The 144,179-nt window shown below is 38.3% G+C and overlaps 4 protein-coding genes and 1 non-coding gene across 9 annotated transcripts in view; 4 read left to right on the top strand and 1 right to left on the bottom strand.

The window, feature by feature from the left end:
- The first annotated feature begins 499 nt into the window (after positions 1-499).
- On the top strand, positions 500-87,585 carry PDE3B (phosphodiesterase 3B). Its single transcript, XM_027700887.1, has 16 exons — positions 500-1,489; positions 65,772-65,822; positions 65,978-66,223; positions 69,739-69,881; positions 72,770-72,876; positions 73,077-73,287; positions 73,828-73,901; positions 74,415-74,518; positions 75,278-75,412; positions 77,540-77,651; positions 78,412-78,525; positions 80,623-80,822; positions 82,693-82,896; positions 83,322-83,483; positions 85,008-85,257; positions 85,597-87,585. The coding sequence occupies exons 1-16, from the start codon at positions 515-517 to the stop codon at positions 85,821-85,823; spliced, it is 3,315 nt and encodes a 1,104-aa protein (XP_027556688.1). The 5' UTR covers positions 500-514; the 3' UTR covers positions 85,824-87,585.
- Positions 30,206-30,394, top strand: LOC113963322. Its single transcript, XR_003532744.1, has one exon. It is a non-coding gene; the product is annotated as a U2 spliceosomal RNA (small nuclear RNA).
- A 9,330-nt stretch (positions 87,586-96,915) lies between the features above and the next one.
- Positions 96,916-105,468, bottom strand: LOC113963241 (vitamin D 25-hydroxylase). The gene is made up of 5 exons (XM_027674204.1): positions 105,214-105,468; positions 102,714-102,855; positions 101,802-102,434; positions 99,417-99,746; positions 96,916-98,816 (listed from the first exon to the last, which is right to left on the bottom strand). Exons 1-5 carry the CDS (start codon positions 105,466-105,468, stop codon positions 98,641-98,643), a joined length of 1,536 nt encoding a protein of 511 aa, XP_027530005.1. The 3' UTR covers positions 96,916-98,640.
- A 9,996-nt stretch (positions 105,469-115,464) lies between these two features.
- Positions 115,465-120,838, top strand: CALCB (calcitonin related polypeptide beta). 3 transcript variants are annotated; one of them, XM_027674232.1, is made up of 5 exons: positions 115,465-115,577; positions 116,577-116,672; positions 116,987-117,118; positions 119,867-120,054; positions 120,375-120,838. In XM_027674232.1, the coding sequence occupies exons 2-4, from the start codon at positions 116,587-116,589 to the stop codon at positions 120,027-120,029; spliced, it is 381 nt and encodes a 126-aa protein (XP_027530033.1). In that variant the 5' UTR covers positions 115,465-115,577; positions 116,577-116,586; the 3' UTR covers positions 120,030-120,054; positions 120,375-120,838. The 3 variants fall into 3 exon arrangements, with proteins under 3 accessions (XP_027530033.1, XP_027530034.1, XP_027530032.1); XM_027674233.1 differs by having other exon boundaries at positions 119,870-120,054; XM_027674231.1 differs by lacking the exons at positions 119,867-120,054; positions 120,375-120,838 and adding an exon at positions 117,933-118,335.
- Positions 120,839-140,434: 19,596 nt separating this feature from the next.
- Positions 140,435-144,179, top strand: part of INSC (INSC, spindle orientation adaptor protein) — a 141,023-nt gene continuing 137,278 nt past the window's right edge. For 2 of the 3 annotated variants that reach the window (XM_027700900.1, XM_027700924.1), the window contains exon 1: positions 140,435-140,628. The gene's annotated coding sequence lies outside the window, so the exon portion shown is untranslated. Of the gene's footprint in view, positions 140,629-140,885; positions 140,955-144,179 lie in introns of those variants that run through there. The other variant, XM_027700910.1, reaches the window with a different exon arrangement.

Consider the following 144,179-nt stretch of genomic DNA (forward strand, 5'->3'; position numbering starts at 1 on the left):
CCCGCTGGCGAGGGCGGTGCGCAGTGGCCCGGGCTGCAGGGGGCCGGCGGGATAGAGATCGATATATATATATATTTATTTATATTTTAAAAAAGATCGCGGGAAGTGCGGTTCGCAGGGCCCTAGGAAGGGAGGGAAGGAAGGCGGGAGACAGAGAGGGAGGGGAGAAAGGGGGGCGGGGGCTGTTCCCGCCTGACTCCCACCCCCGCCGGGGCTGCGCCGGCGGCCGCTGCCGCCGCTGAGCGCTGGGAGGCGGCAGCGAGTCCCCGCCGCCGGATCCGCTGGGGGAACGCGGACGGGCGAGAGAGACTTTTACCTTTTCTCTCTATTTTTTTTTTTTTTTTTTCCCCCGTCCTCACCCACCATGCTGCGGACGCCGCTGCCCGTGGGGGACGAGCGGCGGCTCAGCCCGGCGCCCTCCTCCTGAGAAGGGATGCGGGAGGCGCGGCCGGGACACAGCTAGCGCGACCCGCGCCTCTCCCCCGACCTCCCCCCTCCCGCGTCCCCGACCACCATGAGGGAAGAGAGAGAAGCTGCCGCGGCGGCCGCCTCCCCCCACGGCCCTGGCAGAGCCCCGCAGCCCTGCCCGCAGCCGGACGGCGGCGGGGCGGCCCCCGCGGAAAGCCTGCGGAACGGATACGTGAAGAGCTGCGCGACCCCCCTGCGCCAGGACCCCCCGAAGAGCCTCCTCTCCCTGCTGCTCTTCCCCACCGCCTCCTCCTCCCGGGCTCGGCTCGCCCTGGGCGTCCTGGTCGCCGCTGTCCTCTCGCTCCTGGCCTTTCCCGGCCAGGGCAGCGTCCGGGAGCGGCAGGACGGGAGCGGCTGGCAGAGCCCGCGGCCGCTGCACGCCTTGCTGTGCCTGTCCCGCTGCCTCAGCCCCCTCTTCAGCATCGCCTGTGCCTTCTTCTTCCTCACCTGCTACCTGGCCGGCGGCCGGCGCGGGGAGCTCGGCGGCGGCACTCCCCGCTGGTGGCTGCTGGCGCTGCCCGTGTGCTGCTACTCGGGGGACTTCGTGGCGCTGCAGTGGCTGCTGCCCGAGGAGGGGCACGAAGAGGAGCCGCAGATGTTCCTAGGAAGGCTCCTGACAGTGCTGGGCTCGGTGACAGCGCTGACCCTGCTGCAGAGCTCTCTGAGGTTGCGCTGGAGCCTCCTCGTCTTGGTCTTCTCCAGCCTGGTGTGGTTGGTGCCGCTCGCCAGCTTCCCCTCGCTCCCCCCAGCCCTCAGACCGCTGCTGGCCGGCACGGCCGGGGTGGCAGGCTGCCTCCTGGCACTCTGTGGCGGGGAGCACGGCATCTTCTCGGCTCACAGCCGAGGAGCGCACCACCAGCATCATCGCCACCCACGGCTCCCCAGCGTGGAGGAAAAAGTGCCTGTGATCAGACCAAGGAGGAGATCTAGCTGCGTGTCCTTAGGGGAAACTTCGGCCAGCTACTACGGCAGCTGCAAGATGTTTAGGAGACCCTCGTTGCCTTGCATTTCCAGAGAGCAGGTAGGTTTCTCCGAAACTTGAAAGACAAACTTTCCGAGGAATGAGCGCCACTCGCTTTTCCTAACCGCTGTGTGCGTCTGTGCTGGATGTGTGCTTCCTGGCAAACTCCTGCTAGAGGAATGGAGGGAAACGTTAGTCCCTTAGCGGGTTTCTCCGCTCGGTTCTGTACAATCGATATGCTCCTTTATTTCTGAGTGGGAGCTAAATCATAATGATGTGTTTGCTGTAGGACAGAAGGCTCGCTCGCTTTTTATGTGATCTTAAATATTAAACAGTAGTTCTTATTGATTAGAACAAAACCTCAAACCAAACATCTTCAGCTATCAGTTACCTTGTTATTGTGATTATTTCTTTTCCAAAGCCCCCCACCTCCTCCGCTTCTGGCAGATTTTACGAGAGAAAGAAACCACAGCTTTCTAGCTGCTCGGCACTTCTGGTCCTTCCCGCTTTCTACCGACAAAATGATTGCCAAGTGCTAAAGAAAGACCAGGTTTTGAGGGATATTATTTATCAAATGTTGGCGTTGTTTGAGCGGCAGCTGTCCTTCTGCCTCTCGCTTGTTCCTCTGTCGCTTGTTCCTCTGTCTCCCTCTCACCCTCTCTTCCTCGCTCCACCTAAGTTAACGTTAGATTTGCGTTGATGGGTTTTAAGAAACCTCTTTTTACAGAAGAGAGAGCTGTTCAGTAGGGTCTGGAGGGATGCCCGAAACGCTCAGTTTTCTTGAATGGAACTCTGTTGGTTTCTACCTCCCGGAAAACTTTTCAATGAGTCTTGTTTTTTGTAGCGTAAACCCCCGTGCGTGTGGGGGAGTTTGTTTTTATTTGGGCACTTGCACGTCAACTGCAGGAACATCTAGTTGTGTTGGAACTGGCCCGAGGCTGCTGCAAGTGGATTATCAGCCCGGTGTAGGAGGCAGAATAAGGGGAGTGTATTTAATAAACGTGCAAGTGAGCAGTTTCTGGGAAGTGACTGTTGCTGCAGAATCCCCTGTCTATTACTGTCGTGGCTGAAATTCATGGATGCTAAATGAAATTTTCTAACTTTGCTTTGACGTGTATTCCGTAATGGACTTCTTACGATTGATTGTGAATTAGGTCTAAGGAAATGCGAGGTGAATCTTGAACGGTGGAGTAGTTTTCGAGCATTTTTCCCCCTGTTTGCACAGTAGAATTAATACAGCAGTATTAAAAGGTCAAAATGCAAGTATACTGTAAAAGGCTTCAGAAATAACTCATTCAGTAAGTTGTAGACTATCTAACGCATACAATGAAAGACACATTAAAATATTGTACTAGCAGTTAAGATACGTAGGGAATATTGTATAACAATTTACTTTTTCTATTCCCTTCGAGACAGTAAATGCGCCCTTTTTCTGTTACATTAGTCTGCAGTACAGAAATCTCAGAAAATGTGATTTCATTAACCTTTCTAGATGATAGAAGATATTTGTTCATATGCATGTTACTAAAAGCTTCCTTTGACGTTCAACTCCCTTCTTAAAGGCATGTGCATATTTCAAGTTAGGGCATTCATTATGCTTTAAGTAACATCATAAATGTCAACTATAACTAAATATGTAGAATTTATTGGCGGTACTTAAATCATACATGTTCATAATAAAATGGAACTGTTTGGTAGACTTCCAGAATTTGATATCTTTGTTATCACTAGATGTGAACAACAAAGAGATACGGAGGTCTTCATTTTCCTAATAGTCTATTATGCTTTACAGTAAATATTTGTACTTTGTTAAGTGCAGTTTAAATGGGATTCACAGGTACTTGTTCTGTGCTGTATTTTATATGCAATTTTACAAGGATAACACAGGTTAAATCTTCTGATCTCCTGTCTGACTTGGAGAGAGATCAGACATTGCAGAGATGATAAAACATCAAGTGTTTGGGCAGGGGGAAGGAGAATTAAGCCCATAATGTGTGATTTTATTTGAATAAACAGTGCAAGGTTTTTATATTGCTTCCTTGAAACAGAAGGAATGTATGCACTTAGTGCTTTTCAGAGAGAATTTATTGTATGAGTTGTCTTTAAGGGCTGATTACATGTTTTGCAAATCTTTATAAAATATTACAATGGTTCTTTTCCAGTATTAATATTTTCAGAGGGAGTTTAATGAGCATTGTTAGGAAGATCAGTACAAGGAACATGCTGCAAGTCCATCATGACAGGGATACTTTGATGAATGAGTTATTACTGTGATTCTACTAGATGTATTTTGTGTGATTGTTACAAACCTCTTGTATGTAGAGGTTTATGTCAAATATAAATAGCAAGGTCAGAAGGTGACCCCAAGGATCATCTGGTTCAACCTTTCTTGGCAAAAGCACTGTCTACACAAGATGGCCCAGCACCCTGTCCAGCTAAATCTTAAAACTGGAGAATCCACCACTTTCCTGGGGAGATTAATCCAATGGCTAGTTGTTCTCATTGTGAACAAATTTTGTCTTGTGTAGATTTTAATTATTCTTTGAGGAAAATAGAGAGTATTAGTATTGACCTTAAATTATGTGGGCCCTCTGTCTAGTTAAATGCACAAGAAAATACTTATTTAGTTGATTCGGGGGGTTCCCTTTAATAAATTATTTTCTAAGGGGTTTGTGTGCATCGAGTGGGAGGCAGGATGGAATATGAACACACAGGTATGTGCAACCAGTCCTGTGTGGACACAGAAATTGGATATAGCTTTTGCTGTTTTCTGGGGAGGAAGTGGAAAGAGGCCCTGTAAGCACGATCCTGTAAAAGTTTGCTAATTCGAGCAGTCCTCATGACAAATATTTAGATTATTGCTTTCTGCAACAGGTGCAGCAACTGTAATGCTGGAGGGTTGATAAAATTAGTTTACCTTTATTCTTACCTTATATATCAACATCCATATTAACTTTAGCCATCAAAGTCTGCAAATTCCTGCTGTGTATAACTTCTCTTCAGTACATGTCTGACAGTGTAGTTTGAGGTGGGAGAAAAGAAACTTGAATAGATTATATCTTTAAATTTCTATGTCCATATACTTAAATACCATTATCAAATATATAAATACACATAGAAGGAAACAATATGAATCAAATTAAGTCTAAAAGTCAGGCAATTGAAATGTCTTTTCTGAAGTCTGCTATATTAACACTTCTGCTCACAGAAATTCATGTGATTTTAGGAGTAAACAGGCTTTTATATCCTTGCTTCAGTGTTCATCTTGGACCTAGGGAGGAATTGCAGTAAGACTGCGGGACTGATTGGTATTTCAAATTTTGTGTAGGTCATATTTTGATTGCATGTGTTAATGGGATGCTAATCTGTTAGCTGTACCTATTGCTACTCATATCAAAGGGTTTATCTTCATTGGCTGTTGCATATTTAGCACTTTATTTCATAATTTCTTTTTTGCCTGAAAGCCAGATCAGAACTGGGAATTTAAAAGATGCTTGTCAGTGTTGCAGGTCTTGTAAATACTGTTCTGAAAAATATGATAGTAAAACTTTTTTCCTTTAAATTGATGGTGAACTTGCATGAGAGAGCAAACAACTATGTGTAGGAAATCAAACACAGGAGCTTCTCAGAGTCCAGAAAGAATATGTGATTTCTAGAATTCATATTTTTCCTTCAGTAAAGAATAGGCCTTCCTAATTAAATACACATAAGTGTCCAAAACAGTCTGCAAACAGAGCTGATACATTTTCTGGTTACCTGATCAGGTTAAAACACATAGGAAAGCTGTGATATTTCATGGACAAGGACTGCCTTCATGTTGCACTCTGATAATTGCAGGAAGAATTGTCTTGTGTTTAGGTTGTTGGATTGGCTGCTTCCTCTCCCCAGTTTCTGTTCCAGGCTATCTCGTACCTTTGATGTATTACCCTAGAAAGATAAGGACTTGATTTCAAGAGTCTAAAATATTTGTGTAACTTGAAATTAATGCAGTTCCTTATTTGCTTAGGAAATTTACATCTGTGTCTGTTTCCTATTTGTGAAACAAATTATACTTTGTCCCTAAGTGTTCAGGGTATAAACTTCCTAATGCAGAAGCTGTCAGTTAATGTGTATTTTAGAGTGTCTTATAATTGTTAAATTCAGATACTGTTTGCAGCCTAAAAACATCAGCCTTTACCTGTTAATTGCAGCCAATAACAAAAAATGTCATTCTTTTTGCTATGTATTTGACAAACTAGCTCTTTGATATTTAAAGTTTTCCCCTCCAGACTACAATGACTCTTACCACAGTTGTACCTGCATGTCAAGATGTGTTTCTGTTGTTAACAGAATCTTCATGTCTCTCGGGTTTGTCTTATGGGGAAAATCAAGGTAGCGATGTGTGTTGAGCTGTGAATGTAATTAGTTTCAATGGGATGCAGCTGAGTGTGAGGAATGTGCAAAGGGAAGGATTACATGGTGAAAGCAACAGGCTTGGAAAACTCTCTGCAACCGTATTTTGGATGAGTAGGATTCTATTGTTTCTCTCTGACCTTGACTAAATATTTTGTGCTGGATGAAATGTGAAATGAGAAGACTCTTGGTAAGAGTTGCATCCTTTTTTCCTTTTTTTTTTTTCCATTTTTTATATTGGTTATATAGTTTTATTCTTAAAGTATTATACCACAAAGAAAGGATGATTTGAGTATGGTTTGCCCATAGAGAGGTCAGAGTTTAAGATGGTATCCTGTGGCAAAGTGACCCCAAGGATTGTGCAGTGGCTCACAGAGAATGACAAAAAAAAGTATATTAGGGAAACTGAGTGCAGTTAAGAACTCTGTTAGCTAAGTTTACCTTGGCTTTCAGATATTCAAGACTTGGTGGCAGTTCATATTCTGCACAACTAAAAGCAGGGAAGCATGACTGTAAGTTGTCAGTGTAGCAAAGGAGGTTGACTGTTTCTTCAGGTGTGTTTTCCTGGAAAGAAAATGTAAATGGAGAAAGGAAGGAGATCAAAGACAACTGCTGTGCAAATGCTGGAGAAATTTGGTGGAGGAAAGAAATGGAAGACACTTTGAGAGATGGTTTTAAGAACTGCATTATTGACTGTGTTGAAGAAAACTAGCAGAATAAATTGTATAAAGTACTAATATTCAGCTTGGACCAGGAAGATGTTTTATATTTATAAAAGAAACTTGCATAGATGAGGAACAAAAGGTTCCCAGAAGAATCTAGAATGACAAAGTGAACAGCCTCCATGCTGAGGTTTGTAAACAGTATATTCTGTGAGGTTAAATATGAAAGGTAAGAGAATTGCAAGGAGTTGGGTATATCTTCCTGAGAAAAAGACTCATTTTCTGACACAATGTAAGTCTGAGCATGTATATGCCTGACAGTACTATCCTAATAGTTGAACTTGACCAACAGAACTGATTGAATACTGAGGCCTTAGAAGTTCCAAATCGCAGCAAGTTTTATGAAAAACAGGAGAGTGGGAAGTGAAGGGACCCTATGGAAAATGGCCCAACACAGGGCAAGTCTGCAGTGTGAGCTGAACTCTAGGAATCCCCATGACAATGTCTTATGCCATGAGTGAATACCAGAATGGAGGTGGGGTGGGGATTCTGGTAAAACCTAGGCCTTAGGTGATGTTTGATAGGAAAGTTATATTTTTTAAAAAAGCCTTTTTCCTCCTGCTTTTCTTTTCCAATACCTAAAAATGAAAACTTCATGTAGCTTTACCACCCTTCAAACAAATCACTGAACAAAGCCAACTGCAACTATCAGATGATACTTGTTGCTGAAGATGGGAAAGAGTAAGTCTTTTACTTTTGTGCAAAGATAAGGATTACAGGTAGGGAAACTGGGAGATGGAGTCTGTTCTATTGCTGATGCAAAAACTTGTTGAGAAAAACAGTTGAGAAACTTCTGCCTGCCAATGAGGAGGGAGGACAGACCACAGGAGGCTGCAGACATAGAATATTTTGCTGGAATCTTACTGATTTTTCCAGGATAAAACTATGTGGAGAGCAAGCTGAAAGAATAGTTGAAGATGAGAATAAAGGGGAACGAAAGGAAATGTTGAATTTCAACATGTCCTTTATAATGGGTGAAAACAATGCTTAGAAGATGGAATGACCTGACAGAATAAGTTTAAGTGGTGAAAAACAAAAAAGGGACTTTCCTGCAACTCAATAGCAGAAATGAAAATTTAAGGTTAAAGCTAGAGCTTAGGTTGGTCAGGGCAGACTGTGTGATGTATGATTGATTGTTAGTGAAGCATAAAAAGGACCAATAACTTTAAGGATCCAGTGGCAGTAAAAGTGTACTAGAACCTTCAAAATAGACAGGAGCCATGGGTGTTAGTAAATTAGAGTTCACAGGGTTAGGAATAAACTGTCAGGTGATGGCATTTGGGGAAGGGAAGTGTGAAAGAAATAGGTCAGAGAGATCTGTGCTTAAGGAAGGCCAGTTAAGTGAATGGCCTTGCTGGTGAATGTGACAAACCAAACTGTTCTAGGAACTAGAGATGCCGTAACAACACATGACTGCTGAAACAAAGTGGAGCAGTTTTATATTTGAAAATGGATCATACAGCTTTGGGAAAGGACATAATTCATATAAATACAGGCAGCTGGTGACCAGGATTAAGTTTTTATGTGTTGGGCCATCCTTAGTTTTTCATACATAGCTTTTATACGTAGCACGTTCCTTTGAAACAAAGTGCAAATTTACTGGGAGGGGGACAGACTAGGGCACAGATACGCAAGTATATTTTTTATATCTGTTTGTTTGTTTGTTCAATATTTATGAAAAACAGTGCTGTTATGTAGAACATTCATGATCAGCAGTGCTAACCTCACTCTGTCTGTACCTCTGATAGGTGGTGATAAAGCAAGACTGTGTCACACCTGCTTGTTTATGTCTATTGTCAGTATGGTTTTATCAGCAAAGTTCATAATACAGGATAAATCTTTCTGAAAGTGTGTGGAAGTTAGAGTTAGCAGAGGGAAGTTTCATCAGTTTTATTAGAATAACGGCTTAACTGTGACTCCCTGCCTAGGCACTATGGGTTACAGTGTCTCTTTAACCTTCATTATTGGTCATGTTTCATTTCATTTTTGTTTAATTAACCCCCTTTAAAGGATTGGAGCTAAAATAAGGCTAAAAAGGACATTCTTACACTAGGCTACATATCTGCATCTTTGACACAACTTTTTTTTTTCAATGTGACCTAAAATTAAAGGCCTGTATTCACATTTAGGGACTTTTTAATTTCCATAAATTCAGTTGATATTACAGGTTAAATCATAATGTATTTTTAGCGTTTTTAAATTTATTGCTTTTCCTCCTTAAACATGGTTGTGTGACACCTGTTTGCCACTTCAGGAATATCATTTTATTCCTTCTGTCTGGTAGATTCTCTTAGAAAAATTCTAAATTTCTGGATACTCTAAGTTACTAATACAGGATAAGAAGTAGAGGGTTTTTAAAGAACAAGTATCAGTGAGTTTTTCTAATACTTTCTGGCTCTCCAGCACAGTTTCTATCCTTTCAGAGAAATTACTGATACATCTACTGTTTTTCAACATTTGATGACTGCTAAACGGTAATCCTCAGATACCTCCTTATCTTTTGTGTGAGGGCTGTGTGGTGGGCAAGGAGCCTCACACTGCATGTGCTTTACAGGCAGGGTTAGTCTCTTAGCTGGGCTTGCAACATTGAAAATGAACTGACTTTTGGTGAGCTTTTTCTGAGGCAGGGTTTGATCTCTGTATTCATAGAACATCATTGGTAGTTAATAAAACCCTGCGTCATATGTGTAGTTTAATGATGCTAACTTGAAAAAAAAAAAGGAATGTTTTTGAGAGAAGTCTTAAGAAGTGATTATTGTTTTGATTAATGTTCACAGTAGCCTTCATTTCATTTGATTTGCCACCTAGACAGTGTAGTGTGTAAATATACTCACAAACTCTTTATTATCTGCTCTTGCAATTCCATAGTATCCACTGCATCTCCCTCCCTTAGAATTATCCTCATTACATAGCATGAAATTAAATTTCATTTAATTTAAACTGTGTTTTATGTAGATACAAGCATTTGTGTTCTTATGTGTGGGTAGCAGGGGAGGGAAATTTGTGTTCAAACCTAACGGTGTGATTAACAGGCTGAAAAAGTTTAGATCCTGCTGTGCCTGTGAAACACCATCTGCTCTGGCACTGCCTGCCCTGAGGGAATTGGCTCAGATTGGAAGAAGTAGAGGCACAGTTTTCCTCTTGGCTAGTTGGATCTGCAAGAAACAGACTTTATTTTGCTCGGGGAAAGATGAATGTTGATCCAAGTTAGACTGTTTCCATTGAGATTGGCCATACAAAAGGGCACAGAAACACAGATGTGCCTACTATGTATTGCTGCTTATAGACTGGGGTGATGAACTCATTAATGATGACAGGGGCTTGATTCTACCTAATATATTAATATAGGATAGAGCAGTATATTTCATATCTTAACTAAAAAAAAAACACAAACAAGCTTGTCTTGTCCACCCTTTATGTGTCCTGTTTCTGTCCTTGTTCAGCTAACTGCATTTTTAGGGCAGCATAATATCCTTTTGGGGACCACTGAAATATGCTTACCAAACCAATTTCAAATGATCTTGCAATGGGAGAATTTCCATAGATTATGCACACGGATGTTTAAGCATCTTCCAGTTTTTTCTTTTTTTGTTTAAATAGTAAAAAAGCTGTGAAATGTTACTTAGGATCTTTTCAATGATTAAAAAGCTGTAGTATGTCTCTCTGCAGTTAAAATGAGTTATTACCATGATGTAAATAACAGCTTTTTGCTGTTATGGTAAAGCACAGTTGAAAGTATTTTGATTATAAATATCTGTTAAATTATTTTTATGTAGTTGTAGAAAGCATTAATTAGAATTTGTATCACCATTTCTTACTACTTTTTATTCACCACAGCAGAATGTTTCCATGCTCTGGTAATATCGAAAGTCTCATTTTTCCTTCTATTTGCAGTCTCTGCTTGAACAAGTTTGATTTAGAAAGAAGAGTTTGGAACAGCTTTTCTGTTAATGACCAGTCTGTTTTTGTCATTGCTTTTAATTAATTTATTTTTCATAACTGGCAGCCTGTTCATTAGATGCCAAAGAATTTTAAAGAAGTTTGCAAGTGATAAGTTTGCAAGTGATCTTCTATGATGTTGAGATTAAAATAAAAAAATGGGAGTAGATGAGCAGAGGCAGATGCTGGCTATTGCTTTTAAGTGTGACTTGTGTTTTTAAATCCTCTGAGACAATGACTGTCATATCTGAGACATCTGCAGAAAGGTCTTATGAAGAAAAGAGTATTTCAATGTATGTGTGAAGGATAAGAATTTTTTATGAAGACTAAAAATCAAAAATAGTTAAAAGACCCATTATTAATATCATCAGGGATAAAATTTCCAGACAAATTGATTTGGAAGCTGGTACTATACATGTAAATATGAAATTGATTCCTTGTTCAGGAAAGTGTCTTAAACCTTAGGAAATATTTAGACTGTGTTTTATGTAATAAAGATGCCATTTCAGGCATCTGCAAAAGTCAGTACAGCTTTAATGATGGATTTATAAAAGCATATTTAATCTTATGCAGTTTTTCTTTTAAGAGACTATTTGCTGTTAAGATCTCATTGCTAAAGATTTGTAAGTCTTCTGTGCTTGCCTTAACACTTATTCTAGTAGGAAGCTCCCTAGAGTCAGTAGAGTACTTAAGCCTTCAAGTGGAAAAGAACATGTGTTTTGCAGTGTTTAAGGATTGAGATTATAGTCCTTACTTGTTTAAAAATTCACAGGGTTTAGTGTAATTTATAACTTTAGCTCTGTAGTAGCAAGTGTTAACAGTCTCAAATACATTGTTAGAGCTATGTTCCTTTCACCTGTCTGGTGATGGAGAGGGTTGGTGTGCCTTTAGAAGGCACATCTTTGTTTTTAATTATTTGGGCCTTGAAAGAACAAGAAAAAAAATTTTCCAGGAGATTAATGTTCAGTGGTAAATTGTTTATTTGCTTGTCCTTTTTGAAGTGTCATTTTTCTCTATCTTTCTGTCTTTATCTTTTCTTAATTTTGAGATAATTTTAACACCAGTGTGTTCTTTCTCTTCCTATGTGTTACAAGATCAGTATCGTAACTTGGTCCAAAATTACAAGTGTCTCTTTCAGCAGAGACATAAAAATGTTGACTCAAAATATTTTACGTTTTTGGAAACCTAGCAATCAAATTATTTTTTGAAAAAAATTCTAGAAGACGTGGTAACATATGATTTTAACATAACAGAATTAAATATTTATTTGCATTTACAGAATTAAAATATTTCTAGAATATCTTACTTCAGTACATGAACTGTCCATTATTAAAAAATCAGACATAACTAGCTGCATTTAAGAAGGCACATACATTTATTTTTTACATAGTCATTCAGACTTTACCTTGATAGTATAGGATACTTTAAAGTTATTTGTGTTTTTCATTTTGTTCTTTTAGTTCTGCAGGTTAGATACAAGGTGCTCATTCATCTGCTTCATTCTCTGTAAACATAATTGCAAGTTTATTTGTGAGATCTGAGCTCTTAGTATGTGGGCTTATTCTTTGCTGCCCAATCAGAATCTGTATGTCTTTGGTACTTTCAAAGCTGAAAACAATCCAGTGTTTGTTTGTTTCCTGGATGGAGGGGACAAAGGTTTTCTAGTTGGTTTGGGGTTCGTTTTTTGTGCCTTTTTTTTTTTTTTTTAGAAGACTAAACCTTTAACCGTCAAGTTTATGTTTTGCCTGGCTCTCTCCTGTCATAAGCAAGTGAGGAGGGAGTAGTATTGACTCCAGTGCTGTAGTTGTAGCAAGAGTAGCTGACTGACTAATGTCAATAGCTGTGCCTCAAAAAATAAATACTGAACAACTTGATCCCTTCACAATTGAGGGAAAAAATTAGAGGATTTGTATTTGTTGATGTGCCTTCCTGCAATGTTTTAGGGATATAAGTAATCTTTGCTTGATCTTTGTAATACTGATGTTGAATTCAGTTGAGGTATTTCATTCTGATTACAGCTTGGGTTGTAACAGGGTCAGTAGAAACAGAGCAATATTTTCTGTCCTGATGCCTTGAACTTTGTTTACGTCCACAAGGCAAGCACATTTAACTGGACTTCTGCAGAACTTTATTTTCTTTTCAAGGAAATTTTGAACTTTATTTCTAATTTCTGAGTAATACTTTGGTTCAGCATGTCTGTTAGATTCCCAGCTGTGTCCCAGGTCTGTTTTTCGTCCCATTAGCTCTGATTCACTCTTTTACATGTTCTGCCGTGATACCCCAGCAGATTTCAGTAAGAGGGGTAAGCCAAGAAAAGCCAAAGTTAAAAAGAACAGCGAGTTCCCCACACCTGTCTCAACATGTGCATCATTTGGGAGGTTATCCAGCTTGGTGGACAGAGCTGTATTTTAATTCTTGTGTCCCAGAGTATAGCAGGAGACAGAGCTGGAGAAAACTACATTGTGATGGTAGGTTCCATAGTCTGTGGATTGTTATAAGGCAGATAACAATTCTGAGTATTGCAAAAGTACTAAATCATTAGTATTTGGATAGATTTCCAACCCTTGTAGAGGCTCACCTTCTATGCAAAATGGTCTTGTTTTGTAACAATTGGTTAAGTCCTTTGGTGCTTTTGTTCATATTTAGATATAAGTATTTTTTAGCCCTCTGACAGAACTTGTATGTGGATGTTCTTCCACTGGGTTCTCAACCAGGCGTCTAAAAACTCATTTTGTCAAAGTCATCCTCGGCAACCATTTTATGTTTTTGCTTTGGAAAACTTGTCTGAAACTTGAATCCCATAACCTAAAGCCATCATGTGGCTCATGATTTTTCTCAGGACTCCCTAATCCATTGGCAAATAGAGTTAGGGTGGGAATCTTTTGTATCCCAGCATAACCCTGTAGCAATAGTCTTGCTAGTCTGTGCTGGTTTGTTTCCCTCTCCTACGGGGATATTTGGGTTCCTCAACATGCCTTTTGTCATCCCAGGTTTTCTACCTGTTCATCCCTGAAAGTTCTTGATTTCTTTATGGAATTTCCATAACACATACCAGACTACTTCCTTTACTTTTTTTTTTCTTATCTGGCTTTCCATTCAGTTGAGGAAAATGGGTCTATGGGTGAGGAAAGCATTTCTTGCTTCTTCTCTTCCACCTTCTTACATATTATGTGGGTACTGCAACATCAGAACAAAGAGGAGTGCAGGTGCATGGGAAGAAACTAAGAAGTGATGCAGAGAAAAACTATATTAATAGAGTAGAAAAACCTGCTGATGGAAACATTTGTATTTTGAGAGCAATGTCTCTGAGATGCTAACAAATAGTTAATTGTTGACTAAGCCAGAGCATTGATTATATAGTGTAAACTTTTCGGTTTCTTATTTTCTATGTAAGTATAGTTGCCAGTGCATACTTGTATACTGTTGTTTGGAGTTTTATTTCAGACTGTCTGTACCCCTGGGCTTTTTGGCCTAAAACTTGATATTTTATTTTTTTGGAATATGGTTAAATTATGATAGTAGATTTGACCATGAAAACTCCCAAGAAACTGGAGAAACCACAATGTATTTGAAAGAATGAGGCTGCCAGTTACTGGAAAAATCGGGAGGTCTTAGATTTCCTCATAGAGCAGTTGTGGTGTGATGCGAACCTGGTCTCCTGAGCAAGTGAAGCTTTTGAGAAAGGAATACTGAAAAGTCCCTAACATTGCCTGCTCCATGCACCCTCACGTTCTGTTTAGTGGTCAGGAAGCTGCTGTGACAGGTTGTTCTGGCTGGCTGTCATCTGTCTGCTTCAGAATGCTTGAGGGGGATTTCCCATTTAAAAGTGCGCTGGGTGCAAAGTCTGTGAAAGTGGGTGACTTTTTCAGCAGTGAATTTCATGTGCATTTTGTCTTGGTGGAGCTTTGCCCAGAACTTTTTACCAAAAGAAAAAAAAATTACTTTTATCTTGCTTTCTTGCTTTCTTTGTGGCCCACAACTATTCCAAGAGCACAGAAAAGCAGTTATGTTTTTTGCACCGGATAAGCACCGATGTCAGCACATAAAAGCTCTGTGCTGAAAATAGTTTGTTTCATGTTTATTCATGTCGCGAAATGACCAAATTCAAATTCACATTTAAAAATAAACTGTAAAATAATCTATGTATTGTGTGTGTGCAATATATGGTCAGATAGGTCAGCATTTGTTTGTTTTTATTAAATATTTTTTCTCTAAAATCTGCAGTTTCCCTGCAAGATAGCTCACTGATGAGACCCATGATCTCTACAGGTTTTTTTTTAGATCAAAATGTGATTTTTGTATTCCTTAGTGAATACAGTAACTGTTTTGTGATACATTGTGAAAACATGTTTCTTACTTATATACTTCTATATGAGTATACATTTTTTTGAATTCAATGTGAAGTAGTTTAAGAGTTACTCTTGATGTTTTTATCTAATTTACTTTGCGTATAGTTTAAATCAGGAAAATTCTGTATTTATAAATTTGAGATCTGAGTTAAATATAATTTAATGTTTTACGTAAAATCTGTAGAGATCTGACTAAATTTTTAAATTTAATTTGTGGCAGAATCTTTCAGTAGTGCAAATGAAAATTAAAAGATACATTATGTATTTTTTTATTTTTTTTAATTATTTTCTTTCTCGTGCTTTCCTTCTCAATTAAAAATAGGAAAAGCAGCGCACACAGCTGCTGCAGAGGTGTGTGAAAATGAAAATGCCAGCACAAAGCTTTGCTGTAAAAGTTACTTTGAGATGAGCTGAGCTGACTGTAAAGATGTTACTCAAGGGTTAAGCTCAGTGTGTTTCTCTGGCTGCTGAGTGAAACAGGATGCAGTGACTACATTGTCAGACTGCTGGTGTGAGTGCAAACAGATGAGGAAATGCTGGATCAGGCACTTCAGCAACTTGGGCTGTTACCTAGGAAACCGCTTGCGTCATACTTGCCAGCAATTAGCTTACAGTTCTTTTATTTTTGATAGTGTTGCAAGCTGAACTCGCCTGTTACAAAGGAAAGGACTGGCTTAGTCTCAAACCGTTTGGTTGTGACTGCGGCTACAGCACTCAGGAGGATTTGTGAAGCGAATATTGAAAAATTATTTAAACTTTCCAAGCCTACTTCTCTCAAGAATATTGTGGCTAGTGTTGGTTCTCAAAGATGTGTAATCAAATTTTGGTGATCTGTATGAAAATTATCTTCCCCAGTTGCCAAAATTATCCAGCGGTTTGGATATACCACCTTTTCCAGCAAATAACCTGAAGTGTTTTTTTGGTGCCACATATTAAAACACAGTTTTCAAAATTAGTGTTACCTGAGGCTTAACCTCTAAAGAAAGGGACTCTAAATTCTGTATTGTTCTAATATTTTTTTTTTCTGTTGTGATTAACATTTAGTAACTTCTAATAGTTACCTAGTGGCTACCTAGCCACTAATGTAAATCAGCTAGTGTTGAAAGCAGTGTGTGTTTTATCTCAGAAAATCATGATATCTTCTGCATTTCACTTCAAAACTGTAAACAACTTTACAGTAACTGCTTTAATATTGATGTATGTTCTTAATATGGGTATTGCCTTATGGCTAGCTATGGCTGGAGTTTTTTGGGGGAAAAGCACATGGTGACCAACAGCTTAAACCAAAAATGTTTGTTTTTATTTTTCTATCTTTTTTTTTAATAGGCAAACACATGAATAAACTTAGATTTTAACAAACTAGAATTATAGCACACAGTTGCAGGCAAGACTTGTTAAAATGTCAGGGTTAATTCAGAATAGATGTATTCCTGTGTTTGTGTGAAGCTTAAAAAGTCAATATATTTTAAACGTTTGAATAGTAGCATTTTCAAATTTTGGAAGGATTCGTCTGTAAAACCCACTGCATTTTTTTGTGTGTGTTAAAAGAATAAAGAAAAAAAAGGCAGCAACCGAATCAACAAACCTTCCCACCCCATTGAAAGAAAACCACTCCAAACAAGGAACACCACTGAAAACAAAAAAAACCCAACCACCACCACCCAACCTCAAACCCAACTTTCCCCTCCCCCCAACCCCAAACCCTTGAATATAAGGCTTAGAAAGATTGAGTATCTTAATTTCTGCACATTTTTGATAAATTAGGTTGGCTGTAAGAGTCTGGCAGCCCATATTTTTAGGGTGTTTTTTGGACCGTATGCCAGGATCATTTATGGTTAGGGGCTGCATTCCAAACAGTGATCATTGTCTACATGACCTGGGACCTTTGTACAGGTTTCTCTTCAACTGTATGTTACATAAGTAAAAAGAAATAAAAATCAAAATTGTGTGAAGGTGGCTAAAGCGCTGGAATGCCATTTATAATGGAAGAGTAACCGGTTTTGCTGATAGTTGAGAGTAGTTTGTCTGACTTGTCCAGCCTCACTCAGACATTGCATGTGGCCTCTGCTTAGTTTGTGCTGTATTTGGTGCCTGCTCGTATCAGCTCAACTGCAAGTTATGAAGTTCTACTCTTGGAATCAATGAGTATTAGGACTTAAATCTGTATGCCCAATAAACAGCTGATGTAGATATTAGCAAAGAGAGATCTGGAGATCACAATTTTGTCCTTAATCTTCTTTAGCCCTTCGATTCTGGACTGTAAAATGGAGGCTAAGGTGTCGTCAGGTCACTGGTCGGTTTCGCGAGTGTACGTCCAGTAATTTTGCCATTTATTTAGGGAAATTCCTGCAGGTTATGCAATACATGAGACATATCAAATATTTTGGTTTATCCTTGTTAAGTATTTTAGCCCTGTAAGCCTTGTCAGTTTCCTTCAATGAAGGAAAGGGGAGTTACCATCATCATGTACTACATTTTTTTCCTATGTAAATTTTAATATTGTTTAATTACCTGAATTTAGTCTTTATTCTAGACTTGTTAGCTATTTTCAAGGTGTTTTTATGAGCTGACAACATTCAGTTGTTGTCTTCTGAATTCTCAGCCAGACTGTTTGGTGTACATACATGTTTCAAAAGATAAGTCTAGTAACAGATGGAACTGGATACTACTCGGCTATTCCATCTTTCAGGCATTACAGTAAGGGACTGCAATTTTTTTTTTTTCAGCAGAGTTGGTGAAATTTTGTCCAGTTCCTGTGGAAACATTTGCTTTATATTTGTTTTAATCTTATGGCTTCATAAGTCAACTTCTCTAATATTGCTTATTCTGTATCTTTTAGAACCAGTCACATAGGTGGGTGCTATGAAAGAGAACAGGGATTAAGGTGTCTTCCATCTTTTTCTGATTGTGATTTTTACTGTGGAAAGCAAACCAGTAAAATGTTTTTGCAACTCTTACACTATGAAGTCTTTTGTAGAAAATACCACTGAAAACATGAAGGAAGTGACTGAGAATCCATTGTTTTTTTATGTATGCAGCTAAAGGGGCCAGCAGTCAGATCACCTTGCATGGAAAGTTTTGTGCATTGGGAAGGTTTCCATGCTTTTCTGAGCAGCACAAAGGGATGTTTTCTTTGTTTTGTGGCTTCATCATATGGTTATGTTCCTATATGATCATTAGAATAGGCAGCCTTTTAAAAAATGTTGTTATTCCAATTGTCTAATTTGAGTAACTTTCTTCCAGGTCTTTTTATTTTCAAACTATCTTTGTTAGTAAAGTTTTTTTTTTGTTTGTTTCTTTCCATGTAATCCTTAAGACCAATAGAGGAAATTATGTAGACTTAGTTCTGTTCGGCAACCTCTTTCTCCTGATATTAGTCTTCCTCTTTCCTAGGAATAGGAAGTTTCTCTGCATTTCCACTCTAGGAGATCACAACTTCAGCCTGCGGTAAACCTGCATTGGGCTTCTTTGTTAGTTTTAGATTTTCAGAGAATAAAAGGTGGGGGGAATAACAGAGAGAAATGCCACAGCCATCTCTAAATTTTCCTGGCATGTCACGAGTTTCCCTTTACAATTTTGTGATTTTCACAGTTTATTTACTTTCTGTGTCCAAGTGACTGACTTGTTTCCAGTTTCTTCAGTGTCAGGCTTTCTATGTATTTGGTGTCCGCATAGAATTTGAGTCCTTAACTAATCAATAAAATGTAGCAGTTTGCTAAAATCTTGTGGAATGAAGAGCTCATTTCTCCTTTTCTTTGCCTTAGGTTACAGTTGCAGACGATTTTTCTCAGTCTTTATGTCTCACTACAGTTCTCTTCTGCAATAGCAATTTTATAAATATTTTTGACTTAAAATGTTATCCTCTGTATACTGTACCTATTTAGAGGAAATGTTTTTGCTAAGATGCATGTTGGAGGTCAAGATTTCAATGGCTTTTAAAATCAAGTAATATAGTGCTAACAGTAACCTTTCTATACCTCCTTCCTTCTTTTTTTCTCCTTTATTTATTTTTTAAAAAACTTGGAATGCTGACCTCTTGTATTTGTCTCTGCTATATTCTACTTTTTCCCCCAAGTCTTCCTCATAGTTCCTTCACGTATTAGTGTGTTGTTTTGTTTTTGGTTGGTTTTTTTTTGTTGGTTTTTTTTTTTTTTGCTTTAGGGGTTTTTTTGCCTCTTTTTTTCTCATAATACCAACAGCAGAACTAAGTAAAATATGTGGTGCAACTGCAGGTTTTGTAGGCTGGGAGGTACAGTTGCAGTGCAAGTGTTGATCAAAATTATGAGTTCTGATGTCAGAGCATAAAAAATTTTTGATGCTAAGAACTATGTCCAATTTAGATTAATTTTTATGTAGTCACAAAAAGGGGATTTTTTTTTTTTTTTTTTACCTTTGGACGTATCATTTCTAATCTGAACAGCTCTGCTCAGATGTTCCAATTCCCTGAGTGCTTTATGGCACTGACACTGAAAGGAGTGGTCCTTCCCAGCCCTTTCTGCTCATTCCTGCCCTAGCACCATCCCCCATTGTGCTGACACAAGCATTCATGAGACTACACAGTGAACTAAATTGGGGAACTAATCCATGTTAAAAGTAATCAGTTCTTTTTGTAGCTCCTTGCCACGTGTCTGCATGAATGCTTTTGCTGTGTAAGGGAGGGAGAGACCCAGGGATGGGAATGAGCAGCTGAGGGAGGGCAGGACTGATGCTTTATTGTGGCAATGCCAAGTTGTGCTGATTTAAGAGAACTAATGGCACTGCCGTGTAAAGAATGGATGTGTTAGAACTTCCCAGTAAATCAGTCAAAATAGCATCCCCTCATGCCCATAAACCTCTATATTTTTTCTATGTCTTGAGTGAACCGTATATTCTGCATTGGCTACTTGTAGTAAAGGAAAAAAATGCTTCAACATTGGATAGATGATATATGGCAAACAGGGACCTAAAAGGTAAGATATTAAACAATTGCAGTCAGATGTGGTACCAGGCTTACAACATATAATGTTTTCTGCAAAGTTTTTACAAAGACCTTGAGTGGAAAGGTGCAATTTAAATATTTAAGTGAGACTTGCACAGAAATGAGGCAGAGGGTTCATTTGAAAAACACTTTAAGATCATGTGGTAGAGACAGAATTATCCTGCATTCATAGTGAGAACAGAATGAACTGGTAAAGAGCACATGAGAATCAGATTCTTCCAAACACTGGAGTATTTCACACTCCTTTAAAACAGTGTTTTAGTACTCTACTGTTTATGTGAAAATTCCTCATAATTTTTGGAGTGAAGTAAAATGAAAACATTATAAGACTGTAACAACACTTTTGTGAGTCACCTTATGTGTCTTGGACTCTCATCAATTCACCATGCTTCCATCTGCAAAACTAAATATGTAATGTGGTAGTGAAGAAAAGCTATGACCTGGAACTGCAGAAGTGGAAGTCCTCTCATACTGGGTCAGGAAGTATGTCTGTCCCTCTTTGATGCTTCTATGTGATGATTTTTTTGACTTTTGTGGGTACCTGAAAGTTCAGATAAAATAGGTTGCTACGGTAAGGAAGCTTCTATCCAGCTCTTGACAGTAACTCTCCTTGGCTCTTAATTTTCATGTTGCCAAAAATTCACGTATGTGACAGCAAGAAATAGGAAAATGTGATCAAAATGTCAGTTTCTCATAGTTCAAGCCCAGACTGAACTTCATGGGACAAACAGATCCCATGACTTTGTTCCTTCCAGTTTACCATTTTCAATAATGTGGAATTGTGCAATTCAATAATGTATCACTTATTCCTTTCATAATAGCTCTTAGTCCACGGTATGTTCATTTTATAGAGTTATCTGCTTATATGTTCTGTCCATCACCCCAGCAGAACACCAGTGTAAAAGGCATTAGCCACTGTGATAACTTTTTACAGGAGAGGTTTAGAATGGAGAAATGGAAGCAGGCACACCACACTTCAGATTTTGAATAAATTCAGCTGCTGGGGAGTGCACACAAATGACTTCAGGTATCTGTTTCTCTTGTGAACTTTTTTGTGTTTTCTTCCTCCATCTGCTGGAGATTTGTGATCAAAGAGGAAATCATCTGCAGACCTGCTGTTTTGAGTTGTTAGCTCTACTCCTTTATGAAACCTGAAATGTTAAATCTTGCATTGTGCAACTAATGATGCTCTCCTAACAAAAGGACAGTTTCTCATTACCTAGTTATTATGATTATTTTCTCTTAAAATAATGTTCAGGAAGATAAAGAGGAAATTTGCTTTTGATTAAGTTCACGTTTTTAAAACCAAAACGTTAACGAAAATGTTGATTACATAGATGCTTTGCAAAGATCAAACTCAAATCTGGGAGAAGTGAGAGGGAAATGAAAAATAAACTGGAGAGAAAGCTTTAATCACACAAAGAAGAAACTTTAGAGGCCTAAAGTTTATAAGTAAAGCCTGATGTCAAGCTGAATTCGCTTGATAATTTTTTATCTTCACACATCAATTACTCCTAGCCAGAAGATGGAGTTAGAACACTTTATTTTTATTATATCAAATATGCATTTTTTTAGGAATTTATTTGTTTGCTAGTGATTGAACAAGATAATGCAGTGCGAAGTATGAAGGATGTGCAGGGTCCTCTGTCACTGGACATTCCCAGAATATCATAGAATCATAGAATGGTTTGGGTTGGAAGGGACATTAAGGATCATCTTGTTCCCACCCTGCTGTGTAGGCAGGGACACCTTTCACTAGATCAGGTTACTCAGAGCTCCGTGTGTTCTGCAACATCTTTAGTAAGTATGGCTAGTGAAAACATTATTAGAAATATATTGTAAGAAATAGTTGAGGAGAATTATTTATTGACTGAGACAACTTGGCAAGAACTTTTGAAGAGTGTGGATCTTAGCAGTCAGCCGTTACAATGACCCTACAACATCTCGAGAAAAGGGGCACAGTGACTACTGTTTGTGATGCCCCTAAAACAACTGCTGCTAATGCTGCTAATGGTACAGTTGAGACAATTTGCAGCATACTGTGAAATCTCCTCAGGAAATTGGGTGAACATGGGTGGATATTTTGTGTTGAATTCCTTTCTGCCATTAATCTTTTTGATAAATTGAACATTTTGAAAAGTAGCCCACAAGACTTAAATATTTTGCCAAAACCCCTTGTTGTGGCTGATGAACTGTCAAAAGTTGAATGCTTTGTGAATTTAACCAATGTCTCCTGCTAAAATGGTCAAAGCCTTCAGGGATATAACCCAAGACCAGAGCAGGCAATTCTAATCCAATTTCCCTGCTTTATTTTCTAAACCACAATGTCTGGGGGCCTCCAGACAAAAACCTGTCTTTTTTATAAGTTACAGGCTTTGTTCTCAATTAAAATGTCCTGTGTGCAGATTTTAATTAATTAATTAGCTTGGTTACAGTCCTGTGTGAGTTGAGGAAAATTAAAGATTACCCTTTTATCTATTGATCAGAAACACGCGTCAAACAGAAGCGATTTCAGAATCTCTTAAGTGTTTGCTTTGGTATTTAACATATAGCTTGACTCACAATAAGATTGCAGATTTTTTTTCTATGTGAAAATGCTAAAGAAAGCTATAATACATTTGTATTTTTTAGGTTTCATTATATAAAAGAGAACTTTAGTCTCTTTTTTCTTGGAACACTTCTAAAGTAAAGGATTCTTATTTTTCCAAAATGCTTAAAGATAGTATTTTTAGAAGACAATATTTTGTCAGAAAATTTAAACTGAGTATTCAAAATGTTTCAAATTTTCAATACGAAAATTAGGAATACTGAGATTATAATTGAGACCATTCGTTCCACAGCTTCTTGTAAGTGCTTTGTCTAGCTTTATTGGTTTTATTTGATTGAAGAATTGCTGCATTCTGCTGTGCTGGTTACTTAGAAATGATTGTTAGAACATTTACTTTGAAGTTTAAAAGAAAAAGTATCCATATGCCCCAGAATTCCAAAATTTTATAAAAAAGAAAAAAGAAAACTAGAATGCCTGAGAGTCACAGAACATATGTGCTTTTCCCACCCTATTTCAGATCTGTGTGTTTAAAGACTGAACTGTTATGATGAGTCTAATTATTGTAAAATGCCCTGTATTTTCACACTGAAATCTTCAGTATCTTCAAAGCAGCTACACGACTTCTTTTATATGAGTAAAATTATTGTCAATACCAAAAAATATAATAAAAAATAATTGAAGTTAAGTGACAACTTTTGCATTTTGACATTTGAAACATAAAACTGCTTAGTATTCTGACTAGTTTGATAACCTATATGAACTGTACAGTATGTTTTTGTTTAAGCAGTTGTAGTCATTTTTATGCACTGAGAAACCACATTTTCTAGTTTGCAAAGCAGTAGTTCATTTTCTGTGTCCTGAGGCAATTAATTAAAACTGTTTAAGTGTGATACTGAGAATTATTATCATGTAGTGTGACTCAGTCTTATGGTGTTTGTAAGTCTGAAGTTTCTGCATCAGTCTTTTTAAGGACCAATATGATTTTTTTAATTGAAAAGCAAATCAATTAAACTGTTCGATTCTGCAAATGAATCAGCATTTCTCTTATGAGTAGCCTTTTCTAGTCTTAACCAACTAATTTTTGTGATGTCCCAAGCTGAGTTTCCTCTAAACATCTTTCATTGTTAAAGCTTTAGTGCTGAGTTGCACAGATTCTTGAAATCATGGTCCTTACAAGAAGCTAAAGCATCTTTTTAGCTATGTAAATGTATCCCTAAAGTTTATAATACAAGACAAAAAGTCTTGAAGAAATAACTTCCTTTTTCCTATTTTCTTTTCCTGTTAAACACTAATAAAAGACACTGTCATGTTGGGTCACAACCCCATGCAGTGCTCCAGGCTTTGGGAAGAGTGGCTGGAAAAGTGTCTGGTGGAAAAGGACCTGGGGGGTGCTGGTTGACAGGAGCTGAACATGAGCCAGCAGTGTGCCCAGGTGGCCAAGAATGCCAGTGGCATCCTGGCCTGTATCAGAAATAGCGTGGCCAGCAGGACCAGGAAAGTGATTGTTCCCCTGTACCTGGCACACCTCAAATTTGGGGCCACATCTCAGATCCTGTGTCCAGTTCTGGGCCCCTCAGTTCAAGAAGGTTGTGACATTGAGGTGCTGGAGTGAGTCCAGCGAAAGGAACTGGGGAAGGATCTGGAGCACAAGTCAGATGAGGAGTGGCTGAGGGAGCTGGGGTTGTTTAGCCTGGAGAAAAGGAGTCTCAGGGGAGACCTTATTGCTCTCTACAATTACCTGAAAGGAGGATGTAGCCAGGTGAGAGGCGGTCTCTTCTCCCAGGTAACAAGGGACAGGATGAGAGGAAATGACCTGATGTTACACCAGAGGAGGTTTAGATTGGATGTTAGGAAAAATATTTTCATGGAAAGGGTTGTAAAGCATTGGAACAGGCTGCCCAGGGAAGTGGTGGAGTCATCATCCCAGGAATTGTTCAAAAAACTTGTGGTTAAGGCACTCGAGGACGTGATTTAGTGGTGGTGAATATGGTGGTAGTGCTGGCTTGATGGTTGGACTTAATGACCTTAAAGGTCTTTTCCAATCTTAAAGATTCTGTGATTTTATGATTGTATCTGGACTTGGTAAAGAATTTTTGTTCCCTTACCACAGATGTCTGTTTTTGAGGTTGTCTCTGCAGTGGCTATTCTGACCCTCTTTTTGAATGTACATCTATAGAGTAATTTATTTGGTATATAACCCTGTATTGAATTATGACCTTCACATTTTGTAAATGCAGACAAATTTATGTATGTGCCTGTAGTGTACGTATGCACATGTTATAGCTTAGTTCAAATACCTTTTTTGTCATGCAGTCATTCATAGAATCATAGAATGGTTTGGGTTGAAAGGGACCTTAAAGATGCTCTAGTTTCACCCCCCCTGCCATAAGCAGGCACACTTTCCACTAGACCAGATTGCTCAGGGCCCCATCCACCCTGGCCTTGAACACTTCCAGGGGTGGGACATCCACAGCTTCTCTGGGCAAGTTGTTCCACTGCCTCACAGTAAAGAATTTCTTCCTAACATCTAATATAAACCTACTCTCTTTCAGTTTGAAGCCATTTTCCCTCATCCTGTCCCTACAGTCGCTCTCTGGATTCATTGTAGACCCCCTTCAGATACTGCATGGCTGCTGTGAGGTGTCTGTGCAATCTTCTCTTCTCCAGGCTGAACAACCACAACTTTGTCAGCCTGAAGTATTCGTCCCCAGTATCTTTTAAGTCAGTGAAATTTGACAGGGTATAAAAGTCTAACTCCAAGTTGCCGGGTAATCTAGTCATGAGACAAAAGTTCCAAGGATTTCATCATTTGTGCTCCTCGCAGAGCTACTTATCCCTTTTCCTGAAAAAGTGTGTTTATTGTTCTGGTATTCCTTGTTGTGATGTTCATTCGAGTTTTGGGAAGGTGGTCTTCTATGCAGTGAAACATGACAGTTTATTTCCTATCATGTCATAGGACTTAATTTATTGTTCTTCTGTCTTTACCAGTTACACAAACAAGCTGTCTAGCAATGACAGCTCCGAGATAAATGAAATGCTGACTTATTGGCTAATTTATTTATGCTCTGAGCTTTTCTCATAGAGACTATCACTTCTTTTTCACTTTAGCAGTCTACTAGATAGGAGTGGTGATGGCCATTTTTTTTGGAGGAGGCGCTCGAACAAGTTTTGACTTGGCAAGAGGCCTGATTCACTGCTGTTGCTGGGATGTGAGAGCAAGCTGTGTCACTGGTATTTTATTTTGTGTTATGACTATTGAGAAGTAAAAGGACATGTCACAGGCTATTCTTGTGGAGCCCTGAATAGTAAAATGCACAGCAGATAAAAGGATGAAGCAAAGAAGCTTGCTTTTCAAGGAAAAGATGATTTTCATAGAATTTCTTTTCTCAAAGTGACTTTAGAGAGCCTGAAGTTTTGTTAACATTGATTCCCATTAGTTTTCCTCAGTCTTTTCTGATGCTCAGAGTTATTTCCCCCACTCTAAGAAATGGAACATATGTGTGAGTGAAGTATGTTTCTCATTGTATCTCCAAGTTCACATTCTTTTTGCAGATAAGATGATTTTTATGTTTATAGTTTATTACATTGCTCAAATGCATGTTTGTCTGCATCAGCAGTGAGGTAATTTTTTTGTTAGCTTTAAAATTAACTAGCTAACATTTATGAAAGAGAGGGTGAAGAAGGAAAAAGACACTTAAAACTTGGCTGTTTTCAAGACCAGTTGTTAGAACAACAAAATTAATCTCCCAGTAAGTCTTACCTATTTATGGGACACAAAGCTGGCATTGTAGGAGCATAATTCTAACTAGAATTCTGTGAAGGTTGGCTTAGTGCATAGGCTGCAATTCTGATAACAACTGGACATTTGTTTCTGGCTCTTTGTTTCCTGTTTCAAGTCATATTTAAAAGATTATCCAGGTGGATGCCTCTGTTTGAGAGGTTTACCAGAAGTGAGACTTGAGACAACAGAGTGTCCTGCTGGTGCTATCCATTGAAGCATGGTTGAACTGTGTTCTGGCCCCTCAAAAATTCTCAAAGTACAGCAGTAGTTTGAAGAGCCAGTTGTTCCCTTCAGCACCTTGATTGTTTCCAGATACAGCAGTAGAAAAGCGATGCTCTGTTTCCAAAGGGTATTAGAAGACTGGAAACTTGCTTTTCGGCTGTCATGATGAGAGGTGTGATGGGAAGTAAATTTAGAATCCTGGAAAAGTTGATTTAGAGGCCAGGTACAGGCATATAAATCAGAAAGCAAGCTGAAGCAATTTCTGAACTCTACCTGGATCAATGAGTAAGGCTTTGATGAGTTTAGTCGAACTATTTTTTCTTCAGATCTCTCTGCTTGACCTCCAGATAAACTACTTAGACCATTGGATGGTCTAGGAATGTTTCACTTTGGGATCATAGAGCTATTCTTGGCCTAAATTACATCTGGACTTTGTCCAGAGACAATATTCTTTAGGGGTGCCTTGGAATCACAGAAACAGCTTTCTCCCAATCCTCATAGCAGACCAAAACATACTGAGATGAATGGAACCATGGATTATCTGCTTCAGTTAAGTTGGTTTTACCTGCTCCTTTTCCTTGTCTTCATTTCAGACATTTGCTAAAACTGTTTGCATGTCAGGAATTCAGTATTAAAAAAAAAAGGGGATTATCCCTGTTGTCTTTTATATAGTTTTTCCACTTTGCATATGGGTGGTGGGTGTCTTTTGGTGGAGTGAAGGGGGAATGTTCCTGATTTTGATCACTTCCATTTGATATATATTCCAGTTAGCCTTCCTGAATTCAGCTTATATTATATATTAAGTTTATAAGTTAAGCTTATATTAGCTTAATGGGAGAAGCAGGCTGTGTTCTCTCCCCATGCATTTTTTTTGATTGGAGATGTGTGCGGCAAAAAACTGTGATAAATGCATGCACAGCCTCTCAGGTCTGAGTAACTAATTACTGTTGAGGGGTTGAGAGTGACTGTTGAATGTGAGGTTTTATATTGGAAATATGTCAAAAGAATATGAAAATAAGCATTCTGTTTTTTGTAATATTGACTCATATTATTCAGTGTCCTTCTCTGCAGTGTCCTTTTTTTGGCCACTCTAGTTTTCACTTCTTCCTTCGTGTTTTCTCAGAGCCAGCAGGAGGAATGTGAGCACACGAGGTACAGACTTCCTCTGTTATGATGTCCGATATTTCAGTGCATTCCTATTAGGCCCAGCTCTGATGAGAGAACTGCTACATTTTCATAGACTTAAGCTGGAGAATGCCTACTAGAGGTCCAATATATATATCTATATTTTAAATAACACTTTTTAAACTTGCGTAAACAATGCAATTTTTTTTTCTTATTCAATAGATTTCCATAAATGTAACAAGTGGTTAGAAACTTTATCATACATTGTCAAAGAATGAAAAGCATCAGGGTACTCAGAATTTGGGCTTTACTTATAAAATATGCTGGACCAATAAATAAGCCTGTTCTTAGAGATTTCACACGCATTCTTTCTAAATTAAAATTCTGTAACTGTAAAATTAAGTTTATTTGTGAAGCTGTGGCAAACAGCTTTGCATCTGTACAGTTTTACATTGCTTATTTTTCAGGGTCTTCTAAATAATTTTTTTACTGAGTTATTTAAAGTAGAGCACTTCTAAGTTCCTTAGATACTAGACTTTCTGAACATTTGACTACTTAGAAAATAGTGATGGGATAATTATTTCTACTGGTGCAGGTTGTTTTGTGAGATCTTTTGTTTTCTTGCTGTGAGAACAACAGGGCTTTGTCCCTCTAAACAGTTACCCAATAAAGTTGTTACTGGATTTGAATTTTCATTTACAGATTAAACAGAAATGAAAGAAGCTCAAAGCTTACATTCCAAAACTGACGAAACTGATGACTACTTCTTTCTTTTTTTTTTCCCTTTTTTTTTTTTCTGGGAAGAGTGAACTGTTGAAAATATAAAAAAATGAATCTATCACTCTTTGTATTCACCGGAAGGTATTTAAGCAGATAAACATTCCCTGAAAGTCCCACGAATTTTTAGAAAAGATCTTTTGTGGTTTACGTTTATGAATTCGTATCTCTTTTTCCTGAAGCTATGGTGAGCTCTGCATATTTCATTCTTTTTCAATTGTAAACATAGTTTCGGTACTACCACTTTTGCACCAAACGCTGTTCCTAAGCGACTGCTGACGTCAGTTGGTGCAGCACAAGAAGGTTTGTGTGTTTATCTGCTGTGGGCAGACTCTTAGAAAAGACGAAAGTATGTAACTAGATTAGGCCAAAGAGATTGCTGCTTTAAATAAGCATACATGCTGTTTGCAATGCCTTACTCTTTTTTTTTTTTAAATGTATTTTATTTTGATTAGCAGCTGTATCTTCTGTTGCATATGCCACAGTATCTCGTTTGCAGGGCACGATAAGGAGGGGTATACATTCTCTTTGCTCTTGCTTTAAAGGGGCAGCCGTTTTACTTCTTTCCTACAGCGTAATTAGAATGAGAATTTAAATTCTCATTCTATGTGCCATAGCATAAAACTTCTCACGTACCTGATCTCAAGGTTAGAAATGAAAGCAGGCTTGCAATTTCCAGTTTAAGTGAAACATGTTTACTTAGAGATTTTTGGCCAGAACCTATACATTTGGAAAAACTGGAATGATACTCTTGGAATATTTTACTGCATGCCTTTGTGTCAAATGGAGTTGGAGTGGAACTGGCTTATTGACCTTCGTGAATTTTTTTTTGTCCTTGATTATACTTGCAGCACACCCACAATGAATAAAAATTACCTGTAGCAAAAACTTTTTGCATGAAAATCTTTTTATGAAAGTAAAGGAAATAGTAGTGGGACTGCAGTCACAGTAGGCCAAAAACTGAAGCTAAGAAGTTTATAGGAGGTAGTAGTATTGAATGGCATAATAAGACAGGAAGAAAAATGGCCAGAATCTCTTCTTCATGTTGAAGAATAGAAGTAGCAACTTTCAGAACTAAATAAAAACTGAGAAAAATTGCTCCAAATTAACTTAAATCAGATTAACTTTAAAGTAAATGCCTGTGGGACATAGGAGAATATTAGCAAGCATAAAAGTGAAAAGGTCAAGCTAAATAAGGTCCACTTTGAATATGGCTGTGGCGAATACCAGTCCTGAAGTCCTTTCAATTGTGACATTTCCTGTACTGTTATGTTGTGCTATCCAGTCTTGCCTTCAGAACCTTCATGGATGGAGGCTGCACAGCTTCTCTGTGTATTTTGCTTTACTTATCTCGCTGCCTGTGTGTCCTCATAGTGAGACATTTTTTTCCTTGCACCAAGTCTGAACTTCTTGTTTCGACATTGCCACTCATCTTCCCACTATGCACCACTGGGTACTGCTGGTGTTGTTTTGCCGATCTGCACTGTTGCAGGGGACTCTTCCTTCCCAGATGCAGGGATTCGTGTATGTCGCTGCTGAATTTCATAAGACTCCTGTTCACTCATTCCTCCCGCTTGTCCGGGTCCCTCTGGATGGCAGCCCAGCCCCTCTCATGTGTGAGCATGTCTTGTAAACCTCCACTGTGCAGAACAATATAGTGGAGTTTAATTCAGGTTGAAAAAAGTTAAGTAGCTGCAGGTTCTACTGCTCATTTACCCTTACTGCTTCTTCTTCTGGGTCTTTATTGAATTTTCATTCTCTTTTACCATATTTTCTTACTATAAGTTTTTTTTTATAACTTCTAACAGGAAAGGTAGAGTTAGGAGATGACATTTAATTCAGCAAACTGATCTTAAACAAATGGTGAAGTTACTTGTGAGTTTCATTAATATAAAAGCATAAAAATGGCTCAGATTAAGAGTTCATTCAGCTTAATATTCTGTCTCTAATCTGTGATCTTTGTCTAAGGTCAAGTTTAACATCTGTTCATGACAGTTAAATATCTTTTACATCTTTGACTTGAAGATATCACGTTAAACAGACTTTTAGGGCCAAAAGATGGTTGGAACTCTTTCTGTTTCTCCTATGCATCTGCCTGTTATTGCAGTGTCTTTAGAAGCAGTACACCAGGGGAAAAATCAATAAAAACTGTAATCACAAGTTGCTGCTTATCATCTTCCCGTCCATTGCAGGGGCTAATGTGCAATTAAATGCATTTAAGGTCATGGGGGAAAAGAAAGTAGCCATAATCAGAAGCTGATGGAAGGATAAAAATATGATAACATATGATACTCTTCTTTCTTTTTTCCCATACCACCTTCTTACACTCTTCCCAACTTCCACCTGTTTTCAGCTCAGGGGACTTTCTAACGTGGTTTAGCTATTTAGTTAAAAGTGCTGTTCAGTCCCTTTTCAACCTATGAACGTTTCTCCCTTTGCCCAGTTTTTGTTTGAACGTATTTTAACTTCTTGCATTCTTTGATAAAGGAGGTTACTTGCTACCTGTTAGGGAAGAACTGTCTCTTTCTGGTTTGGACTGGTTGTTCCTGGTCCATTCTAATAGCTTCTGGTTATTGTAAAAAAGTAGCCTAATGTGTTTAACTTCCTGCTGTCCGGTTCCTTGGGCAGAATTTGTAACAATCAGGAGTTCTGTGTAGCAATGTGTGTGGCAGCTAGCAATGACAATAACTAATTTGTTTAAAAATTATTTTAAGATGATTTTGGGACCACCCTGATGCATCAAACTTCACGAGTTTGTGTATTCTTAGGCTGGATACATTGCAGTAATGCGTAGTTTTTCTGTTTCCTGGAGGTTAATAACTACCTGCCATTAGGACTTTTTTGTCTCAGGTTGATGCTGCTCAAAGCTCTGCCTAATTTAGCAGGTGTGCTTGTGCAAAACACCTGGAGACAAATAAAGAGCAGAAAAATACACTCACTGAGATATCACACTGTGCTATTACATGGGTTTCCTTTTGCAGGGGAAAGTTGTTGATTTGGTGTTGTGAGATCAGTTGGAATTACCTTAACTGTCTTTACTTACTTACAGAGAAATGGGTGCACCTTGGATACACAGTTTGGGTTTTTACCAGTATTTGTTTTGCAGGTTCTGCTCTTGTTTTCAGAGAGCAAACTTTGTATGTTTTTGTGAATAAATGGATTATTCCTAAACTTAATTCTTTCATTGTCACTGACTTCAAAAGGCAGCCACCACAGAACTCAAAATACACATTTATAGCCAGAAAACATCACTGTTTCCTCGTTAAGTCGTGTATTAACAGTAAAAATAATAATTAAATATTTTTAGAAGTAACTCATTGTTTATAACTTGTGAACTTTTAACAGTCCTATTTCAAAATGCTGCTCTGGGATACTATACAAAATAAATTTAATTTCTATAACGGTTTTTTTTAAATGAAGCTCTTTAATATGTTAAACAGTTTAAACAGTTACTATAACCTCTTACTAAATTAAGGGTGTAAAATATTGTTCTTGAAATTTTCAACAACACTTGAGTTAACCATAATTATTTTAAATTGAGACAAAGCAATAGGCATTTATTATGTTTCTTAATTGCAGTACAGCCTATAAAAATAATTTCTGTCTCAGGTTTCTTAGTTACTATCCTTTATGTTCTATTAGTTTGTGAAACTGTAACTGGGTTCTGATCCAAAATCTTTTCTCTGTAAATTTAAAATAGACAAACTGAGAGGCATTTCTCTCTAGACTTTCAAGAAATACCCATGCTGGTTCTTTATAACTTTTTGATTAGTTATTTGCTGGATGCTTTTAATAAGGAAGCGGAATAAATTGGGAATATGTGTGATGTGATGTTAGTATGAGATGCTGGAAATGGAATAATCTTTTGCTGATAATTGGCTAACAGTGAGGTTTTGTTTATACAAAGATTATGAAAATATACATTTGATCTTTGATCATGTAAATGTCTTCTTCCTGCTTTCCATATGACTTTTGCTTTTATTCCAGATATACAGTGGAACAAATATAAAACTAGTGTCTTCAGAAAGGCTAGGAGACTTCAACGGATACACCTTGGTTTTGGTTAGCATGTGTTAGACAGCAATTAATAGGGAAGTTGGCTGATAGGGTTCATTTAGAAAGTTACAAATCAAATATATTTGTACATAAGTGCTGAAGATGCTTTTTGTCTCTGTAGCCAAGAATAAATACTTCTATGAGGGACAGTTCACATATGGCTGCCAAAAAAAGAGAAAGGTTTGTATATAAGCTGGGCATGGTATCTGAAAGAATTAGCTTCGACTTGGTATGTTAATGCCTAGTGTAGTTCTTGGAGGCAATCTGAACACATAGGCTTTATTTCATTATTTCCTTTTCAGTTATTCTTTTCTTGGATGCAGTCACTTTAACATGGTGTTCCTAGAGCGGATTCATAGCATATTTTGTGAAATATTAGTTATTCTCTTTCTGCTCTTGGTAGTTTTGCCTCATTGCCTTATTTTAGAAACTGACTTTCTGAAGTATTGATTCTCTTATATGTTGTACAGCAGTTGTCCCCAAACTACCTGGGGCGACCAATGGTTGCCGTCCTACTTTGGGTTACAGAAGTTGCAAAGGGAATTCCATCAGTAGTGTAAAAACTTCATTGCTTATTAATACTTGGAGTTCTAACCCTAGCACAAATGAGGCTTGAAATGGAACTTATCACAACAGGGGAAATAAAATTGGCAGCTACTCCTTTGGTATAAAGGTGAGATGGGGATACAGGGATAACATTTATTCTTTCATAGAAAACACCTACTATTGACTTATTATGACTCTGTGACCCCTTGAGGTTCCTTTCAAATGGAATTATCCTAGAAGACTATGTACCTGTTGGTGTGAAATTCTGTGTAGACATAGCTAACTAGTGCAGGTACTGCTGAGGGCATGTTTGCAGTAGCACATAATTCTTCTCAGGCTGTGAATCCTGGGAAAGGAGCTGAGCAAATATTTAAGTATTGAGTCAATGTTGAACTCCAGCCACTGTGGCTACTGAGCTAGTACAGCCTAAGCTTTTTAGCTTGTAGTTCTCTGGTTTTCTAACATCTTGTTAGTTTGTATGAATGAACTAGGAACATCTCAGTACCTTTGATGATTACTCATAACTCTTTTGTCATTGTAGAAATAGGCCATGCAACTTTATATGTCCCATCTTTCTGTTCACTGGATTAAACTTGCAAAAAAACAGAGATTCTTATTACTTTAACCAGTACCTCGAACAGTCTGTTAGCTTACTGTGTTAATGTAAACTTATCAACATGTATTAAATTTATGTTTCAGAAGGTGGTAGGAGCAGACTAAATGTTTAGTGTTCTCAAACAGGCATTTTTAGATGCCTTTAATATATTCTGTCTCTATAGCACAGCAGTCATAGCAACTGTGCGTTCAAATCACGTTGTGCCTTCAAATATCACTGAAACCTGAAAACTTCTGCTAACGCAACAGAAACTCCTGGTTGCTCTGATGTTTAACTTAGCATTTTGATTGAATCTTGTGAATTCTGGAGGAAAATGTTCATATGCTTTACCTCTGTGTTACAATGCCCTCTGACTGCTGCATTGGTTACCTTTAATGTCAATGACTAAACTCTTAAAAAATTAAACCTCTTGTTGATATTTTTAATCTAGTTCTCTTATCCCCATCCTGGTACGAAACTTTTGTTGTTTTTGGATGTTGATTTAAGGCTGCTGAAGTAATTCATTACAGAATGAGCTTTGAAGTATATTTTTTTTAACAGTGTAAGTCTGTGTCTTCCTTTAAAGGAGTATAGGAGGACTCCAGAAACTTGCACATCTTAAACTGGGGAAAGAAGTGATACCATATGATTCTTGTCCTTCATTACACAAAGTATGTAATAGAGAATGAATAAGCTGCATACATGATTCACATTAGAATTTTTAAATGGTTTTACTCTGTAAGTGCAAAATCTATTTTAAAATTCTTAGTTTGTGAATCATGTAAAATTTTGTTCTCTTTCATAAAGGATTACAGGTAGATTTTCAGTTTACCCAAGTACTTGAACTAAAGAAATATTTATGAAATTCCTCCATAGACCTGTTCTGAAGAAAGGTTTGATTCATTTACCCAATTAATTAGTGCAACTTGAGGGCTTTTGTGAGTGAAAAATGATGCAGCAGAGGAACTCCAGAGTAGGAAAGGTGCTCAATCACACAGCAAGCTGAGATTTCAGTACTTGAACAGGTTGGCATCTGATAGGGCTGTGGTGGGTTGACCTTGGCTGGATGCTAGTTGCTCATCAAGTTGCTCCTCAGCTGGACAGGAGCTTGTGGGTTGAGATAAGGACAGGGAGAGATCACTCATCAATTACTACCATGGGCAAAATAGGCTTGACTTGGGGAAATTAATTTATTATAGTCAAATCAGGGTAGTATAATGAGAGGTAAACCCAAATCTTAAAACCACCTTCCTCTTACCCTGCCTTCTTCCGGGGCTTAACTTTATTCCTAATGAGGTTCTCTGCCTCATTCCCCAAGCAGTGTAGGTGAACAGGGAATGGAGGTTGTGATCAATTCATCGCATGTTGTTTCTGCAGCTGCTTCCTCCAAAGGGAGGACTTCTTCTCTTACACCAGCATGGGGTCCCTCCCATGGGAGACAGTCCTCCATGAACTCCAACGTGAGACCTTACCACAGGCCGCAGTTGTTCATGAATGCTCCAGGTGGGTCCCTTCCACAGGGTGCAGTCCCAGGAACAGGCTGCTCCAACATGGGTCCCCCACAGGGTCACAAGTCCCTACAGCAAACCTCCTCCAGCATGGGTTCCTCTCTCCACTGGTCCACAGATCCTGCCAGAAGCCTACTCCAGCATGGGCTTACCACGGGGTCACTGCCTCCTTTGGGTATCCACCTGTTTTGGTGTGGGATCCTCCATGGGCTGCAGGTGGATATCTGCATCCATGGACTTCCATGGGCTGCAGAAGCACAGCTGCCTCACCCTGGTCTGCACCACAGGCTGAAGGGGAACCTCAGCTCCAGTGCCTGCAGCATCTCCTCCCCCTCCTTCTACACTGACCTTGGTATTTGCAGGGCTGCTCCTCTCGCATATTCTCACTCCTCTCTTCTCCAGCTGCAATTGCTGCCATGCAAAAAGTTTATTCTCTCTTAAATACGTTATCCCAGAGGTGCTGCCACCATCTCTGACTGGCTCAGCCTTGACCAGCGGCAGGTCAGTCTTGGAGCCATCTGGCATTGGCTCTACCAGACACAGGGAAAGCTTCCAGCAGCCTCTCACACCAGTGGCCACCTCCTGCCCCCTCACTACCAAAACTTTGCCCCACAAACAAAGGTCCTGCTAGATGTCATTCTCCTCCATTAGATTGAGGCAATACTGTCTCTTTTGAGACTTGAATTTTCTGATGCTTCTTAATAGCTTCATTATTATATGGGTTGAAGCAGCCGTTAGATGGACTGGACCACTAAGGATTCAATACCGAACATTCTGTAATGGAAAGCTGTACTTCTAAAGTCTGTGATAATTCCCCATTTCATCAGCAGTGCACTGGATTTGTGTTACAAGACTTAAAAAATTAAATAGTCCCTTACACCAGGCTTTATCAAGAAACTTAGAAATTAATAGAGGCATCATGGGTAGAAATAAACCAGCAGAATAGTTTGCAAAAGCTGTCTTAAAAATTGATCTGAACAAAACAAAGAATATTCCTGCCATTTTTTTACAAGTTGACCTCCATGTTTAATTCAGAATAGTGAAAAATCTCACTAGTCTAAAGAATCCAGATAATTGTAAATTGCTGGAGATTGAGTGAGTTGGAGGTAATATCGATATTAATTTTAACTGAAGATTTTTTCTCCGTTCAAAGATCTTGCATTTTTTGGCACCTCAGGAATTTTAAAACTACATGAATTAAATATATCTTTATGTAGATTGTTCAGATTTTGCATGAGGGTGGGGTGCTCAGATTAAATCTCAGATACCATCAATGATTGTTTATTGGAGCTAATAATAATAATAATAATAATAATGGCCAGTCTTCGCGAACGAAGATCTGGGGAAAGGTCTTTTACCTTTCCAGCCTGCGCAATGGATTTTTTAGGTGAGACACAGCCTGCGCTGAACTGAGCCCACCCTTTAATCCTAAGGTTCATCTGCCGGGGCCAAGCAAGCTTGGACAATGGCAGTGAGGTCCTCAGGACGTAGGTTTGTTTAGAGTGACCTTCTCATAGATGGATGGCCTCACAGGGCTAACGAGCTACCATCTGCCCGGGGGACTTGGGATTCGAACCCGTGGTCGCAGCAGTGAGAGTCCTGCATGCTAACCACTAGGCCACCAGGGAGCAGCCAATCAGAAAAGGAAAAATAACTGTTAATTTCTTCCTGAGGAATATTTAGGATCTCCTTCAAAATAGCAATCAGAGAGCATTTCTATAGTAATGATTGCAGTATCAATGTTCATTCAGAATTCATATTGGAGCAATAGAAAGCAAAAGATATGTTAGACATGTGCTCAGAAAAACTGTTAAAATAAAAGGGGAAAGTAAATGAAGTAGAATCCCTGCAGACAGCATAGAGAATGTTCCAGGACATTGCACTGGAAACTTGAGACAAATGCATGCCATTTATCAGAATAAGATCTAAAGATAAAAATATATGTGCCATGATTAAACGGGATGCTAAAAAAATGCTCATAGGTAAAAGCAAACATTCTTAAAAAAATTGTATCTAAACCAGACAGATTAAATATAATGGTCCAAGGCAGATAAAAAATAACCTGAAGAGCAACTTGTAGAACATATATTAAAAAATTAATAATATTTATACAAATACATGAGAAGCTTGAAGCCTCACAGAATGCCAATAGGACTACTAAGCTCTCAGAAATAGAAAGAACATCCATACAAGAGTAGGTCACAGTAGGAAAAGATTCTTTTTGATAGCATTTGTTGCCATAGAACCTGGAGAAAATGCCTATGCTGGAAATTTACAGGTAAAGTTTCGGAGACTTTAAGTCAAATTTAAGTGTTGTAAAATACATTTGTTACTAGAAAACCAGCAGATTCTCAGGACCAGATAATGCATGCCCAAGGTTCTCAAGGAACTTAAGGAAAAAACAGCCCAATTGCTTTTTACTTAAATTTAATTAGGTCCCCATTGACTGCAAGTTGGCCCACGTCATGCCATTTAATGAAGGTTTCCAAGAAAGCTCTAAAGAACTGTTGGCCAATAATCACAATTTGCATGGCAGGCAAATTGGTAGAAATCATAACAAACATTGAATTACTCACTTCAGAGAAAAATGTTTTGGGGAAGAGTCAGCTTTGCTTTTGTGAGTGAGTCTTGCATCAAACAAACTTGTGAGAATTTTTTGAAGGAACTAGCAAGCTCGTAGATAATAAAGATTCGTCTGTTACAGTCTGCTTGGATTTCTTAAAGTTTGCGCACCTTTCACTTTGTCACCTGAATTGCCAGTTATTAGGAATTTGAGCAATTGGAAGAATCTGGTTTGGTTGGAATGCCAAAGACAGGAGAAGCTGATGTAGGTGACAGCAAGTCTTGATAGAGGAGTTGCTTTTATTTGATGTGTTTTGTTACTATGAATGTGTGGAGTCACTCTTGAGGAACTCAAAATACAAGTACGTAAAGCTCGTTTTCACATAATGCTACAGATCATGAAAATGTAAAATCTGGGCTGAATATGGACATATTTGAGTAGATATTTGTATGGTTTATTTTTTAGCTCTGCACATAGGAGACAAATATTTATTAGGTTAGAAACATGGTTCTAAAGTGAAGTCAAGCTTCTTTTTAGCCTGTCTAGCCAAAACTGATTAGTAAATTGATTTCTAAATTATAATCTAACTTATCCCCTCCTCCCTTTTCCAAACTGAAAGCTACTAAGTCGACATATGGATTAAGCCTACCTTATTATTCCTTTCTATTTCTCTCATTGGTTTGAATGTTGTCTCAAAGTCCTTTGTTGTCGGCCAAGCCTGAAACTTAAAGAGAAATGGCCTTCATGGTAAGGATGTTTGTGATGTTGTCTTCCTAAAATTCTGCTCTTGGACTAGTTATATTTTTATAGTACAGTGCCTGAAGATTTCATCACAATATGTACAATCTGATCTGAAGTGGACCTGGCCTATAGTTTCATCTCTGAGTTTGGGCTGTGCCCCAGAACTGAACAAGAGAATGGTTTCCTCTGTGCTTTGTTTCTCCCTTGCCTTGTCTTGTCTGATTGCAGTAGGGATAAGAACTGGATATGGGTGTGGAGAAGAAAATAAGTCCAATGTTTTGGAAGCAGAAGGGAAGAAGTTGGGACTGAAGGAAAGGAGGTTCAAACGGTGGTTTGAGCTTGAATAAGAATGGGATAATTTTATGTCTGGAGTAATGAGATTGACATGCTAGACAAGGAGGTTATGGTGAGAAGCTTGGGAAGTAAACATAGCTGGAGATACCTGAAGAGTGAAACTGGAATAAGGAGTTATGGGTTGGGTCTGGATTAATGCTGAATAGACAGGGCTGTAAATCTTGTATTTGAGAGAACAAGCAGAAATTTATGCCTGCTGAGGAACGTGACAATCCGGAGCCTGAATGACACCATCTCCCTCTGCTGCAAACAAGCACTTGAAAAAAGCTCTTGCTGCTTTCTAATAGTCACCTGAATAAGAGATACTAATCTGATTTCTGCTGTTGCTTGCTCCAGTGGGACAGGTCGTCTGGTGGCTTGTCACTCGATCAGTGTGATAATATATGATGTAATTCGAGAGTTTTGGTTTGCCTTGAGAACAATTAGGTAGTAGCAATAAAAAAGCTAAAGTGACCTGTGTTTCTGGAGGATTAAAAAAAAAATAAAAATGTCTATGATTTTGCTAGTTTTAATTATACAATTCCATACACCTTTGCCCTCCAAATCCTGAAATTTATGGTGCAACACAGTGAGCAATGAGAGATGTTTTGTTTTCTCGCTGTAGTTCCCAGTTCTCTGTGACCCTAAGTAAGTGTAAAGAATGAGTTGGAGGTCAGAAAAAAAGAAGAGGTTGATTTAGACTGCAGACAGTTGAACATTACATTGGAGAACTGAGTTTTATTCTGCCTTTGTCGTTTAAACTTCTTTGTGTCTATGAGATCCTTGATGAGTCACTAAAATCTGACTTTTCCCAAGTGGTTCTTTAGTTGCATGTGGGTATTTTGGTTTTGTTATTTGTTTTAGGTTTGTGTTTTGTGACTATGGATCTGATTTGCAGCAGATTTGATGCTACCAAAGGCTATCAACTGTACTTTGAGTGACTTAAAGACTATGTTGTGGTGAAAGAAACTGAATATTCAGACATTCAAATTTAGCAAGATTATTTTTAATTATTTTTTTTAAATCTGAGTTACTGATCAGTAAAGTACTCCAATATTTTACAAGCATTTAATTACTAATTTTATAAGAATATTCAGGTGCTATCATAGGAGGCACTGTACCAAAGACAGAGGAAGTGAAAAATAAATGGAGTGATTTGAACTGCATTCAGCAATTACCGGGCTGTGCACAGGACAATAAAGCAGCTGAGTACTGGGCTCTGTCTGTGGACCTGATTCATTGTTTTTCAACTGTGTCAACTCTCACTTGCTACACTCCTTGTTGATAGGCAAAATTTCTACCTCATTTGCCCATCCCTTGAAATTAAGTCTACTTAGCATATTGACACTGACTGCCTTTACTACTTTTTCTTCTTAGAGGCACAATAGCATGATGTTTTCTAAACATCATTATTGCATCAAACTTGAGGTTACCTTATGAGACTGAGAATTTCAGAGACACATTTTTTACACGGAATTTCGAGAAATGCTTTCCATTTACTTGAATGAGTGATGACGAACTACTTACACGCATCACCAAAAAGGAATGTGACAGCTAATTAATTGTTCTGCTGCAATAGAACAAGTTCTGTCGGTCATGAATTGAAATCTTTGTTTCTAGTACATCAGCACGTGGCAGTGGTACTGTGATTCTAAAACATTAACCACAATATTTTTAATGTCTAGGACATTGTGAGTGTTGATTATATACTATACAACTTTATTACAAATACATATATGAATTTTATACCACGTATGTTATACTGTACTGCATAGTGTATTTTTATATATTTCAGTTCAAATATTGCAGTTTTATGTGCAGTAAAGCATGTGTTGCATTTAAGAAACCTGCATTTATGCTTTACAGTTTTACCTGAAATGTTACCATACTAATAGCCCTCAATTCTCTTCCATTGCACAGGATTATGATAAAACCTTTCCTGTTCCAGCAATCCTTTATCTCTTCTCCAGGTACAAGCTGGATGTGTTCAGAGAAAATAATCGGTGTTAATAATTGAAGATATGAAATTAATTCTGTAGTTCATGAGACAAAACTATGCCTTGTTTTGTTTCAAGGTTGCAAGTTAGATAAGAAAGTATCATTTTTTGGTTGTAAAAGCTCAATGATAAAAAAATCTTTTTCTGATACAGCATTGTTATGCCGATAAACAGTCTATTTCAATTGTCTTTCTGTCTTTGTTTGTCTTTAAAATATTTATCATAATGCTTTCATCTGTCTTGGAGATGTTTTTTTAAATATCATTATAGAAAACTCATTAGAAAATTAATCTATGTTCTCTTACCAGTTTGGTAGTTGTACAGTAAAGAACATACGAGGTCACCCTAAATGTGTGGAATAGAAAGAGATACTAAATTGTTTCCTTACTCTAAAATGGTCCAAGTTAACCTTTTATCCCATGATCATTAAGCTGTGTGGGTGGGTATGTTGCTATGGCTTGGCTAGTTTATGGTACATCAGCTGTTCTGCAGTAATTGCCGATGGATTTGCTTTTATTTCCAGTGTAGTAATACATTCCTTGTGTATTTTCTCTGAGGGGTGATAACGTGAAGTATTTTGATTTTTAAAGAGTGAGAGGCTTCAGATGGAGCAGCTGAAAAACAGCAGCTCTCACCACACTAATTGCTTAATGGATATGTCTGAGAGGCTCTAATGCTGAGAAAAATGTCCCAGAGAGGTGGGGTAGAGTCACCTCCATGAGAAACTGCAGCAATCCTCATATCTTGAGTCATTCACTGTCAACCTGTTTCTACCACTTGAGAAACCAGGTAATTCACATTTCCTGGAATTAATATATTGAGAGTTTTTGATTTGTCATGTTGCTTCAAAAGTTTATTATAATTTTAGTGTTTTTATTACTTTTTCCATAACTTCTTAGAGTTTACTTTGCACTTTCTTTACAATACCCCAAAGAAATTTGGGCTACCGCTTGCACTGCACATGTAAGAATGTTAAATGGGTTAATTTAATTTATTGCAACATTAATGTTAGGAATCTCAGCATTTCGCTTTATTTTGAGTACAGGTTCAGTTAACAATTTCTATTTGATCCAATAGTTTCATAGCTGACTGACAGTTTTAAACTGATGGCAAAACTCTCTTGAGAAGTTCTTAATTAATTTACAATTAACCATTCTACGTGTATTCTGAAGGTTTAGGTTAAAATTGCTGATGTCCGAAGAATGTCTAGTTGAAAAACTGTCTCTACTTCTGTGGCAGGCAATTTCTGTCATCTACTCCACTGGCCTCTAAGTTTTTTTAAACTATGAGTGAAAAACTATCTCTCAGCCTTTCCCTGCCTCCATCGGTTCAAAGGTGCTCCTCAGAATGACAGATTGTCTCTGCTCACTACGTAATATTCTGATTTCTCAGCAGCTTAACTTCTTTGCCTTTCTACAAGCCCGTAGCAATTTGGTTCAACATTTGCGAGCTAATAGTATAAAAAAAGTCAAATTTGCATCTTTTACCACAAGTAATGGTTTTGTATACAGACTGATGGTGCAGTAATGAACCAGTTCTGAGAGGGCAACTCATGAATATAAATAGTCCCATTTTACAAGTAATTTGCCAAGGTCAATGGGAGAGAGGAGGGAGGTCAGAAGTAGCTCCTTAGTCACAATCACATCTGGAGCTGAAAGAAACTGTTTCTTTGTCTGTAGAAATTTGGCAGTATTTTAGGGTTGCCAGAGTTTAGATGCGAAAATCTGGGACAATGGCAGAGAACTAAACTGTGCATACATAGATTGACTGTGCATGGAAAGTACAATTTATCTGCATAATAACTGCTTTTCTGAATGCCCCGTAGCCTTGATTTCTGCGTGTTTGGAAAAACAACTGTTACTACAGAAATACAGGAAAAACCATACTGTAAATGCTTTTCATAAGGCCACTAGAACACAACATCTTAATTACACAGGACATCTGGCAATCCTGTGAGGTTCAGTCTGCATTTTTCCTTCATCACAGAAGAAATATTAATGCAGAAGCAGAAGTATTCTGTGCATACAGTGATTATTGTTCAAGATAGCACTACTGGCACTTGGTTTTGACCTCTAAACTTGTTTCTGCTTGGCAGTGGCTTTCGGTATTGTCCAAGTACAGACTGCTGTCTTCTCAAAGGAAAAATATTTTGGTTTTCTCTTATCTGTCAATCTGTCCACTTAAGTAGTCTCTGTTGTCATAATATTATAAAATGCGACTCACAAGTTTTCTGGGAAAAAAAAAAAGCGTATCTGCAAGTTCTAAAAAGGGGTGGTGCTTATGTGATTCTTTTGCAGTTTCTCAGTTTAATAATGGTTTAAGGAAACTATTTTGGGAATATAAAATCTTCAGGGAAAGAGGGCACTGATTGTCTTAAAAAAAAATTAAATTAGCAACTCAAGAGGACCAAAAGTTTTTCATATTGCCACAAAACCCATCATAGACAAGGGAGCTGGTGGTGAGTGCTTTGTAGAAAGTATCTTCCAGCCAAAATAGTCTCCTTTAAAAAATTTTTTTTCCATAACGTATCAAACTGATGGAATACATAACATTTTTCTATAGTTACTGACTGATCTTGTGGTGTCACTGAACAAATATTTTGTATTTGACAGTCACTGTACATAGTCAGCCTGGAATGATTCCATAAAGAGGAATCACTGAATATATGCTTGAACAGAGAGATCATCAGCCCTGCAGTATCAGCTGATGAATAATCCAAGCATTGTGTTCTCATGCCCCCTGAAACATTCCCACAGGTTTGAAGTTCTGTTTGGATACAGGACTTATGCTTTCTAAATTCAAGGCCTTTCATGTTACAATTCAGTATAAAAGTGTAGTGTCATGCAGATTTGGGAAACCTAAAGTACTTTTAAATTACCTAATGGCTGTAATGATATATGTCTGAAACGACAGAGTTGTGGTAAAAGGTTTTAAATGCGTTTAGTTCTTTCTGCTGCAGCAGATGAGGAGTGGTTCACAATCTGCTGTTACCTGAGCTGATTGATGGCAGGAGCAGCCTTAGCTTCCTGTGGGCATCATCTGCCCGATGCCTTAGCACCTTTCTGATGAGTTCAGAGAGAGCATTAACCCTCCTGAGTTACTTAATTTCGGGGCCTCAGATAGTTTGTCAGAATGGTAGCTTGAAAATAGGCTACCTCCTTAGACCTTTCGAAGTTTCAAATAACCCTCTTTGAGTTTAGTGTTCAGTAGTTGAATTCAGCAGTGCCCAGTATAAAATTATGACTAGCATGGATATTGCAGTGTGACATGATCCGTAGTAATATCTGACAATTTTGAAGTAAGAGAGCTTTTCAGGAGCATCGTTGGGAAGGGCATTATTAGTCTGCTTCTGGAAAGGTTCATTCAATGATAAGAAAGCTGTAATGTGAAACACGTAGATCTAATAACTATAAGCCATCAAGTAAATTTTTAAAAATCTGTTTTGGATCAATGCAATAAAAGTGGAAGAGGAATGGTGGAAGGTGGCATTGGAATTTTTAATTAAAATTAAGAAATCGATTGAAAAACCAGCCTGTAGGCTTTTTCTGTGTATTTTCATACCACTGGAAATAACCATTGGTTGTATTTGCTTTATGTTTTAATAGTGAGTATTTATATACTCTCTTTTTTGTTTCAAAATGCAATACCTAGTATAGAAAAGCAAATAAGACAGAGAGCTCCTATTCAAATATGTATATTTATATATGTATCAGTGGTGTGACCTCTGAAGTGATATGGCACTATCTCCCCAAAGGATCATATTTAAGAAATCAACTTCTATCCAAAGTCTAAAGTTATTCAATATGTCCAGATGAGGACATACAATCAAATTATTATAAGTTTTTCACAAAATGATATGATGAAGGGAAAAAATATTAGAACATGCTCAAAATTTCAAAAATCAGTTTGATCTCATTTGGGACTATAGACTTGCTGTGTGCCAATCCTACTGGTGCAGTTCATAGAATGACACAGTGGTTGAGGTCTGTAGATTTTAAAAAACATAATGGGCCGTTACATTGTAACTGGTAAAATTTATTCAACTGGTTTCTGTTGCAATGTGATAGTGAGGTTTAAAATGTGTCATTGTGGAATAAAGTTCAGTCCTGATGTAATACTTTTGACCTTCCTCAGTTTGTAGCACTTTGATTTTCCTGCAAATGCCTTTGTTTCAATTTCTTTAAACACACAATTACTCATGGGAGAGGAGGTGGGTAAAAATAATAAAAATAAATATATATATAAGGAAAAAGAACTTGGTGTTATTATAGTTAAAAAATTTTAGAAAATAATTCTTTAGTCATTTTATACACTTAAATTTTATTGCTACATGTGAATTGTAACTTTCATCTCACTTTTCAAGTTAAACTTGATCCTTGCTTAAATGGACTTCATTACAAAAACTGAAATCTTACGTTTTTTACAAATTGTACCAACCACATTTATATTGCATAAATATGCATCTTCTTTTCTTCATTTATTATACAAGATGATTATTTATGGGCTTTAACTGCACATCAAATCAAAAGTATTGTGAAGCAGAATGGAAAATTTCGTAAGCATGCCCTGGTATGGCTGGCTAGAGATGTTCATAATGCCCTTCAAGCACTCTCAGGATGTCGGTGTCTGACAGATGGCTGCTTGTTTGTTAGAGGCTCTGAAGTGGTCACTCCTCAACTTACACTTCATGCCATGATTGAAGTAAATGACAGGCCTCAACACAGGCATTTCTGTTCTGTCAGGTTCCCTTGCCGTTCCTGGCAAGTGTTTACACTGTTTGTATGAGTAATAGGAGGTTTTTTTCAAGCCAGATATTAGGTGGGTAAATCTTGTGTCATAAAAGTTTGTAGAGTTACTATCTATTTAAATTTTTTTGTAAAGTTTTTGATTGTTTTTGTTTCATTACTTAAACGTGACAAAATGCATTTGTATGTACTGGCAGTGCACTTTGTATTATGGCTTACCAAGCTAAATTTAGGGTGGTACAAGAAACAAAACTGTACTATGGCTGAGGTCAGAGATAGCTGTTGACCTTATCTGAGACTGAGAGGTAATTGCATGGCCTCAATGTTTCTGTGTGATATGGGAATAGAAAGATGGTGCGGTGGCAGGAGATAGATTACAGCTCTTTTACATCCCTTAAATATTCTGGGGACGTTGCCTGACACTTTGTCGTGTCATTCACAATTTTGTCGTTCTAGGTTCATGCAACAGGTAGATTTAAACTGTTATACTTAATTTTTTAGAAGTTAGTAGAGCAGAAAGAACAATTCCTGTAGAGGAAGAAGTATGTTTATTCAGTAAATAGTATTGGGGATATAATATATATTTTAGCTCAGTTTCCAAAGGAAGTGAAGCTTATATGATTCTGCCTTGCAGGCAGAAAGGTGCAGGAGTGTGTTTATGCTCTCTGTATTTGCCTGTACATCTGTCCCCTCTTGCTTGCTACCTTTTGAACTTGTTGCATCATTTTAAAAAACTGATAAAGGTGTAGTTATTTTACTGATGATCCAGTTGCTATAAGTTTTGGAATTGTAGGTATTAATGATTTCATTGCAAACTTCTATGTGTGCTCTACTAGAGAGCACTTACTGTGGGAGAAAGACCTCAGAAGCATTATAGGTGCATGGCAACCTTAGTTTCAATTTAAAATTTTGGTGTATTGTTTTTAACCGTTCCCTTTTGCTCTTTTACCATACAATATTTCATTATATGAATTTTTGAGATATTGCTGTTGAATTTTTGTTTCTTCACCTTAAATGAACCCTTTCCAAAAGATTTGCTAAAATTATGAGGAACAGAGTTCCTTCTAGTAAATCTTTAACTACATTGCAGGTACCAGGTAACCAAGCAGGAGTTTCCCTGTTGCCTTGCTATCTTGAGGTTTCCAAAGATGTGAAGTTCTTTCTGGTTCTGTCCTCCTCCTGCTACTCCCTGTCTTTTCTAAACATGTCTTGTTGAATCAAGTAGCTTATTTGAGTAAGTATATGACCGTTACATGGCTCTTTAAAGATGTTTACACTTTTGGAATTTAAATTTGCCAAACTAATTTTGATCTTATGTATTAGAAATCTTATGATTTCTAAAGTACTACTTTATTGAAGATAATGATGGATATTTTTCAGTTTTTTCACAGGTGTGAACAAATTGCTATGTTTTATGAATAATTTTATCTATTTTGAGGGGGGAGAGAGAAAGTAAAGAGTTGACTGATTTAGACATCTTAGCTTTTCTATGTTTGAAACTAAAATATGCCTTTTAAATGCTTATTTGTGGAAGTAATGTTGGGATAGAGCTTGTAATAGAGGTATAGTTGTATTCTTCATTTTAGACTATCTCCTGCTGTAGTGGCAGTTGCCAAGTAGTGATACTGTAATAATATTTTGAAAAACAAACTATTCCTGCCTACGTTAAGAAACAAAACAGAGAACTGCTACCAAATAAGGCATATTTACATGTTTAGTAATTTTTCTGTTTTGATTTTTACATTATGCATATGGATCAGTGTGTATTCTTTTTAATAAACCTGGAGATAGTCTCCTAATGCACAGATCCTCCAGTTAATCTGAAAAAAACACAAGTGTGGACTAATCTTTTTAGCTCTAACATAGTCTGACTGTTTCCTGATGAAGAGAAGGCCCCCAGAGACTGAAACATGTGTAGACCTTAATTTTCATATATTTTGACAATTAGTCAAACTTGCTGTGAACAAAAGAGAATTGAAAAATTAATTTGATATGATACGACTGTCAAAACTTACTCAGATGTGCTCATCTTGAATCTTGCATTCTACCTGCCAAAAAATGTATTCTTGGCTGCATTTCAGTTCATGGTTGACGGGGATTAATTTATTGCATTTAAAATTATTAATTAAGAACAAAATATATGAAACTCAGGTAGTAATGTTTGAAAGAAGACAATAAAAATAATATTTGTTCTAATTCCTTCACATAGGTAGGATAGGCAAAATAATATGACTTGTGTAAATAATTATTGACTCTCTTCTCTTGAATTAGTCCCCTGTGCTTTTTGAATGAAAGGTAGCATTATGTGAGTCTCGGGGCCTAAGCAATTATTTAAGATATTTTCCTGCAATTTAAATATTGGCATCTGGGTTTGTGTTTTTGAAGAAACTTGCTAAGAAGGAAAGACAGGATGGTGCTGCAGCATCCATATGTTGTAGTTGAATGCTGAGAGTTCCTTCAGGCGGTCTCATGCTCTCTCTCAGCCCTGTCCTGAGCCCCAAGATTCAGAAATGCTTGCATAATTGGGTACTGTTTTGTGACTTATTAATTGCTCTCTTGGGTATATAGTTGCATGTGAGTCAGATTGGCCACTTTCCCAGCTTGCATCACTGGCAGCTGTTTTCCTTGAGGCAGATGGCTTGTAAAAGAAGCACCCATAAATTAGGGCACAGCTACTTTTTTCAAACCATTCTATGAGAGTGAACCTGATCAGATGATGTTTCAAAGTGATTCTTGTACACCCTGATAAATTTCTTTCTAAGTGTCTAAATAGCACATTTTACAGTCATCTCCTCTATTTTTTAAAAAGAGTTTTAGGACGGTGCACACGCTACAGTGTAATCAACATGAAAATGTTAAATTATATTAAGGACCATTGGTGATGCTTCCTATATGAAAGAAGGTTGTGAAAAAAATCATATCAGAAAGAGGAAAGAGCCTTAATATCCTTTATATAATGAGAGTAAGAGCATTTTTAAGGGCAGTAGCGAGGGAGGAAATGGAATAGCATATGATAGAAAACCTTCAAGGAGCTACTCAAATGTTCGAGACATATTTGTGTGTAACATTTTTCTTCTGGACTTCATGCTCACAGTTCCCATGTAGAAGTTTAATAGCTAGAATTATAGAAAACTACTTCTAAGGGGTGGTATGAGCCTTGTGCAATTTCCTTCTAGTTAAGAATTCTGTTATCGTGCTTCTTCATCCATATGGTCATTACGTAGGTGAACACGTAACAGTGTCTTGGAGACTAGAAAATTTCTTGCATGAGCAGGACCCGTGGACACACACACCTTGCCTTTCTAGGTGTCTTCTCACTGGCGTAAACCAAAGGTCTAATCCCAGATTTACCACTTCTTAAAACTACACAACCATTTTAAACCAGAGCAGCTTTCTTCTTTTTGTGTCTATTTATTCTTTTGTTCTCATACTGCTGTGGTTTTTTTTAAGTAAATTACTTTTGGTCTTTTTTGGTTTGTACCACAGAGGTTCGTATCTACTGTTGACCACACCTGTAATCCTCCAGTGGATTTTAAGAGTCATCTTTACTATAGGGGCTACTTGGGAGTTTCATGTCTCTGTGTACACCTTTGCAATAAGGCATGCATTTGAGAAATGTGATATTTGAGCTGGACTCATACTCCAGGCAATAAAGGATTATTAGGAGAAACATTAATAATTTCTTCAGTGCAGTCCCAAGCTTTCATGCTCTGGTGGCAAACTGGGAAGGTTTCTAAATCTAACTCAGGTTCAGTTAGGGGATGGTGTAAATGAGGGGAAGACAGGATCTGAAAAAGAGTTGGTTCTAATGAAATTTAGCTTGGAGAAAATAGTTTTTGCTTCTTCCCTGGGGAGACAATTCTCTTAAACTGAGCTGTGTTAGAGCTTTTGATCTGTAATACTGGTCCAAGCTGCCTTTGTACATTGACTGCTGTTAATTCTCTCTTTCATTGCTTTCTTGCCTTACTGTGAAGCGCTTGGGAGCAGCACTGCTTACAAACTAGCCAGAGAACCACAGTCTGTCTGTCTCTATCATATTACTATATATAAAGTAATTTTTAGCTGTTAAAATGTTTAAATAGTTTAGCTTTTGTGGTTATGACATATCTGTTGATCCCCCCCCACTATTTTTAATGTTCTTGAAATGCAAGATTTGTTCACTTTACTCCTGGGAGAAAATGCTGAGGTGTGACGATGGCCTTCCTGCTCTGATAAACTGGTTGCAGAACTCCTCTTTGTATGTGCAAAAGATACTGTAGGAAATTGGAATTTGAAGACAGATTTCTTGCTGTACGTGTTCAAGTCAGAATTAGTTTTTAAAATAACATTAATATTTGGAGGATGAGTTTTCTGTGCTCTGTAGAGATGAGGTGATTTAGTACAACCCTAATTATGCTGCATATGACATGAACTAGAGCAAATATTTAAAACATTCGTTCACACACACCCTCTTTCAGCTAAAATTAACTTTTGTGATAAGACCCAGACATTATCATTAAAAATAGGTTCCAGAGTAAACCAGTTGGTAGTTATGGGACGGGTGCAGAAATTATGATCTCTTCTGTTCTATGCAATTAAAGAACAAAATGAATCCCTTTGGGCCTAATATTTCATAAGTGTGTTGTGTGTATCCTATTTTATCATCTGCTGTTAAAGCTTAATATGGCTGCTCATACTTCTTAAGTGTTAAAACATACTTTCAGCAGTTGGTGGCATAATTGAAGCACAGGGAAGAGAGGCAATTGCCATCACAGAGCTCCCAAGGAAGAAGAGTTTAAAGACCTCTTACTATTCCAGGTTAAATCAGTGAGCTTCACCATTTCTGACTGATAACTGCATAACAGCCTAGGAGAGACTAAAAGCAGACTTCACTGCAGTTACAGATTCTCTGCAAGAGGAAGTGGAGGGGCAGGCACTGATCTCTTCTCTCTGAGCAGAGGGAATGGCCTGAAGGTTGTTTAGGCCAGGGGTTGTTTAGGTTGGATATTAGGAAAAGGTTCTTCACCCAAAGGATGGTTGGGCACTGGAACAGTGTCCCCAGGGCAGTGGTCACAGCACCAAGCCTGACAGAGTTCAAGAAGCATTTGGACAACACTCTCAGGCACATGGTGTGATTCTTGGGGCTGTCCTGTGCAGGCCCAAGAGTTGAACTTCGATGATCCTTGTGGGTCCCTTCCAACTCTGGATATTCTGCGATTCTACGATAACTGCCTTTACAGGCTGAGAAAGTACTGCACAGGTAGACTTGGAAAGATTTGAATCATAATCCTCTGGTGAAGAGATGCAGTTGAAATAAAGGCAAATTGTTTTGTGTTTGGGTTTTTTTCTCGAAAAAATATGAAAGCAAGTTAAAAAGAAGCAGCAAAGGCAGTGGGCAATTTTCAGGTGATTTTTTTTTTTTTAAAGATCTGTCTTCTTCAAAATTTGAGAGATTTTTTGGTCATTTGGTTTGGGTTTTTTTAATTTTTCCCTGCCATCCACTTCCTCTTGACCGATCTCTAGGAAAAAATCGCTGGCAATATGCATGGCAATTATGTGACGTCTTGCTGATCTAATCACCCTTATAGGCCAGCTGACTGTCCTTTGCAGAAACAAATACAAAAAAGTTAGTCAGTATAAACAGGTGGATTGAAAAGAGGGAATTTAAAAAAAAAAAAAGAGAGGTGAAAAAAATGCTGTAGAAGAAATCATTCTCTGTTTGAAACTTTTCATTTGTTAAGTGTCTTTCTTTTCAGTGGTATCCGTGACATGTGAACTTATATGTCAGTGATTTTTTTGCGATTTTTTTTTCCAATTCCATTAGCATAAATAGAACTTTTTCTATATACTCTTTTTTATTTTTCTCTTCTTTCTTACAGATTATTTGCTAGAATATAGTTTGAGTGAAGAGACAAATATTCGATATCTACTTACCACTGCTTTTCAGGGGATAAGATATTGGTTATTTTGGTTATCCTTTCTTCAAAAATTTCCTGCTTGAATATGAGAATTAAAACAGTTTAACCTTACATTATGCTATTTGCAGCTGGACAAGGAAAATGTTAGTGATAGACATGAGTAAATCCAGCATGGTTCAAAAGAATAAATACCTTTCACTTGAAGATTTACTGTTCTCCACCTTCCCATATGATCATCTTTGCTTAAGAGGACATGTAAACTTGTGTTTCAAAACTGTTCTTTCAGGTTATTTGATTCAGTGCACTAGAATGCATTCATGTGATCATCAGCTGTCACTGTCAAATTTAAAAATAAGCACTTATGTAGATAGAGCAGGTCATGGAATTTTATATGACAATCTGAGGAGTCTGGAAAATGCATTTAAAATATTAAGTAATCCTTTTGAAAGAAAATAAGTAAAGGACCGGTAATTTAGAACCTCACCAGAACATTAGTCTTTCCTTATTTCTCCTTTCCCTTCCCTCAAGATGCTGCTCATCTAATTTCTTTCTAAGCAGTAATAGAAAAATTACTGGAGGATAAAGAGTGAGGAAATAACTGAACTTGTTTTCATTTAGAAGTGCAATTAGTAATAAACACATTTAAATTTTAAATGCAGCATCTGAAGGTCTCTAGCTAGTTTTAAGGGAAGTGCTAGTCTCTGCAAGAATTCTTACACATCTTTTATGAATTTGGGTTCTTTTAAGCTATTGGGTCATATAATGTTCAGTTTAGAGACATATACCTTGTGCCTTTCACAGCAGGTATAGTTATGATTGTGACAGTGCCTGTCATCTTCAGATTAGACTTGCAGTTTACTCTGATCTTAAAAAGTAGATTCTAGCTGAATGTGCTAATAACAGATCCATCATGTGTTTGATTAGTTAAGTATAATTGTAAGCAAGTTCTCAGCTCTATTGGCTTCAGTTTTGTGTTTATTGTAATATTTTATGTTGCATTCTGTTGCTTGGAGATCCGTGCTGCTGGAAGCGCTGCTCTTCCCCTTATTTGTCTCTGTTGAACCTTTCCGATCATTTTCAGTTGCCAGCCAGATAATTCCATTTCGAAAGTGTAAGAGACATAAAATTGAGATGCATTGCATGAAAAAGCAAAAGTTCTGTAACTTGCTTTTCCAATGGATTTTCTAAGCATTATGGAAGATGATGTTTTAGTATGTTTCTTCATACTGTTTATTTTGTTGTGTTACTTAGTTTGCTGATGCTCTAGTATGAAAGAGGTGATAATATTTTTAATAGAATGATATGTTTTTAAAAGCTTTTATAATGTGATTACATATTTTATATACCCTTTTCTGTAGAATTTGTGAGTGTACACATTATATATATAGGCATGTATATGCACACATATGCATGCACATACCTGTATCTAAAAATATAGACAGTCTGAAAAGGAAATGTAATCAAGGTTTTCCAAGCTAAAACACAAGAAGTTCCACCTCAACCTGAGAAAGAACTTCTTTACGTTGCTTTGGCAGGGAGGTTGGACTAGAAGATCTGCAGAGGTCCCTTCCAACCCTAACAATTCTGTGATTCTGTGGGATTTAGAGAAAGAATCTTGGTACCTGTAGTTCAGAGATGGGTGAGAGGAGCAATTCTATAAGCAGGCCTCAGTAGAAAACTTCCCAAGGATATGAAAGGATAGTATGGTTTGGTGCAACTAGGAAGATTGCTAAGATGGGCCCATTTTTATAATTACTTTTTTTACCTTAATATGGAGATGGTATCAAACTGGTCCACCCAGCTCAGGTTTTTTATCTTTAATAATAGTCAGTAGTAGCATTTGTTTCAGAAGCGGGTTCTTTCCCGTCTGGGGTTCTCTGCCATGTTTTGTCATATTACGGATTGGACCATCCTTAGGAAGAGGGTATTTCTGGGCCATGGTGAGCAGCCATGGACTGATCAGTCTCTGTGAAGTTCTTTAACATCTATGGTTACTTTCTGTTTCTGTAAAAACCTGCAGTAATGACTGCAATAATTTAATTATGTAGGATGTGAGAAATACCTCCTTTGGCTTGTTTTAAGCCTGCTGCCAGATGGTCTAATTACATGGCCCCCATTCATGTGCTTTTGAACAGCACAGACTAACCATTCCATAACACTGGTAACTATAGAGCATTGTAATAATCTCTCTGTTTTCCTCATGCTGGAGGGATCCCAGTCTGTGTAGCTCTTCAAAGCAGAGGCTGCTCCATATCTTTGATTTCACTTATTAGCTGGTCCTTTTTTATTTCTTCAATACTTCTATATCTCTATGCAGCTCAGGCTGTGGGTGTTGCATGGATCTAGGCAGTGACACTGTTCTGTCTGTATTGTTTGATGTTCCTTTTATAGCATTTAATTTAACCTCTTTGAGAATTGGGCTGATGCAAAGGACTTCAAGATCTCTTTTCTGGTTACTATTGATGCAACATTAGCCCAGCTTTCTATATAAATAGTTCAAAATTTATTTTTGCTCTCAGCATTTACTCGTTAGTTAGTGCTGAATTTCAGCCATGTCCTATTCCTATTTATTCTCACTATATTAAGATCTATTGATGCTTTTTCACAATCAACTCTATTTCAGAATATCCTCAGGACTTTTGTATCATCATTGCATGTTGACGCTTCAGATGGCTATTGCCGTTTCAATTAATTTTGCGTGGGCTGATTTAGATCTTTGAGGAAATGTCTACTGGCAATTTTTTTCTTTTTGCGAACTTTCTACTCTTATTCTTTACTTCTGTGTTTTAAGAAATTGCTAATTCGGAGAAGAGCCATCCATTTCTTCCTATGTAAATGTGATTTCTTCAGGACCATTGGGGGGAGACCGTGTCAGGTTTTTGTTGTGGGTTGGGTTGGTTGTTTTTTTTTAATTAAAGTACACTGGTTGACGGGTTCGCTTTTATTGGTGTGTGCAGTCTGTTAGAAAAAGACCAGTAGATTTATCTGTCATGGTATTGGTGTAGGAAAATCCTATCGATTCTTGTCAATATTCCATTTAAATGGTGCAGCTATTAATTAATTTTGTAGAGTCCCATCCCCATCCCATCTCCACCAGTTTCTGTCCATTTTCTCTGATAGTTTCCCCACGTTCTTCTGGATCCCTCTAAAAGCTGATGTTATAGCTGCTAGTTTCTAGTTCCATGGTACAAGATGCAGCTTGTCACTGGTTATAACACAGAGTACAGGTTTTACTCCTTTGAAGATTACTAGAATAACACCTTTTCTTTCATATATTGGATCAAACAATTAAATACCTGATTATTTATTTTGTCCAGTCCATCTCCCACTTTAATTTTATGTGCTTTACAAGGGTATTTGATTAATATATACATTTTGAATGTTGTAAGTTGACTGATATGTTAAAAATACTCAAATGGATAAAAAAATTGAAATTGCTGCATTTCAGTGTAAAGATGGTAATTAAATGCTGTAGAAGATGTTTGTTATATGTATTAATTTTAGAATGCAATCTATAATTTCTGTAATGGAAAAAATGTTTGTTTTTAATCATAAGTTACATAGCTTTCAGTTAAAAAACCCTAAGCTGTGCCTTTTTAGTAAAGATCGATGTTTCTTTTTTTTAAATGGAATAGCCAATTACAGTGGTCTGATAGGTGTTATGAAAGCTTTTCTGCTTGTCTCATTGGGACAGTATTTTTCTAGGCAGATATTGCTGGGAGTCTCATCATCCCGTTGTTTTTCTATGGTTAAAATTCTTGGCATTTTCCCTTTTTCTGCTTTAGAAAAAAAAATCAAAACATATGCAAGTTCTAGGAGATGCTAGTTCAGAGTCGAATCTGTTGATAAGAACATAGAATTAGTCACAGATGAGTGTAGACTTGTTTTTTTAGGTTCATCTTGTTAGCAGCTATTTTAAAAACACAGTCCGAAAGAGACTTCATAGCAAACACATTAAAGGCTGTAAGAAAAAGGCCGAGAAATTAAAAAAATTAGTGTTGTTCCCCAAGGAAAAGTTACTTTGCGTGCATTTGTAATATTTGATGGATTTATTGGGCATGCTGCACTGCAACTTTATTGTAAGTAATACTTGTCCCAAATGGCAAATGATATTCTCACTGCCAATGTTGTTCTCTGTAGACATTTATGTAACTTTCACTATTGTAATAATTTTGCCATAAATGTCTTGCAGTTTAAAAGAACATCTCAATGCTTTTCTGCTTGTATAGAAAAGACTGGCAAGTTATTATCTTGCAATCACTGGAAGACACTTGACCCATCTTGACCTCCTTCTTTCGTATTAGTTTCTCCATCTGACTCATGCTACCAAAATGAAAGAAAAAAAGTTGTATTGCCTGAGTATTTTTAAGATCAACTCAACCTGATATATCATAAGTTTTGATTTTTTTTTTGGGGGGGACAGGGTGTTTGGATAACAATTTCACCCATCAAAATCATAAGAAAATCTGTTCTAGAAAAAAAGTGTGATTTTTTTTTTTTTTGAAAGGGGGGTTCGATGATGATTTCACTCATCAAAATTGTAGGAAAACTCATTATAGAAACAAAAGTTGGTAGGTCACTTTTATAGGGATCAAATCAGCCTCACTAATTTTCACAATCCTCTTTTGCGCTAGACTTTTGTCTGACAGTATTCAGAAACCTTTGCAATAAGAATGATGTAGGTAATTGTAACTTCTGCTCTACAAATAGGGTAGCAAAGCAGCTTAGAGAGTAAAGCAAAACAGTGTAGTGAAAACAGGCTTTTGCATACAATTTGCCATTACCTTTGTGTGTAGTGGGTTGTACAGTTATGTCTTCAAGTGTGGAAGAGTCCTGTGATGGTTTCAACAGCAGAATGGAACATAATATACAAAAAGGCCAATGAAGAAAAGAACCTCTAGTTCAGGAGATACTGATTGTGGTACAGAGATGATTTTTCTTTCCTGTAAGTGCACCTTTAGTTACCATATTAGCAGAATGTGAAATTCAGCTCACATCTGCACAAAGTGAATCACATCCAGGAGGATGTGCTATTAAACCTTATTGAGCCCTCAGCATTTCACAACAACTTCTGGAGTTTTCGGGTATTTGGGGTTCTTTTTCCATCTTTTAAATGAAATCTGAACTTGTTCATCCCTCAGTCTTTTCACAGAGAACTCTTTCACCAGATTAGTGAGCGGTAGCCACTGCCCGAGGTGTCTGACTGCATACTTTCTCCCTAGATGAGTGAGTTTATGAGGCAAGGTGGGATGATGTATGTGGCCCTGCCTGTGCTGCTAGTGGTGGTAATCAAAAGTGATCCTTTGTTCAGTTGGAACATGCAAAATAAGCATGACATAAACATATGTCTATGCAAGACTTGTCATTTTGGGGACAAGTGGATCTCCCCGAGTAGTTTTATCTAATTTAGTCATCATCTAATGCTACAACAGGTGGGAAAGCATCATTGTTCTTTCTTTTTCATTTAGAACAGCATCACAGTGTTACTACATGGAAAAAAAATTCTACTTTCTTTCAAATCTGCTGCATTTGAGTATTTTCTCAGCTGCTTATGAAGCTGCCAACTAAAGTACTACTTGTCATGAATACGTGAGAGAAAAGTAAATTGGCACTTTCTGTAGAATGCAGCAATTTGCATCCCCCTCTGTTCCTGAGAGCAATCTGTATTACATTCTTCAGAGCTTCAATATTTTTCCCCCTAAGAGATCTCATCTTGTATTTCCTGGCACTTCAACCAGAAACTTGTACATTAAGACATTTTTCTCTAATACTGATTTAACTTTCACTAACACAATTGCTCCTGTAATCAGACTCATAATTATACTTTCACCTGTTTTTAAATTATTGGTTATAATTCTTTAGCTTGAGCAACTGAGGATGTGGCCAGTTGACTACCCATATATAACTTTCAACCAGAGCAATGAAGCAATATTTGCTACCCTTTATAACATGACATCTTTGGTGTCTTGACCAGCTTCTATCAGCTTACTTCTCTTAACTTCAGTCCCTGTAACATTTCTTTTTGGATCACCATCAAGTTATTGAAAGAAAACAACACTCATTTGTGTAAAGCTTTTACCCTGTGGCAATATTGTAAATAAAAAATCCTTAAGATGACAACACAATCAAATGAAAAAGTGTTGCTGTTCAGAGGGTTTTTTACTCTGAAGGTGCTGTGTCTCTGAACTGTACTGAGGGATTTGAAAATGCAACCTCACAGCCCGAAAAAAATTTCTCTGGTGCCTGAAGTCAGCTGGAGAACAACCATAAACTTTTGCAAAAACAACTTGTTCAGTGGGTGAACTGCACGAAAGTATTGCTGATTGCTTCCTCACTGTACAACTTCAACATCAACAGAGTGAAAGGGAACTTTGCAAAATCTGTATTGAACTTGTGAAATGCCTTTGTGTGTGGTATTGGATCGTGGATTGAGGATTGTGGAATTTTGTGTCGGTTCTGGGAAAGGTGATCAGAGAAATGTGAAGGTGAAAAATCTATCGACTTTTGTGATATACAAAGGCATATATGACATATGGCTCCTTGGGCTGTGTTGTTAAGGCTGAAAAAATAATCTGAGAATTAGCACTGCTTACTGGACAAGATACTGGATTAGACAAGATACTGGATTAGATGATCATTTGGTCTAATTAATTTGATGCTAACCATTTTCAAATTCATGTTAATTTTTGACTGAGAAAGTTGTACAGTTTAATTTTGTACTGCTTGTTTTAGATGGGCACTGAAGGAGAGAGGAAAATATAAGTATTTCTATGAGATTTTAAAGTGAAATTTGTAAGAAAACTATTTGGGAAAAATTCAGTATCTCCTTTTTTTTTAGCTTAATGCTGAAAAAAAAAAGACTTGTGGTCATATGAAATAGTTTCTCTTTGCTGAAAAGAAAAAGATCTGAGATTCATTCCTATACCTCCAGTGTAATAGGTGGAAAAACACCAGTTGATTGAAAAATTTTAAGTCACTAGAGGGAGAAATTGGTTCATCTCTATTAAGTGTTTTTCATTACTGCATTAAGAATACATCAGCATACAGTAAAATATTTCAGCATAAGATGTGCATAAGCACATCTTTCTCTTACAGAAAGAGAAAATTTAAGGTTGCTCTCTCTGTCTGTTTCAACATGATACATTAACAATGTGTCAGCACAGCAGTAAAGGCTTTTACTGCATATAATTGTAAAATAATGCCAATAGGTAAATGCAAAAAAGATGTTTTGGGAGGAATTTTGGTAAAATAAACACAACTTTAAAAAAAATAAAAAGGCTCTAGGTTTTGGATGACACTAAAAGTTCGTACAGAATGCCAGAACATGGAAACAACTGTACCGGCCCAGAGCAGTAATCCACCTAGCACTACTCCTTTTCTTTGATGGTGATTAGAACCACATGCTCCAAAGGAAAATGCTTATAATGGGCAATTAAAGGATCTGCACATAGCAGGCTTTTTTTTTTCCCTATGCCCTCCCTCCCCCAGTTGCCATAAATTGCTGGTTGGCCTTTACTCTGACGTGCAAGTCTGACAAAACCTAGAAGGAACAGGAAATGACCTAAGTGTGGTTTTAGACAGTTTTTTTCTCATTCTCTACATAATAAGAAAAAAAAAACACCTCTACTTTCCCTTGATAGACAAAACACCTTTTAGAACTTTTTTGAAACAATTAAAGACCTTAGAAAAATATAAAACAGATCAGATCAAATATCAAGCACTGAGAAAACTGTAAACTTTCTATAGCAGACAAAGTAGAAGCTGACCTGCTGATACTCCTGGGTACAAAAGCAGAAGTAACATGTCTTTTTAAAAGCAAGCAAATGAAGCAAACATATGAAAAAAGAAACAAAACCCCAACCAAACAAAAACCAAAATCTTTTCTGCTTTCAGGGGGTAGTGTTAGCTTTAAGAATAGGCCTGCTGAAGGCCTATTTGAAACTTCAGCATACAGCAGAGCATTTTTGCTCTGTTTTTATATCTGTGCTGAGGGCAAAGTTACTGAAAATAGTAACTAAACATGTGAAGACTCTAAAGTTTACTTAGGTGCAGCTCTTGTCAAAGATTTGTATTTACAGGGAAGATCAGAATGCTGCGGAGTCTGGTGAAAACATTATAGTGGCCAGACACCTGCGTGTTCCAGTGTTGTTCTTATGTGTCCAGCCAAATATACTGCAGGTACTGTTTAATGTAGAGAATAGTATTAACTAAAGCAGTTAAGTAGAAGCAAATCTCTTTTCGTTGAAGGAAGATTTTAGACTTCTTAAAAAAGCAAAAGCAATGCCTTTCATAACATAGTGCAGTAGAGTCCACAGCTGAGTCGTTGGACAGGGGATATGACTGTTTCCGTCAGTACGTGTATCCAAACCTCAGAAGCAGGAAAGCACACACAGTTTCTATTCAAAGATTGTGGCTATCTGCAGACTTCACAACCTATTGGCCATTTTACAGCCTTGGATAAATAAATTGTATATAGAGTCAGGAAGTGATAAGTATTAGGATTCCAAAAATACCCTAGTTTTTTTCCTGTCCCATTTATTTTCATGGGAAGGTTTAGTGAGTGGAGAAATACCATCATGACTCTAAATGCCTGGAGTATCATAGTGAGGGCTGTATTTTGTCTTTGTTACAATATTCCACTCAAGTGGCTGCTGTTTTGGCCTGCAAGATTTCACAACAGAATGTTGTCTGTGTTATCTAAATAATGCTGCCTCTACTTTGAGAGTCATTCCTTGGTTGCATCACCTTTAGTTTGCAGCGAATACAACTTAACTACTTAATGACATACTGTTTTTCAACATCTACCTTTCCTACAGAGAGAGGGAAAAAACCCTAATAAATTAATAAAACCCCTAAGAATCTAGGTTGTATAGTGCAGTGTTTGGTTTTTGGGGTCATTAAATTACATGGATTAAAAACGCTAATTGCTTGTAAGCTGTTACACAAGACTAATCTAGAAATAAAAGCAATGAATCGAGCATTAGTCTTGTTTGAAAGGCAGTCATGAAAAGAAATGGATATGTAATGTAACCTTTTTCATATTTTACAATAAATTAATTTCTCATCTAGTTGTAGAATTTTGCTTTTGAATGAGGTGAATTTGCACAGAGTTGATTTCTGAATCAAGTTGCTATGGTGTTGGTTTCATTGTTTAGTTAATTCTATGCTTGGTTGCTATGGAAATACTTATTTACGGAGCTAATGCCTAATGGTGTCAAACAGATGCTACTAGCAACTAGGAATCCTTTATATTTGATCAATGAAAGACTCAGTCAGAAGTAGAAACTCAATTTTGTGCTCATTTTTCTCCATTAAAGTTTTGGAGCATGGAATGTAATGGGTGTTCTCGAATAGGACAAGTTTTATTTCCTTAACAAGCATTAAAGCACACATTGAATCTCCTGAAAAGTATCGTCAGTGAAACTAAATCCTGGTTTAGGTTTAGGCAATCATACAGCAATGCAACAAATCTTAATATTGTGTGTAGCCTTAGGCAATGTGCGTGTATTAGTTATATTTGACTTTTAAGATTGATTTTTAGATTTTTTAGGCTCTGAAACATCTTTTTTTGTAGCTGTGTATTTTAAATCTCTGTGTAAGCATGAGCGTTGTCCTTAGTATATGTTTGCACAAACACATGTAATTCTTGAGTAACTAAGCTGATATGATTTTGTATTTTATGTTAAAATAACTTAAAATATCCTGAAAACATATTTCCACAATTATCTAGCCAAATATAGTTTGAGTTCAGCATTAAAATTTAAAAAAAAAAGTTTAAAAATGCCTAGTGCACTTTTCTAGTAATTTTAGTGCTTTTTAACTTGAGAAAAGTAAAATCCACACTCTGTTATCATGCTTAAGCCTTTAGAAGTTGAAAATATTCCTCAGGCATGTCTTTAGCCAAATGGAGTCATGGTATTCATATAAAGAAGATCTGAAAGAGCTCCACCCTCCATGGCATCAACTCTCTTCTGAAAGACACTTCTATTGCAGGCCCTGGAAACACTGGCTGTGCTGTGATAGGAAAGATAACTTTTTCTATAGAAAAATAATTAAAAACAAAACAAAAACCTCTGAAGCCCTGCTGGTTTTCATTGACTGTCTTCTTTCATTTCTCATCTGTTTTTAGTTTACTTAGACTATAAAATTCTCAGAAGAGCACTTATTCCCTTTTTCTTTGTAAAAATTAATGTTGCTTTGTTCCTGTTCCTGTTGGAGCTATAAGCTGTATTAGGGAAGGCCTCTATTACTGTTACCTTGTGTACTTTTTCAACATGTTTCTGATATTGCTAACAATGTGTGCTTTGCAAAAGTGCCATCCTTAAGTTTTGGTAAGGGTTTGCTTGATATTCCTGTGTTCAAATAACGTGGCAATTCATCTGCAGTATTTGGAAATGTTGTTTTTATTGTTTGAGAAAACATAAACCAAGGGCAGTATCTGATGCCTACTGTCAATTTTCCTGCAAATATCCACTTAGGGATACATATTTAAAACTCCTGAGATTTGACTAAACACCCATGGTACTGGATACAGTGTTCATTCTTTAGAACAGCAACTTTGTGGAGAATTTGTTGAGCTTTAGCAACTTTTTTAGCCTTTAAAAAACCAAGTTTTCAGTGATGCAATTTCCTTCTGTTAACACTCTTGGCCTGTCTTGAGTGACATGTTTCCTTTTGACCTTGATGGCTGATGGCAGCCAGATCGGAAAAGGTCACTTGTACTTTGTGAGCTGGCTTGTCTTCTTCAAACCATGTTGAAATTTATTTCAGATGTTAAATAGATTCAATTATTATAATTGACCAAGGCATGTGTGGTTTTTTTGGTTTGGTTTTTTTATTAGCTATTCTTCAAAATCCTTATCAGCTTGACAGGCAAGTGTATAAAACCAAGGAAGTGTGTTCATTGCTCTTTGGATGAAAGGGAAAGACTCTGGCTTTAGAGTCAGGTTGATATGAGAACTCCTCCAAGCTGACTGGTAATTTGGCATAGATGGTTCGGGGGGGGGAGGACTATACATTTCTCACCTTTCAGTTCATCTGCACTATCAGAGCCCAGAGCAGTTTCATTTTCAGAGGAGCTCCCAAACATTCAGCTGCTGTGATGTGATGTGATCCAGCGACAATGGACGCTGAAAGCCAAAGTGTGTGAGTTACTAAGCAGAGGTATAAGTTGCAGCTTGGAAGTTTTGTGACTCAAGTCAGTCCTAGATAAGGTGTTTCTTGATGGAGGAGGTGAGGAAGAACGTTATGTGCAATGGATTACAAAATCTTAGTATTACAGAGCACAGATCTTTCTGCAACAAGTCTCATGTTGCAAAATCAAAAATTGCTGAGGCTCTGCCTAAGACCTAATTTAAGGTCTCTTGGTCTGTTCACATTAAGTCAAAATAAATGATATCCTTTTCACTTCGATTGTAAGATGAATGCAACACTGGGAATACTTTGTTGATGATCCCCACTGATTAAAGCTTCGACTCTCTAACTCTCAACAAAAAATAATGCCAAAAGTGCTTCTTGTTTAGTATTCCAGATTTAACTTGCAAGGTGTGGAGTTAGGCTAATTAAACTAAGGGAGGTAGGTAGTGAGAGAGGAACCACAATTCCCGTAGTGGTAAGGAGTAAATTCTTTAAACAGAGAAATTTTTTTTGCCCGGAAGTAGAATTTATCAGCTGTTAAACTTTAAAACTTTCACTCTCCTTGTCCTTCTAACCACGTCAGTTCTGCAGAAGGTCTGTTAAGGAATATGCTGCTGATTTCTTTTCCTTTCTCCCCAAATTGTTTTTGTGGGGGAGGCTTTCTGGATTTGAGTGCCATCTTGTGGAGCATTGTGAGCACCTAAGGAGAGGTAACACCCCTTTCACTAGTAACCTATAAGGATTTGCTTGGTGTAGAGATGTACCAAGTTGCAATTACCACGGAAAAATATTATTTGTTTAGCAATCTGCATTTTTTTCCCTCTGTGCTTAGCGGAAACGATTGCTACTTTTTGCCTCAAATTTTCATCAGCTCATTTTAATTACTTTGATGTGTGGCACATGGAATGAGCCCTGAAAATTTGACAGACTGTGACAGCCTGCTAGCTATGTTAATATACTACACCTGTCTTCTCTCAGAAGATGTGAATTCTGATTAATGGTGGTGTATATTGAATTAAAGAAAAAGCTGTTAGGAAAGTACAGGTAAACTTAAGTTATGTTTACTTCAAAATTGTTTTGCTTCCTTTGCTATAAAATTGGTATCAGTGGCAAAGCTTAAATCTTCTGGTTTAATTGACAACAAAAATTTTTCAGTGATGAATCCAAGCGGTGAAATTTTTCATTTAAATAAACTTGTGCATAAAATGGTGCCCTGCCATCTAAAATATCAAACCATTTTTTGCATTGGAAGCAGATTGGAAGATTATTTTACCTTGTGTATATTGGGTGAGCATGGGACACAAGATAGAGCAGTAATGCTTTCCACTGAATAAGTTCTGCTTCTGTGACTTTGAGCCTATTTCTTTACTACAGCAGGTCTAAAGTCAAAAGGAAGGTTTTGAACCTTTTCAGTCAAGAAGATTGACCCCTGCAATTATAGCTTATGTGAGCATGTGTGTGTACACATACCTGTACACAAAAGCTCCCAGTGGCTTAAAGGGTGAATAAAGGAGTAAAAGTAGTTGCAGCTAAAGTTTTGGTACAGAAATGTCCTGGAGCAAGAGGGGCTCTTTTTATTAAGAGTTCATTTACAATAAATGAATAAAATCAGCTAACATACCGTACATTTAAAAGAAAAATAAAATATTAGAAGAGGGAAACCTGTCTTCTGTCCCCTAAAGGAGGTTGCAAGATTGCGAGCAAGCTGACGCAACTTTGTGGACCATTAGTATCAAAGGTTACTAATACAACTAACAAAACTCATGTGGACAGCTGATCTTTGTTGCTGATTGAGTCAAAAATTAATGAAGCGGATTAATACAGTCTCTGTGTGCGAGCTTAGGAGAGCAGAATGAAAGCAAAAGATTTACTGATGTCCAATGCAGTAAATAAATGTCAATCTAGAAAGAGAAACCTCAGAGTGAAGATGTTGCTAAAACCAAATGTGTCATGGCAAAATGGGTTTTGCCAGGTAATGTTGGTTATTACCTTAATGCTTGTCAGTGACAGACTAACAGTTATCTCATTAAAAAAAAGAAAAAAAAAGAGACATGGTAGCTAGATTAATCACTTAAACACTTCAAATACTTAAATTCTTAATTCTTATTTTGATCTACTTGCATTAACCAGCATAGATTTCTAATATAGCATAACTTACTCCCAGTCCAAGCACATGCTTAATGATAGATCTCTTCAGTTTTCATAGCAAGTGGATGTCATAACTATTGACTTTAGGCATGGTTTAGTGGTATCTCAGTGAAGATAACTGAAGAGAAAAAGGGCCTTTAAGTGCCTCCCTTGCCTGGGCAATGCTGACACGTCCACCTGTGTTTTTTTAATTGACACTTTCTGCACCTTCTGCTGGACAAGTGCCAGACTGGAACATTGTGTTTACTCCATGAAAGAGCTATTAGTCTCAGAAGAACAAGAACATACATAGTTCTCACCTATTAAAAAAAAAAAGGCAGAAAAGTATCCAGGACTGCAGAATATGAACTGCCAAGTGGGGTATTGGCAGTTCATATTTTATTTGTGCTCTGTAGCTATCAAAAAAAGGACAAAAAGGGTTATCTTTGTATTTGTTTAATTTGTGAATGCGTGTTGTGCAAACAGGTTAATTCATCAGAGAATAATTAGAACCTGTCAAGAAGTCATGAAGACTGAAACCTTTTGAAACAAAACAGACATCTGACTTTCATTTCTTGTATGTTGTTTTCATTTTTTGTCAGTATAGAAGACAAATTAAGTGAGTGCTGTTGACGTACTTGAAGCTGATAGTATCTTCAGATTGTGTTGCTGACGTTCTTTTGCGGGTTTGGTGGGTTTTGTGAGGTTATTCAGAACACAGAGCTTTGTAACCATGCTCAATCAAAACCTAACGAAACCTCCTGCAAGAAAATGCTTTTGAAATCACTGGGGATTTTAACCAGTATTGGGGAGCTTTTTGCCTTTTTAAAAAGTGAATGATTTGATTTCTGCACGGTATTTACAAAAATTGCTATTGTTTGAATGGTTCTGGAAAGAAAAAATATACTGCAGGTTTTAGGCTAGATTTGATTTTGTAGGCTGAGGTGAATAGATGCAGGAAAGTACTGTCATCACCTAATTTAGTGTACATGTTAAAAGATTTAGAAACAATCCAGAAATATTGAACTAAGGCCACATAATTATTCTGTCATCAAGATATCTCTGTTGCATGCAATTTCTTCCGACTCTTCTATAGGGCTTTTACTGGGTAACATTAGCTAAGAAAATGGCCCAAGTTACATATAAAAACATGAAGGGAGAAACATTTTTCATTACATCACATAATCAAGAGTTATGTCATTGCTGTTTTTCAATATTAGCATATCACCTATTACTCTTTTTTTTAATTTATTTTATCTTTACAGATGATACTTTGGGATTGGGATTTGAAGCAATGGTACAAGCCCTATTACCAGGTCAGTATATTATTAATTTAATTAATAATATTGCATTGATTTTTTTTTCCAATTTATTTTTCAAATTTGCAATGGATAAGAGACTTATTTAAAACAGAGAATGCCGTGAAAAGTTTTGACATGTTAATAATTTGCAACATTTCCCTCTATTCCAGAATGCTGGCAGTGGAAATGGGGTTGATCTTTCAGTGCTAAATGAGGCTCGGAACATGCTGACAGACCTCCTGGCTGATCCATCTCTTCCACCACATGTGATTTCTTCCCTTCGAAGCATTAATAGTCTGATTGGTGCTTTCTCAGGCACATGCAGGCCAAAGGCTAGTCCATTCACACCATTTCCTGGTTTCTTCCCCTGTCCTGAAATAGAGGATCCTGCTGAAAAAGATCGAAAGCTGCTCAAGGTCAAATGATTTTAATTTTCATTCATGTGTGTGTTGCAATTAAAAAAAAAAAAAGGGAAAATTCATCAGGAAAGAATGCTCCTGTATGCATAGTAGCTTCTTTACTGAGTACCTGTGGTACCTTAAGGTCAAAAGAGAGCAGCTGTGAAAATACATTGAATGTAAGGTGATAGGTACCAAAATGCAAATTCAAGTGGTTGTTGGACAGACAGATAAAAAAAGCACTGGTGTGCACCCTGAACACATAATTCCTCAAAATAACAGCAAATATAAACTGAAGATGTTATATTCTCATGATATGGAGCAATCAGGGCTGTTCTTGATTCTCCCACATTCTTTATCTAACAATTACTGTCGCTGTGGCTTTTTCACTGACCTTCTTCCCCCAAGAAATTTACTCTTGTGGACAGCAAACTAGCCATTAGACAGAAGCAAATCAGCCATGTAAAAGGAAAAATATTGCTTCTTTCTGTGCAGCAAATCACATTATGAGACCAGTGTTTAAATCTGCTGTCACTTCTCCATTATCTAGGGTAAATAAGTGAAAGCAAGAATGTAGTTACTATATGATGTGTTAAAGAACGTGGTGGAAAAACATTAAAATATAGAAACTCAGCTGCAGGGCACCAGAGCTAATAATTCTAGGGTAGCCCAGTATTGGCAGCTTGAGGCTGTTTATTGTGGAGGCTGGTCTGGGACATCCTTGCTCTGTAGTTGTTTATATTTCCAGGAAGTGGGCAGCTGGGCCCAAATTGATCAATTTGTTGGCTTAGTACTTTGGAGCGAGACAAACTGCCTTGAGCCAGATTCAGCCTGCCTGTGAAATGTCTGTTGGGAACCATATTTCTGGGAGGGGAAAACTCACTGTCTACAGGTTATTCTTTGGAAGATCCTGCAGAACCATTGCAGTAAGAAATTCCTTGGAATGTCATATGGATATCTGCAGAAATCAGCTGGGTAGGGATCAAAGTCATTCATCATGTTTTTTCTTGTGGATTTCTTTAAAAACTACTAAGGATTAGTACATCTTTTAATTTTTAAAATTTCTATGCAGCTATTCAGAATTGTTTGAAATGAAAACTATTCCTTACTATAAAGAGTATGTGAAGTTGAAAGACTCTGATTTTTCACAGCCACTTTCTTTTCCTCCTTCCTGAAAGTAACTTTTTCTTTAAGTTTGGGGGGGGGTCTGTACAGAAATTTATATGGTGGATAAAACAGTGCTTACCACTGTCATTCAATGATTGTTTGACTTAGGGGTATGCCAAAAGATCTCCCCCTATGTACATTACTGTAAGAACAAGATTTTCTTTCTTTCAAAAACCAAATAAGTGAGCACAAACTCCAGATTATGACACACCGAAGAAAATAATGAGAGAGTATTTCTTCAAAATGGTACCTTTCAGACTATGTTGAGAGGTTCCCATTCTCTCTTTCTGATTTGGAATATAGAAGGTCTCTTCCAGATTTCAAATGAATTGTTTTTTTGCTGAGGATTATGTACATTTTTATTTCTCTTCCCTGATTGGCTTCCAAAGTGCATTCAGTTATAATAACAGCCCAGAGAAGTTGTGGATGCCCTATCCCTGGGAGTGTTCAAAGCCAGGCTGGATGGGGCTCTGAGCACCCTGGTCTAGTGAAAGGTGTCTCTGTCCATGGGGATTGGAACTAAATGATCTTCAAGGTCCCTTTCTAACCAAAGTCATTCTATGATTCTATGGTTCTTGTTGTTGCTGGTAACCAAAAGTCCTTTCATAATAACTTTGATTTCTAGCATGGTGTAAGTTTTATTTCCCTTTGTATAGTGATTACCAGTGACTTTCCTAGGATAGAGGGATCTGGAATTCCTTAGTCCTTTGCTACCTGTGCTTTGTGTATTCTGTGCTTCTGTGACTAGTAGGGGAAGTTCTGGATATTTGCCATATCCCAGTGTTCCCTCATTCTCAGAGTAGCCAGGAAGAGGAAAAAGTGCCAGGTGCTCTGGCCTTCTTTCCATATTGTGCTAACATGCGCACTTGGGAGTGGACCTTTCTCCTCCAGTGTTGGGGATTTTCATCTGTGCTCTCCAAATAGCATAGAGCACACGGGTTGGATTGTGGTCCGCTGGCAGAGAGATCCATTCCAACCTGAGAGCACTTTCCTGTGTGATGGCACGTTCCTCTGGTTCCCTTTCTGGTGGGACTGGTTAAGCACTGCTGCAGGTTTCTGTGGATGATGTGGTGGTCCTATTCTCCCTATGTATTTCCACCTTTCTGGCTCTGACTGCACTTTTGCAGGAAAGCAAACAGACTCAGGGCATATCCTGTATCAAGGACTCAGAGTAGTCTGGTCTTTCAGGGTAAGAAACTGTACTACTTTGTTTTGACACAGTTTCACCTTTTTTTTTTTTATTTAAACATGCAATAACTTTGAGAGTTACATGTGATCTCTGATGAAGGTTAAAATTGCAGAGTCATTATTTCTGACAGACTTTGAAGTGTTAGTATGCAAGGCTCACCCGTCCTCACATGAACCTCGTGACCTTACTCCACACTGCAAATATTGCCTTGGATGTTTGTTTTAAACAATTTTTTCCTGACATCTTTTTTACTATGCAGGATCTGATTACACACGTCATTATTATGCAGAAGAATCTCTCCGCTGCCCACCCTTCCCTCCCTCTGCTTAATGGTCAGATCTAGGCATGAGTTATCAAGTGGATTGTAGACATAATGCAGTGAGATATATACATATATTTTTAATTTTTTTTTTTAACATAATGTACAGGCTCTCTGTGCAATGGATGCAGGCATGTCATTTCGCATTTCCAGTTTCAGTTCAGAGATCCTGTCCTTTCTATTAGTTAGGTTCTACTAGTTGCTATTTAAACACAGATATACTTTTCGGGGTATTTCAGTAAGGCAGAGGCAGTAGGTCCTGAGCTATTTCCACACAGGACTGTTTGAGTGCCACTGACCCTCTTTGCAGAGGGCTTTATGTTCAAGTAAAATGATGATGCCCAGTGTTTGAGCTGCAGTGTGCCTAAACTAACACAGCTTCCAGACTGGGAGTGGTGAGGTGCCTTGGAAGCTTCCTGAGTACTGTGAGGCTGCTATGGAAGTAGAGAGGGATCCTTGATGGATCAGAACTGATGCTGTGAGTTCTGCATCACCCTTTTCACAAGTTCCACAGTACTTACACTGTTCGATATTCAGCATCTGAGTTATCAAAATCTCAGACTACCTTGAGAGCTGGAGAGCTTTGTGGTTGTAGAAAAAGAATCCATAATCCTACAGCAAATTACTATCACTACCTATATTAATTTGGGGAAAGAAAAAAGAGATGCGAAAAGTATTTATTCTTAATAAAATAATTAGATGGCATCTTTTCTATTTTCTTAAGCAATAAGAGCGAATGTAAGATACCATATTTACTGTTTCACTGTAAAAAGTAACAACACTGTACAAACCACAAATAAAATTTTAACATCTGTTTTTAATTACACAGATTTTAACCATGGTTAAATTACTCAACAGGGATTAAATAGCAGGAGTAGCCTGCCAACCCCCCAGCTGAGACGAACTTCAGGAGTTTCTGGCATGTCACCTATAGAATCAACATCTTCGAGATGGGAACGGAGTAACAGCAAGAGATCTCATCAGGAATATGGCACGTCAAGGTAGGCACTGAACGACATTTTAAGGGCAATAATAACGTTGGAACTTGGCAGCAGAAGTATTTGGTGTAAAATCTTGTTAATTAAGGCTCCAAATTCTGCCAGTATAAACTGGAAAAGTTAATTATATACTATGCTTTGTAGCTCTGATCTTGAGTAGAAATCAGGTCATTCTGAGGTTAAATGGCGTGCTCTGTCATTACAAGTAGGCCTGCATAACAGTTTAAGTAGGAAACAAAAGAAAAACCCGAACACACATGATTGCAAAACAAACTGGTTTAGTCTCTAAGCTTGTACTAACTTCCTCCTTCTTTTTATTTGAAATATGTGTCACTCTCCAACTTCCATATACCCGTATATAATTAAAAAGGTGATACAACTTTCTCATGTTTCACAGTCACTGTTCTGTGTATTGCAACATTTATTATTCCTACAGCCATCAAGCAGGTGGTAAGGTAAATTAAGGTAGCTATCTCTTCTCTGCTTGTTAGTCAATATGGTGCAAATAAAGTGTTATTTTCAGAATTAAGATAACATTTTGAATTAGGATTAAAATAAATGCTTTTTTTGTTTGTTTAATGTTGTATATGAGTGAAAATTCACACATTTAATTTTATTTAAATGTGTAAATGGGTGTGCCTTTGCTCCTGAAATCTGTAAAAATGTGTGTAGTTTTGCTTTTTCTGTTTGGTTGTTTTTTAGTTTGTTTGGGTTTTTTCCTTTGGTCATAAGTAAAGTATAATAGATGCATTTTTAAAAAAGAAAATATGAGTTATGCTGATAATTGATAATTATTAATGATGGATGAAGGTTTATACACATGCATCCAAGAATTTATTTATCAGTATTATATTTAATTTTGAAGTGAACCATTTAAATAATTTGGCCTTTGCAATGGCTTTTTCCACTTTAATAAAATATGCTTAAGCCCACCTGATTCAAAGCAGCAATATGGAAAACACCCTCACCTAGAAGACATGTTCACTGATTTATGGTTGGTGTCATGCCCTCCAGAGTTCTTGCCAACGCTTACTCTGTCCCTGTCTCTTTGCACCTTCCAACAATTGTTCTTTTCAGGTTCCCTTTAACTTCTAACACATAATCATCTCCAAAACCCCCATGGGTGTTTACCTTATTGATAAGGTTAGATGAAACAGATGCACTGGTGTAGCTGTTCCTGCTGCCAAGAGGCAGTCCTGCCATTCCTGCATTCCTGGAGCACTTTGTGCCATTGACTGAGATGCTTAAATTGTCAGAAAAATAACAACTGACTGCTTTGAACTGCATTCTTGCTGAAGTGAAAAAGATATTACATAGTGGTACTATAAATTAATATTGCTGCAAAATTTGATTTAATGTTTCACAATTTTTTTCTACCCATCCAGACAGTACTTAAAAGCAAATCTTGATATCTACTGCTTTATTTGTATGTGAATTCTTGATTTGGGTTCTCATTCAAACACTAGCTCAAGATGAACTGACCTTCCCTAATATGTAGTCTTCCTACACTAAATAGTCTTGCAGCATTTTTATGTGCTTTAAAGTATTACATGTGAGCTGTGATAGCTAAACAATGTACAAACAGTGAAAAGATCAATCTATCCTAGTTTTCAACCCAAACATTTCTGAAATCTGACTAACATGTCAAGCATCAGATTTGTTAAGGTTGGAAGGGACCTCTGGAGGTCATCCAGTCCAGCCCTACTGCCAAGGTAGGCTCACCTAGAGCAGGTGACACAGGAATGTGTCCAGGTGGCTTTGGAATGTCTACAGGGAGGGAGACTCCACAACCTCCCTCGGCAACCTGTTCCACTGCTCTGCCACTCTGAATGTAAAGTTCTTCCTCATGTTGGGGTGGAACTTCTTGTGTTTTAGTTTATGGCCATTGCTCCTCATCCTGTCCCTGGGCACCACTGAAAAGTGTCTTGCACCATCCTCTTGGCACCCGCCTGTGAGATGTTTATATCTGTTGATGGGAACCCCTCTCAGTCTTCTCTTCTCCATGTAAGAGAGGTGTTCCAGACCCCTGCTCATCTTTGTGACCCTCTGCTGGACCCTCTCCAGTAGTTGTATATATGCAGAAATAAATCTATGTTTATTCTTTAACTCATTTTTTGTATTCATATATTTAAACAAATGATGGGAGATTAAGAATTTTTTCTGTATTTGACTTTTTTTGCAGTCTGATTAAGCAAGATTAAATCTGCTTCAGTAAACACTGTTTTCCCCCACTGAAGAGAAAGAGTTAGTTTTACATTAAACGTTTTCACTTTGAGTACACATATACAGTTATTTTTAATTGCATATTACATTTTTACTTGCTAAAGGAATAAATTTGAATTTTGGAGTGAAATTTCATGCCTAGAACAGCAGATGGCAGGATTCAACTATTGAGTTGAACGATTTGGCTACTGAAGCACAATCTGACTTGATGTCAAAACCAACTTTAGTTCTAAGTTTGTAATAAATAAAATAATTAAGTATTCAAAATTTATTTGCAAATCACTGTAGCTGTGTAAGGTTTTGATGGTATTTCCAAAGTAATCAATCCTCTAAATGTTCTCAGATCTGTTAGAAAATAGCCTGCTTTGTTCAAATGTTTGAGAAAAGTAGCATGTTAGAAGTAACACCTATTGCACTTGGTCTGAGTATATTTATTGTGTCATTTTAGGACTGTATAAAATTGTCTGTTGCTTTCACGCAGTACCCAGTAGTTTTTATTCCCTATAATTGACATATATTGTCTAGCTAATGTTTCTAATACTCTGTCTTTCTTGAATGGTAGTGGTTCTGTCACAGGGCAATATAGCTATTTTTAAAGCATTTTATTTAATAAAAATGGAAGAAAAACTGGGAAAGTAAAAAAATAATTCTTACTGTTCTCTTTTCAGCCAAGGATCTCATTCAAGTGGGTCTTTTGGTGCAAACTTGCTGACAATACCAAAGCAAAGATCATCTTCTGTGACATTGACTCATTATATAGGTCCCAGACGAGCAGGTAAGATCATGCAATTTATGCAGCTTAGTGACATGGCACAAGACAGCAGTTAGTACATCATGTGTTACATTTGGGTTTTTTTTTTCATATAAAGGTAGTACTAAAATAACATCAGCATGTTCGTGTTGTTTAAATCTAGTCTTTGTAAACAGCCATGTTTTTATTGTGACCTGAACTCCATGTCATGTTTGTTTTGGAAGGTGCTTCTCCTGGTCTGAGTCCTGTGGGTTCGCCCAGTCATGGATCTGTCTCCAGCGGGGCTTTCAGCAACTGGTCACCTGTAGAATTTCCTGATACCGCTGATTTCCTTACAAAACCGAGCATTAATATACATAAGCCTCCAGGATACACATCTAGCTCTCCAGATTTTCAGCAGCAAGTTAAAACACCTGTAGGTTATATGTGTAGCAGGTACTGTAAACTCTGTTACATATTTGGTAACTTCATGTGTGTTGAAAAGAATAGAGTTAAAATGAAAAAATTTAGCTACACCTATGCATCTGCTAGGATTGAAAAAAGGGCACATGATCTCATAATAATCTGTAACTGTATTATCCTGGGGAAACTAAAGAATGGTCTGTGTATGTCATTGATTTGAAATGGCCCATCTCTCACAACAGCTGTTATTTTAGAGTAACAATATCCTATGGATTTTTAGAAAAGAAGGACTTCTTACTTGGGAATTGAATTCTGTATTCCTGAATACTTTCTGAGTAATGAGCTCTACTTTATTAATGCATGGAGGTGAGTCCGGGGGAGGTGATGGTTGATTGTTTAGCACAGACTAAATCTTTGTGTGCCAAATTTAGGAGAAAATACTAAGGTCACTTGGAGGGACCTTCAAAAGCCTTTTTAAGAAAAGTAATCTGCAGATATTTTTCAGTAGAAGACATCAGTAGCAAAAGAAGAAAATTACTGAATGTTGTAAATATTTTTCATGTATTCTGTAAGCTGTGGACGTCAGATACTCAAACCTGTTCCAACACCAGAACCAGAATCTGCAGAACACAGAGACAGAAAATCAGGTGGGATTTCAAAATAGACAAATATTTGATATCAACTTGCTGCTTTTTTTTTCCCTAGGCCAGTTAACTTAAAATTTTTATATTTCTACATAAAATTTTTCCTGTACTTTAACTCATATGCATATATTTTACTTTATTTTGTGATTTAGAATAATCAAGATAACATAAAATATTGCCTGCTTCATAGTAAGGATTTTAAAACAGGCTTCCACTCATACCTTTATAGTACTCCATATATCACACAAGTTCTCTGCCAACTCAGCTAAACTAATCACTGAACCAATTTTTGCAAATAAAAAGTTAGTTTTGGCTTTTCTCAATCTTCAGATAAGTTTTGTCCAATCCATTTTGTCTATTACAACTTTTTTGTTTTATAATTCTTAAATAAAATGGCTTAGAAACAAGCTGGAACTTATATTTCTGTGAATAATCTGTATGACCAGTTCAAAAATTATTAGACAGTAGTAATTCACAAATAAATTATTGATATAGTATTTATGTGTTTTCTTTCAGGTGAAATTGGAAGTGCTAATGTTTCAAAAGAATCTTTCCACCATACAGAGAAGAAAAAAGATGAAAGGAAGGAAATGATCGATCAAACACAAAATAATCTGCTTGTAAGCATGTAATTGCAAAAAAAGCTTGCAATAACTTTTATCAATACAGTATTCCTTTATAATTTCTAACGTATTGTGAAGAGGTCTTTGCATTGCTAAAATTGTAATTTCTAAAGGGAAATGATGCATTGTTGGAATTCAAATTTTTATTTAACAATTGTTTATTTCTAGCTTGCATAAATTTTACTAGCAAATGACAAGAAGGCTGGTCATTGTATGAAGTTTTTATTGATTAAAATTGATTTGTGCATATTTAATGTTGAGAGTATGCTCAAACAGTGATCAACTAGTATTTTATCTTGGAAGTTCCAGTAAGACTTACAAATGAATGTTGATACAGTGCAGTTGATTGGAAATACAGGGATACAAATGGTTTATTCTTTAGTAACATTTTGGATTTATATATCAGGTTTCTTAAAACTTGTTCAAATAATGAACTGGTAAAGCTCAGTAAATATCTGGTTAGCCTATGCATATTTTTGCTTTGTTTTATTCACTCATCTTGTTTAAAAAGAAGTAAGAAGGAAAATTTAGCACCGTCTCAGAAAACGCTGGAATCTGCTGCCCCAGTATGGGAAAAGTCAAGCCCTTAACTGTGCTATTTGTACTATTGATTTATGATTTTATCATGGCTGTAGTTACAGCACCATTCAATTTCACTAAAGTTTTATCGTTTTCCTGGCTTTTTTTGCCAGCTCAACTGATAAATTAGTTTTCATTGTTATTTTAGGGATGATAAAGTATCTTAATCTCATACAGGTGGAGCAGAGTTATACAGTAGAAACAATGTTATTAGACCATGATTCACTAATGGAGAAGATGAACAATTGGAATTTCCAAATTTTTGACCTTGTAAAAGAAATGGGAGATCAGTCTGGAAGGATCCTTAGCCAGGTTTGTTGTCTTTTGTTATATGAGGGAGGGTATGTAAAGTTGTTGTGTTTATATATTTTATTTAAACCATGAAGATGTTTTGCAGTCAACATATATATGAATGCTATCTTGACAAGTAGAAGTATGATTTCTTGCGTGCTCCATCTCGTAAACCATAAAAAGTGTTTTGTCTATAGACAACTTGTTCCAAATTTTCTGAATTTTGTTCTCAATGTAAAAATAGGTTAGACTCGCAGTGACTAGGTTTTGTCATAATATGCCATTTCCTGTGAAAAATTGTCTCCTGCTTTCAGAATGACTACCTTGTTTGTCAACCATTTCTTTTTTCTTTATTTCAGTAAAATATTTCTGCCAGCGCTACACCTGTGGGGGAAGAGAAGTGATCTTTTAGGCAGTCTTTTGCCTCTTGATCCTACAAACAATGGGATTTTTTTTCCATGCTGCTTTCTGCATGTAGTATCCCTTTTATCTCTTTCTGACTTACTACTAAGCTCTTTTGTGCAGTTTCGTGTTGTGCTGAAGCCAATCTACTGGCAGGTGCAAAAGTATGATCCTGTTTGCTCTTTCCCAGCTTCTCTCATTTATCAATGTCATCTGGAAGCTTCTCTCTCTTTCTTTATAGTGGATTAGCAACCATGGAGCTATAGTAGAGCTGGATTTGCTTCTGATCTGCCTACAAAATATTTCTATTGCCAGTATCTTAGTTTTCTACCCTGGAGTAGAATGCATGTTATTTTTGTTCAAGATCAGTGTTAGGAACAAGCAGCTGGAAGGAAACAAGTTAGAGACACTTTGGTGCAGTTGGAACCACAAGCCTGCACCTGTACTGAAGTCAGGAATAAACAATGGGGATAATTTCATTTTTGTCATTAGACACCGTTTTTTCTTACATAACGCACAATATTCTGGGTATTGTATTAAATCTTCAATTAGCCTTGTTTGATCAAACGTTTTCAGATCTTTTGTCACCTGACTTAGTTCAAGTGTTAAGGTACAGACTAGAATGCCACAATCCACTTTTGAGTGGTGTTTTTACAGCAGGATGCTAGTACTCTGTGATCCCCATTGGCTTGCATTCCATTTGTGTGCAGTCTAGGGGATAGTTGAAACCTCCAAGTACTTTAGTGTACAGGTTTTGACTCTGTGTATCACAGAATCTGTGTATCACTTCTCCCTGATACTGTGTGTATGTGTATGATTTCTCCTCCTCCCTCTCCCATCCCAGTCCTTTTGCCTGTTGTGCTGCAAGCACCTGAGACAAGTCTTACTTAAAAGACAATTAAAAACTGAATTTTAACATCTATTTTAAGGTTCTGAGATTGGGTCTGTGAAAGGGGGTTGGTTAGAACTGGTGGAAGGAGTGATGTCCCCTCGTTTTGCTCTCCTGTTCCTTTGAGCTCCTCCCACACTTCAGAGCCTCTGTTTCTCTCATGTCTAGGACAAAAGTTACAAAAATGAGCAGCAGTCACTTGTTTTAAAACGTTTTCTTAATATTTGCAGCCTTGTGGGGTGATTAAGGTGGTGAAGTTCACTAAGTTCTACATGTAAACCATAATATATGTTTTATATATATATAGGTGTTCTGAATACATTTTTGAAATATTTTTTTCTTTTACCAACTGCCTTTGTTAAAAACACCCAAAAGTGTCAAAATTAAACACAATGTTGAGACGTGGTTTTGTTTGTTTGTTTGTTTGTTTTGGTTTTTTTAATAGTGATGACTGATGCCAGAGTTAAGTAATTGGAATTTTTTAATAATAACTCAGAATATAGATTTCTTCTTTTTAGGTCAGTAATGGAACAAAGCATGAGTTACTTACCTGACAAAAAAAATTGGGGAATACTATTAAAAATAATCAATTGTGCATAGAATTTATCAGTAAGGAAATAAAAGCTTTTATTATTATTCTGCATTGAGAGGATAATAAAAATCCACATTTTTGTGCTAAAAAAATAATTAAATATATCTTTATGACAATAGCATTTTGATAATCTTTAGTGGAATTTCAGTAATTTCCAATTCTGTCGGCAAGAAAAATTTTAAAACATTAATATTTTTGAAGTTAAAAAAGCAGTATATGCACAGGTATGTTTTTCAGACTAAACTTAATTTTAATATATATTTAGGTAACTTATACCTTGTTTCAAGACACTGGCTTGTTTGAAATTTTCAAAATTCCATCTCAAGAATTCATGAATTACTTCCGTGCACTAGAAAATGGCTACAGAGATATTCCCTGTAAGTACTATCCAATTACATTTGGGTTTTGTATATATCAGTGTATTTCCTTTAGTGTGTGTATTTGTTTAATGTTTAATACAGAAGTAGGCAGTGTCTGAGCTTAGTACATTTTTAATGAATACACTTGACAGAATTTAGAACTGACTGAATGAATTGCAGGACAAAATGGGTGGACTCTAAAACTGAATTTGTTAATATGTTAGTTGAAAATAATCTTAAAGAATCTGACTGAGTAGTTGAATCAAACATACTGAATTTACTGGGAGAATATTTGTTGATTTAACAGAAATTTGGGTTAGCTCCTTAATAAAATAGTAAGAAAATAGAGAATTTTGATGGTAATTATCCATCTTGCTGTCTAGGGCAGCCAAATTTATTGGAAAACAAAGCAAAAAACATACTTGCCCTGCACACCCTCCCACTCCCTCATGTCGTGGATGTTTGTCCAACTCAGGTGCTTGTAGGTATCAGATTTCCAGCCACTCCAGTGGCTTACCATCATTGATTTAAAAGGTCACTTAATCCCTTCCTGACTCCTAAGTAGGATGAGGTGTGCATAGACAATGTTTGATGTTTATCTAACTTACTTCCTAAAACTGTTTGGTGATACATAGAGCCTCTACGAACAATTTCAATTCAAATTTTCCTTTATATTTAATCAAAATCTCACTTATGCATTTGGTACATTACATTTTTTTTCTTCTTCCATTTGATTATATTTCACATAATGTTTTTATTATATCTTGATAATTTTCAGATCACAATCGTATCCATGCCACGGATGTTCTCCATGCAGTGTGGTATCTGACAACACGGCCCATTCCTGGATTTCAGCAAACTCACAATGAGCATATAATGGAAAATGAAATGGGTATGTATTCACCTAGGTTATTTTTCTGTTTTGCTGGAGAATGTTTCAATGAAACTATAATAAGTAAACCAAATTACTCTGGAAGAAAACAATTATTCTTATCACTAATTTTTTTTTTTTGTATTCTAATATAAGGCCGTAGAAAAATCACAAAGTTAGCACACACTGTTCAGAAATATCATGCAGTTGACTTTTAGAAAAAATTATTAGATGAGTAATGGTTAGTTTGTTAGCCAAGAGTACTGGTTCACTTAATAAATTTTCTGTGCTGAATGAAACCTCAGTACTCTGCCACAGTTAGGGTATTTTTAGCATTTGAAATACATTAGACTAATATTTCTTAACTTTATTGGAAAGTTAAATAGACCAAAGAAAAGATACCAAAGTATTTAACTTAATTGAAGTTCTCCTTAATGGCTTTATTGTAAGAATGACTATTTTTGAATTCTGTATTAGGTATCACATGCAGACTTTCAGGCATTACATGGCCATCCTAACAATAACTGCATAAGAGCATCCTTGAAAGAGAAATAAAGGCTCCAAATTCAGATCTTGTGTGAAGTTACTTCCAATGAACCTTGCTTTTGTGTTGTCTCTGACTTCATGGAACTAACTTTTAAACATAAATTTGTAGCTTTTACTGAAATGTATCCTGTAAGTAAAGTATAACTATTTTAAACATAGACTTTCATAGTAAATGGTTTCTATTTCTGAAAAATGAAATGAGGAAATCAAGCACACTCTGTTTTACATGTGCAGTAAAAAGAGACAAGATGCAAGTCATGGCTTTTAAAGGGCTGGAATTTTAAGAAGTAAATTGTGAACTGTACAGAATATGTTATTTCTCCCTTACTAATTAGCCCTTCTGCAGTCACCTTTCTTTTTTCCCAGGTTGTCCATATCCACCAATTGCAGCCTATTGCCTTTTCTAAGTGTTAAATGTGTTGGGACTGGACACTTGACTGGAAGAAAGTAAAGTGGCAAAAATCCTTTTGTTCTCTTTTACAAAAAGAGTAAAATTAGAATAAGAAATTATAGTCTTATTGTTTTGAAACTCTTCCAGTCTAAATGTTACTAGGATTTTTAATCCTTGCTTATTCTACTAAGGTGAAAGTGTTCCTTTTTCATTTTGTGCTGATGAAATAAGAGCTACTGTTTTTTTTCTTTTTTTCTTTCTTTTTTTTTTTTAAGTAGTGACTTTGTAAATGAGAAACTGTGAATCTCTTATTATGCAAATATTTTTAACTTAATGCCCTTAGTTCCTTTTGCAATAATTTCTGCTGTCCCCCAGGCTTTTCCTATAGGCCTGCAAGTTCAAGATATGGGCAAATTATAGAAATACTAAGGGAGATACTGTTTGATCTTTTCTTGGTTGGAGGCAAACTGTAGATTTCTCTCTTAATGCTGTCATTTTAAGAAGGCAATGAAATTCCAGGTATGCCTGACAGCTGGAGGTCTTTAGCAGCACAATAATAATGGGAAGGCAAAAATATGACCTAACAGTGATGTGTAACCATTGGTACCCATGTGGATTTTCCAAGATCTGTAGTTTGGACTTTGAGATGTACACTTTTGCTAGTTTTTACCCCTTCTCTTCTTTCCCTTCCATGGAACAAATACCTACAAGTGCATTTTAATAATGAAAATCTTGGATTGTTATTGTTGTTTTCCAAACTAAATGACAACTGTACTGCAATCAAGAGACATGGCCTAGATGACCAGTGTCCCTTGTTCCACTAGATTGCCTTTTGTGCTTGCTGGAACATTCCTCTGAATGCTTTTTCTGCAGCACAAGTGTAGCTGAAAAAGAAGTGGCTTCCTCTCATGACTTCTAAGGCACTGCACAGTTTTGAGGATCGAGGCAAATCTCTCCGTGATGAATTTGCAGCTTTTCTTCAAAAGTGTTGGTTTATCTATTAACAATAGTAAGACTTTTTCTTTTTTAAAGTGTAAGTCTTTCTCTGCCAATTATTCAGCTCCTTAATTACAAGGATAACCATACTATGTTCGCAATAGTGTCGGGTTAGGTTAAAATGTATTACAAATGAAATACTGTTCTAAAAAATATTTTATTTTTGTGCTTTCAATTTTTTTTAGAGGAAGCCAGTGGTATTGCCCCTGCTCAAGTCAGCTATATTTCTTCAAAAAGTTGTCCCATTGCTGATGACAGTTATGGTTGTTTGGCATCAAACATTCCTGCTTTGGAACTGATGGCTTTATATGTAGCAGCTGCCATGCACGATTATGATCATCCTGGTCGTACAAATGCTTTTCTAGTGGCCACAAATGCACCTCAGGTAAGACATTCTTTAACCAGAAAATTATTTGACTGTGTCTGAAATCAGAATAAAGAAAATTTTTCTCTTCTATATGCCTACTGTAACCTGTTTAGGATCATTTGCCCAATTTAAGAAATTGAGAAATTAATTTGAACCGTACTTGTGTAATGTTTTTATTTTCTTCCCTGATAAATTCTGATGTGTTTTGTACCTATTGGTTGTGTATGTACGTAAAAACAGTTTCCATTTTACTAAATTGAAAATAATGACATAAATCAATGCAGGTTTGAGTAGGGGATTATTTCATAGAGAGCTGGCCCCAGCACTGTCTCAGCAGCTAATTCATGGATATCTTACATTTTGGGAATCCTCTGAAATCTAATGTTACCTGCAATTACTGTGAAAACACAGGTTCCTCTAATAATCCAATTAACTGCAGCACCTAATAAGAGAATTGGGATTGTTCAGCCTAGAGAAGAGAAGGCTCTGGGGTGACCTAATTGTGGCCTTCCAGTACCTGAAGGGGCCTACAAGAAAGATGGAGAAGGACTATTTAAAGAGCGTGTAGTGACAGGGCAAGGGGGAATGGCTTCAAACTGACATTGGGTTTAGACTCGATATTAGGAGGAAGTTCTTCACTGTGAGAGTGGTGAGGCACTGGAACAGGTTGTGCCATCCCTGGCAGTGCTCAAGGCCAGGTTGGATGGGACTCCGAGCAACCTGAGGAAGGAGATGCTATGCACTTCAGGGTCTAAAAGGCAAAGACAAGAGGTAAAGAAAAATAAAGCTGAATGAAATAGCAGATAGAAAATCGGGGTCGGAAGAATTGGAATGAAGAGCACTTCGAGGAGGAAAAGATGCCTGAGCTGCATGGTGAAATATTTTTATGTTATGGGTGGAATATTGTCTGAGGAAGGATATTTATGATGGCTATTTGGATGTATTTTAATAAGTTAGAGACAAGAAACTTATAGTAACCACAACATCAACAACACTTAATCAGAAACCGATATGACTTGTCAGCAGATAGAGACTTTAAAATGTAATTTTCAGTAAGTTTTCAATAATTTCTTATGCAAAAAGAGTTTAGGATATTGGCAGTTAAATATTTCTCCTGAAAACAGTATACAACAAAGAACAAAAATAAACAACACAGACATTCATCTTCAATTTTCAAAGATATAAACATTCATTTTGTTCATGTTTTCTGAATTTTTTCAGAGACTTTTTTTAGGTTCTATCTAATTTATATTCAATTAATTAATTTCTAGGCTGTTTCATATAAACATGGAAGTTGTGAGTAAAATCTATTACTGTTTTAATATTTTAGTTAACTCATTTACAGTTAAAATGTACAGTATTAAACATAGCACTTTGAAAACTAGTGATAAACATTTCCCATTAACAACAGTTCTCATATGCTTTGGAGTTCTTTTTGTGTTTGGTTGTTTGTTAGTTTTTGTGGTTTGGGTTTTTTTTTGGTTTTTTTTTGAAAGAATACTGGAATTAAGAGGAATTAAAGGGATATACTTGGATCTTTCTTTGGTCCACATACACACACTCTAAAGTCTACATTTTAAGTGGTTTGTATATGTGTGCCTACAGTCTGAATGTAGCTGGCACCAAGATATTGTTAAGGGCTTGTAAAGAAGGAAAAAACTGGTAACTGTTGGGTTTGGTTTTTTTCCCTCATCTGTCATTTTTGTGTCACTTTAACCCCAAAATTAGAAGGCAAAACATAATTTCCAATTTTTTTTTGTTTTGTTTTACCTAAGACTTGTTTCTAACTAGCCCTTAAACTTCAAAATATTTAATTATAACTTTAAAACTTGACTCTGTCATTTATGATCCTCTGGTTTTTTTGTTTGTTTGTTTGTTTTTCCTGTAGGCTGTTCTCTACAATGACAGATCAGTCTTAGAAAATCACCACGCTGCTTCTGCCTGGAATCTTTTCTTATCACGACCAGAATACAACTTTTTATCAAATCTCGATCATGTAGAATTCAAGCGTTTTCGCTTCTTGGTGATTGAAGCAATCCTTGCCACAGATCTCAAGAAGCATTTTGATTTCCTTGCAGAATTTAATGCCAAGGTTTGTTACATTTTAGCATCTGCACTGATCTGGTCCTGATATACTCATGTTATCATTGCTTCTCAGTAGTTGTTAGCTAATAACTTGCATTTAAGTTTTATAATATTTGAGTTTAAGTTATTAAAATGCAAATAGAGTATTTCCTTTGTACAAGTAAATTGTAGATTGTTTGTAGATTGCCTGATAAACCTAGCAGGTGTGACATTGGGGCTTACAGGAGACCTCGATCATGTCTCACGTTTCCATCTTCTGAGAGATAATAAATAAGAGAAAAAACCTTTTTTTTCTTTTCCTATATAAGACAAAAAGTGATATAGGAAAAACTATTGCAAGTTTCTGTTGTACAAAACCTGAAATAAACCAAAACCAAACCCACTGATGAATAGTTTTAATTTAATTTTTAAAAATGTGTGTGCTTAATCCAGGTCAATGATATCAACAGTAATGGTATAGAATGGAGCAATGAAAACGATCGACTACTGGCCTGTCAAATATGCATCAAACTGGCAGATATTAATGGCCCAGCCAAAATTAGAGAGCTGCATCTGAAGTGGACAGAAGGCATTGTTAATGAATTTTATGAACAGGTGGGTGTGGAAAAGGTAATCTACTCTTTTTTTAATGATTCTTTGCTTTACCAATGGTTTAACTAAATTAAGCATAATTTCTTGTGTTAAATCTTCAGGTAAGATATTTCCATCTTCTCATTCTGAATAGTAAAAATTTTATTTTCATGGGTAGCTTACGTACATGATCTTTCAGTTTCTATTAATTGTGTTACAAAGCAAGTTCCTGGCCAATGTTGTCCCTTTTTCAGATATTAGGGGTTGTTTTGCAGGGGAGAGGTTCTTTTCATAGGATAATGCTGATAAACCAAAATTAATTCTTCCACTGTGGGAAGTAAAAATCACAAATATGTTTCCAGGTCAAACAATATGTACAAAATCTACAAGACTGGAAATGTATATTCACCTAACTCTTAGTGAAAAGACAGAGGATATTTCAAAACTTTGAAAATGAAATATTAAGAATAAACATTAGTAACTAGCAGTATTAAAATGTAAATAATAATTTTAAAAAGGAAGTTCCATAAATAATCATATCAAGATTAAGTGGAAAAGATCTGAAAATTTGTTGCCTATTTTTATAATAACAACTTCTATAAGTCCCCCAAAATATATTCTGTATTCTCTGTTATTTTTCTGTAGTCACCTTCCTGAGGAGTTAACTATTTATGAGGCAACAATCAAGGATTGAAAAATATTTTTTCAAACTAGGAAGATAAAAGTAAACAATAAAAGTCCTTTGGAGATTTAGGTAGCAGCAATAATAATCTGAAGTGCTTACACTTACTGTAAGACTTTAGTATTCTAAGTTGCTCCTTTATGAAACAAACTTTTTCTTATAAAACTATCAGGTCCATGGAAGTACTGAGATAAATGATTATAACTCAGATTTTTCTATGAACAACTTCAATTTTTTTCTTCTCCAGTTTATAAAACGGGAAGAAAGCTGCCCTGTAAATGCAGAGGAATAACAGGCACAAGGATATCTCACAGCAAAGAAATATTATGGACTATGCAAATCTCAGCCATAATGTGTCTTTATTTTAAATTGACCTAATTACATTTTCATTCATTTAGTCTGTACTGTTATTGCCTCCAGTAAAAAGATCATGTGATGGTTCAGGGAATCATAGAATATCCTGAGTTGGAAGGGACCACAAGGATCATCACGTCCAGCTCCTGGCCCTGCACAGGACCATCCCCAAGAATCACACCATGTGCCTGAGAGTATCATCCAAATGCTTTTTGAATTCTGTCAGGCTTGGTGCTGTGACCGCTTCTCTGGGGAGCCTGTTCCAGTGTCCAAAGAGCCCCTGAGTGAAGAAACTTTTTCTAATATCCAACCTAAACCTCCCCTGACTCCACATTGTTTCCTCAGGTCCCATCACTGGCCACCAGAGAGAAGAGATCAGTGCCTGCCCTCCTCTTCCCCTCATGAGGAAGCTGTATACTGTAGTTCCTTGGTTCCTTAAAAGTAATTTTTAAAATAAAAATTTAAAGTTAATTTTGTGAGAAATTCTGATAATTTTTTAATTTCTTTTTCAGGGTGATGAGGAAGCAAGTCTTGGATTACCTATAAGCCCCTTCATGGATCGTTCTTCTCCACAGCTTGCTAAACTGCAAGAATCTTTCATCACTCACATAGTTGGTCCCCTTTGTAACTCCTACAATGCGGCTGGGTTGCTTCCAGGGCAGTGGGTTGATGAAGAGGAGGAGGATGCAGAAAGTACTGAAGATGATGATGGTGCACAGTTAGAGAGTGATGATGAAGAAATGGAAGATGATCTTATTTTAAGTAAGTTTCTGTATTTCAGTTGGTGCATAGTTGTCATTTAATAGATTCAGATCAGCAATGACAGTTGAAACTGAGTAGTACAAATTTTGTAGGTTTTTCTATTATGCTGCTTCATAAATTTTACTCTTTCAATAAAATTTTTGTTACTGCCAGAAGATTTGCAACTTGAAACAGAAACTCATTGATGTCCTTTGCCATGCCACTATTTAAATACTCATAATAAGCATTCATATGTCTTGTTCAAACTTACATCTCTTCTGCAATGTGCCTTTGGTTTTCTATGTGTAAAATACAATTGCTTTGAATGTCAAACAATCAAATATGCTTATAATTTTGCAGAAGTTCAAAGAAAAAAAGGTAGACGAATATTTTGCCAGCTAATACACCATCTCAGTGAAAATCACAAAATATGGAAGAAAGTCATTGAAGAGGAAGAAAAAACCAAAACCGAAGGAGCTAAACTGCTGACTGAAATCTCACCTTTACCTCAAGCAGATGAAATTCAGGTTATTGAGGAAGCTGATGAAGATGACGAACGACAATTAGGGGAAGACAAGACATACTAAGAAAACTCCAGTGGTGTCCAGTATGATGACAGCCTACGTTTTTTCCACTGTGCTGACTTTAGCCTGACACAGTTTGCATAAAATTGAAAGGCCTTAATACTGTGAGAGGATTCTTTTTACTCTAGTGGAATCCCACTCCTATGCACTTTCGCCACACAGAATATGAAACTTTATTCAGAGATTGAATATTGTATACCCTGATGCAAAGTTCTTTATGCCTTAGTTGGTATAAAATATCCTGATATAATGCTGCCTTGCTGAATATGGAACTCTTCTTTTCCCTGAGGTACCTGCAGTTTTTAAAAACATTCAGTGACTTCAATTACCAAAGTGGCAAGAACTTTTCGCTAACCAGGAAACGCAGGATGAATCCTAATATTGTCTTGAGTTGCTTATTTCATGTTGTTTTTGAACATGAATGAGAAAAGGTCTGTGCCTGTATGAAAACTATGTTACTGTTGCAGTGCAAGCCTGTTGTGGGGTGTCTACTTAGTGCAGTAGTGTGCTTAATGTAGTCATCTCAGAGCAACTGTTCAAGGACTGTGACATAAATACTGAATTCTGATATTTGTGGTTTAAAATAAGAAAAGAAGATCCAGGTGCATCTATTTCTGATGCTTTTTATTATTGTGCATAATCTGATGTTTTATTTTTGCAGAAAATATTCAGGTTTGCAGTGGATGTTCATGATAATTCGTTGAATACAAGGCCATTATCATCTGTTGCCTTGCTGTTTTGTGGTAGAACATTAAAAACCTGTTCCGCTACTTAAATTATGAAGGAATTTTTTTCTTTTGGTCAGAAGTCATGTTATATTTCCTGCCCTTACTCAGGTTCACGTTTAAAAACAAGTCAGCTACATCATAGATTTTTATCTTGCACCGATTTCCAATATTAAATTTTAAGGAAATAAGATCGTATCTCATTTATTCTTTGTATGTAAAGCTTTAGGAGAATTAAAGAGGGTTTTTTTTAAAAAAAAAAGACATGAACTACTGTTTCAAAATGGCTATTTTAATTTGCCCCACATCTTTTCTTCCATCACAGACACAGCTTATATCACCTTCAAATTTGATGTACATCCTGAAATACATATATGGAAACCAGAATGTGAAAATTTTGTGTAAAGTTTTGAATCACAGCACATCACTGTGCTGTTTTACATTTTAGATTGTTGAGTTTTAAAATAGGAAACTTAGACATTCCACACAAATGTATTATTAGGAACACTACCATTGTAGGTCTAATTTGGAAAAAAACAAACAAAAGAAGGCATAAATTTAGGCTATAAGTAAGTAAGCAAGCCACAAATAAACCTAGTTTTAAAAGTGCACCTTTTAGTACTAAACATTTATATGCCATGTAGTTGAATTCAATAAAAATCAAATGCACGTGTGTGCCATTGCTAAATGTATCTTAGCAATTTGTGTTTACATTTACATCAGTTGACTTGAAAAAAAAGGTAACATTTCTAAGATAACCTTGAGTACATTGTATTACACTATTTTACACAAATTTTTATTCTGCTCTTTGATTGGCCAGTTTAAATCAATGAAAGGGGTTTTTTCCATTTTTCACGAATAAGCTTTTTGTTGATCCACTTAAAAGACCACTGAAACGTGCTTTGCTATTTTATATCTTCAGTGCAAAATCCCCCTTTACTGCCATTATTACTATCACTGCATTTTTTTTTTGTAACATGAGCAGTGTTAAAAACAGATATTTCTGTCATTAATAAAGTGTTGCACTATTGAAGCTGGCACTTATTGATCATGCAGTTGTATGTCTCTTGGTCATATGTTTTCCTAACAGATAATGTGAAGACTACAGAAACTCTACTTCTTTCAGTATGCTGTATTCTCAGCATTTTATGTTTAGCCTGTGTGCTTGTAGATATAAAATATCATTTTAATACTGTTTAGTATCATCTTGCTTTACCTGAAAACATGATACAAATTAGTTTGTCTAAAGTCACTGTTCTATTATTTTACATGATAGGTTTCCATTTTTAGTTTCCCTTTAAAAATTATTATTAAAAAATAATGAAATAATAAGAAGGCAAACGTAACACTTCATTTTTTTACTATAGCACTGGCAGTATTTATATCTGGTGAAAACTTTCCCAGCAACTTTCTTATCTCAGGTTTCCCTTAAACTCTGTAGAAATACTGAAGCAATTTTAAAATTCAGTAAGAAGTAGCAAACCTTTTGGAAAGCAAAGCTTTTCCAATTAGATATTTTCAAGTTACATAAGCTTGATTTGAAGATATTTTTAATTATGAATGTATTCAAAATCCCCCTTAAAATGTCTGTTACTTACGTATGCACAGTATGGGACTAATTATTACTCTAAGAGGAAGGGGAAAAGAATGTACAAATGTCAGCAAAGGTTGGTTCAGGGCATGTTTGCAGAAGTGGATGTAGCTTTAACTAAAGGTGCCTTAATCTTTCAAAAATGGTAATGAAAGGGTGTTTGAATGTTGATTGAGCTGTTGTCAAAAAGAACATCTCTCCATATAAGGTGTAGCACTCTTATTCTGGTAGCAACTCGCTGAGAAATTGCAACCAAATAAAATGTGTGATCACACTTCAATTCACAGCGACAAAGAACACACAGAAGAACACACTTGAAATACTTTCTAATGAAACACTGCTTTTTCTTTGTTCAAGAAGTGGACCAAATTAGCCTACACTGAAGTTTACGCTGATGCAGCAGATCCACGTTTTATGCATAATATTTTCAGGTTTGAGTCTCCCATCTCCTCATTGCTTTCTTTTACGATGTATGTCAGATTACTTGCTCCCATGCATACAGTGCATACAGAACTAGACTACAAAGTTTTCAATAAGGACAAAATTCTCCTTGTGTTTCTGGAGACCTCTGGATATTATGGAGGTACTAAACTATCAAAATTAATTACCTGGATCCTCTTCCCATGAGTTCTTCCTCCATGACAAAGTTAAACGGTGAGTCTAAGGTTCAAAATGAAAGGAATTGTGTAACATTACTTAAGGTAAGTTCAAACTAACCAAGTTTGTGTAACACCTGCTTTGCTTTGCGCATAGAGCTGTTTCTTTGTACTTCTTGCATTCGGTTTTAACCACAACCATGGCAGGTGAATCAGCAAAAGGAGTTAGCAGAATTCAAGAGCTCGCTTTTAGCTTTGGTGCTTCCTCCTAGGCAGGCGTAGTCGAGGCTGAGCTTCTGGATCCTCTGAAAGCAGGCACAGAATTTGAGATAATCCAGTGTGTGTTATTGCCCAGAGAGGTTGGAGTCTCCCTCACTGGAGATGTTCCAGAACCATCTGGATTCAATCCTGTGCCATGTGCTCTAGGATGACCCTGCTTGAGCAGGGAGGTTAGACCAGATGACCCACCGTGGTCCCTTCCAGCCTGACCCAGTCTGTGATTCTGTGTGGCACTGACATTCACATGTCAGAACTTTCCCATTTGTCCAAAATACTTTTGAGAAGTGTCTCATACTCTGGTGAGTGTGAGATTAGGAATCTCAGTCTCAGAGGCATGTTTTGGAGCAAAAGGATGGAATTTGCTTAGAGCATGAGAATAAGAGGATGAAAGGATGACATAGACACACAAATATACAAAAGATATTGTGATGAGAGATGCTGTTTCTTGTCTCAAGCCAGTTCATATTCAAAATAATATGGAAACAGGATATCTTTGGCAAGTTAGAATACTTGGATTGTTAAAAATTAAATAAAAATAGTAATGAAAACAATAATAGAATTATCAGAACTTTAATAGTGGTGCAAGTTTTAGAAAATTGATTTTTCTGCGGCCAATGAAGATTAGATGAGAGAAAATAAATGCAGGAAGTTGATTAAATGAGATACAAAAAGTATGATCAAGACAGTATTTATTGTGCTTTTTTTCCTCCAGCTTTCTTCAGAATTGTGTTCTGCACAACATGCTGCTTCATTCATGTCGATGTTAAGGCAAATGAGGTAATGAATTGCTTTCATTTTTGCAATGAAGAACTTTCCTTTTAATATCTTCTGGAGTAAGCTTTTAACTTGCTATGAAAAATATACTGTAGATTCTCAGAGATGAAACTGTCAAAAGAACACAACTGTTAACTACTCCCTATCTGGTCTTAATTTAATAAGGCCATAAGCAGTGAGTGTATTTGCCCTCTGTTAAATGCAAATGAATAACATGTTTCAGAGGAAAGAAGAAACAGAAAAGAAAGCTGATGGACTAAGCTGCTGTAGGATAAACATTCCATTGCACTTGAGTTTCTAGTTGGCAGTGACCCTCCTGGCATAGTGTACATACCCTGTATCCTTATGAATCCAACTAATAGATGCAGAACTCTTAAATTAAGAACCTCAATGATTTTGTTGTCCATTTGTTACTGTCATTTCTCGAAGACATTTCTGGCTTAGACTTGGTTAGTCTCATTTCTGGTATCTTCAGTACTCTAAAACCCTACAAAAAAACAGAGTAACTAGCAGTTGGTCGTTTTTGTTAATAAAGCATTAAGCTGTAGAAGGTGGTTCCAGTAAAGAAACTGTTTTCCTTTGATTCTGAGATTGAAACATCTGTCCAGAAATAGTCTGAATTTAAATGCTACTGTGATACACTCCTGAACAATGAATGCTTAAAGTATGTGAGTGATTAATGCTTACTTGGTTCTGTGTGACACTACAGACACCCTTTAAAAAGGGCACAACATGAACAGAAATGTTGGACCGGAAGTTTTTTTTTTTGGAATCTGTAGGCCGTGAGTCATCTTTTGATTTCTGTACTTCAAGAGATCACAGGTGATGGCAACTGATGTCTGTGGTAGGTTCTGCTGCACAGGCTGTGCTACCTGGCAGAATGTTACTGTCTGTGAAATGCTAGTAAAGAGAGTAAAAATCTTCTAGTGAGGAGAAACCTTCCACCTTCTGGTTTACCTGTGAGGCTTCAGAAATAAAAAAAAGATACCATTAAACCAACTAAGCCTTTAACGGCAAGAGACCATAGTGTTTCAAATTATTCCTGCCATTCACCTTGTGATTTGTCCATGCTCTAAACATCTTGCCAAAAAACAGGTGATGAGTCACTTCTGACTCATCTCTCCAGATCAGCAGAACCCTTTGCACCTTGAATGAGATCAAAGTATTTTCATTTAAATTGCATATAAAACAAAAACTAAGGCTCAGCTTAAAATGCAAGTATTACACCAAAAATCCAGAGGATAACATTGACATTACTCACTGCACGTGGGGAGCAGACTGTAGACTTTGTCCCCTGTGCCAGTTAGATGTGAAAACTTGCTCCTTTATGTAGTCATTCAAATGGACTTGGTTTGCCTCTCTTTCTTTTGTCATGACATTCATCATACTAGAATTTATTAATCTCTCTGGTATTGCCAATTTATCTGACTCATATTAACTAAGCTTTCTCTCAGGCAAAGAAGTGAATGAAGAAGCCCTCCTATTTATCTTTGAGAATGGAATTTTGTAATCATTTTGTTCTATTCATCATAAATAAGTCATGACCAAAATACTGTTTCAGATGTCACACCCCAGGAAAAATATCTGTCCATTAGACAGATTGCAGAATTCCAGTACAGACCAGTGAGACTGATGACATGGTCTAAAGAGAAGGAGAAATATAAAATTAATTAAAGAGAATTTTTCCCTGTCGAGAGAAAATGAGACTCAAGTGAGATACTCTAAGGTTACTTAAGACTTCTTCAAAGAGTAATCAGAATAATGCTTTTGATGTTAATAGTATTTAGGAAAAGAAGTAACAGCTTTATATTGCAAGGTTCAACATGGTTCATTTTCTAAGGATTGAGAGGGCTGTGACTCACTGAAATAGATTGTCTTGGACTATTAAGGAAGTCTTTGAAAGTAAAAAAGAAGTCTGAAATATAGCTTTTAGAAAAACACATTAATGGATCAGATGAGTGAACTGCATAACTCACTGAGATCCTTTCTGGACCTATTTTTTAAATACTAGGACTAGAGATGAGATCTGATATGAATCACTTAAATACCAATACAAAATTGTGCACAGCTATAGAAAAAAGCCAAATAATAACATTATTTGTTGTGTACTGATCCTCTATTTCGGTGAATATTAAAATCTTTTCATTTACTGAGCATTTAACTGGTAATGCATCTCCCACCAGAAACAATCTTTTTATTTGTTGAGGGAGAGAGCTAGAATCCTCTTGAAAAAACAGATGAGGTTTGAAGCTCAGCCAAAGTTAAGAATCTATCTAGTTGTCAACTTGTGAATAAATGGAGATGCAGTAGCCAAAATGTTTTTTAAAAATATGATTATCTAAAGTTAGTTTGCTAAAGCTAATTATATTTTAAATATTTGTCAAGCCATATGAGCCTTTCTAGATCTTGAAAAATTGCATACTTAAGACATTGGGAAGTGTTGGACACTTTTGAAGATGATGTAATTCATATACTTACAAAAAGAATTAGTTTAAGTGATTGGGGATTTTTAGATAATTTTTAGTGTTTAGCACTAAGTTTTATTCCCATCAACAATGAATTATTCTTACAGTCTCTTTTCAAATTTATAATCATGACATTCATTATGCCACAAAGAACTTGAATATTCTATAGATTATACCCACAATTTACGATTAAGTAAATCCAGTATTGGTATGTTGCATTTCCCTCTATACTGTGGCAGTTTAGACCATACATTCTTTGAGAGAGAAATGGTATGTCTTTACACAATGTAAAATAAAATGGAACAAAATCTGAAGATGCCTTGAAGGGGCTTTAAAAAACAATTTTCATGTGTCCAAAAAAACCAATTAAATTAACCTCCTAAGCTATATAGGCACAAGAAGGGACGTAAGTACCTATGTTTTTCCAGGAAAAGGTAGACTTAAAAATTCTGCTGTGGTGCATGTTCAGCATAACTATTATTTTAAATGGGCTTATTGTACAAGTTGAAGACAACCAAAATGGCAGTTGGACTTCTTAATCAGGGATGCGTGTGGAGAAAGGAAACTTAATTACCTGAGAATAACTGGAATTCTTTAAAATGTTTCATCCACAGTGATTCTGTTACGTACCTTTCATTCCTTATTGGTATGAAATCCTACCTGGATTACCTTTATTAGTGAAGGACCTGAACAATGAGGCCTTGTTTTGGTGAAGGTATAAGTCTCCATTCGGCATACAGTGTGGTTCCTGTTGTCTAGATGGTAAGGGTGGGCCTAATGTAGTTAAGCATCCAAACAAATGAACTTTAATATAGAAATTCATCTTTTTAATGTGTAATAGTTTTTCATGCCTCTGATAAATCATAAAAGATTTCTTTTAAGTTTTTTAGAATGAGTGTAGAAAAGGAAGTCAGCATTTAAACAAAGCAGCAAAATAAATAGTAAATTTATTCTATTTTCTGGTAAATTGCTATAGGCCGGTCTATATCACATGTAAAATTTTAGGCAAGCAGCCATCTGCTGCAGTAATAGTAAGCTATTGGATTAGATTGCATATTCTTGTTATGCTCCATTATTTTAATGGGTTTAATCTATTTGGAATGTTACTTATTCAGAAGAATGTAACAAACATAATATCTCCTGAAGTCTGGCAGTCTTCCGAAGGAATGACCACTCTGGGTATGGGTTCTGTCTGATTCGAATGTCATCGAGGTAGTTGACAGCCTTCAAAAATACCTAAAGGGATAATCTAGAAATGGGAGAATCTGCTGATCCTCAATTTATATTGTTATGAAAGGACAGAGTAAGGCATAATATTTTCAGAATGGTTGTTTGATTGGATCTTGATTAGACAATGGGTTTGAATTGTGAGGCCCAGTACAAAAAAACCACCTTGGCCATGTAGCTTGTATGAAAATGCATGTCTGTATTTTCACAGAGCAATTTATACTGGCAATTGACCTTTCCAACTCTTATTAAACAGTCCCCTGTACTTCGCTTGTTATCTTGTGTATTCATCATTCCATCTTTCTCAATCAAAGGTAACTTGTGTCTTCACCAGTATGATTTCCTCCCTCTACCACCCTGCATTTATCCTGAATCCTTATGTTTTCCCATTTGATGCATTGTTGCAAAAATCACAACATTTTATTTTCACTGCTTTTTCTGAGTGATTTGACTATTTTTCATTGTGTTTCTCTCTGAGCTTGCTACTTTTCTTGTGAAAGTGCTATCTTCATAACAACGTAATCTGCCTCATCTACTGCTGTTTGCACAAACCCTTAGACTTAATTCAGGCTAAAGAATGCAGGTTGGTTGTTATTTTCAGTGTTCGGACAGCCTGAAATGGAATTAGATTGAGAATCTAATTGTGTAGCAGAACAACACACTAAATCAAGAAAAGACCTGCTTGCTACATGAGCTCAGGCTGCTTTAGCACTTGAATAGTTAGCAGGGGTTTGGAGTTCAGAAAGAATAGGACATTTTATAAGCTGGTGATTGAGACAGGAGGGACTACTGTAAAATCATGTCGTTAATTAGATGCAAATTAGAACCACAGCACAGAAGAAAGGTCTAATAACTAATTTTAAAGTTTTGGTAACAATCCAGGATTAACTATCCCCACTGCTAGTTGTATACCTGGTTCTGCATTTAAAGATGTTCAAAGTATTCACCTCATTCCTAGTTTAAAGATATTTCATCTCGACTTCTATTTATGTTCTTGCCTACTTACTGAAGAGATCATTTATCAACTTTTTGGACTCAAGTCACAGTCACATGTTTGGTAAACCAAGCAAATGAATTATCTTGAATGTGTCACTATGCAGTACTTTGTACTGTACATTTCTGTGGATATTCTGGTGTATATTCTGGAGCATGTTCAGTCACCCAACTGATCCAAAAATTTTATAACAGTGCCAGTGGGTCACCAAGTCTGAAGTAGAAGGGTATTAGCTTGGACTTGGTGCTGCCCTGGTATGATCACATACTATTTGGTCAATTTATAAGTCAGTAGAAGTACCTTGCAATAATCCAGAATATATTGCACAAGTATATTCTTAGTGATTTTTATGGCTTTACAGAAACACTACTGATTTTTTTTTTTAATCCTCCTTCAGCTATAGACAACAGAAACAGGGTTCAGTATTCAAGGAATGCTTGTGCCAGCACCAAATACTTATATAGCTTCCACAACTGTCAATGGTTGGACTCAATGATCTTAAAGGTATTTTCCAAGCTAAATGATTCTATGATTCTATCCTCATTCAGTATTCCATAAACAAAAGATCTTTTGGCTGAACAATTAAAGTTCATGTTTAACTAACAACTCACCACGAATCCCAAGCTCTTTCAGAATTACAGCTTTTAATATAGATGTCCCTCATCCCATGCCTGTTTTCTGTGTCATTGGCTCATACATATATGCATTTATATTTGGACATGCCCAAAAAGGCCAGAGTCCAGAAAGAAAGACCTTCCTTCTGTTGATATTGGATCTGGCCCACAGGGGGTCAAAAACATGCTCTGTGAAATGAATGGATTGCAGTATGAGTGTATGAAATGAATATCTCACCTTTTTCACTGCTAGGTGCTGTGCTGATATCCTACCTATGACAATCCTTGTTGAACACGATCTGAAAAGATATGAGCTCACCTTAAGCATCTTCATGCCGAGTTGCCTTGCTTGTCCTTGGCACGCTGAGTAACTGGAGGTTTGGACCAGCCAGTAAAAAATTATTTTGAATGACATGTCTGTTCTCTCAACACACAGAGAATCTACACGGAATCTGTTTCTCTCCATGAGGTGACAACTATCCCTAACAAAATATCTGAAAATTTACCAGCTGTTGTCCAGCCATCTGCAGGCTAAAGATGGCGTTGCCATGGATCTCCAGGGCTGTTTAAGCAAGATCCCTTGGCTGATGACAGATCATGGTTCCACATAACCTAAATCATATTGGATTACAAACACTTTGCTCTCTTTTAAGATTTCTGTGGCTCCTGAGCACCACATTTCCCTTTACTTGTGATACAGTGACACACCCCCATAGCTGAAGGAACTATTGGTTCTGCCCAGTGAAAGGCAATTTTCCTTGCAAGTTCATAGTGCTTCCAGTTCTAAACTACCATCAAGAATTCAAAGAGGTAACTCTGGGAAAAAAAAAAGGCAAAAAAGACAAAAAATAAATACTAGGGGGAATAAAACATAGGAAAATGGTAAAACAAAGAGCACAATAAATGACATTAGTATGCAAAAATGAGGGGTCACAACTTAAATGTCTAGAAATCTTTTTGATCAGTATCTGGACACATTGTTTTAATCTAAAATGTTAGGACACTTAAGGCCAGGCAGAAAAAACTGCTGTTTAATGCTTTTTCTCATCCTTAAATTCTACACTAGAAAAAGATATACTGGTTAATATATCAACCTTTAATCCCAAAACAATGTTAAATAGCAGCCAGCTGCTATCTATGCTAGATATTTCAGCCTTTGAAAACTCACCAGGAAATTCTGAACATCTGACTGGCTACTGATATTCATTCCTAATGAAGTTGATACAATAGAGAAATTCCAGAGGACTGGAAAATACTATTCTTATGTCAGTATTACAAATTATTAAATTGGATCGTTAGGATAATTCTAAGTCAGAGGGAAAATAATGAAAAAGTTGATACAGAATGAAATGTGTAGATATAACTAAAACTGATAAAGATTTACAGAAAAGACAGTTTGTCAAATGTATTTGATTACTTAAACGAGACCGTAAGTTGGCAGATAATGGTAAAAGTTTGGATTGATATTCTGAGGCTTTTAAAAGGCATTTTGATTTAGAAACCAGAACGACATATAATCAATATGGTTCTCATTAAATGGATTAAAGACTAGTCAGGAGTTAGATCTCAAACTACCTCAGCAAAAGAGAATTATAACTGGCCAGCTGCATTTTGAGCATAGCCTCCTGAAAAAACTTGTTCTTGATGTTTTTTAATCCTACCCTCACTTCAAGTAGCAATATTTCAATCATGTTTTAACCAAAGGATTGCCTAAAGTTCCTGCAACCCAGAAGGCAAGACTAGATACTGACAAAACTCTGGCTGTCTGATTTAAGAGCACAGGGTTGGGTATAGAAAGAATTAACATGAGTCCAGAACTGTAGCTTGAACTCTTCGACGTTGCTTCATACTGAAGGCACCCCAGTTCAATAGATTCCACAGTTTTTACTTTTGCATTTCACAAGCACCCAACATCTACTTATGCAGGTATCCAGAAATGCCTCGGTCGTGACTCCTAAGCCCCACTGTTTGCCAGTGTCTTAGGAGTGGTTTATTCATGGTTTTCATGGTGTGCCCAGTGCAGAGCAATCAGACTTGCATCCTTCCTCTCTTTTATGAGTCTTAATTCCTCTCTATGAAAGGCAGTTAATTATTCAACAAGTGGAGTAACCTGCCCACCCTCTTCAGAGCATGAGGAATAAGAATATGAGCTGCTCGCTGTGGGACACATGGGTGTGACCACCCTCAGATGAATAAATTAATCTGAACCTGCTGCATCTGAAGTCAATAGGCTACTACGTAAGTGAACTGGTATTAGCTCTGATTCTTCTCTTTAGCTGTTTCAAAAGAAAGGAAATATTTCTGAAAACATTGGGTCAGCAGAAAAACACCAATTCCTGCCTTTCAACTTTCCTGCAGCTCCAAGTTGAAGCATTATTTGTATAAAATCTGAGGTCTAACACTCAGCCTTGTCCTCAAATGGCTGCTTGCTCAGTGTATGTTTTGTTCTGAACCTTGTTCTGAGGCCCTCTCTCCCCACATGGCAGGGACAAAATGCCATATTGAGAGTATCAGGTTCTCCTGTAGGGTCTGCAGACACAAATCTTTATCTACCATTAACCTCAAAGCTGTCAAGAATAGAAAATGAAGCTGGCAGAAGTCAAGAGTAGCTCCTATGCCTAATATTTGTGCTTAAAATGCAATTAAGGTGTTTCTCTCCATCCTATTCCAACCTCCCTCCCCAAAAACTCTCTTCACTGGTCAGAACAATGAGCAGCTTATTTTCTTTGCTCGTAGGATAGTTACATGTGACTCTGGTAACATAAAAACTGTTTTTTTCCAGACTATTTAAGCAGAGATTAATCATTACATAGTGCTTCGTGTGGGAAGGCAATGGAGGACACGTGTCTGGGAATGCAACATACAGGCAAAAAATTCCTGTATATGTCGGGAGTATGGCAATAATTGAACACTTTGTGTACTTGGCTAAATCAGAAGGAAGTCATAAAAGATCCTGAAAGTGAATTCAGTTATCTGATTCACTAGAAAACTGTGACCACCTAGGAATATAAAGCAAGGAGAAAGAAGGATTAAAATGCTTTAATAGACAATCTGTCAAAGCTGGAAAAGATAGTTTATTCTTGGTTACAGAAATTTAAATAGATATCTTTTAAACCTTTTTAGCTATAAAAACTTAAAGGAGAATTATAGAGAACAGCTTAGTTGGAATAATGTAAATGAGATTTCCATGGATGAATTCAAGTATAAACATTTTGAACCATAATCTCCATGCTTATAAAAATATCCTCTCAAAGTAAAATGATTTGCTAAGTAATTAAATATATAAAAACCATATCAGAAATTAGATTTAAAATAGACCAGTGTAGTGAAAACATCAGTTTTACATAGGATGTGTTCCACGCTTCTGGTTCCGTTCTTTTTCTGTGAAAATCAAATAAAAAGAAACTATTTACTTGTGCATAAACAGCCAGAATTTATCTGCAAGTCCTTTAAGTTGGCTTTCTGGCATGAACATGTTTAGAAATAGAAGGCAAAGTGGATCTTGAGCTGCAGCTTAGAGCACTGTGCTCCACCTGACAATCCTGACCCTTCTCTTCACCGTCTCTCCGCGCAGATGAGGTAAGGCTGTGGTTGTAATGTCATTCCTAATCTTGGTTTGAGGTCTGGAGTCACGCCATGAGGGAAATGCAGGTGAAATCGTTGTAGTAACGAAGTAAAAAACAGGAACATTTCCATTCGAGCTAGTTGTTCTCCAAGACAATGTCTTCTTCCTGGATGGAAAAGAAGGTTTTAAAAACACTTTAAATGTCTGCAGTTGCATTTTCACTCTTCCTATGAATAAGAATGATAATTTCTGTGTTCTAAGAGGAGCTGTACAAACTTGCTGGTAGTATTGTGTAAGAAGGATAGGTGATAATTTACACTAAGAAACAGATTTTAGAGAATTTGTTGCTCTCACCTCACAAATGCCACTGAAACGAATTGTCAAATTTATTTAGATATATTTATTAGCTACTTTTTCTTGTCTTGAAGTACCAATCTAGACAGAAGATGCTTTAAAAAAATTATACTGTTAATTTCAGCCTTTTCCTCCTACTATTTTATTAATTACACCTACTTCCAGTCATTATTAACTGGCAATTATTATAACTTTTTAAGGTGTATTTTTGTTAGTTTATATATAATAATGAGCTCACCTATATAAAAGATACTATGCCAGAATTTGTTATCTCCAGACTGCATTATATTGAATCTCTTTAAAATCTGTTTCATCAGAACAGAGGATATCATTCTGTCCCTTTATTGCCATCACCTCTATGTTATACAGCTCTAGATTTATGAAAAGGAACAGTGGAAGGAAGCACTCTTACCTAGTGAAAAAGGAATAAATGCATCTTTCTTGACAAACTGCCCATTGCTGTCCAAAAATCTCTCAGGAAAAAACACTTCTGGATTGCTCCAGTATTTTTCATCAAAGTGAACGGAGTAGAGGTTTGTAATGACTGTGGTGCCTTCAGGAATTGAGTAACCACGCACAACAGTATCTTTGGAAGTTGCATGGAAAATCCCGAGTGGAACTATGTTACAGAATCTCAGAACTTCATGTAGAACAGCCTCAGTGTATGGCATCTTGCATTTCTCTTCAAAGGTGGGCATTTTGTTTGGGCCAACGACTAGATCAACCTCTTTTTGAACTTGCCCTGTTAGGAACAGCAATAAAAGCTGATGTTTATTGTGCAATAGCCTTTACATTTTAATTTAAACTAAAATATATACTTTTAAAAGAATACTGAAACATGAAGTATCTTATACAAAATATAGTAGCTTACAAACTTTTAAATTTAGATTCTATATTTCTTGTCCAGCTAGTAGGAATTATTCCTAGCATATATACCACTAATCTTCATTTAGAACGTAATTATTTTCAGTAAAATCGTGTTTTAATATAGTTTTCTTTTCTTGTGTATATTTTTATTTCTGGAGCTCTTCAAAACTAAAGAACAAGTAAAAGGATGTAAAAGATAAAGTAAACTAAGTACTTGAGTGAACACCGATAAGCCACAAGTGGCTCAAATCAGCCACTTGAACTTCCCCTTTTTTAACTCTGCTGTGATTCTTTAGAATTGTCAGAGTGTAAAATCATTCTCTCTAGAACCTAAAATATCTGAAAAAACACGGTGAGAATTAACAAGCACAGGAGCCAGAATTTAGCTCAAAAGGAACAAATTCAACCACAGCTATTTTTAAAATTAAGTTCACGTACTATTGAAATAAACTCAAAGGTATTTAAAATGCCTTTAAGCCTGTCCCTCAAATTCTTTAAAATTAGCAACTCAAATCCCATTAAATCTTGTTTTTACCTAGGTTAGAAAAGAGCTTTCTCATTTTTAAAAATCTTTAATCAGTTCGTTCAGTTAATTCATCAACTAAAATAGCTGAATAAATGAAAGTAAGAAAATATGTAAGAGGTTATGGCTCTATGGAGATATTTGAATAAACTTTGGTTCTACTTGCTTAGCCAGATATTTTAACCAGCTAAGTGAATATGGGACTTAAAATAACGATAACAGCAGCAACAACAGAGCTTTGGCATCAACTTCTTTATTTAGTCTGAATGATTTGTATTGTTTATAGCATGCCAGGCCTTAACACACAATACCATCATATTTTCACTTTCATTTTTTCCAAGTGAAGCTGTACTTACTTTAAAAACAAATATAAAATTTGATCTCCGATTTTAGAATAATTGCATTTTATGCCCCAAGATTTAAATTAAAAATTATTCTAGATGAGAAAATCAGAGTGTATAGAGTCATGCACATACTACCATAAGAAGAAAGCCTAATTTTTCATACATGAAGATATCTGATTCTTATGCATAACTTGAGAGCTCAAAAGCCTTATAGCTACAGGTAGTGCTATTGTTCCCACTCTGAAATGATGACGAAATTGATGTTAGAGCAATGATTTTTGGTCAAAGTATCAGCAGTAACTGTCCAAGTTATCTTGGCTGCTCTTCCTCCAAATACTGGAAGTCCCTAATTGAACCAAGCACTGCTAAGGTTTTGACAGGAAAAGTGAAGTGGAGGCAGTGAAATTAGAGACATGACTGTTCACTTCTAAAATCCAAACTTCTGCACAAAATGTTTGGGCTGACATTCAGACACATATTGCTGTCTTACTTCAGAGTGAATGTAACACATCTTCTTTGTTTTTAAATGCCATTTCTGTTCTTTCAGAAGTATGAATATGAATGTCTATAACATGTAAATTTATTGTGAACTGAGGCACTTAAGATAAAAAGAAATAGTACCTAAACTAACTACAACCTGATTTACATTTTTGCTGATGTTTGTATATTTTTAATTTAGTTTATTACTTTCATATTTAATTGCATTTTCTTATTATTTATTAACAGCATAGGTTAGTATATCTGCCAACAACAGACCATGCATCACAACACTAAATTTAAATATATTGGAAATACTTAAAAATATTAAAGCTTCATAAAAATGTATTCACAAAATAATATGTTAAAATTTTGTCATGACACTTGACTTTTGATATCCTCTTCATCTGCGTATCAAACAAACTTTTCACCTCTGTCCATAGTATGTTTGGTAAATGATACAACAGAATAATATACACAAACCTTCTTTTTGGTAATGACTATGGATCACTGCACGACTTTGAAAAAGCATTTTAAATTTGCAATAGGAAAGGGTATCAGTTCCTCAAAATGTCAAATTTCTTACCTTGAATGTTCGGATAAAGAGCCATAAATAACACTGCCCATCTTAAAACATTTGTTGTGGTTTCTGTTCCAGCTATGATGAGTTCTCCAACAGAGAAAATTAAATTTTCTCTTGAATATGTAGATTCTGGATCATTTTCATTGCAATCCATCTCATCTAAATATGCATCTACAAAATGTCGAGGTGATTGAGGCTTCCTATTTTCAGAGACACGTTCAATGAGATCATGAAGAAAGTCATAAACTTCAGCTGCATTTCTAAACAGCTGCTGGTGTTTCCCAAATGGCAAGATACCAATCCAAGGAAAAGCATTATATAAAAATACAGAAGCACTAGCAGCTAATTCAATGTTTTCACTAAAAATCTCAATCATGTGCTGAAATTCAGTATCTTCGTAAGTAAAACGTTCTCCAAAAATAATCAAATTAGTAATGTTTGAAACAGCATTTGTTATCAAGTGCTTAAGATCAAACGGTCTGCCTTTGTATGTATCAATGGCGTCAAGAAAAAACACAGATTCTTCTGAAATTTTGTGTTCAAAGGACCTTTGACCATATCCAAAAATTCGAAAGGTATTTACAGCTAATTTGCGATGTTCTGTCCATCCTCTGCCATATTTACTGTTCAGTAAGCCTGAAAAAATATTTTGACACGTATTTTATGCAACGCTTAATTTTTTTTCCCCCCTAAGATAATAAAATCATTTAACAAGACAAAAAGAGAGAAAAAAAAATTTCAGACATCTTTCTATGGAACATAGACAATCCTTTCCAAACAAAACTGTTTAAGAAGCATCAAGTATTTTATGATAGGAGACTAAGTAGAGAAAATGGCTAAAGCCAATGTTTCGTGTGATTATGTCCATCTATTGGACAAAAATTACATTATTATACAGAAGACATTAGCACTCACCTCCCATGTTTGTCAGCTTCTTAAACAAGGGAAGAGATGGCCTATCTGCAAAGATTTCACTTTGATGAACGAGGCATTCTTTCACTGCATCATAGCCATTCAGTACAACAGCAGATATACCTCCGAGGTCAAGACTGAAGATCTTTGGGGGGAAAAAATATAAAAATTGTAAAACGCTATTACAACCAAATCCTAAGAACAAATAATGAGAACAAGTAATGAAAAGTGAAACAACACTAAACAGTGCAAAATACTTGAATAACTTTCAGTAGGGCATACAGGTAACCAGAGGCGGTACAGTTGTGGCATTACAGTAGAGTCTGTTGTGAGATAACTTGCTCTGTCAAAAGATAAAGCAAATTATCTCACACTGCATTCTGTGCTTTGCTGTGCACCCAAAGCAACCAGCTCTCCAAGGCAGGGACTGGGATACTTTCACAGTCATTAAAAAAATGTGAATTTGGTACAACAATGCATATTTTTCAGAAAAAAAATGTACTTTCTCCTACCATTAGTAGATACAAGTAGGTATTTGTAGAAGTATATATTTATCTGATAGTTATGTTATATACTTTATATATAAATTTTTTTATTAAGCACTGGAAATTAAGTACATGTATTGTCTACTTTCTTAATTTGCTGAGACCATTTCCACAAGAGGGAGAAAAGCTGTATTACTGTATCTCTGAGTCAAGGTAAATTCCAACGGCTTAATTTGGTTAAGGGCAGTACGGCTGAAATTCCTATCACAGACTCCCAACATGTCACTTAATAATGGCAGACACAGAAGTGGTGTCAGTTGTGAGAACAACCAGGCTGCTCTCAGTCCTTTCTGCACCTGAACCCGGACACCAGCTTACTTTGCACAGGCTCCCAAAGAACCAGTAGATGATAGCAGTGATAGCCAACAACTGACAGCACAGCCCAGCTAGGCCCATCCCCTGTTTCCAAAGCATTAGATGCTTTGGAAAAAGATGCAATGCAGCCTGCAGAAGGTATAAACTTCTGAAGGATAAACAAAATGAAAATCTTAACCTAATTTTAAAAATTATAACCGACGCTAAACTCATGATTGAAATCTTATATCCCTTTCCATACTTTCCTTAGCATTATAAATCTGTATTTTTACCTATACAAATCTCTGTATTTTTCTTCATCTCAAAGCTGTTGACCTCCACAATAAGAAATTATACTAGTCTAATTACACATTCTGCAACAACTGGGTTGTCACCAAAAGGGTTGTCAGGCACTGGAACAGGCTGCTCAGGAAAGTGGTGGAGTCACAATCTGTAGAGGTATTTAAAAGCTGTGTAGATGTGGCACTTGGGGTCATAGTTTACCGGTGGATTTCATGTGAGGTTAATGGTTGGACTCAGTGATCTTAAGGGTCTTTTCCAACCTAAATGATTCTAGAGTCTATGACTGTTTTATTTTAGCAAACTTGACATTTTCACTATTATAATGGCTTTTCTTTTCTATGTGTCAAGAACACATTCCCAATAGATTTCTGTATACCATTTGTGAGTTTTGTATACTTTGATCTAGCCTATTTATCTTTATTCCTATGTCATACATAATTTTAAAAAAAATTCTCTTATTGTATTTTTCCAGAGCACCCCAAATAGGCCATTTTCAAGTTCCTCAAAATTCTTCAGGATCTTTTCCGACAGTGACTAGAACTACATACAGCATTCCAGGCAAGTAGAAAGCTTACTTTATTTGATGACACATTTTCCTTCCTATTTCCATTCTGCTTGTCCTCGTATTTTGCTTGAAACACATTTACTTTTTTTTTTTCTACTGCCAAAACACATGCCTGCCTTTCCCCTTTAGATCTAGTTTGGAGTTAAATTTTATGATGCTTGTAAGAATACACTGCTGATGAAAAGAAAACCTGATCTGTAAGACAGTAGAAAAAGAAAATAAATCCATTCTTAGTAACGCTAAGGGACTGTAAGTTAGTATCCCAAATACACCACTGAAGGTACATTGAAAGTACTTTGAAGGGAGGTGTTTTCAGTGAAAATGTTGCCTTATCCCAGTGCCTGCTCTTTCAGTGTTGTAATTTTGTTAATTTTAAGCCCAGGACTTGTGGATATGAAACAAGGGAGTTATTGCCATTTACAGGACACCAGTTTAAGCTCTGTAGCCCCCCCCCCAAAAAAAAAAAGAACTAAGAGCAGGAGCCTACGGAGGGAGCTGCGGGGTGAGAGACAGGCGGAAATCCTTCCCGTTTGCCGCGGGCCTGTCCCCGCTCCCACGGGAGGGGTCCCGGCTCCCTTTCCCGGCTCCCGTTCGCCGGCGGGGCGCTCCGCCCCTCGCGCCGCTGCCTCCGCCCCGGGGACACCGGCACCGAGAGTCGCTCGGGACAGCTCCGGGGCACGTCCCTCCCGGCTGCTCCTCCTCGGGCTCCGCCGCCAGCAGCGAAGCCCGCCCCGCCCTATCCCGCCCCTCTCCCGCTCCGGGGGCCCCGAGGAGGAGGCGGCGGGAGCGGCGGTACCTGCCCGTGGATCTGGCTCTGCCGCCGCATGTAGATGTGCGGCTGCTCCGCGCCCAGCGCGGGGATGTTGCCGAGGAGCGGGAGCCCCGCGGGGCCGGGCGGGAAGCCGGGCGGCCGCCGCTGCTTCAGCAGCTGCCGCACCACCAGCGTGAGCAGCAGCGCCAGCGCCGCCGCCAGCGGCAGGAGCCAGGAGCCGCTGGCCGCGGCTGAGCCCGGGCGGTGCCCCGGGTCCGCCGCCGCCGCCGCCGCCCGCATCGGCCCGAGCCGCCGCTTCCTCCTGCACCGCCCCCGGCCCCGCGCATTGGCCCGCGGGGGCTCCGCCCGTCACGTCAGGCGGGTTCTGCTTTTTTTTTTTGTTACTTCTCCTTTTTTTTTTTTTTTTTCCTGGAATAATAATATTCAGAGTTGGTCCCTTCGGGTTTATGGAGTGCCGAAACCCACCGCTGGCTGACTGTGCGCTCTACACGCTGACCCTCTGGCAACCGAGAAAAGTAACCGGCAATTCTTCGCTCCTCGTTAAAGTCTCTGTGGAATCTAAAATCCCCAGTTTTGAGACGTCTTTTCCCAGAGCCCCTTCGGGTCTGCGGAGCCTTGAGCCAATAAATCCCTCTGTAATTCCCACTGGCAGTTCTTTACCTTGCGGATTTCTTATAGTAGGTGGGTGGGTGGCAACTCCACAGGTCGTGCCTGTGGTTCCCTGTCCGCGGGTCACTGGCCCAGCCGCCAGCGGTGCTGGAGAGCTGCAGTGGGAAAGCACCTGGTGCGCCTGTGCTCACAGGCAGCTGAGTGTGGAGGGGAATGTCCCTAGTCTGTGTGACCGAGCCACAAGGAGATCACATATTTAACTTAACGTTTAAGGGTTATTGTTATTCAGTGGGATGATCCCTCAGCAAAAGGGCGCGAGTTGCAGAAGAGACCGAGATCTGTTACCACAGAGCTCAGAAGGCATTTGTGCTGTGCTATGTGACATTCCTGCTAAAACACTTCATAAACAAACCCAGATTTGTTTCCACTTGCACTGGTTTTGCTATTCCATTACTACTGTTTTACAAGCAATTTTCAGCATAACAGAAGCGTTCCTGGTCTGTTAAATTTTCTGTGTCACGTTTTTCCAACTTGAGATGTCTTTTTTGTTGCATTCAGCTTAATATCTCTACGCAGATTCTTAAGAACATTAATAAGATCTAAACTGACAAAGAATTTATCAGTTATGGAACCTGGCTGTGGTTACATACTTTACAGTCTAACCATCGAATGCCTGACTAACTCTCAGTAAGTTTCTGTGATAGGACATTCTGCTTCAAACATGGTGGTACTGACCTGAGAGCACATGGAACAAAAGCAAATGTTGCACAGAAGGCAGGTGGCCAAGAACCCAAACGCAGCGAAGGACGTTGCTTTGGGAGTACAGAGAGGAGGTAAGAGCTGTGTGTTCAACAGGGGAACAGGGATGGAAGCTGGAAAGTGGCAAAGTGTAGCTCTTTGGCTGGAAAACCATCTGCAAGGGATCTGTGAGGCTTCATGGCAATCAAAGTGGCCATCTGGGTGCTTGCTGGATACATCACGAAGCTATGGAGTGTAGAAAGAGAAGAGGATTCAGAGAATGTATTTGCTCACATTAGCCCAGGTTGGGCAGGTTGAAAAGGATGGACAGATGTCCCATGTTACAGTAACTTTTAATGAAGGCAAGTGCAATGATGCAGTCCTGGTTTTTCTCAGCTGGATTTGATGCCTATGTGTTGTCATGCCCTGAAGGCTGGTTGAGCTGGTTGGCTGCACCAGGGTCTGTGCTGGTTTCCATGGGTCAATAGAGAAAGAAACTCTGATTTTCAGGTGAGAAAGACTAATTCACAACCTACAGGCAATTATACAGAATTAACTTGCAAGATGAAGTTGCATTTGATTATAGTGAGCATAGAAACATTAATATGCCACATACATCATTTTATATGGTGAATGGTGTGGTGTACATGCATTGGTTGTTATTGCAGTCTCAGTTAGAAGGATGTAAACCATTATGTACCTAAACTTCTGTTTTTGGAAAAAAGAGCTTGGTACTTTTGTCCCCTCATCCTCCCTCAATAAGATGACACTTGAATAGTTCTTAAAGTATCTGAGAAAACACAGAAAGAGGTACTATCGCTTTGGTTGATTTTTACTGCCTATCTTCAATGTTCAGTTATTTCAGTCTGTAATACCCAAAGTTTTAGATGATCATGATCTCCACTGCATCTGTAGAAGAAAAGAAAGGTGATTGACAGTTTTGGCAGCAAGCACTTTGAAGGAGAAACCAGGCAAAAAGACCCAAGAAGTGGGGGGAAAAATATACAGAAGGAAAGCCAAAATATTTGACTAAATAGAAAGGAATAGACTTGTGTGGGGAAAAAAAGGCAACAATATTTGACAATTAAGCAGAGGAGAGAACAATCAAAACTGACTTTAGTGGTGACAGAAGAGACAGTGATGTTATCCACTGTAAGAGAGGAAGGGAAAGTGAAGAGCATGACTGCAGAACAATAAAATCCATTTTGGTCAAGCCAAATGCTAAAAGGTGGTGAATCAACCCAGATTAAAGATCCGAGAACCTCTAAAGGATGCATGATTAAATGGAGGTAAAAGGATCAGCATGGACAAATATGACTGAAAGTTGTCAAAAGTAAGTGATAAATAAAGTCTTGTGGAGAGATGAAATCACTTAAGAATGCAGGTTTGGGGATGCAAGACTCCAGTGGCTGTCCAAGGGCAGGATTCCTTGCCAGTTTCTGATTGATCTTTTTTTTTTTTTTTTCATTCATTCATTCATTCCTTCAGAAGTGTGTGGGCAGCTTGTGCTGAATTGCTTCTTTGGGAACGTTTTACTCATCTTAATCATGGATGATCAAATGAGCAAACTCATAGGATGAATAAAGGTTTTTTTATTTCAATTATAAAAATGATGGCTGAGTAAAGAAACCCATTAAAGCATGTATCTTTATTAAATTCTAAAACATTGTAGTCATCAAGTTTTACAATTACTTTGCATTGGAAATTCTGTAAGTAGAAGTTGGAGACAATTAAGTAACAGGAAATGATTGTGTTCCTGTCCTCTCAAGAAAAGCAGAAAATAATTATTTGGCTTCTTATTCTTTGACTACACATATATAGCTTTGACTTTTGAAGAAACATACTGACAGGTGTGGCTGTTCTTTTAGTAACAATATGAAGATCCTGATGATTATTACACTTGGGAGAAAAATTAAGTGGTTTCCAAGTTCCATTAAATACCTCACAGACTTATATTTAGCTACAGTTTGAAACAGTCTTCAGATTTTTTTATTCTTCAGTGTTGACATTGTTGCTGCACTTCTAGAAAACAAGGTAAACCTTTATCAGGTAAAAGTGTTTCCATTCCTATAGTAATGTCTCTTGTGCAGTGAAATCATGACAATCTTTATAAAATGTTATGCAGGAAAACAACTTCTCTATAGCCATAACAGTAAAGGTTTTACTCCTTTCTTTTGAGGGTGGAGGGGCAGGGAAAAGAAAGATGTCTGTACAAATGCCTGTAAAACAGGCATGCTTCTCATGGAAGAAATTAATTTCATAAGCCCACTGACGAGTTTAGAGTCATGTGCAGATGTTATCTATTACACTCACAAAGCTCTTTTTAACCCATGTCATCATACTAAATGATCACCTTATATGTTACAAGTACCTCCTGAGCTAAGCCTGTAATGATGCTGGTGCTTTCCAGATTTGCTAAAACAGAAAAACACATCTAATATTTTCCCTTGTGAATTTTTTCCTTCATCACAGTCCTACTATGCCTAAACATTTTATGTCTGTCAGGAAGGCTCATAAAGCTATGCAACTGGCTTAAAGACTGTAACTTCAAAAATAGTTTTGACATGGTTTATTTTCTGGCTCTTTTACAGTATACTTAGGTCAATTCTACGCATAAATTTAGACATTTTTCTTTTTAATTGATTGTCTCATGTAACTATTGGTTCCCAGAAACTCTGCTTTAAGTAGATTAGCAAATATTATGTTGTAATAACCTTTGCCTTCACGTACTATTTACCAGCACTGAGAGAAATCTTTTTGAGTCCCAAATTTAGCTGAAGGCACAGGCCTTGCACAGGTTCCTTTTTTAAAAAGTCAATTAAACAGCCAGCTGAGAAACAAGTGCACCCAGTCCTGCTCACATGGAGGGCTGGACTGGAAACATCAGGATGTGTAGCTGTAGTACCAAACAATGCCAGGACAACTGTGTGGCTCTGGAAGGGACTGAGGAAAATATGTTTACATACATACACACACAGTGGCTTCATCAGACCTCAGTACTGCAAGATGAAGAATGAAATGATGACACAAGATCTTCCACTCTTCTTATATCCTGTAAACAACAAGCGGGGATTAACTTGAGGATTTAAGACAGAGTTTCTCACCATACTTTTGCTGACATGCTCTGATGATATACAAGATAGTAGTATAGTAGTTGTGCAAGCAATCAAATCAAAGTTTTATAACCATACTATTGCTTAACAAGGTTAGGTTTCTGTTTTGAGGCTGTTTGTTCAACTCTTTTATTCCCTGCAGAGTGGACAAAACTGAAGTGGAAATAGATGCTGATTTTGAAATATTTTTGGAGTGAGCTTTTCCTCCGTAGTTCCTCGATACTACCCCGGTAATGCTGCAAGTCTGACCCTGGCTCTGTTTGGTGAGCTGCTAGGGGTTCTCCTTGTCAGCCCACTGGAGGTGCAGCCTGGAACAGAACTGGGTCTGGCTGGAGCATGGATGAGTTTTGCCAGTTGTCAGAGGGCGGGAGCATTTTGCCAGGTGTCATGAGAGAGGGTTGGAGCCTCTGTGAACCTGCTCCAAAACTGAGCTGTGGCAATGCAGGACAGAAGACGACACAGCCATAGCCAGCTTCCTTGTGGTCTGCCCTTTCTGCCTTGCCAAGCAAACTTCAGCTTCAGCACAGGACAGCGTGGCCCAGTCGGTTTTAAAAGATTTTTTTTCACACTGGGTTTTGAATATATAGAGGGAAATTGCTGCAAGATCAAGAGAGCTTTTTTTTTTTTTGCAAGGTAGGAATGTTTCAATGAGATTAAACCAATGCCACAGTGATCTTCTGTTTAAAATGTCTTTCATAAATCAGTATGGAAGCTTTTCTAAGGCATTTTGGAGGAAAATTTTCTTCCAGAGTGATTAATAGATTTTTCAGTAATTAGCTCAACAGCAGTTCCTCGTTCTCAAAAGTAGGCACTGAAGCAGCCCAAATTCAGCTTTAATGTCCATTAAAATGGAAACACTTTAGTGTTGGGTTTTATATCAGTGTTCTAGTTCTCAGGAAAGTATTTTATAAAAAAAGAATATTTCATTTTTGGGCCAAATTCAAACCAAACTACAAGATGGAGAGGTAAAATATTATTTGTGTGAATAAGCTTGATGTGAGCTTATGCTAAATCTGAATATGGCTTTTCAGAGACTATGAGAGCAGGATTAAGCAAAGAATTCAAACAATTAGGGATGCAAGCTTTGCAAAAGCAATCGCCTACAAAAGTTTGGATGATCAGTAGTGTTATGTTTCAGAATTTAAGCCAGTCTCTAGTTATTAAAATTATAGTATCACAGAATTTGGAGGTGAAAGATATGAAGAGAGCACATGTTGCTGATTATGTTCCTATCCCAGAGCATCTCACCTATATATGTCATTCCTGACAGATGTTAGAGTAACATGCCATAAAACTCTCCACTGAAAGACATGCCATAACTACAATGCAGCCTATTCTCACATGCCATTATTCTCAGTTGTAGAAAGTACTTTTAAGGTGTGGTATCTTCTTTGTTGCCTTTTAAGACTATATATATATATATATATATATATATATATATGTATATAAAATACAGTACCAGATTGTATATTGTTATTGCTTCATGGCAAGTATTTATATTTTTGTTATTACATTTCTCTGTAGTCTTTCCTTCTGTTAACTGTTTCCCCAGTCTTTGAGTTTGTTTCTCATGTTATGGGATCTCTGATAATTTTTACTGGCATTTTTCTGGACTTTCTCCAAATTGCCCAAGATTTTTGAGGTATGGCATGCTGTCCCAATTGGAGTACACTAGCAGATCTAGATCTTATTAGCAACAAGAAGAGTGTAAGAATTACCTCATGAGCCTTAAAAAAGATATTCCTTCTAATATACAGCTTGCTTTTACAGCAGCACAACGTTGTTAACTCTGGCCTAGCTTATTTAATTTTCTGCAGAACAGGTTGCAATGAAGTGTTAGAATGGTAGCTCAGCAGGGCTCACTTTGCCCCATGGGGCTTATAGAGTCTTCTTAGGTAGCAATGTTTGCTGACGGTTCATGGAGGCAGGATCCTGAATTAGAAAGACCAGGCATCCAGCAGAAACTCAGATAAATAACTCCCTGGCTTCTCTTTGTAAAGAAAGACCATGTGATTTTTAAAGCTGGCTTTGTCATGGATTGCCCCTATCTACAAAAGCTTAATTAGGTGCTATGAAGCACAAACTTAGAACAGAAACCTGAATCATGCTCACCTCCCTTGTGAAGAACTTACTGTGTCTGTGGATCGTGGCATCATCAGTCTACCCTCTTCTTTCTGTAAAGTCTCCTTTTCTCTGCTATGAACCATTATTGGGAATGGAGATTGTATCTCTGCAGCTCACAGTCTTGTCTTTCTTGAAGAATTGTATTTTATTATTGAACAGAAATTGTGACATAGTAGATAAATGTGTTACTTTTGTTTAACAGCATGTCAGCTGGTAACATTTAAGAACTTCACTGCAGTGTCTGCGGCTTGTTGACATAATGGCAATATTTACAGTAGATGAAATGGCCATACTTTCAAATGCCTTGGTTGAATTATATCAAAGAGTATAATATTGTAAGAAGTTGCGTCTAGTGTAGAGAAGGTCACTTTAAAATAACCCAGATTTTTCTTATTCTTTACAAATTTAAACAAATTTATTTGAAAAAGAAATTCCTTTTACTTGGAGCTGTGGGTTGCATTAGATAATCTGATTTCTTAAAATAATAAAAAAAGTCCAGTAATTCTGTAGCTCTTAATTTCATCTGCTTTGAACTTATACCCATTGATTATTTTACCTGATATATTATCAGGCACTGAAGAAAGCAGAGCAAGTTATTCGGAACAGATTGTTTCAGTAAATGTCTTACTTTCCTAGTGCAATACTGCAAAATACCCCTCTCTGCTAGTTTTTTCATGAATACTTAACCTCTAGTTTTGGATTTATCAAGCAACAGCAGACCATTATTCTGTGAAAATCCTGTATCTTTTTTACAGCTTCAAATATACAAACTTGTCAACTCCCCTTCTTCTCCATCTTACATATAAGAGAAGAGAGATTTGCAAAAAGCAAATCTATCTGGGGAGACCAAGTGACATATAGCTGTGGGGGAAAAATAGGATAAGCATTCCAGCTGGGAGTCCCTCCATTAGCGCTGGCAAGGAGCAGCCAAAATGCTTGCCAACATCCAAGTGCTATATCATCTATACGTGCACAAAAGTAGATCTATTGGCATTCGTACCTGTTGGTTTAAATTTACGTTTCTTCCTGTGAAAGCTTAAAGTGGAAATGTTGGCACCTGAAATCCTGTAATCACTGCATCCTACAGGCTCCAGCCTGGGACCGAGTTGCACTGGCAAGAGAAGGACTTGAAGTGACTGGAATCAACCATAAAAAAAAATTAGCTTTTTCCTCCCTATAGGAGGAAACTGAAATATATTATTGCACCAGAATGGTCTGGATTTTTTTTTTTAACTTTTAAACGGGAATATTCTATATGGACAAGGAGTAAATAATTCTGCAAAGGAAATGTGAACAATTAACTGTTAACACGGGAAGAGAAAAGGAACAGTGGAGTTGAGGAGAGAGAGAGAATAACTGTCAGGCTGGAAGCCCAGTCATTTAAATTCCTACACTTTGTTTCTGCTGGTGTAACTGTATAAATCACACTAAAACAGCAAAAGAGATGCCGAGCCATTTCTTTAGGTGCTGCTTAATGCTCGTAAATGCAACTTCAGAAAAAAATACTTTGAAATCAGAACGGGAGTCCTGAAATCGGAAGAGATTTAAAATCAAATACTTAAACTCCTTCTCCCTGGAGATTCCCGAGATGAGCATACGTGCGAGGGAGCTGCCCTTTAAAACGAACTTTCAAATTTGGCCGCGCCGGGGGGAGGAGGAAGCCTTCCAGAGATCACCCCTCTGTGAGGGCTGCAGCTACGAAGACGTCTTAGAAAAAAAAAACAAAAAACACCAAACAAAAAACCCCAAAGCAAAAAACCAAGAAAAGTGGTTTGAGTTGTCGTTTGGAAAAAAAACCAGAACCAAGACCTCAAAAAACTAAAGGGCTTTGCAATCGTCGTTCTGCAAAACGAGGGCGTGGAAGCGGCGCAGCGCCCGCCGGTGGCCACCCGGCGCTGGGAGGGGAGGGAGCAGGGGCGGCCAAGGGGGGTTGGCACCCCAAAGGCTGACAGCGAGGTAAAGAACAAACCCTCACCTCACGGACAGCGACCCGCCTGTCGTTTTCTGTATGTCAGTGTTTCTTTTTAAACTTCCCAGCTAAAATCGCATCAACAAAACATCACCCGCCCCGCGGCTATTCCCAAATTTTCCCAGTGAAACACCCGGCTCCAGCCGCCAGGAGTGACCCATGTCATCGGCTTCTGCAAGAACATAAACGAGGAGCCGCCGGGATGTCCCCAGGAAAGCTCCCCGTCCATTTTGACAGTGAAACGAGCGATCCAGCCGCGCTGGGCACCCGTCCCCGGCGCGGCCGCGCTCTGTGTGCGGGGCTTCGCTCGCCACCGTGTCACTGCGGGCGACAGCGGCACAGGCGTCACCCACCGAAGCCGCCGGCGGTGTCCGCAGCCGCCGGGAGCCAGGAAGCACCAAGGCAATGCAGGGGGCTGAGGGCAGGGGCGGGGACGGGCGTGGCCGCGCCGCGCCGGGGGTCCCGGGGACTGGCCGCGCCCCTCGCCCGCCTCCTCCGGCCGCGGTCCCTGTGCGACCCCCGCCCGGCCCATCGCCCGCTGCCGGCGACTGCCGGTGCCGTCGTCCTCGGCAAACGCCCAGCGACTTCGGGCGGGCAGGAAAGGCGCTCTCGGAGGACGGTGGGAGCACTCTCCGCGCCCAGGCGCTGCCGAGCATCCCTCGCCGCCCCCTTCTCCCCCTCCCAGCGGTGTTCTCCCACCCCCGTGCCGCGTCGAGCCGCGTCTCCCCGTGGCCGCTCCCGCCGGGCCGGTAATTGCTGCGCCTGGGTAAACACATCACCCAGGCAAACATCCTGCGCGGGCAGGTGCGGTGCCGCCCGCCGTGACAGAGGGTCCTTGGCGGGTGATGCATGGGCAGCGCGCAGCTGCCCGGTAATCCCCGCCGGCGGGGCTCAGCGCCGCGGAGCGCGGGGGCGATCCCCCCTTGCCAGGTGCCTCTTCCGTGGACGGAAAGGCGCTGCACCTGTCCCTAAAATTGTGTGATGGAGATGGTGACGACGATGACGATGGTTTCCTTTAGGACCGCGGAGTTACTAGGCGGACCCGTTCCGGGGTGGGGGGCGGTGTGTGTGTCCGGCAGGGCACGGCACGGAGCGCCGCTCGCTGCCGCTGCGGGACTGCTCGCAGGTGCCAAGCGTCCGTCGCTCCGGTGAGGAGCGGCGGGGCATCGGCCGCCAGCGCTCCCTCCTCTGCTGGGGCACCGAGGGTTCCCTGGGGTTCACGCTTCGTGAAGGGATCAACTCTGGGGAGGCGGCGACCGCGAGCACCGCGTACCCAGTTCACATCCCGCCTGTCCCCGCCAGCGGGGAGCCCCCGCCAGCCCTTACGTCGCTGCTGTCGGGGCACCCGGGCTCCCCGCTGGAGCCGCGGAGGCTGCCCGGGGCCGGGGGCGGGGTGGGAATTCCCGGGGAGGGAGCGGCCCCGCTCTGCAATGCGGTCCCGCTGCTGCAGAGGTCGCCACGCGTGAGCGCTCCCGCGGGGGAGCGGCAGGAACGGTCCCCCCGGCGCTCCCTCTCTCCCTCCCTCCTTCCCTCCCTCCGCAGTGCCCGCCGGCGCCTCGCCCGCCCCGCGCCCGATTTTTGTGAATGGGACGCACGGGAAGCGGGCCATGACGTCACCGCCGAGCCCGGCCCCGGTGCCCAATGGCGGAGCGGGGCCCGTCGCGCGGCCGCGGCGGTGATTGGCTGGCGGGCGCGCGCGGACGCCCACGCAGGCGGCGGCGGCGGCAGGTATAAAGGGGAGCCGGCGGCGGTGCGTGACAGCGCGGAGCAGCGGCGACACCCGCACCGACAGCACCCTCCTCTTCCTCCTTCTCCTCCTGCCCGCCGCACCGCCGGTAAGCTCCGCGCCGGCTCCCGGTCCGGCTCCCTGCGCGGGGCGGGTCGCGGCAGCCCTGTTTCTCTCCCGGGGTGCGGGGCCGTGATGCCTCCGTTCATGTACTTGTGCCAAGGCAGGTGGGAGGCGGTTGTTCCGCGGTCTCTCACTTCCTTTTACCGCGCCGACACGGCGTGGAGTGTACGGCCGGGACCGGCGCTCCCTGCAAAGCGGTGCGGCTGCTGGTCACAGAGCCATAGGGAAGCGGGGCGTCCTTTGGAAGGTGTCTCGTCGTTCCCGTGAGCCCCGTCGAGTATTGGGAGCTGGCAGAAATGAAGATGATGTGCTAGTTATGATGTGCTCCTTTGAGTCCAGGGAACCGATGCTGTGAGAAAGAGATGTGCGTCTCTAAGCAGCTGTTTTCAATTACAGATTTTTTTTTTTACAGGTTTTGTTCTTATGACTGATTTTTAACTTATCCTCTTTTCTGGTTTCAGAGTAGAAATATTTATTAAAATTAAACTACTTAGTTCTTATAGTGTAATCTGGAGTATTAGTGTGCTGATTGCCAAGAAGCATCTTCAGGTAAAGTGCTAACAGGGGCACTTCATTCTTAAAAATGTTAAACGCTAAACGTTTTTTTCCCCTTGTGACTTGTATCCCATAGCTGTCTGTTCATGTTGGACACACTGTCTATGACATTGTGTGCAGTAGTTAGAGGAATGTCTTTTCCATCAGTTTGGGGGGAAGTGCATTAAGCTGAATGCAACCAGCTGTAAAAAACTGCAGGTCTGAAAAGCCACATTTTTCTGTCCTGTAATAGTGCTAAGCTATCTTAAAATTTTGAGAAAACCAAAGCACAATAACAATAATCAAAACAAAAGGAAAGGTAACATAAAAAAAATATAAGCTGTTAGTATTTGTGCTACTTGTGGCTAAGAAGCAATGACCTCTTTAGTGGAACTTGCAGGATTGAGAGGGTTGGAAAACAGCCATTGCTTGATGTACCTCTTTGTTGTAGAGAGGAAATCATGGTTATGCTGAAGATTTCATCTTTCCTTGCTGTTTATGCCTTGGTTGTGTGCCAGATGGACAGCTTCCAGGCAGCCCCAGTCAGGTAAGAAGCTGGTCCCGTTGCTGAGTGCTATGTCTGAATGGTATGAAAACAATATTCTTTAGAGGTCTAGGAGGGAAAGAGAGTATAGTGAATGAGAGACGTGGCTGCTTTTTATGCTGTGTTTGACATTGTGGCTTTTTGATTACGTCTATGAAATGCCTAACGCTGCGCATGAGGGTGGCTTGCACATTCACAGGGGTGAACGACATTGTCAATGACATGCAGCAAAACGCATGTCAGACCCCTCTCTCCTGCGTGTGGCTTTCTGCAGCAGTCTGGGTTTTATTCACCCTGTTGTGCTTGCCTCTGCTCAGACCTGGCTTGGAGTCCATAACGGATCGAGTGACGCTCAGTGATTATGAAGCTCGGAGGTTATTAAATGCGCTGGTGAAAGAGTTCATACAGATGACAGCAGAAGAGCTGGAGCAAGCCTCTGAGGGGAACAGGTAAGGACTGCAGTCCTGAGCAGGAGAAAGGCAATGGGGCAATGTTACATGTTTGAAATTTAGCAAAAGCCATCCTAGCAGATGCTTTGCAGGTTCAAGATTTTTTTTGTTTTCTTGGGATTATGGCTAACTGTGGTCAGCTAACTAGTAAAGGATGATACTGCAGAGACATCCTAATACCGGTGTTGGAAAATGTCTTCCATCTAGTTAACCTGCTTCTATCTGTCTTTTACATCTGAAAGTGGAGGGCGATTTGATCTTGAATGAGTGGGTTGTGTAAAAAATATGGCATCAAAAGGTATGTCTTCTAGTGGAGAGTTAGGGGTGATTCAGTCACTCTTGGATTCTCTGTCATGAAGGTGCATGCTGTTGTAAGGCATGGAAAGTCCCTGGCAGAGGGGATGTGTTCCTCCTAATGCACGCAGCATCACTCTCCCTTAGACCAAAGGCATGCAAGAGCATTTGCATTATCCTAACAGGATTTGCATTGCAATGCATGGTGATGTATGAGAGACTGAGCAGCATGCTGGAAGATGTGGGAAGTTAAGCTTCCTGACCTCTGACTATGAGCATCCAAAAGGCTAATGAACTTGCTTGTCAACAAAGTTGGATTCATTGAAAAATAGTGTTTTCCTTCTGACTGCTTTTGTATGAACTTGCCTTGCATGGAATGTGATGCAGAGGGTTTGGATTTATTTTGAATTAATTTTTAAGTTAACTAACTGTAGATCTTTTTCTAGGGAAGAATTGCATGAATGTGCATGTTTGAGGTTACTCTTCCTTTGGCATGTCTTTATTTTTTTCCCCCCTGCAGCCTGGATAGACCCATTTCCAAACGCTGTGCCAGTCTGAGTACTTGTGTGCTGGGCAAACTGTCTCAAGAATTGCACAAATTGCAAACTTACCCTCGCACTGACGTCGGGGCTGGAACTCCTGGCAAGAAACGAAATGTGCTGAGTGACCTGGAACATGAACGCTATGCAAACTATGGGGAACCCCTAGGAAACAACTAAACATGCTTATTTCTCCCCTTATCCCTTTTTTTAACTTGATGCATGTGGATCTAACTTTGATTGCTAACTTTGCTATGTTCTTCTGATTCTGTTTTCGACAGAGAATGTTTGAGATGGACCTAATGTTAGGAAGACAGAGAATATAACATGCATACCAAGCTAGGGAAAAAATAAATAAAAATGATCAGCACTGCCTTGACATTTTCAAATGATTTTATTAGACACTGATTAAAAAAATTTTAAACAAGGCTCTTCATTTCTGGCTGCTAAATGTGAAAGTAGATTCCTTCTTTTGTGCTTGCCCATGCACTTGTTCAATAAACCTATTTTTCTATAAGGATTAGATTTGCTTGGTTTAATAAATTGTTTTAGAATGTGAGATTTCTAGATAAGGCTAGAAAAATTTTGTAACTTGTCTTAATGTTCAAGAGAGGCAATGATAGTAATTTCTAGAAAAACTGAAAAAGAACTTAGAAGTCAAAATTATACATATACATTGATATGTAGTGCTGTAATCAGGCATACATACAGTCCTCTTGGTAAAGAACCTGAGAACCAAAGAATTCAGGGAGGGCTCATGCATGTTCATTCAAACAAACTAGAAATGTAATCCTGTTTAAAACTGGGTACTGAACACGTCCAGGTAAGAATTTTGTGTTCTTTTCCTTTTTTCTTATTTTACAATAGGTCTTTGCACTGATATATTTAAAACTTGTGCACCTTTAAAATATTTATATTAATTCACCTACATTACATTATCTTGAATTAAGGATTGAATTAGTTCTGTTGCATTACTGCATCTATCTATCTTGTAATGCAAAAAATTGGCATGGTGCTACAAACATTCTTCATTGTTAACATTAATAAACTGTCTTGTGATGGTTATCTGGCAAAAATCCCTCCTGCTGCAAGAAAAAGTCAATGCTTTAGTAGAAAATTCTTCAAGCAAGGACTGTGTGAATGAGTATACCTTGAAGTTCCCATCTAGCAAAACTGTTAGCTGCAGGCTGAACTCTGAGCACAGAACTAACACTGTTGAGGTCTGTGACCTATTCCCATGGTGAAGTGTTGTAGCAGGCAAAGGTCTAATTGCAAGAAAGAGAGGTTTCCCTCATTCCCATTAAATACCTGGAAGCAGTATTTTTATGTGGTTCAGCCTCTGAAAGCAACTGGTCAGCTGCTGTGCACGTACAGCCCTATCAGAGTCACTGACAAAGCTCCCGCAGTCATCAGTGATGCTGGAATTCCATGTGCTTTCTGGGTGTTATGGAGCATAGGTGTTGAAGTGAGAAGTGAAGGATCAGTGTCTGCTTCTGCCCTGCAGCAGCACCACAACCAAAATGCAGATCTGAGCTTTTGGATGAAACAGAAACTGCTAAAATGCTCTAGACCTGGACCTCCTTGGCACCTCTCAGTGGTCATGCCTAGCTGGAGGCAGGCAATAGCTCAGGTGTTGCTGAAAACGTGGGCTGGCTTAGTCTCCAGTCCAACTGTCCAGGAAAGGCAGGGCTTGGCCACCTTCTGTAAAGTAAGCTTGACATTTAGAAAACTGTAAAGATGCATCTTTTAGCACTTGTAAGCTGTGCACACAGAAGGTGACAAATGCTCGCTGCACAGCAAGCCTGCTTTTTCTGCTGTGGAAGAATCTTTCCTAGTCATAGTGTCCTTTACTGGTGTTCTGTTGCCTGCAGGGTGTGTGCTGTGGGAACTAACTCTTCCTTTTCCTTCTGAAAAGCAGTGTAACAGCACAGAAGCGGGCGTGCAACACGGCGACCTGCGTGACCCACCGCCTGGCAGACTTCCTGAGCAGGTCAGGGGGAGTGGGCAAGAACAACTTCGTACCAACCAACGTGGGATCCAAGGCCTTTGGCAGGCGAAGAAGAAGCATTCAGATATAAAAAGCTGTGGGATAATGTGAACATGGTAAATGCATTGCAACAGTCAGAATCCCACGGTGCAGGCAGCCTGTGCCATCACCAAAGTTTTAGTTTTGCTGCACGAGTAACAGACCTACAGTGGTAACCTCTGAGAAAGCAGGGCAAGTAACAGTATAAAGAAAAATGTTACAAATAGAACAAAGGCATGTTTGGACTGTGAAGAAGAGCTTTTGTAGATGTCCTGCTTGGATAACTATCTTCACAGAACATTAACTAAACACAACAATTTGGTTGAAATTATTTGCTTATTTTACCAGTAACATTTCACTATCAACATATCAGTAACTCTGGTTTTCTTTCTTTCAGATTGCAATGAGACTGAGAACTCGACTTTAATTTCTAATGGAAGCAGCTCTTCTCCATAAACCAAGACAGCCAAAAAGAAGATTAATTTTTCATCCTAATATTGAAAATGTTTTATTTAATACAAATGAAAACACTTCTGTTATGTATAGTACAAGAGAATCTAGTTATTAAAGTTAAATTATTGTATATTCTTTTTATATGCAACTCTATTTCAAATAAAATGTGACAGCATCTATTATTTATTTATCTTCCAGCTTATGTGATCCATGCTACTTATCCTGGCCCTACTGCCAAATCTCGGGGATTATACTAAACTGCTGCCTGGCAAGGCATGTGTATTATACAGTGTGCTGTGCCTTGATGTAAAACAACTAACCTGATTGTACAGTATGTTTAAAAAAAAAATCACTTCAATATTGTATTATTTGTGAATTTACGCAAAATTAAAAAAGGTATTTTAGATACACTTGGATTGAGAAACTGATTTTTCATTTGGACCCACTTATGGAAACATTTGGCTCTAAGTCAACATCGTTGCAGATCAGCTAGCCCATTGATCTGCTCCAGCATTATTAACTATAATACTAGAATTTGAGTCAAAAGTTCAGAACAGGAACAATAGCTGCTTTTTATATATATTAAAAAAAACCCCCAAAAAATCAAAAGACACGACTTAGCAAGGCTTCTGCTAGAAAAATAAAAAGAAGCCACAGTTACATTTAGTAAAACCATGGAGACAAATTTCATCATAGGTGGTTTAAGACTAAATATTTTTATACAGGATGTAGTTCAGATGTAATGGCCTAGCATACTCTGTAGATTTTTGTGTAAGGTCAAAAAAGTGAATTAGAAAGGAAGAGAAAAGAAGCTACGGAAATGTACATTTCTTTGAAGCAATCCTGAGACAGAGTCTATTTAGGGATCAGGGATAAATAATTAGAGTGAGTGGAGAAGAGGGTAGCTGGAAGCATTCCATGGACTTCTAAGTAGTGCTGCCAACTTCCTTCTTAAAGCTGCTGCTGTTTCACTTTAGTAGCTGAGTCAGATATTTGTTTAGATTTGTTTCGTGCTTTACAGCCTGACCCTAAAATCTGCTTCATCAGTTCAGATGAATCCCAGAATGAGTAAAGGAAGGGACCACAGTGGGTCGTCTGGTCCAACCTCCCTGCTCAAGCAGGGTCATCCTAGAGCACATTGTACAGGATTGCATCCAGGTGGTTCTTGAATACCTCTAGTGAGGAAGATGACTCCACCTTGCTGTCCAAAGTAGAGGTTAAGGCTCTCACAATCTCTCTGTCTGTCTCTGCTGCAGGTGTCATAGCAAAAGAGAAGCTTGGTCAGCCCGATGTAGACACAGTCAGTAAGGCCTTCCAGTGACGACGCTTCTGTACCGTGCTCATTCATGGCTATGATTTTACTCCCCTGGGAACCCTTCAGCCCTGGTAAGTCAGTGTACAAAGTAGATCTTGTAGGAGATATAAGCCAGTTTATAGGGAAAAGTTCTAATGCCTAAATGGGCAAAGAAGGGATGTTCAGGCTTGGCTTTCAAATTTGTTGCCCAGAGGTAGTCTAGTGCTTTTTTTTTTTTCATTTTTCCCTGAAGTATTTGAGTTTGGCTGTAACTGGGTGTCTTATACCTGCATGGTGAACCACCACACTATCTTTGTGCAAGGATCTGGTTGGGTTAGACCAAACTGCCAGTTTTGGAGCCTGTAAGCATTCTCTACCATGTTTCAGGTATTTTTCCCCATTTTTCTTTACATGAAGTGGGAGATCATATGCTGGGGTCACCTGGCTACCTCAGCAATACATTTCCCTGTCACTGCACAGGGATCCTCTGGGCACAGGTGGCAGTGTGTCTCTTTTGTTCCCTACTACAGCACGTAACAGCTTAATCTTCTCCAAGATAAAATACTAAGCACAGCTATTGGGATGAATACATGTAATTTAGTGATTCATATTCAATAAGAAGCCAGGCAGCATTCCTAGACCCCTGCTGGCTTCAAAGTCTAAATGATCAGGCAGTTTATTTTTTTCCATTTACAGCCATTCTCTACTGAGAGAGACCCGAGACTGCTTTGTGTAATTGAATGGCATCTGTAGTGTCCATCTAGTCTAAAAACTGTTAGTCCTTCTTTTCACTGTAACGAAGTTATACATTTTTTCTGTCAGACAATGGGATTTTCTCAGACTAACATTGTACACCAAAACACAAACCTTACATGTAAAACATTTTGGTAACCTTAGTGGTGTTTTTTACATTGTCCTGGTTGTAGAAATATCGGATGGAACTTTTGATACATGTGTTTTGTTTAGATTGTTGTTTTCTTTTTCTTTAGGAAGAAATAGCTGCTTTCCTGTCTCAAGATCTATTCCTGTTATATCTTCTGTCTCTTTTCTCATTAGAATGTCTGTACAGAAATTCAATACACTCACCTATACATATTCCTGTAAAGGACACAGTGCCAAAGCACTATGGAAGGAAGGCTGAATATGAAAAAAATTGAGGACCTTTACATGCTTTTCCATGATGTGAAGGGATAGAAACCCTTCACCAGGAAAATGAGTTGCTCATTGCTGCTTTCAGAAAAAGCAGGTTGTTGTTGAAACAAGAGAGAAGCAGAGATGTGAAAACTAATTTTTTTAAAAATTTTTTTAAAATTATTTTTATTTTAAGGCTGAAGACATAGTAGAAGGAATTGCAGAGATGCTAGAAGGTTGTCAATCACTTCAACTGACTGCGAACAAGTGGAAGGAATTGTTTCCATTTTTAAAAAGTACTGTTCTGGGTAATATTACCCAAAATTATCAGCTCTTAAATAAACCCTAAACTTCTACCCCAGGAGCAAATCTGGTTTGGAATTAGCATTTAATAAGGGAAAGTATGGTTTCTAATGTACTTATCTTTCCATTTTAATTACGTTGCCATTCTAAGCATGCTTAAAGCAGGTGGAAAATACAGTGTTGGTGCAGTACCTGTGAGTGGCATCAAACCCAAGTTACTTGGTATTCAGTCAGCAAAGACACTACAGATCAGTCACTCATGAGAGTTTGTGTTCTTGTTTATGAGGCAGTATCATCATGACTTCAGTTTGGTTCTGATGTCTTCAGATATTTATCTGTGTGTTTTCTTTAACCACTAGGGTTTTTTTTTTTAATCCATGTGCAAATGAAGGTTTTGGGAGAGTACTTTTCAAGTAAAGGTAAAAGGGGAAGAAATTTCCAAGAAAGAAATATCTGAGGATAATTTATGGTAGATTGTATTAATGTAGCTCTAGAGTTTTTTAATTTGCAGACTGTTTTCTAGTGTTTTGGTTTTCCAGTACAAATATGGGCACATGCACCACATGGGCCCAGGAAAGGTTATGAATTTTGCCCAGTTCTCTGCTCTGAGCTGATGGCAGGTAAAAAAAGCACCATCTTGTGCCAAGTGACAGTGAGAGGAGGGCATCCAGGGATTGTTCAGATGCTTTTGCCTTGCTGGTGGGTGCAGCTTCCAGCTGGACATGAGCAGGGACAGCCACTTGGGATGATGACACAAGTCAAATTCACCTGCTTGCCTGCTGTTGTCATGAGCCCCCAGATCTGCTGTGCAGGGCTGTGGCACCACATGGGGCATAAGGCAGCCATGGGCCAGCTGGTGCTGTGCCAGGTGATGGATAACAGGAACTAATACCAACATGTGTCCCCACGGACCTTTGCAGCTGCCAAAACAGAGAGGCAGGAGCTGTTCAGCTGTGTGCTTCTTGTCAAAGGGCAGGTGGTCTTCTGCTCCTGTATCTGACTGAATTTTTGATTCAGGATCATTCACCAGGACATCACTGCATATATCACTAGAGCATCATTTTGAAATAACCCAACTGGACTTTCACTGTGTCTCTCTCCAATACTTAGATAATTTTTTTTCTCCTTCTGTTAGTGAAATTTAATTCATCTTCCTGAAAGCTTCCATTATCTGCAGTGTGAGAAAGGAGCAGAGCTAATGCTATTGCTTCTGACACTGAACACTGCCAAAAGGAACTTATAGCAGGCAGTAGTAAATTTTGGTATTGGTTATCTAATCCAGCATTGTCATGTCTAATTAGCAGATTGAACATCTCTACAAGGTGAATAGTTTAAAATGTGCTGGAGAATTTGGGTCTGTGCGTTTTTCTAGACTGAACTGTCTCAAAATAGGTGAATACTGGTTAGCAATAAACTGGGTGTTTCCAGCCTGGCTTCACCCATGTTGAACACTGGCAGCTTGGTTCCAAGCTGGCCATGCTCACTGCTTCTGACAGTCAGCTGAATGCCCTGGCAGCTGGAAGGGGTCTGCACAGTGCAAACATTCGCTGCCTCTTTATTGTTCTAAAATGCACCCCATCCTTTCCCTGTTCTGTACGGAGTTATCCTCTACTTTTGCCTTCTAAAACTGTTCTTTATCGCAGAAAATGTCCAAGGAGTATGGTAACTATTTTTTTTTTCCAGCAGAAAGTAAATAATTCCCACTTCTAAATTACGCCAAGCATTGCAATACTTTCTCCATAAGATTTCTGATCTCTATGAAATTTCCCATTCGATGGAGTAATCAGAATCATTGCAACATTTCTCTTTTCTTTCTATTCTTGGCTTTATCATAATTCTTATTTTCACCAATTACTCTTTTGGCTGGGGCTGAGCTGGGATCCCAGCTAAATTATTAGTGTCACCTCCACAAAAGCACTTTAAAAGTCTGAATGTATACCTCTGGGCAGGCTTTTTTCCACCCCTGTAATGTGTGAGAAAACACTCCCATTTGTATTACACTCATATTGGCTGTCCATAAAAGAATGCTTACACTCCTTATTTGGCTTTCTATTTACTTCTGTTGTTTTCTTCTCCTTTTCAATGGCTTTCCCTAACAACATTTTGTCACATCAGCACATGAGCCAATTTGACATTGCATTAACCTGTCCAGTGTCCATGAAAACTACAACATATATCCATTTGGCTTTCCAACTGCTCTTTGAGAGTCTTGAAGCCACTCTTCTCAGAGGAGCCTACATGGCAAGGAGTGTGGTCATCTGCAGGTGACAGTCATGTCTGGTAGAGGCACAGGTACAACAGGCTTGAGTAACCCTGGCCAAGGTTGTCTTGAATAACTACTTCCAAGATAGCCAGCAAACATGAGCACTTGAGATGCCAGCAGCTATGCTTAAGAAAGGAAATTGCCTTGGGATGAAGCAAAGGAGAGGAGGCTACGACGGCTTTAAACGCTGAACAATTTGTGTAATTACGAAGTGTGGATGCAGAAGCAGTGCTGTTTGGGAGCTGCCTGCCAGACAGCTCAGGTGTTCCTCTGAGAGGCCACCTATCATATTAGAGCACAGAAGGTGGAGAGGACAGCTAGATTGGTGTTTTCAGTATGTTACTTTGTTTTTCTTAACATGGTGTTTTGCGTCCTGCCAAGCATTGCAGGTGGTCTCTTATCTCAAAGTCCTCTTTGTCAGCCAGCTCAGAAAGGCTGGATGTGCCTGGTTCTGGGGGCTGGAGTGTTGGTTTAAGGCAAGTTGCTCTAGGCCTGCCAGGTCCCCCAAAGGGCTGTGCCCCAGCTCTTTCACAGGGCAGGAAGAGGGATTGATAACTTCTGCTTCCCCAGGCTGAAGCCCCAGCCTTGCCCAGTGGCCGAGGTGATCCTTTTGGCCCCCGAGAGAGAGGCATATAAAGGCTTCATCCTACTGTATGAGCTACCCATTGCCTGGCATGGTGATACTGTCATAGCCTGAGAAGGAACGTAGCTCTGTGCTGGTTTGCTGCCTCTCACCGGCTCCCGTCCTCCCACAGCAGCCGTGACCCAGAGCATTGGGTGTGCTGGAGTCTGCCTACTCCTCCTCTGCTAGGGCTGAAGGAGATAGCTCATGGACCCCAGTTGTCCCCTTCCCGGTAGGTTCCACCGACCTTTCTTGCTGCACAGCCAACAATTTTCCTGCAGAGCTTTGCTGCAAGTCAGAAATCATAATCATAAGGAACAATTTTCTTTTGCTGTTTAGAAAACCAGAAGTTTTGCTCACTTTTTGTTTGCTTCCTCTCAGGCTATTTCTGCTGGTATTGGGTTTGTGTGGCAAGATTTTGGTAGCAGGGGTGGCTTTTGTGAGAGATTCCCCTGCAGCCCGTGGTGCAGACCAGGGTGAGGCAGCAGTGCTCCTGCAGCCCATGGAGGTCTGCACCCTGTGGAAGGGATGCACGGTGGAGCAGTTTGTGAAGAAGTGCAGCCATGAGAAGCACTCATATTAGAGAAGTTTGTGGAGGACTGTGTCCCATGGGAGGGACCCCACTCTAGAGCAGAGGAAGAATTTGAGGAGTCCTGTACCTGCAGAGGAAGGAGCATCAGAAACAGCACGTGATGAACTGATCACAGCCTCAGTTTTTCATCCCCTTGTGCTGTTGGTGGGGGAGGAGGTAGGGAAATTGGGAGTAAAGTTAAGCCCAGGAAGAAGAGAGGGGTGGGGGAAGGTGCTTTTAAGATTTGGTTTTACTTCTTGTTATCTTACTGTGATTTGATAGGTAATAAATTAAACTAATTTCCACAAGCTGAGTCTGCTTTGCTCATATTGGTAACTGCTGAGTGATTTCTCCCCATCCATGTCTCATCCCACAAGCCTTTTGTTTTATTTTCCCTCCCATGTTCAGTTGAGGATGCAGAGGAACAGAGAGGCTTTGGTGGGCACCTGGAGTCTAGCCAGGGTCAACCCACCATACTGAAGGAGCATCCTCATATGCCTATTTGGAGTCTTTATACTTTCTTTGTAGCTTGGCAAACACTTTGAAAGTCCAAATCTATTATGTCAGACACATTAATTTGCCCATTATTCTACTGACATGTTTGAAAGGTTGTCATAGGTCTTCACTGTATCTTATTGTGGAGAGAGCCAATTATTCTAATTAGCATATGTTCCTAAAAAAGATGCATAGATAGTTTATAATTCCGTTTTTAGCTCATGATATAACCATGTTTTTATATGGAACAACATCATAGTTACCCATTAGTACTGGGTAGCAATGGCTCATTATTGCAAATGAATTTGAAGCAAGTGGATTGGAGGAAGGATGACAATCCTCCTAGTGCAGTGACTTCCGTGAGGACAGGCAGATTTTATCCATGAAATAGGCTTAGTAACTTTTAGGTACTTTTTAACATCCGTCCTCCCAGACAGGCTGAAGAAGACAATGTTGCCAGGGATGTTTTTGAGTGTGTGTACATTTTCCAAACAAGGTTTTTACTCCTACTTAATGCAATGCTCTCCTCATAGGTTGAAACAGTCTTCTTTATCATTTTATGGTTAAAGATACTATCTAAGAGTTAAATTAGTTATGAAAATGAATATTGATTTGTGTTCTTAATGTAATAGAAGCAGAGAATTAAATAGAAAAAGGAAATAGATTTGACCTTTAAATGCTGGAATTGCAGAGTTTAAATGAAAACTGCCTTAGTTTTTTTTTTAGAAGATTTAGAGATAAACAGATGAGAGACTAAGCCATTTAAAACACTTGACGCATGTTGACAATGGAGGCAAAGATTTTTTTCATAAACTTTATGCACTGGCTATTACTAGTTTAAGCTTATTCCTGGTAAGGTTACACATTTCAGTGTAGAAAAACTTTTGTTTGCATTATGTGAAGCTGCCTTTTGCTTCTCTTTCCTAACTTAGGTTCTCAGAAGAGACAAAATATTTTTATTGTACCCTTTTCTACTAGACAGTGGCAGAACTTGTTACCTTGCTCCTCATGTGTCAAAGCACTGGTTTTATAACTTAGTATTTTAAAACCAGATGCATTTAGTATTTAACTTACTGATATGTCCTTGTGACTGAAGTTTTTGATAGGATTGGTGTCTCTATTCTGTTATTCCAGTGACTCTCTGAAAGATGATGGAATATCACCATATAGCAGCAATATGTCCAGCTGCAGAAACGGTAACTGAAAACCTTATCCCTGGGTCCTGTCTCTTGTTAGCACAGGTTGCCAAAGTCTTCCACTCACAGAAAGAACAGCCCAGGTATCCTCAGGGTCCATAAGACCTTTCTCTCACTGTAATCGCCAGTATTTCCTCTCAACAAAAGTTTTATTTCTTGTTTGTGTATTCCTTGCAACATTTGCAGAAGCTATGTTTTAGAGGCTGCCACTGGTGCCACTCTAATGGTGTGGCAGGTAGAATTTGAGGTAAAACCCCTACTCTTTCAAAAGTTTATAATTTAGCAGGTGAACTACACTTCTAGTTCAGTTGCTTGTGACGATATCATAGAACCATAGAATGGTTTGTGTTGGAAGGGGACCTTGAAGATCATCTATTTCCAACCCCCGCTATGGGCAGGAACACCTTTAACTAGACCAGGTTGCTCAGAGTTCTAGCCAACCTGGCCTTAACACTTCCAGGGATGGGGCATCCACAACTTCTCTGGACAACCTGTTCCCGTGCTTCACCACTCATAGTAAAAAGTTTTTCCTAATATCTGATACAAACCTACTCTCTTTCAATTTGAACCCATTCCCCCTTGTCCTGTCACTACATGCTTTTGTCCATTTTTCCCGTAGGTTCCCTTCAGGTACTGGAAAGCTGCTCTAAAGTCTCCCTGGAGTCTTCTTTTCTCCAGACTGAACAATCCCAACTCCTTCAGCCTTTCCTAATAGGAGAGGTGCTCCATCCCTCTGATCAACTTGGTGACCCTCCTCTGGGCTCACTCCAACAGGTCAAAATAAAAGTTCACTTGGTTGTTTCTCACAGCCAGCCAACTTTAACCTGATCATGCTCCATCAGCCTCTCAAACTGTGCAAGAAAACTGCTTTCTCCATCAGCCTATGGGATCTCTAGCTATGGACACCAGGATTAAATTCTCATATGGGTCTATTCACTTCTCCAGCCAGGTTTTGCCATCTAATCAGAAATTCAACCTGAAACCTGATGGGTTTCAAAAAGGCTTCAGTGTACTGACTAGGAAAGCCTGTGATTGTGTGTCAAGTGACTTTTGCTTTATACCATATAATGACCTTATTTAGTATCCCATATCTCTCACAACTCACTATTTTCTCAACTTCAGTATATCCAATTCAGTTGGCATTTCTCTGGTGAGCCAAATATCCTTTACAGCACTCACAGAGTACTTTAAATTGATATAAATATAAAGTGTATCTATAAAGCCCATTTATATTGCCACAGAAGTATGAAGTGCCTTTAAGATAAAAAAGAATCTAGACTTTACATTTTCATGTCTTCAGTTCTGCCTGAGGTTAAAGTTATATCTGGCAAGAAGACAGGGAAAGGCTAAACTTTCTGTTTTAGCAGGTTTTCAGTGACTGCATAGAAATGAAAACTATATAAACCTGCTTAAGTTAAGGGAGTGATTGGTAAATACATCTTCTAGAAGCTAGAGGGCACAGGAGCCACAGAAAGTCTCTGGTATAACTCAGTTACCAAGAGGTGTGAGTGAGTCAGAGTAACTTTTGAGTCTTTTCACATAAAATGGCACTTGCTACTCACGTTCAAACCAATTTTGTTCTCTCTCTAAAGAGAAGCGACTGAAAATGAGAAATGTCTTTCTGGATTTTTATCATTTTTTCAGATGACCTAAAGGAAAATCAATTATTTGTATTGCTATTGGTCTAAATGAAGATGTTAAATATGCTTCCCATTTTTAATCCAGATTAGTTCAGTAATAAGTTTATATTCTGCAGGAGCTCCTATTATTAACTGATAAACATTTAGATGGAAAAATCAAATGTAAATTCACGGGAATAGAAGCATTGCTCTCAAGCATAATAACATACAGATTTCAGATTTTCACTTATCTAGCTGGTCTGGTCTAAGTGTTTGATAACTTTTCTTCACCCCTACACAGTATCTCTGTGATAACAAAGTCCTGCTGTGTTTTATGTTACAAGCCACATGTCTATTAGAGTGATACCTGTGTGAGAGGGACATTGGCAGATTTTTTGCTGTATACACCAATCCTTATTTTGTTTGCATTAGAGAATAAAATTCACAGGCCTTGCCCTAAATATGTAAGAGGAACAGAGCATCCTGACCTGCTCTTGGAAGACCTCCCCGGATTCCAGTGTGTTTTGTTTTCAACTCAAGCCAGTGAGAAAAAAGATCTTTGCCACAGCATGTAAAGAAGACAAGATGTATGTATCGATTAATTTCTCAAGTCAGTTGACTTTCTCATTAACAGAAAATCAGAGGTACTGTGAGTTTGTAGGACTCCAGAGTCCCAGAAAAAGATTCCCCCCAGCCTTTGTGAATTGCTATGTTTTCCCCAGGTTTTATGCCTAAAGCCAGATGGGTGCTGAACCCCGGGATGATATTGCAGTAAACAAAAAAAGACTGATGGAGTAATGAGACTCCACTGAATTATTCATTGGGTCCTAAATGATGCAGAGAGAGTTATCATAGTGAACAGCCTTGAACTCGAGACCAGTGCCAGGCACAGCCCTGCCTGTGCTGTGCACCTGACCTGTTTTTCCAGGTAGGCATCCACAAAAATGAATGTCTTGTATAAATGAGCTGGAACAACTGTGTTTGGTAGCTGTCCAAGAAAAAGAATAAGAATTCATCTAAGAATAATCAATCTAATTCCAAAAAAAGCCTAGTTAAGTGCATGCTCCAGTGCAATGGACATAAAATTAAAAGCACATTCAAGGACTTTGCTGCAAAGCAATGGACTTCTACACATCTTTAAAGAGAAACACATCTTCAGGCTTGTTGGCTGAAATCTGATGATGGTTCATAGTAAATATCACAGATAACTGCAAGAACACAGAGGATGTCAACACAGAGTGGGTTGCAAAAACCAGTGTGTACCAATAACACAATTTTAGCACATGAAGCATTTTCCCAGCTGGCCTTTGGAAGGTGAGGAACAGTACAGCCTCATCCAAAAGGTAGGTATCTTGGGGTGTGGTACTCCCACTGCTGTCATGGTTTAATAATTATCAGTGATGTGTTAATGTACTGAGTAGGGAAGTTAAGAGAGGGTGTCCGGCATAGAGAAGCTGTAGTAGAGAAAATTGTGATAGTAAGGTCAATTGTGTTTATAAAATGAACTGGCCTTTCAAATAAAAAAGTATTTGGAAGTTTATTTTTAATGGTTCTGTGAAGGAGTTTCTTCTGAAGCCTGCCAGTAGTGGTGTGAGTGAAGCATTGTTTCACTCTACAGCTCTGGAGGAAAGATCACATTGGGGGTGAAGGGAAGGTAGAAACCCCTCTGTAGAATGAATTTGGAATCCCACCCTCCCACCTTCCCAAAAGAACGTTTTTTCTTCAAAACGCCGTTACAAACTTTGGTGGAAGCATTAAAAGATTCAAAATTACCACATGATAGTCTGATTGCTGGTGTCCACTCATGGCAGAGAACCATTGGCAGGGAGAATCGTGCTGTCACTTCAGCTTTGTTCTGGGCTTGAATGTGGCAGTGATGACAGGTGCTATAAGAAAATAATGGGTGATACCATGGGGTTTGCAAAACATGCAGTGTCACAAGGGCTGAGGAGTTATAAAATACTGTTCATTGGGTGCCATCTGTGCTGCCTATTCAGTGAGGCAGAACTTTGTAAAAAAAAAGAGTAAAAGCATAGAAGTCGGGGCAGCATTTTGAACTGGGCAATAGCGAATCAAGGGAAAGCTGATATACTCAAGCTTTCCTCTATGTGACTTTGTAACATAATGTCTTTTTAACACTGTATTATTACAACATCCAAGTATATACTAATATGCAGACTAATTTAACTCATCTGATACCCCATTTTGGATGTCTGGTTTCCTTCTGATGGTGACCACTGCTGAGCTGTCATACTACTTGAAATTACCCGAGAACAAGATACAGATGTTCCTCCATAGAACAATTTTTTTAATCCTCTGATGATTTTAAAAAATATAATTTACAATTTATTACAATGGTTTTCTTTTTCATTAAAGGGAAAGTTCATTAAAGCTTATTAGGATGCCTTGTAATCCTAGAGTAAAATTTAACAAATTAATCTGATCCTTTGTCATAAGAAACAAAAATTTATTTGTTTTGCTACTGGATATCAAAGCATATGGCTTTTGGAAAATGTGACTCTTCTTAAAGGCATTTTTTTCCTCACAGTAATTTGCAGGAGACTGAGACATGGTTCGTCCTAACAGTGCAGGTTTCAATTTAATACAACATTATCAACTTTGTGTGGTAGAAGACTGCTGTCTTTGCATTTCCTGTAGCAGATGTGCATACTGCCTTTGTTAGTTCCACTTGGTGAGATTGTGTTGTTAGGCAGAGGAATGGAAAAGTCTTAGTGTTGTTTCCCTGAAATTATGCATATTTATGTGTTGCTACTGTCACAGGCCTTCCCCTTCCTGCCTGGTGACTGGAGCTATCTACAGTACCAGGTTTGGTACTTTGTTCTCTGAGCTTGACTTGTAAGAGAGCATGATTTATAGGGAGAAGAGAGCAATGGGAAACTGTTCATTCTAAAAAGTTATGTAGTCTTGGCTTCTTCTGCACAATGGACTTTCAATTTCTGACTTCATTTTTTGTGATATCTTTGCCTATAGGAAATAGGATGAAATAGGATGATGCTCAGCTACTGCTTCTCTGAACTTTTGACACTCTCACTGGCTATTTTCTGTGTGTTATTCCCTATCCAGTCCAGATGTTTCTGCACATGAGCCACCCAGCCATTCAGCTTGGTTTTTTTGGATGGCAAAGCCTTGATCTTGTCTTGTGATGGAGGACAACGTTAGAATGTGGAGACTACACGTATTCTGTGGAAGGGCTCCAGCGACTTCGGCGTTCTTGCATGATTGGATGTGGTTAACAGAGCCACAACCATCAACTGCTGCTTTAAACTGACCTTGGCAGAGGTTGTGTGATTTCTGTAGTGTTTCTTTGGACTAATTTGGGTGCCCTGTTTTGTGTTCCTGAGAGACTGTAATTTGAGCTTGTGGAAATCACGTGAATGGCGCTCGGGATCACTGGGACTCCTCTCAGCCTGTGTTTGACTGATGCTGCCTGCAGCCTGCTCTCCCAAGGGGCCTTGATGTTTTAAGCCTAAATTCGGATCTGTTCCTCCCTTGAAACATATGTTGACTGGTAGTATTTTTAAAAAAAGATTATGTTAAAAACAGGTTGATCACTCCTCAGGCCAGATTTCTAAACTAGCTCTGCACCAAGCAGGTCTTACTAGAACGACAGAGCCCGGCTGAGCACTGTGTCCATAAACAAGACAAAATGGGAAGATTTTTCAGAAAAAACTTACTTTAGGATATCTTGGCAAAACCCTGATTAAACTGCTTGTTTTGGGCCACAGTGCTTGTATGGGTGGGAAGAGCATGTGGAAACCTTACCTTCTCTGCAGAGCTGTCAGCCTAGGTCAGGCTGTCAGAGAAATGAAAAATTGGGTTTCCTCTAACTTTCTCTATTGCTTGTATAGCATTAAGTTGCTGGAATAAATCCAAGAGGGAGGCAGAAAAGGAGAAAGGAAGCTCATGTTTTCTAGTGAGAAGATTAAGAAAAAACTTGAGTGGCGATTGTGCAAGGACTTTGGTTGTGTCTTGCTGTAGGCACTGCCCGATTACTGTGGGGGGCAAGACAGAGCAAAGGCTAAGCAGGGACTGAGAATACACACAAGTGAGACTATGTAAAAAGTAAAATAGGAGGAGATAAACTGGAAAGGGCTAAAATTCAAACCTTTAATTCCAAGAGGGAAGACTATTCTCCTTCTCCCCCTTTCAATTTTTGGGGGGCCAGTCCTGACCACAAGCTGTATGGAGGAAGAAATGTGCCCTAGTCTTAACAGAATTTGGGACGCTATTTAATCTACACTGGATTGTTGTGGTTTAACCTGACAGGCAGATAAACACCATACATCCACTTGTGCCATCTCCCCCTGATGCCAGTCAGATGAGGGAGCGAACTGGGAAGAAAGAATAAAATTCGTGAGTTGAGATAAAGACAGTTCAATAGGAGATAAATGGAAGGGAAAATAATAGCAATCATAATGATGATAAAAGAATTAGAAAACACAAAACAAGTTATGCTCAGTGCAATTGCTCACCACTCATCAACTGATGCCCTGCCAGTTCCTGCGCAGCAGACCCTGAACAACTTTCCCCCCATTTCATATATTGACTATGCCAGCATACGTTATGGAATATCCCTCTGGCCATTTTGGACCAACTGTCCTGGCTGTGTCCCCTGCCAACTCCTTGTACACCCCAGTCCCTGTGCTGGTGTGGTGGGGTGAGAAGCTCAAAAGCCCCAGACTTACTCAAACATCATTTAGCAACAACTAAAATGTCAGTGTTTTATCAACATTATTCTCATCTCATATCCAAAACACAGCACTGTACCAGCTACTAGGAAGAAAATTAACTCAATCTCAGCTGAAACCAGTATATGAATGAAATGAGGAAGAGAAAAAAGGAAATCCAGGCTCAGCAGAAATAATAGTTTTCATTGAGTGAATGCAATTGCAGGATGCAACCACATCCAGCAGCCAGGGATAGAAAAGAATGTTGGTGGTACCCTTAGGAGTGTTAAGGAGCACTGGTGTCAATGACAGTGCTTACTGACCAGTCTGAGCCCTTACAATGAGAATAATTAATACCAGATTCCTAAGAAGGTGGTGGAATTTGCCAAGCATCCAAAAAACAACCAGACCATTTTCAGGTCCTGACTATTTCCTAAAGAACTACTTGACCCCAGGGGCCTATAGCAGCCATGACAATCTTCCTTTGCAAAGCCTCTTAGAATAGTTCCATTCAAATACAGACATAATTATACCTCTCCTCACAATATTATATTTCAAATATCCTCCCAGTAATCAGAATCACTGCAGTGTGAGTGAAGAGCTCCTTTATCCTTACAGCAGAAAGCATATGAACTGTTATGAGCTAAAGAAGGTTTATAATGGGAAAGGCTAATAGAAAAGGCTTTGAGGCATCATCACAGTCACGATAAAGGCATGAGCAAATCTGAGTCTGAGAGCGAGCGACAATGCTGCCCCTTTACTAGAAAATGCCCCAATGGAGAGTGACTGAGAACAAGAATCCTCTGCCTCCCCCGCAGAAAATCACGGCCACAGAGAAGTTGTTGTATATTTCAGTTTGTTCCCATGGTTTTAATCTTCTAACTTGCTCTAATTATTCCTGTTCAAGGCTGATTTATGTTTGGCAACTTTACGTTAAAATAAGTTCCCTTTAACAGAGCAACACTCATGCTTGCCGGCAGGATGGGGGGAATATGACGTGTTCAGATGCAGTGGGAAGAAGTCTTTTGGCGAAAAAACCCTCCCTGATACTGGCACTGTGCCTACAGATTTTTCCTTATTTGCAGTAGGCCCTCAGTTTTCTGTCTCTCCTTGATGAAGAGCAGCAGTGTTGACCTCATAAGGGATTCCTTCCAGTTTGTTTCCCAGGTTTTTTTTGGTGCTAATGTATAGTTTATTTAACAACTGCATGTTTTTTACATGAGCAGTACGTAACACAATAGTAAGCCCGCAAGAAGTTTCAACCAGCTGTTCAGTGTTATGCTGCAACACAAAGAGCTCTGCTTTCCAGAATGGAGCAGGAGTTCTCAGCATCCTCACTCTGGGACAGTCACTTCACAGGTGGGAGTGGGACACATTTGACAGCTGTGTAACTAGGAAAGTCTGTAAAATCCCAGCATCTCATAGGAACAAAATTTCCCCAAGTTTTATCAAAATCAGCATCCCAGTGGTTTCCTACTAAGGGAAAAGCAAGGAATTAGCTGCTTTCTTCTTTCAGGAACTGCTTGTCATGTGGAGATGAACTCGAGAGGTCTCTTAGAAGGAAGCAGGGGAGCCATAATGGATGTAATACAGCACATGGCAAAGAACTGAGAGCAGAAAGTTTAATAAACTGGAAAGCATGGAAATCTGTAGGAAAACAACCTTTGTAGTTCTACTGCCTGTAGAGATGCAGACCTTGCAGTTTCTCTTTGATAGGTGTGTGTTCACAGCACAGAGGTGGGTCAGCTGGGGAGGTGACTATTTTTCCAAATAAAAAGCAACTGGTAGTGGTGGTTTGATCATGGAACAGAAAGCTAGACCACAGAACAAACAAATGATTGAGGGATAGGAGCCAGAATTTATAGACAACTGACTCTAAAGGTCAGACTGATGGGTCTGCTGTCATCTACACACGAAAATACACAAGCAGCATGCAAATTGTGTTTAAAATGGAGGAAAAATTGGTAATGAGTGAACTCTACACTTATGAGTGTTACTTCAAGAAACTTTGCTGAAAGTCTGGAGTTTGTGAGCTGTAACCACAGACAGAAACAAAGTGAGCTGGTTTGACTGAAAACCTGTTATTTGCTAGATTAGCAGTTTGCAGAGATATGGTTTAGCACTAAGTGAGGGTTTCTAACTAAAAAAAGAAAAATATTGTTCAATAGATATTGATTTGTCTAATTATATGCAGGGTCTATTTAAAGTGGAGACTCATCTACTTCAAAAAAGAAAAAAAAATTGTAGCGTGTGGGTCTAAATGCATTTACTGTTGGAAGCATTGGATTCCCATGTATTGTTCAGTTGGTTTTGAAATGTATAAGAAGAAATGCATTTCTTCATACCACATTGTCTTATCTTTGATAAATGTAGGTGATCCCACGTTATGTCTCTGGTGCTATCAAAGTAGCATTTGACATAATGAAGGAGATTATATATGTCCCATGGTCATTAGTATTTCTGAGGAGAATAACAAGGACTTTTTCTGATAATTACTCTGTGGAAAGGGTGCTGGTTCTGCATGGCAAAATGGGTGAGCTGGAGCCGTAGCTCTGTGGAAGCCATCCAGGGGTGTTTTCCTGGTCCCACTAAGTCTCCATGAGTCGTGGGGACTGTGGGAATTTGGTTTCTTATGAACCCACTAATGAAGAGTGGCAAATGACAAATTCCTGCTGGAATTTTTTCCCCTGTTTTCATTAACCTCTGTATAGATATTATTTTAATTAAAATAATCTTGACAGCACCTATGAAAAAGTTGTGGGGGTTGTAACAGTAATTAAATGTGTTGTCAAAAATGATAAGCAGCCTGGTATCACAGGAAGGAAATTAACACTCTGACCAATAATGAAACAGTAATCTTAATCCAGAGGTTTTTTCCTCTCAGAAACTCTTTAAAATGGATGGATTTTGGAGACCGGGCAATTTTGGAACAAGACAGTTAAGCAATCAGTGCCATAAAACATCTCCATTTTAAAAGTCAATGTCATACTGGTGTAATAGTGGCTGATAGCCAGTCAGCAAGAAATGTGATGTTAATTAGACGTTAATAGTGCAAAGTCTTGATGATTTTCCTGCATTTTGGATATCAGCATGATTGGGAATTGTGTTCAGCGTTAGGTGCTGGTGGTAGTGGAGTTTAACAATGATCTGCATCAGTGCCAGCTGGTTCTTTGGGTTTTCCACTGCAGAGAGAAGGTGTGGAAATGCTGGCGGGCTGTTCACTGCTGTGGGAAAGATAGGGTTTGAGAGCCTTGGTGTCTAGGTTATGTTACCACAAGTCTTTTATTGCGTGGGAGCTGTGCTGAGCACAAAATACACGAGTATTTTGGTAAATTATGAACTCCCTAAATTACAGTATTTTGCTCATCTTAAAAGCACTGTTCGTCCTTTAGATGAACTGGCATCAGATTTGGGCAGGCACAAGAAAAATCAAAACTTCTGTGCTGGTCCAGACTGGAAGGCACCGTCCTCTCCCCCATCATACCAGGCTCAGAAGATGCAGGTGAAGTTGCCTTGGGTGCAAGGACTGGGCCGTTCTGCCCGGCATGCTCACAGGGGTCTGGTGAGAAAGGCTACCTAGAAAGGAGCAAGCTGTAAAAACAGCCACAGTGTTACTATGGGAGAGGGTATCAGGAGTCTGAGCTAAGGGTTGGATTCAAATGGCTCCTTGGTAAAAGAGAACTGGGAGTAGTCCATCAGTAGGCACCAGAGCTGATATGGCAGGCTTGTAGGACCCAGGAGTGGATGAAGCTGTGCTTTTTTCAGAAAGTCTGAGGGAAAAATGAGCCTGAAGAAAGTTTATGGTTTCCTGGGTACCCCTGCCTGAGGTAGAGTCTTCTCAGGTATCCTTGTATCTAAGGATTAAATGGAGAAATTCAACTCCTATGTCAGCAAGAAAAGGGCTGGCAAGTTTAATAAAGATAATCCTACCTTATCCTAATCCTGTCTTCCCAAATGTAATCCAAGCAGAACTGCACCTTAGCAGTTAGGGCTCCTTTTGCCCTTCTGCTGCATCCCTGAGCTCCAGCTTGTGCTTCTCTCTTTCATATTTTCTTGCCCCACTCTTAGCAAACATGAGAATTAAAGAATGGAATGGTAGCATGTCATGTTCCTGGTTAGAGAAACCTGCACAGTAATGTGCCTGAGATGTTTCAAAAGGGAAGCAAGTTCCTAGTTCTGCTGAAGCTTTAATAGCCTGTTGTCTTTTCTGGTAATGTGTGGGTACCCATCTACAATGTGCACTTGTCTACACAGAGGTTTTTTTAATCTCCTTTTTTTATCCCTAAAATTAAAACAAGTCTATTCATTCAGTAGAAAGATATATCTCACAAGAGCTGTGATTTGAGGAAGAAGAAAATAAGTAGCAAGATGTTAAAGGAGGAGCTTATTTCTTGCTTGCTTTGCGATAATGTCCAGCAGTGTAAAAAGACTGGATCCTGTTATTCCAGGGACTAATTCAAAATGTAATAAGAGATGTCCAAGGGCATCCACACTGTAAGGGAACTTGAAACATTTGAGCAAAAAAACAACATGTAAGTATGGAGAACGGGGGGACAGCAAGTGCTTCCTTTCTTCTCTGTTAAAATATGTACTGTTTGTTCCTCACAATCCTCTAACTTACTGCTGTGGTTCTCTCATGTCTTCTAGTGCATGTAGATGAAGGCTTTGAGCTGAGGGATGGTGACAGCCAGGACCAGCTTACTTCTTGGACTAAGTCAGGAGGGAACTTTCTACACTTAGAAGTAGCGTGGAAGGTAACCCAGTAGGCAGCAGTGGCTGGAGAAGCCCTAAGACAGGCAGGGCAGGGCATTCACCCAGTGAGCAGGACCTGCAGACTGGGACTCAGAGCTGTAAAGAAGACTAAAAAGGGGTATCAGTGCATAATGGAAAAGGACAGCGATGGAGGACATCGGAGGAGGATTGATGGGAGCAAAATAGTAAGTGTGAAAGGGGCAATGGGTGAGGAATTTGGAGCAGAGAGGAGAAGGCAGCGGGGACAAAAGTTCAGCCTCCTCGATGATGACAGTGCTTTGCGGAATTGAACTAAAAGCTTCCCTTGTGAGGAAAGTCTCGGGTCTGAATAGCTCAGCGGATCAGTAACGATGTTCACTGAGTTTCGGTGTCACCTTCCAGGCTGAACGTACACAGGAAATGACCACACTTTCTCACTGATATAATAAAAATAAAAATTAAATGCAACAGAAATGAAACATATAATTTCCAAAGTATTTTCCTACTTCACAAAGCCAGAAGTTTAGAAAGTTTATTTTGTAAGACAGCAATAGGCAACATGTGAAGTACTTCTAAGGTAACAACTGTGTCGAGTAAAAACACTAACATACCAGACATAACATGGGTGGTAAACCAAATTTTTAGTACTCTGAATAATATAATTAAATTTTTTTACTGAAATTATTTCATTAAAAAAGATCACCTACATATGTTGAAAATTTGGTGTTATTCCACTACTCCTGACAACAATGCTGTTTTCAAAAAAAAGTTTTTACAATTTTCTTCCAGTAAACCACATCTGGATTTTTAACCTTGTTAAAAGTCTTCATTGTGCTTTTAGATCAGACTGTATTGTAATGGAACTGTTATTTATCTCCAGATTTATCCAGTTCCTCCTTTCTGGACTGTCTTACATTTATCAGGGTCTCTAATTACATTCTTCTACTAGCTGACCACTACAAAAATTGAAATCCTCACCACAAATCTGTAAAAATGTTTCCACTTGCATTGGGAGACAAAAATAGAATAATTCCATGTCTTTTTGGACGGATGCCTAGCTGAAACTATGCAGGGTTTGACTGACAAGAGGATGTAGTCTTTGCTGAGAGCATTTTCTTTAAGGTTCTTTTTAGTCTTCAGGAACATTTGACTAGATGAATGAGGAGAGGATTTACGCTAGTTTCCTTTCATTTTTGTTAACTTTGCCTGCTTTTTTGTAACTTTTGTCTCCTGCAACAAAATCTTTTCAGCTCATCGGGCTTACTGAATATATAATCACAAGCTGGTAAGTAGTAACTTCAGGAGTTTTGGTTTGAAATGGCACTCTATTCTTTTGTGTACAGCTGTGCTAGAAGACTAAAACCCCTTTGTGCAGATAAGCAAAACCAGAATTATTTAAATGCTCAGTATTTGCCAGGGTTATAACTGTAAAGTGTAGTCTTTCAGTAGTGAATAAATACAGTTAACACATAGCTCAGCCTGCAAACGCAGTGGAGAGACTTTGAGTAAGTTCAGAATTATTTTGCATCTGAGTGATCTCTCCTCACTGTGCTGCACGGCACTTTATCCCTTTCCTGGGGAATGTGGACGGGAGCTTACAGTGCACAGCAGGTAATTGGCTGCTTCAGCTGGAAAAGCAGAAAAAGGTTATTTGTTGGTATATACAGAAAGAAAATGAGGGCAAGTGCTAATTACTATTGGGTGATAATATTTGTCCATAGTCTTCTGAGCTGTCTGTGAAATTAAATCTATACTGGTACTTCGTAAGGGTAGTGAGTGTGTTCAATGCAAAGTTTAAGCAGTTGAGCAACTTTTTCTGTCAATGCATTTTGGAGTGGAACTTTCATATGCTTTGAATGTGAAAAAGGAGGTGAATATGTATGTGATAATACAGTTTTTCAGAATGCTTTCTTCTGCTGCTCAAGGCTTGTGTTTCCGTATCTTAGCACACATTCTTGTGTTGTTGCTTATTTTGAACCATATCTTCACTTTATGTGAATGGTCTTATCTGATGTCTGTGGTAAGTGAACGTACCTCAGCCTTTAGGAACTCATTTCTGTATTTCTAAAACTTGCGTATGCTGAGGCAAATATTTCCTCTTGGAAAGGGAAAGTTATTACTGGGTTAGATACTTTTTCTCGGTTGCACATGTGGCAGTTTCTACAGACAGACCAAAAAGAGCTGTAATGGTATATCTATGTTTTATGTTTAAAGTGGTTTATATCCAGATGGGGTGTGGAAGTGTGTTGGCAGTGTAAAGTCAGTTGTACCAGGTTCCTCCTAAAATAGGGCCATTTTCATAAAAACTTTTTATTCTCTGCTTTTTCTATCCCTGCTCTCTTTAACTAAATGAACCATGTAGTTTAAAGTCAGAGATATTAGAATAACATCAAATCTGTTTTAATTTTCATAATATTGTGTAAAACCCCACCTATCTGGGGTTTAATAGTTCAAGGATCTTTCCATATGCATGATGAATCTTGCTGGAATTGATTGACACAGGAATATAATATTTACTTCAAAAATCTTTTGCAGTTTCATGTTGCAGGACTTCAGTCCTTGGACAGTTTGATTTTAATTTGTTTGGTGAAAATCTCACAAAGAACCATGCACACTGTGTTGGAGATTGAAATTGTACTGCATCTGTAGAAAAAGACAAATGAAATATTTTATGGATTTGCTAGGTCTACATGGCTGTATGTAGGGAGGATACTCGGAAGACTGAAAAGTAGATAATACATCGTTAGCACTTTACAATCCTTAACAAACAAAGGTTTGTTTCCTCCTCTTTGGTAAAGATGAAATCCAAATGTTTCTTTGCTTCTTTTATACACCTTTGTACTCTTTGAGCTGGCTTTAAATTTTCATCAGTGTCATATGAGGTAAAATGTGTATTAAAGCATTAAGGAAAATGGGGTTAAGACATACTCTGTCTAATAAAAGATATTAGTATTTTTTGGCAGTCATCGTTTGGCCTCTGTAATTTTTTTTCCAAAGGGCACTGACATTGCTCCTGGTTTCTTTACGACTATCATTCTGTGTGTCGATGTGCTTTTTACCCACTGACCTTTTTTATTTATTTTTTTTTGAATGCCAAATACTTAATGTGTCATTTCTGGCAGAAATTTCTGGTGATCAAAGAGAAAATAAAATGGGCTTGAAGAAAGTTGCTGGAAAAGCACATACAGGATGGCACAGGCATGTAAAGCTCTTTTTTCCTCCTGCAGGAGTTGCATACTAGTCTTCATACCTACTTAATGAACACAGGAGGAAGCACATATTTTTCTTGGGCCTGGAAAGCAAATGTGGTCTCGGAGTGCAAGGTTTACTACCAGCGTAATCAGCTAGAGTGGCATGAGAGACCACATGACAACTTTCTTTTGTCTCCTGTGTACCTGGCCCAATTAACTCCATTCTTCATTCTTCAGTCATCTCCCCAGGTAGCTACCTGGTGTTAATGGGCCATAAAATGCATGGCACTGGTCCATATGGAAAAGTTTTGGGGTGTAGGGGGTGTCTCAGCCCTTCATGGGTCTCTGAGAGCATCAGAGTTGGAAGTGCTGTCTGAAAGGAAATTCAGAGGACATGTACCTGTGCCCTCTTCCTGATTGCTGGAAGAGACTCTTTGAATAATGCAGGTCACCTGACGAAAACTAGATTAGTTTGGGAGAGTAAATTAATGGCACGGAGGACCCAATGGAGTGAATTTCTGTTAAGCACAAAGGGAAGAACTTCAGCTGGGATTAGATACTGTTGTTCTTATCTCTTAAACAAGATTTCATCCTTGCTTCTTCCTGCCTGCTTGCCTGTCTCCGTCCCTCCCTCCCAAGCGGGGATTAACCATAACTTTTCTAATTGGACTTCTAAACGGATTGTGCTTAGTTACAAGTCAAGTAGCTCAGTTCTTTCCCTGCTATCGCTCCTGTGTTTTCTGGACTCTATCCCTCTGCCTGCAGAGGTCAATGGAGTGGGAGGTAGCAGGGGACAGATGGTATGGTGAAAGACACTCATTCTGCAGACATCAGATTGCAAATAAAAAGCCCTAGGAAGGCCTGAACTTCTGCAGGTGAAACTCTGCAGGGAGGGAAAACACCTCGTGCTGTGAACCCAGCAGAAGGAAAGAGATCCACAACTTTTGGGTAGGCTTATACTTGAAAATGCATTGAAAACATTTTAGCAGGCTTGTGACCTTTAAAAGAGATTAGATCTAGTTATTAGTTCATTTCTACCCAAGCATGTTATTTGAGCGAGTGCTCTATATTGTGTGACTAGTATGCAAGTGGCTTGTTTTGGTATTTCATAGAAATTGTGCAGAGCCAAGGAATGTATTTGATTACCTATACCTATTCCTTGGGGTCTTCCATGGATACGTGCTCAAGCTCAGCATATTATCCAGAGCATCAGAATTAAAACTGTTAATTGAAATTGGAGTAGATCAGAAGAGAAGACCTGAGACTCTGCAAACCTTTATGGCTAAGCCAAACTTCTCAGATCCTACCTTTCTTCTGTGCATATTTCTGAGTGTACCTTTGACATCCAGGCCCTACTGTACGGACCTTGTTAGCATAAGGAAGAGGTGTTGCCAAACAAAAACTAATAACCTGGCAAGCCAACTCAAATCTGCTTGCAGTGATTTGAAGGAGCACTGAAAATTGGAAATTGGATTTCTGACTCATATTTTTCTGGGAAGGTTGTGACATATTGGGATAATACACCTGCTCTGTGTCACTCTTAGTCACCTAGCAAATTTATAACATTTTGTGAATTTAAACCTGCCCAGGTCTCCTGTCATACAGGAAAAGCCTGTGGCACAGCCAGAAATGGTTGGGAAACATT

The sequence above is a fragment of the Neopelma chrysocephalum genome, unplaced genomic scaffold (genome assembly GCF_003984885.1).
Source record: "Neopelma chrysocephalum unplaced genomic scaffold, ASM398488v2 Primary Assembly neopelma1_24, whole genome shotgun sequence".
Classification (NCBI taxonomy): Eukaryota; Metazoa; Chordata; class Aves; order Passeriformes; family Pipridae; genus Neopelma; species Neopelma chrysocephalum.

Bases quoted from the DNA above. Each gene is read 5' to 3' on its own strand.
- PDE3B (XM_027700887.1), top strand. From the start codon at position 515: ATGAGGGAAGAGAGAGAAGCTGCCGCGGCGGCCGCCTCCCCCCACGGC. The intron at 66,224-69,738 runs GTCAAATGATTT...ATTACTCAACAG, and splicing joins AAGATCGAAAGCTGCTCAAG to GGATTAAATAGCAGGAGTAG. The intron at 82,897-83,321 runs GTTTGTTACATT...TGCTTAATCCAG, and splicing joins TTGCAGAATTTAATGCCAAG to GTCAATGATATCAACAGTAA.
- LOC113963241 (XM_027674204.1), bottom strand. From the start codon at position 105,468: ATGCGGGCGGCGGCGGCGGCGGCGGACCCGGGGCACCGCCCGGGCTCA. The intron at 102,856-105,213 runs GTACCGCCGCTC...TTCCCCCCAAAG, and splicing joins AGAGCCAGATCCACGGGCAG to ATCTTCAGTCTTGACCTCGG. The intron at 99,747-101,801 runs GTAAGAAATTTG...TGTTCCTAACAG, and splicing joins TCTTTATCCGAACATTCAAG to GGCAAGTTCAAAAAGAGGTT.
- CALCB (XM_027674231.1), top strand. From the start codon at position 116,587: ATGGTTATGCTGAAGATTTCATCTTTCCTTGCTGTTTATGCCTTGGTT. The intron at 116,673-116,986 runs GTAAGAAGCTGG...GCCTCTGCTCAG, and splicing joins TTCCAGGCAGCCCCAGTCAG to ACCTGGCTTGGAGTCCATAA. The intron at 117,119-117,932 runs GTAAGGACTGCA...TCCCCCCTGCAG, and splicing joins CAAGCCTCTGAGGGGAACAG to CCTGGATAGACCCATTTCCA.